The 119263-nt window shown below is 27.9% G+C and overlaps 26 protein-coding genes across 27 annotated transcripts; 11 read left to right on the top strand and 15 right to left on the bottom strand.

The window, feature by feature from the left end:
* Positions 1 to 3362: 3362 nt before the first annotated feature.
* OCT59_008970 (uncharacterized protein) lies at positions 3363 to 3866 on the bottom strand (the record flags this gene model as incomplete). Its single annotated transcript, XM_066133229.1, has 2 exons — positions 3363 to 3652; positions 3845 to 3866. 2 exons carry the CDS (start codon positions 3864 to 3866, stop codon positions 3363 to 3365), a joined length of 312 nt encoding a protein of 103 aa, XP_065999691.1.
* Positions 3867 to 10146: 6280 nt separating this feature from the next.
* On the top strand, positions 10147 to 10662 carry OCT59_008969 (uncharacterized protein; the record flags this gene model as incomplete). Its single annotated transcript, XM_066133228.1, has 3 exons — positions 10147 to 10177; positions 10272 to 10308; positions 10380 to 10662. 3 exons carry the CDS (start codon positions 10147 to 10149, stop codon positions 10660 to 10662), a joined length of 351 nt encoding a protein of 116 aa, XP_065999690.1.
* A 1226-nt stretch (positions 10663 to 11888) lies between these two features.
* OCT59_008968 (uncharacterized protein) lies at positions 11889 to 12543 on the top strand (the record flags this gene model as incomplete). The annotated part of the gene is made up of 3 exons (XM_066133227.1): positions 11889 to 11990; positions 12080 to 12182; positions 12401 to 12543. The coding sequence occupies 3 exons, from the start codon at positions 11889 to 11891 to the stop codon at positions 12541 to 12543; spliced, it is 348 nt and encodes a 115-aa protein (XP_065999689.1).
* A 1474-nt stretch (positions 12544 to 14017) lies between these two features.
* OCT59_008967 (uncharacterized protein) lies at positions 14018 to 15601 on the top strand (the record flags this gene model as incomplete). Its single annotated transcript, XM_066133226.1, has 9 exons — positions 14018 to 14049; positions 14127 to 14133; positions 14220 to 14243; positions 14396 to 14423; positions 14562 to 14611; positions 15066 to 15143; positions 15223 to 15260; positions 15409 to 15489; positions 15589 to 15601. The coding sequence occupies 9 exons, from the start codon at positions 14018 to 14020 to the stop codon at positions 15599 to 15601; spliced, it is 351 nt and encodes a 116-aa protein (XP_065999688.1).
* Positions 15602 to 17453: 1852 nt separating this feature from the next.
* Positions 17454 to 18999, top strand: OCT59_008966 (uncharacterized protein; the record flags this gene model as incomplete). The annotated part of the gene is made up of 3 exons (XM_066133225.1): positions 17454 to 17912; positions 18070 to 18925; positions 18992 to 18999. The coding sequence occupies 3 exons, from the start codon at positions 17454 to 17456 to the stop codon at positions 18997 to 18999; spliced, it is 1323 nt and encodes a 440-aa protein (XP_065999687.1).
* Positions 19000 to 23814: 4815 nt separating this feature from the next.
* OCT59_008965 (uncharacterized protein) lies at positions 23815 to 24420 on the top strand (the record flags this gene model as incomplete). Its single annotated transcript, XM_025325829.1, has 2 exons — positions 23815 to 23959; positions 24191 to 24420. 2 exons carry the CDS (start codon positions 23815 to 23817, stop codon positions 24418 to 24420), a joined length of 375 nt encoding a protein of 124 aa, XP_025179361.1.
* A 1030-nt stretch (positions 24421 to 25450) lies between these two features.
* OCT59_008964 (uncharacterized protein) lies at positions 25451 to 26116 on the bottom strand (the record flags this gene model as incomplete). The annotated part of the gene is made up of 1 exon (XM_025329827.2): positions 25451 to 26116. The coding sequence occupies one exon, from the start codon at positions 26114 to 26116 to the stop codon at positions 25451 to 25453; it is 666 nt and encodes a 221-aa protein (XP_025179362.1).
* A 3132-nt stretch (positions 26117 to 29248) lies between these two features.
* Positions 29249 to 30074, top strand: OCT59_008963 (uncharacterized protein; the record flags this gene model as incomplete). The annotated part of the gene is made up of 4 exons (XM_066133224.1): positions 29249 to 29347; positions 29416 to 29605; positions 29689 to 29807; positions 29889 to 30074. 4 exons carry the CDS (start codon positions 29249 to 29251, stop codon positions 30072 to 30074), a joined length of 594 nt encoding a protein of 197 aa, XP_065999686.1.
* Positions 30075 to 34597: 4523 nt separating this feature from the next.
* Positions 34598 to 35254, bottom strand: OCT59_008962 (uncharacterized protein; the record flags this gene model as incomplete). The annotated part of the gene is made up of 1 exon (XM_025331975.2): positions 34598 to 35254. One exon carries the CDS (start codon positions 35252 to 35254, stop codon positions 34598 to 34600), a length of 657 nt encoding a protein of 218 aa, XP_025179364.1.
* Positions 35255 to 38035: 2781 nt separating this feature from the next.
* Positions 38036 to 38257, top strand: OCT59_008961 (uncharacterized protein; the record flags this gene model as incomplete). The annotated part of the gene is made up of 1 exon (XM_066133223.1): positions 38036 to 38257. One exon carries the CDS (start codon positions 38036 to 38038, stop codon positions 38255 to 38257), a length of 222 nt encoding a protein of 73 aa, XP_065999685.1.
* A 4922-nt stretch (positions 38258 to 43179) lies between these two features.
* Positions 43180 to 44498, top strand: OCT59_008960 (uncharacterized protein; the record flags this gene model as incomplete). Its single annotated transcript, XM_025331976.2, has 2 exons — positions 43180 to 43605; positions 43671 to 44498. The coding sequence occupies 2 exons, from the start codon at positions 43180 to 43182 to the stop codon at positions 44496 to 44498; spliced, it is 1254 nt and encodes a 417-aa protein (XP_025179365.1).
* A 1413-nt stretch (positions 44499 to 45911) lies between these two features.
* On the bottom strand, positions 45912 to 48981 carry OCT59_008959 (uncharacterized protein; the record flags this gene model as incomplete). The annotated part of the gene is made up of 6 exons (XM_025316975.2): positions 45912 to 47959; positions 48038 to 48073; positions 48145 to 48378; positions 48454 to 48498; positions 48587 to 48601; positions 48723 to 48981. 6 exons carry the CDS (start codon positions 48979 to 48981, stop codon positions 45912 to 45914), a joined length of 2637 nt encoding a protein of 878 aa, XP_025179366.2.
* A 7186-nt stretch (positions 48982 to 56167) lies between these two features.
* On the top strand, positions 56168 to 56428 carry OCT59_008958 (uncharacterized protein; the record flags this gene model as incomplete). Its single annotated transcript, XM_066133221.1, has 1 exon — positions 56168 to 56428. The coding sequence occupies one exon, from the start codon at positions 56168 to 56170 to the stop codon at positions 56426 to 56428; it is 261 nt and encodes an 86-aa protein (XP_065999684.1).
* Positions 56429 to 56917: 489 nt separating this feature from the next.
* OCT59_008957 (uncharacterized protein) lies at positions 56918 to 57235 on the bottom strand (the record flags this gene model as incomplete). The annotated part of the gene is made up of 1 exon (XM_025325830.2): positions 56918 to 57235. The coding sequence occupies one exon, from the start codon at positions 57233 to 57235 to the stop codon at positions 56918 to 56920; it is 318 nt and encodes a 105-aa protein (XP_025179367.2).
* A 4687-nt stretch (positions 57236 to 61922) lies between these two features.
* On the top strand, positions 61923 to 62795 carry OCT59_008956 (uncharacterized protein; the record flags this gene model as incomplete). The annotated part of the gene is made up of 3 exons (XM_066133220.1): positions 61923 to 62279; positions 62356 to 62682; positions 62757 to 62795. 3 exons carry the CDS (start codon positions 61923 to 61925, stop codon positions 62793 to 62795), a joined length of 723 nt encoding a protein of 240 aa, XP_065999683.1.
* An 18-nt stretch (positions 62796 to 62813) lies between these two features.
* Positions 62814 to 63050, bottom strand: OCT59_008955 (uncharacterized protein; the record flags this gene model as incomplete). The annotated part of the gene is made up of 1 exon (XM_066133219.1): positions 62814 to 63050. The coding sequence occupies one exon, from the start codon at positions 63048 to 63050 to the stop codon at positions 62814 to 62816; it is 237 nt and encodes a 78-aa protein (XP_065999682.1).
* Positions 63051 to 63877: 827 nt separating this feature from the next.
* OCT59_008954 (uncharacterized protein) lies at positions 63878 to 65285 on the bottom strand (the record flags this gene model as incomplete). Its single annotated transcript, XM_025316978.2, has 2 exons — positions 63878 to 64735; positions 64827 to 65285. The coding sequence occupies 2 exons, from the start codon at positions 65283 to 65285 to the stop codon at positions 63878 to 63880; spliced, it is 1317 nt and encodes a 438-aa protein (XP_025179371.2).
* Positions 65286 to 77041: 11756 nt separating this feature from the next.
* OCT59_008953 (uncharacterized protein) lies at positions 77042 to 78365 on the top strand (the record flags this gene model as incomplete). The annotated part of the gene is made up of 2 exons (XM_025316979.2): positions 77042 to 77461; positions 77556 to 78365. 2 exons carry the CDS (start codon positions 77042 to 77044, stop codon positions 78363 to 78365), a joined length of 1230 nt encoding a protein of 409 aa, XP_025179372.2.
* A 2196-nt stretch (positions 78366 to 80561) lies between these two features.
* Positions 80562 to 80960, bottom strand: OCT59_008952 (uncharacterized protein; the record flags this gene model as incomplete). Its single annotated transcript, XM_025331977.2, has 1 exon — positions 80562 to 80960. One exon carries the CDS (start codon positions 80958 to 80960, stop codon positions 80562 to 80564), a length of 399 nt encoding a protein of 132 aa, XP_025179373.1.
* Positions 80961 to 82276: 1316 nt separating this feature from the next.
* Positions 82277 to 83667, bottom strand: OCT59_008951 (uncharacterized protein; the record flags this gene model as incomplete). The annotated part of the gene is made up of 2 exons (XM_025308634.2): positions 82277 to 83062; positions 83239 to 83667. The coding sequence occupies 2 exons, from the start codon at positions 83665 to 83667 to the stop codon at positions 82277 to 82279; spliced, it is 1215 nt and encodes a 404-aa protein (XP_025179374.2).
* Positions 83668 to 87079: 3412 nt separating this feature from the next.
* Positions 87080 to 88391, bottom strand: OCT59_008950 (uncharacterized protein; the record flags this gene model as incomplete). Its single annotated transcript, XM_025331978.2, has 2 exons — positions 87080 to 87889; positions 87978 to 88391. The coding sequence occupies 2 exons, from the start codon at positions 88389 to 88391 to the stop codon at positions 87080 to 87082; spliced, it is 1224 nt and encodes a 407-aa protein (XP_025179375.2).
* Positions 88392 to 91536: 3145 nt separating this feature from the next.
* Positions 91537 to 93207, bottom strand: OCT59_008949 (uncharacterized protein; the record flags this gene model as incomplete). The annotated part of the gene is made up of 4 exons (XM_066133217.1): positions 91537 to 91676; positions 91858 to 92247; positions 92346 to 92562; positions 92767 to 93207. 4 exons carry the CDS (start codon positions 93205 to 93207, stop codon positions 91537 to 91539), a joined length of 1188 nt encoding a protein of 395 aa, XP_065999681.1.
* An 8782-nt stretch (positions 93208 to 101989) lies between these two features.
* OCT59_008948 (uncharacterized protein) lies at positions 101990 to 102385 on the bottom strand (the record flags this gene model as incomplete). 2 transcript variants are annotated; one of them, XM_025325831.2, is made up of 2 exons in its annotated part: positions 101990 to 102288; positions 102355 to 102385. In XM_025325831.2, 2 exons carry the CDS (start codon positions 102383 to 102385, stop codon positions 101990 to 101992), a joined length of 330 nt encoding a protein of 109 aa, XP_025179376.2. The 2 variants fall into 2 exon arrangements, with proteins under 2 accessions (XP_025179376.2, XP_065999680.1); XM_066133216.1 differs by lacking the exon at positions 102355 to 102385 and having other exon boundaries at positions 101990 to 102259.
* Positions 102386 to 104720: 2335 nt separating this feature from the next.
* Positions 104721 to 105206, bottom strand: OCT59_008947 (uncharacterized protein; the record flags this gene model as incomplete). Its single annotated transcript, XM_066133215.1, has 1 exon — positions 104721 to 105206. The coding sequence occupies one exon, from the start codon at positions 105204 to 105206 to the stop codon at positions 104721 to 104723; it is 486 nt and encodes a 161-aa protein (XP_065999679.1).
* Positions 105207 to 111180: 5974 nt separating this feature from the next.
* On the bottom strand, positions 111181 to 112495 carry OCT59_008946 (uncharacterized protein; the record flags this gene model as incomplete). The annotated part of the gene is made up of 2 exons (XM_025310734.1): positions 111181 to 111990; positions 112094 to 112495. The coding sequence occupies 2 exons, from the start codon at positions 112493 to 112495 to the stop codon at positions 111181 to 111183; spliced, it is 1212 nt and encodes a 403-aa protein (XP_025179378.1).
* A 2346-nt stretch (positions 112496 to 114841) lies between these two features.
* On the bottom strand, positions 114842 to 116066 carry OCT59_008945 (uncharacterized protein; the record flags this gene model as incomplete). Its single annotated transcript, XM_025329829.2, has 2 exons — positions 114842 to 115603; positions 115692 to 116066. 2 exons carry the CDS (start codon positions 116064 to 116066, stop codon positions 114842 to 114844), a joined length of 1137 nt encoding a protein of 378 aa, XP_025179379.1.
* Between the last annotated feature and the right edge of the window lie 3197 nt (positions 116067 to 119263).

The raw sequence follows: 119263 nt of genomic DNA, 5'->3' as shown, positions 1-119263 counted from the left end.
TTAATTTGATAAAGATATTATCAAGAAATATCTAATATTTTTAATAAAACACTTGGATATTTGAAAAAGAAATTCCAGTCTAAAAATTCGTGTAAAAAATTTTGAAGTGTAGTACAAAATTAGGGTAAAAATGAGTAAATTATATATTTCATTAATTCGCTGTTTATTGAAGTATTTGTTATTATTATTATCATTATTTTATTAACTTGGATATCTCCAATTTTTAAAATATATTACATAAGAATATGGTTTAGATAGTGATTTAAATAGTACTCAAAGGTGATTATTATAATAATTAAAAATTACGAATAATTTAGTAGAAAACAAAAAAAAATACTTTATATTTATTTCTATAGATTATTTTCGTTACTATAAATCTCAGCATCAACAATTATATTAGTAGAATTGATCTTGAATACAACCGTAAAATTCTGCAACCATTAAATTCAAGAAAACGTAATTACAGATTTTAATTTGATAACTTTAATTTATTCTTTTTTTAACTAAAATAGGGAAGCATATAAAATTCAGATTAAAGAACTTTTGAGAAAAATCTAATATACGAATCAACTTAGTTTTTTAATTAGATAAGTAAACTCAATTGTGTTTATTTTCGTAATATTTTTCGATTATATGTGTAAAAGCAAATAAAATACGATAAGAAATTCTACTTTCTTTGTACCATTTGAAAGTAACCATAACCAATAAATATTTAAATCACATGAATTTTAAATCACATGAATGTACCAACGTAAAATTTTACATGCTGCGTTGCTAAACACGAAATTAAAAGAAAAACGTCTTTTCAAGCATTAACGCTTAACTACTATAGTAAGAAATAAACTAAAATATGGTTCAAAAAAAAGGAATTCATATAAAGTTGAAGTATATCTTGACGTCGGACGCGTTTTTATTAACGATATTCTATTAGGACGCAGTAAAAAAAGGAAACCCAAATGATCATTTAATTTCTAATATAATAATTGTACATGTCAAGATACATGTTTGCTTTATAAATTCGTTTTTTAAAAATGAGTCATTGCTCGAATCAAAATGAACTAACTTGATATATAAATAAATACACAATACAATTTTTTTTTTTAATATATAAAGGTTTTGACTCAAATTTTTATTGGTTTAAAATTTTTATTATCGACTATTAAATTTTTGAATTTAAATTTTAAAATAGAAAACTAAAGAAGGTTCTCATATCCAAAATCTTATTTTAACCCTATATTCTGGATCTTAGATTCATATTTTAATCCGTTTCAATAATTCTATCAAATAAATATTTAACAAAATTTCAATTTTTACCACTCATTTCTTATTATTTGTATATACTAAAGTTAGTTAATTAGCGAGAAATGTAAATAGAATAACATTTATTTTGTGAAATCCCAAATGATTTTTACCCTAAATTTGTTAAAGAGCCCCTTAATATTTTTAAAAAAAAAATTAAATATGATTGTCAAGATCTTAGGCTAGAATCGAACTAGTCAAAGCATAGACATGCTCTCCACCAGGATAAGATTTAAAAAAAATTCTGTTTGCTTATTCTTTTAAACACATAGGAGAAAGAAAAGAAACAGAATATGGAAGAACTCTAGAGCTATGACCTCAAACACCAATCGGCAAACTCAGAGGGATGCTATGGCTAACCAGCCGGAAGACAGGGGCATATGCTATGGGTTTATCACGTTTCCAATAAACCAAGGTCGTCTACAGTCACATTATGTATATTATACTATACAATGGTCTAGAAAGTTCAACCATCTTCATTATACTGGTGACCAGATGTAAAACCTAGACATCACCAGAAATAACGGGCGTTTTTACTAATAAAACTGCAAAACAAACTCTTTTTGTACGAGAGAGATACCTCGTTACGCGTGACGACCAGATGTAAAACCTAGACATCGTCAGGAAATGGGCGTTTTTACTAATAAAACTGCAAAACAAACTCTTTTTATACGAGAGAGTACCTCGTTACGCGTGACGACCAGATGTAAAACCTAGACATCGTCAGGAAATGGGCGTTTTTACTAATAAAACTGCAAAACAAACTCTTTTTATACGAGAGAGATACCTTGTTACGCGTGACGACCAGATGTAAAACCTAGACATCGTCAGGAAATGGGCGTTTTTACTAATAAAACTGCAAAACAAACTCTTTTTATACGAGAGAGTACCTCGTTACGCGTGACGACCAGATGTAAAACCTAGACATCGTCAGGAAATGGGCGTTTTTACTAATAAAACTGCAAAACAAACTCTTTTTGTACGAGAGAGATACCTCGGTATAAAAAAAGAGACCTCGTAAAAAAAAGAGACCTCGTTGTAAAAAAAGAGAGACTTTGTTATAAAAGAAAATGTCATTATAAAAGTAAAAGAAAGATATTTAAAATATAAAAAACGTCGTTATAAAAGTAAAAAAATATAAGGTCGCTATAAAAGTAAAAAAAATATAAGGACGTTAAAAAAAAAAATATAAGGTCGTTAAAAAAAATCGGTGTAAAAGTAAAAAAAAATATAAGGTCGTTAAAAAAAAAATAAGGTCGTTGTAAAAGTAAAAAAAAAATATAAGGACGTTAAAAAAAAAAGTGCAAAAGTGGTTTATTTATAAAAAAAATATCAGTGGGTTATACACAAAATGAATACGCGGCTGATTTTATATTTGGACAGATTGATTGATTGATTGGATTGATTTGATTAAAGGAGTATGGCTGATCCGCAGGACTGGCCTTCAATTGTATGTTGCGTAACAATTTTTACGTAATTATTATAGAAAGTTATTCAAAATATGAGTAACTCAGAGACGTATCGGTCGTATCGCGCAATTTATCAAAATCAATATCAGCAGTTGCATCATGCACCATGATTAATAATATATTGATCAAGACCTAAGATTACAATAAGCGTAATAAAGGTCTAATACTTCAATTTTAAATATGTGCTTAGTAAGTTATTTAACAAATTAACGCGCGGGTTACGCCTATGTTTAAATTGCAATGACTTTACTACACGATCTCTAAATAAATCAATAATTGTCATTGCGTAACAAATTATGTGGTTTAGGCGGGAGTATGTTCTTATGTATTTGTTACGGTATTGCTTTTTAGGTATGAAATTTTAACCGGTATCAGGTATGCTTTCGATCTTACTAAACTTCTTTTTTTAATTTAATTACCGTTAAAAAGTTAGTTATAAAATTAGTATTAATTTTGTCTATAATATAACTAATCATACCCATACCTGTACACAATTAATAATACCTTACTTATTATATTATATCGTACCATACTACTTTACTATATACTCATGTGGTTTACGTATTCTTCATAATAAAATGGCACAAATTATTATTATGGGTTTGAAATGAGGCCGCTGCGGTAAATTTTCTTATCAGATTCATTAATACAATGCCTGAGCGATCTTTCGATTTCATCAAGAAATTCAGGTCCACCGGCTAAGACGGGGATTGAATGAAAGTATTTGTCATCCACATTGCGATGTTCAAATCGCCTCTTAATCCCAAATATCGTTGTGCTACCATTCCAGAGGGTATCGATGGTGTCTTCTCGTTGATGAAGTTCAAAGTCTTTACCAAAGGTTTTAACGAGCTGAAAGGTCAATTCAATTTTAGCCAGAGGAACTAATAATTGAAAAGATAACAAAGCTAAAAGACATACTCAGTTTTTACCACGTCCTGAATTGTTGTATCCACTCGTAGATAGAAGTAACATCGTTTCAGTTAGGACCTACTAGAACCAATAATAAGTAAGAGACTTGTTAGAGTTTTTTTCACCATAATCCCGCCACTGGTAAGTGTCTTCCAATGTTTTACCTCTCGAACTAGATATTTGCATCGAATTTAGTCTGATTTCTTTTTTTTCGCGTTAAAGCAGGTCCTCCCAGTAAGGCGTTCCACAAGGTATCTGTAGTTAAATAACTTCGAGCATCTATTGGTTTGAAACGGTGTCTAATGTGGATGTTAGATACTACAAAATTTTTAGTATCTAATTCATCTTTAAAATAGCCTTTTAAACTGTTTATTTCTTCTCTATGAAGTTTTTGTACAATGTACAGCATTATTCGGTAGAACCACTTTTTATATCTTTTTTCTTGACATTAACTCTCCAAAGTATCATATCGCTAGTATTTTTAGCATCTTTCTTATCACTGAGAAATTCCCTGAGAAGTCCATTATCATTATTATAAATGGGAATTGGAATTAAACTATCAGTGTTTAGAAATAAATAATTAAATAATGCTTCCATTACAGTGAGAAGTAGTTGCAAATCTGTAGCAACTACACGGATTTCACATATTTATTACAATATATTTTTCAGATTCTTTTGAACTATTTATTGTTAATTATTCACTTTGATACAAATTTTGTATAATAGTTAAATTTCTTATAAATAATCGGATAATTTATCAATAATTAAATTTATTTAAGTAAGATGATACATTTATTTAAAATAAAAAAAATTTGTCAACGTGAGACGACTGAGACGTCAGAATGATCGTACTATATATGATGATGTAAATCTCCCAAACATAATATCCATTTTATCCATTTTCACTAAATTGTTTTGCATTTATTCCTTTACATGTGTTCTAAAAAAAAACCTTTCATTTCAATCTTTCATAATTTTGTAATCCCATTCTAAAACTACATCTCCATATTCTGTACCAGATTTTTTATCACAAAATTTGCTTTCTACTAAACAAAAAAAAACACTCATTGTTGTCACCTTTGAGAAGAAAAAAATATTTCAAATTAAATAATAAGAAATCAAATTCACTTTTATATTCATATCATTATAAAAAAAATTTCGTCTTTTTTAAAAACTAGCGATCCCAACAGATGATTTCTCAACAAGACACTTAGTGGCTTACAAAAGTTTGGCCAGAGGTATGCAGAGTTATGCACGAACATGGCCAGCGTTATGCTGTCTTCGTAAGCGATTTACACAGTGTATATAGTTATGACACGATTTCATTTATTATAATTATAAACTAATAATAATTATAAACTAAAAAAAAAACAATTATATAAAAAGGAAAGAATCAAATTTCCTTTCATAAATTTTACATTATGTTTTATCATAAACAAGTTCAAAATAAATTATATTTCATATATTTTACATTTTATAGTCCTAACTCCCCTTTAAACATGAATTCTTGAAATATGTTGGTGTTGAATGGGTTTACGTAAAGAGCATTAATTAAGAAATGAAAATCGGGTATCAGAAAAAAATTACTAATGATCGACACAAATTTGTGCCAAAATCATATATGAATTTTTTTGCAGTTGACTGACTTGACTCACGGATCACGAATTAAAACTTTTGATCAATACCAAAAAGTAACGAGCAGGTCCTTCCTTTTTTGGATAATTACAGGCGCCATTACGTAATATATATTGCCCGTCAGAAAAACGTGGCAAAAATTTTCATTTTAACATCATTTCGAAATACTGAAAAACGTGACAAAAATTCTTCTATACACGCACATAATTCGCTTTGCTTTTCAACACTAAATTTAACGTGGCGCAATACAGAAAACGTGGCAAAAATACTTTTATACATATCCTTTACTTCACCGGTTCGCCCCATTTTCACTTATTAAATTGGCTTTGCTCTTCAACACTAAATTTTAACATGGCGCAATACAGAAAAACGTGGCAAAAATACTCTTGTACACCTCATCATTTATAATAATATTAAAAATATAATTTTAAAGTACTTTGAAATACGTACTATTATAGAAAAATTTTCTTATATAACCACTGAGAAAGAGAAGAAAAAATTTCTTAAATTTCTTCCAAATAATTAACAAACAACTGAGAAATTAAAAATTATAAATAACACACTAATAAATCATGCAATTATCACATTTACTGTTGATTTTCGCCTTTACTATTGCTTTAGCGAGTAAATAATCACATATTTAAAAAAAATTTTCTCTTTATATTAATATTAATTATTAACTAATGAATTTTTAATAATAATTTATAATTTGATTCGTTACTGACATAGATGCAGCACCTGGTAATTATAAACGTGATGCAGACGCAGAAGCATTAAATTATAAACGTGATGCGGACGCACAATGGTGGGACTTACCCATGATGTAACAATTGTAACATTGTAACAAGTACTTTGCAATAATAAATAAGTTTTGACCGATGTAAAAACTAATTTGTGTGTTTAAAATATGTAAATTTAAGTAATATTGTAGTATCATACTTAATTAAAAAAAAAAAATTATCATTTCAAAGTCGCCACTAGTATTAGCAAACACTACTGATCCACTACATTTTGGTAAAGCATTTTAATAAAAAAGCTTGCCGGGATAAAATTAATTTGTAAAAACCAATAAATTACCTTTTACCGATCGTGTCTTTTGGCTGTAAAATATATAATGAAATTAAATGAGCCAGAAATATCAAGTCACTAGATGAAAAAGTGTTACTGGATTAGTTGCCGTGTACGCAAAATATCCCATTGTCCATGATATATATGTCCACCTATTCGATTAGTCCTGTAATTGCAGTTTTCTTCACGTATCAATAGACCCATCCTTTAACTATTATAGTATTCTTTTTATCGGTAACTGTTTATATTTCGAACCTGATGCAATGATAATGATAAAATAATTTTTTTATTTTTATTTTTAAATTCCACGTGAACAAAGCCACGATCGAGATTACAAGGAAGAACTACACGTAAGCCAAATGCAACTACGTGCAATCAGTCACCAATCGGTCACCAATCAGGTACAAAAAAAACGTTTCGGCGTTTTTTTATATAAAATTGAGCTAAACCGTCATAAGACAGCGCCACCCTCCTAGGAGCGCCCCCGCCCATAACACACGAGAAAAAAAGGCTAGGGAATAAAAATAAAACGCAATCTATAAAATACCTGTATTTTGCTTTCATCTCGAAAGTTACCACCTGTCAATACTATTAGAGACGGAGTGATTTACACTATTCTAAATTGTTTGAATGTCAATGTGGTAGTAAAGAAGACTACAAATATGTTATAAATGACTCATTAAAAGTGATAAAAAAAAGAAGAACTAATTCTAATACGGTTTCGACGGTCCGGCAGGTGAGTCATGTGGGAACCTGGTGACGGACGCGTCTTCTTGGTAGTATTCGTGATGTGGAAGGGAGTAAGGTTAGTGTTAGCATCGGAAATCCGTTTGTTGGGTCTTGATTCGTGTCATCAGACGTATCGGAACGATCCTTATAATAAATCCATGCCGTCTAAGGTGCTACGTCAAAATAATCTAATTTAAATGTAGCAATTTCTTTTTCTAATTGTTCAAGTCTTGGAACCTTGTTTCGAAATTTTTTACGTCTAGTTTCAAAGGTTTTCATTCAATCATGGTAACGTGTTTGATATAGACTGAGATCATCTGTAAAGAGGCTCCGGCGTTTGAGTTTTTAACACTCGTACCGTGAAATGAGGCTCTTTCTTTGAGTATTGTTCATTTTTCAATTGTTGATTCCTGTTGTCAATTGCCCGCACTTTGTCCTTTTTCAGATTTGATATGATTTGAATGCTGTTTCTTTAAATGAGAGAACCATTGAGGCGAACCTGGAGGGTAATATGTGTGGCCTGAATTTGAATAATAGGTCTTTTAGGAATAAAAGGTATTAATTCAGTAGGAACATGTACACTGGAAGGTTCTGGGATTAAAATTTTCAACCGTATGATATAACGGTAAAATTGGCGACTCAGCGGAATTGAAAGAAAAATTGAACAGTGTTCATAGGAACTGTTGCCGATAAGGCAACAGTATCAATGGCCCTGTCGATTTCTATGTTTGTAGGTGTCATTTCTGACGCTGGCGAGTGTTCATCATGAGGAGCCATCGAAGGTGTTTGTGTATGTTTGCGTCTTATGTAAGAATGAAAAGAGAGGGGCTAAAAAAGGATAATCTTGCGCGTCAGGAAGTTGAGTCCATGTGGAATATTTCAGGTGCTGGATAGGTTTGTCAATATACTGTGATTCTAAGAATAAGAAACGAGATCGTTTTGCAGCTATTAATCTATCTTCAAAGATGTGATGGCATCTTTTTTCCTAGTTTGAAGATTCGTGCACAATGACGCTGAAACCTAGCTTTCTGTTTGCGCTTTGTACGAGTGTTTTTGCTTGGAAAGTGTTGGAAGTCTATAAATTTTTCCTATACATGAATCGAGAACCGTAATTTAATACATAAATACATTCATTATCTTATCCCAGTGTATATTTATTAATACTGTAAATGATTATTTATAAATATTATGTAATTTGTTACAGATTATTTCCAATGAATAAATAAATATTATCATCATGTATACCCGAATCAAAATATCTAATCTTTTTAACGATATTTCATAATAAATTTAAATAATTGTCGTTTTAATTGTCATTTTTGTTCATTATGTTCGTCTCCTATGATTCAATATATAATATTTCATTCATAAACAAAGATCTCAATTTAAAGAATATGAATGGATTCTAAAACATTCAATTGATCATAAATCTCTTGCATTTTGAGATGAAATAGCATAAATTTAATTTTCTACTATTCGTAAAATCAAGTAAATCAAGTCCATATTATCATTAAACTATTTATGATCATTACCATAAGCATTACAACCTCAAAAAAATATATTTTCAATGAACACTTCAAATAATGAAATTTCCTAGCTCATCATTGTATTTATCCACTAATAAATTATCATTAATTCCAATTAAATTTGCTTTCAAGGTCATCTGTTAATTCGGCAAACATTTAGCTATTTAATTGTAAATCTGTCATGTGAGTCGGCTGAATCACTGATTACTTTTTTCGGCACATACAGTATAAACTGCATGATTCGGCATCACAATCGAAAAAAAAAAATGAATCTCACACCTGAACCTCTGAACGATACAAGTATTAAGATATAATTTTTGATAATTTAAAAGGGATGAATATTATATAACTCTTTAAAAAAAAAAAGAAATTTATAAAAAAATTTAGTTCGTTGTAACAGAATATTAAGTTTATGGTAAGAATATTTTATTATTATTATTCTTCTTTTTTAGTTTGATTATTTACAAATACTTGCATTTACTTATCATTTAGGTCTTAGGTTAATTATTAGAATTTATAGTAGAGATATTAATAACGCTTAGCAATAATGAGGTTTCGTAGTTGACAAATTCAAAGAAAAAATTTTTTTCAACCAAGGTTGAGTAATTGGTCGTCGTGCTGAATTATTTTTATACATTAGAGAAAAATTTTTAATTTTAATTTTTATTTTTTTACGCGCCATTAGGAAAAGGACAATCAACAAAAAATGCCGTTGGGATAGTGAGTGAGATAACAAATTAAAGAAAATAATCTTTTTTTTGATAATTATTCGACTAATATTGTTATATATTGTTACCAGTAGTGAATAAAAACTATCAATGAAACTTGGGAACGCAACTCACATTCATCAAACAAATAAGATTTAACATATATTGCAGTTAGCAAGAGGCAAAGTCGCATAAAAAAAAAAAAAATTTTTTTTTAACTTAGTATATTTAAATTAAGAAGGATTACATTTTATAGATATTGTTCTGGGAAAGAGAGTAATGTCGAAAATTTGTTGGAAATCGGAAGAGAAGATTTATTAGAGAAGATTGTGTTAAAGAAGAAACGAAAAGAATACGAAAATGAGAGGAAAAATGAAATCAAAAAGTAACATAATCATTTTATAGAACCATTAACATTTCTTATAAATTTCAGGAGTTCCTTTCTGAATCCATTATATATTTCTAACAATTAAGATAATATCATGTTTTATTTTATGAAAAGGTGGTTTTCCAGATAATAATTCAAGAAAATAATGTATATGGTTCTCTATTCAATTTTTTTTTGACATATAATCGATCACCTCGCGTATATTTAAATGAAAACAAGCTATTATCAGATGATACATATTATTTTCTGAAGATTACGCTGGAGGAAGACTGGAGGAAGTAGGAATCTCAAATATACTCCCGAAACGAGAATGATCATGAGAATACAATCTAGTTTATTATACAGTATATTCACGAGAAACATGCAAACTTATATTACGATTGGAAGTAGAGGTCTATTATATGCAAAAATATATGGAAACGTTATGTAATTTACGTAAAAAAGGTAGTTGATTTTTTATTAAAAAAGAAGATACATAAAGATATATTTTCATTTACTTATTAATGATCATTTGTTATTTCAATAACGCAATTATTAGAAGATTTATTTAATACTCCTTTTGCTCACGCTTCATTGTCTTGAGAGGTGAAAATAATTTTGATATTTCTTCTGATAGGTTATTATTCTGATACATAGAATTATCAAGTGGATCAAAAGGTGCGGTATGTGCGGTAGTAAGTGCAGTTGTTGCAGGTGCAGTTGTAATGATTGTAGCAATAGCAGTTGCAGCTATAGTAGCAGTTGCAGTAGTAGTTGCAGTAGTTGCAGTAATGGTGGCAATATTAGTTGTAGTAGCAGTAGCAGTGGTAGTGGTGGTAACATTTGCGGTGATAGTCGCTCGAGCTCTTTGTGATCCTGTTTCATTATCGTTGTTATTTAAAATCGACGAATTTCTGTTATTATTCCTTATTAATCAAGATTCTCCTTAAAAGAAACAATAGGACCTAGCGCTCCATTTTTTCTTTCACTTTCAGATCGTTTACGTTTAATCAAACTAGAATTTATGGTTAGAAAATTATTTTATATGTATATAATTTTTGAAAAAAAAAAATAAATAAAATAAAAATTATTATAAAATCGAACTTTTTTTTTACCGATCATAAACTTGGTTTAAATCCTAGTAAATCTCATATATTTTTTTAACTCCCTTTCCAATTTATCCAAAGAAAATGACTTTCCAAGATCTGTTTGATTGATAATTTCGTAGGATATTTTGCCGATTTTCAACAATCAAAAATAAAAATAAAAATAAAAATAAAAATAAAAATATAAATAAAATAAAAACTAATTATGGACCAATAAATTTAATTTTAAACATTTATTTTTATCGATTTCATTGAACTTACATTATCAGGAATCGACAATTAGAAAATATACGTTAACGAAAAAAAAATAAAAGTATTTTAAGGAAAAGTGAATGAATGAACAATCTCTTTTTTGGAAATACTTGAATGTTTCTTTGATAAAAATAATTGCAATACGAATATAATAAAAAATAAAGTGTTTTAAAGATTTCACTATCTAACACATTGTAATGTTTGCATTTCTATGTTTCATTCTTGCAAAACTATTTTAGTAATTATGACCTTTGAATATATTAAGTCTTATAAGAAAGTTCTTTATTATATGCATATATGATTTATATGATTTTAAAGTTTCTTTTGAAGGTTATAAAGTTCGAAGATTCACAATGGTAATGTATGACGAAAATAAGCGCCTTCAAATCGAGGTATTTTTCGTTGACAAACAAATTTAGAAATTTTTGAAAGAGAATATTTGATGATCCATCTGAATATTTATGTTGTGTTTACTTTTTTGATAACTTTATTTAAAAAAAGGGAATACAAGCATTTCTCACAAATTTGGTGAAACATAAAAGCTAATGATGCTTATGATTATGTATAATTATTAATTAACCAATTATTTTATTAACTGTGGGTCGTTAACCTTTAATTGCCGATCCGCATGTGATCGATGATGGTAATAATTATAATAATATCGATAATATCGTAAGTTTAGATTCCAGTATCAGTACTCTTATCAATTATTGGTTATTTGAACCTAGAAATTATAATATAAGCGCAATAGTAATACTCCAAATATAGGACTCGCGTTAACCTTTTAAGTAGGGATTTTGCTTTTGAATATTATGCAAATGCAACAAACTATCGTTAGAATTGAAACAAAATCAAACATTTATACCTTGGAAATAAGAAATCAGAATTTACAAATCAGTTGGTATAGGATTTCATCTTTGGTATGCCTATTCTCGAATTATTGGAAAATGGGGATATTTGTTGGTGGGATTAAAAGTATATTTAATTCAAATTATGAAAAAGTATACAGAAATCCGTATCAGATACGGTTTCATATCATGTTAGTCAAAAAATTACCGTGCCACCTATACCACCTATACTTGCCGTTCAAATAAATGGGATGGGAATAGCAGGTGCTCTATTTACCCCACTACTACTCATAGTTCTCCCCTTCCATCCCGTCCCAAATCCCCCAAATCCTTTGAATCCACCGACTACATCGATATTGATCGGCAAAAAAATTCTTTTGAAAACCGTTTATAATCAAAATTTCCTTTTTGGAATTTCGTATGACTCACGAGACATCACGGCGTGTACCCTAAAAGTTAATATCATAGACGGTATTTTATAGCAAAAATTCGAATCAATGGAAAAGCAGACAGAATAGCTGATGTTGAGATTAATGCACTTGGATGTTATCTTCGAAAGGAAAATTATGAATCTAAAAGTATACTAGTTGAGTGGTACTTTAGAAGTAGAAGGTTATGGATTTGATACAAGAATTGAAACATAACCTATCCCTAGGAGCCAGCCTTCGAAACTCTTCTACTTTCTCATACTTTTTGTCGCGTTGTGCCCTTTATGAAAACAAATTTATATAAATTGAACATATATATATATATATGTATGAATCAGAAGGATGCCACAGTGTAATTGTAGTAAATTCCTAAAAATTTATGTATTTTTAACTCATTTATAAAAAAAATATATATATATATTAGATAGAATTTCTAGTTTTTTTTCCAATAAAGAATATCTTGCTATCTGTGCAAAATTCTCAATTTATTCAATTATTTATTTACTCTGCTACAAATTTTATGAATGATAAATGATGAACGGATTAGCTGCCAGAACCATTAACTATTATGTTATTGTACTATACGGAATAATTTTTTCCGTTCTTTTACGCCATTCCATCGTTAAAAGATTAAGATCAATATACATGTTATATTGTATAGCAAATCAAATAATTTCATCTAACACAAACTAAACTAATAAATATATTCATTTGCCATTTAAAATATCAGCCTACTATGGGTAATTGATAATTTTCCCATTTTCATTTAGTCATTTTGCCATTACTGGATTAAGGAAATTATAAATGCAAAAGTTAAACCCGAATTAAAGATTCGTTTCAAATAAGTACTTTCTTTTTGATCTATATCGAATTAAAATCTTTTTAATATGACTCACAGTTCATACTGTATGCAGTGTAACGTCTTTGAAAGATGTAACAATGTAACATATTTGATATGCAATCACTTTGACATTTTTGATTTTTTGCATGTGACAAACTAATGGCTTTGTAAAGTTTTCCATTAAATAATAAGGTTATCTAAATAATCAGATAAAAAATTGGCATTGTTCTGTCAAAACTTTCAGACATCGGATTTTGTTATGGGTAATTTAACTTCATAATTTTCAAAGATTTTAAACTCCAATTTGTGTTTACGAGGCTCCTCTTAGTTTTAGTACATACTTACAATGTAAAGTAGTCATATTATTGTTTGAACAATATTTGTTTTATATAAAAGTAAGAATTTCTTTCTTAATTTAAATAAAAGATATTTTGCCTTGTTACCCAGATTTGCTAATTGAAATAAAAAATTAGGTGATCTGCGGTATACAATTATACAATGAAACTTACTAATTTAGTACTGATGCTTGTACTATCATATTGTTAGTTTTTTTCCCACGTATGTTATATTTTTTAAATTGACGTATAATAGATTGTTCTTGAATTAATAAATTTAGTTGTATCTAAAAAAAAATCAATTTTTTTCATATCTGTATTTGTAATTCTAAATTGAGTTGAAAAAATAAAATTAAAAGTTATTCTTTAGGTTCCTCAACTCGATCAGATTTTTCAGGTTTTAATAAAAGTCAAACTTCAATATAACGATATGTTGGGATCCATATGAAAATCTTTGAAAAATAATATTATATCAGAATTATACCGATATTTATTATGTTCTCTCGTATATATGTAGTAGTAAGAAAGTAAAATTTTCGTTATATCGAGTTTTAACGTACGGTTCACCGAATTTTTATATAGTGAATAACTTGCTATAATGAAGTAAAGAAGTAAAGTTCAGGCACAGATTTATTATGTATAATAAAATGAACCTCAGTATAGCGAATTTCTTACTATAATGAATTTTAATCTCCAGCCCATGGGATTCACTATAGTGAAGGTGAATTGTGTATCGGTATATCGAATATTGGTATATCGAGGTCTAACTGTAGGTATAAAAAGAGATCAATATTATTAACGAATTTCCTTTTCTTTTAAGATTCAAATAATCAATACTTTTTTTTTATAAAAAATAATAAAATTGTCACCTAGAAAATTTTTCGTAACGAAATTAATCAAGGTATATAAAAAATTATTGGAAAGAATAGTTTCATGGGATTTATCTCCTAATAAATAACATTTGTCGCAATGAGATTTGGTTTTCATTAAAATTTCAAAGTTAATTAATAATTCTCATTCTTATCGCCAATAAAAATAGGGTCAATGCTTGTTTCCCGACATAGTACTTCATTCTCCAACCTTTTTAAGGTAATAATTTATTGACCGTAATGATACATACTACAGTTACTACACTCCCTTATCTCACAAATCTGAATCATTTATTTTGAAAGCCTTATACAATGGGTTGTATGAGAGAATGCTATCGCTTAGAAAATGAATTCCTTTATTTTTTTGCCGATTATAGACTAATTAATTAGTCTTATTATTCAGAAATTTCCATATTAGTAACACTAGTAATTTGCTGTACAAGGGCGAAACTATCATTTAAAATAACTGCAAAATTTTTATATCTTTCATTGAACTTCGTTTTTTCATTGGCCTTCGTTTTTTCATTTAGAAAATAAAAATCTCTATCGATTTATCGATTTGAATATGTTATTGTTAGGCTATTTTTAGAATTCGATATGAAGTTTGTGAGTCATATGAGATTGTACCGCCGATCACAAATTTTTAACAAAAAGTTTTACCTCGTCATTTCCAGCATCGTTTCCTTCTTCCGACAAAGGATATTTTTTCGTGTTCTTTAAGGAAAAATTATAATGACGATAATAATTCTAAGGTATATAAGAAATCTTTTAAATAAGAATATTTTGTATTTTTATGAATGAATCACCAAAAAGAAGAAATTCAATGATTAGAACTGTCGTCACGTCTATTTCTTGTTCGCATTTTTAAGGTAACTGGCTTTTATTGTGATTTTGTGATTTTTTTTTTAAAAAAAAAATGTTCATTTACATTGAATTATTTCTAAAATAAATTTATTTTTTTTTTAAAAAAATCTATTTACGGATTTTTTTTCGGTATAATTCTTCGATCTATAAAAGATGGATTAATATCAAATGTACTCCTGAAGATATCCCATTGATCTATTGTTACGTATATATGCAGATAAAAAAAGATTTATTGTAAGTTGTCATTTATCAATTAATTGAAGTATTTATTTGATTATTATTTTATTTACTTATTTACGTATAATTATTTATTTGATTTTGCTTCATTTAAAGTCTGAAGAATTGAATTACTACTTAATTTTTAATTGGATCGGTCTTCAAATAGCAATTCCAAATGATAATATGGATGCATGAAAGTTTTCATATCTAGAAATAATTCAAAAAGATGGATATAATCTTTCTTTCTATATACGAAATTTTGATGATGGATTTGCTCATTTTCTCTTTCATTCTTTGCAATGACAAAATTTTGTTGTTTTTGTATGTATCGGTAAAAATTCTCCACTTTGATAAGAAAAATTCGGTAATTACCGGAGTACCGAAAGTAACGGCGAAAACCGAATCAACTGTTGCTCTAAAATAGTTAATAATTACAGAATTTATTACGTGGAGTTATTCATTCGTTTTTTGGCTTATAAATGGTAAACATTTTATAGAGGAGCATTTTGAAAATGAAAAAAAAAAAAAATTGTGTATGACATCAACAAATAGAATGTGATTTTTATTTATAAATCTCATAAGTAACTGTTTGCTTTAAAGATGTTTGCTTATTAAATATAAATCAGTTTTTTGAATCAAATTTTTGGTCGGTTTAAAAAAGTTACGTCATCCCAAGAAATCTTGGTATATTCGTATAGGTCGTACAGCACATAAATGAAGAATTGGCCAAATTTATATAACAAGAATTTTTGGACTAAATTTAGATATTAGCTTAGCTAATATTATTTCGAAAATAAAAATTTCTTTTGTAAAATATAAAATATAAATAATCATAATTTATTTGTAATTTTTTTTTTTTCTTATTTCCAAACTTCCAAGTTCAAATCTAACATACATTCGACTGATTCGAGATGATCAGTTCTAAATTTGGAAATAAGAAGATTCATAAAGAAGTTGGAATTGAGAATGGAAGAATAACTGGAAGTCAAGTTACTGTACAATCTTCCTAATATATTTCAGCGCCTTCTATTAATTGAATATTCTACTGTTCTTTTATTTTATCATGAACGAACATAAAGAAATTTTACTACCATAAATCTTACTACTAAAAATTCTAAAAATATCTGAATTTCCATATATCATTCATCTTTGAATGAAAAACGAAAATCAAAAAAAAAACAATAAAAACTGATTCAAATTAACCATATTACCATTCAATAATTTTCCTAATATGGCAATCATGTGTAAAAACCAATCCCAAATCAAGGAATTATAGAATGTGGAGAGGGATTTGTTGCACGGGCTATTATTCAAGTTGAAACTTTTCAGTTCTCCTTGATAAACCTTATCCATTATCAATATTATCAAAAAGAATTTTATTTATTTATTTATTTTTTTTAAAAAAAAAATGAAAAAATGAATGAAATATATTATATAAATAAATATATACGAAAATCATTCTGCAAAGTGATAAAACAATGATTATTTATCCACCTGATCATCTATTTTAATATTACCGGGAGATTGTCCGACTCCTTAAAAATAGCCATTTCTGGTTAGTACTTTATAATATGTATAAATAATGCCCCTTTTGAAAGCTTCCATTTATAAGATCTTTCTTTCAGTTTAAAGTATAAAAAGTCTTAAAATTTCCTTGATAAATTTTTTAAGGAATATTCTTAAAATTACAAATAAGTTATAATTCCTTTTTCGGGTTAAAGAAAATATTTATTTGTAAGTTAAGGTTTAAAAATTATTGCTAATTTGATTAATTTATAAAAAGTAGATTTCTTTAATAATTTTTTTTTTTTTTTTTTTTTTTTTTTTAAAGTCAAATAAGTGACGATCCAATTAATAAAAAATTTTAAGAAGAAAATAAATACTACGGTTTGTGAAGGTCTTTATTTTCAGCGGTATTAGTTTGTAATATACAGAACCATGAATTCATGGTTAGAAATAATTCGAACCATATTTTTATAATGCAGGTCATATTTAATAATGCAGGGTCATATCTCAAGATGGAAGAGGACAGTTACCAAGGACATAAGTTTATTCCAAAAGAGTTAAAGGACTGTCCCGAATGCGGAAAGCCTAGAATCTCTTTCGGATGGTGCAAGTATTGTGAAACTAATTCCATGAAGGAAAATTTTCTTTATTGGACATCTGAGAATAAAGAGATTGATGAATTAATTCGCCATACTCAACTTAATGCCTCTCAAACTTGCGATTATTTGGAGTGGATCCCGTTCGAGAAATTTGAAATGGTAAAATACATTGGTAGTGGTGGATTTGGTAGTGTCTATTCAGCACTTTGGATGGAAGGACCAAGATGGAATTGGGATGATGGTGCGCAAGAGTGGGCTCGAGCTGGCCCTATGACTGTTGCTTTGAAACGTCTTGATAATTCACAGAAAATTTCGAGCTCTTTCATCAATCAGGTAATGATAATAATAATATTATTAAGCACTGTTTCGGTAAAATTATTTTCCGATCTTTAGTAACGTTGTATATCCATCTATTACATCTATGAAGATTTAAAGTTGTACTAGTTGTACTAATAATTTTTTCATAATGATGATAATCATTTATTTATAGATTAAAACGTATCACAAATGCTTGCAATCGGCATCGTTGGCTGAGACATTTGGAATTACAAAGGATCCAACATCTAATTATATGATAGTTATGAAGTATTACGAAAATGGTAACTTATATCAATATCTAGACCGTTCTAATGGAATTCTTTCCTGGAGAGATATGATTGATATGTTGTGGGGAATAGCTGGAGGTCTTGAAAGAATCCATGCTGAAGGTAAAGTTCATAAGAATCTTCACGGAGGAAATTTACTTATTGAGGACGAAAAAATTTCAACTGACGCACGTATTGGAGATGTGGGCCTTTATGGACCAAGCTATAATATTGAAAATATTAAAAATGAAAATCCCAATCAAATTTATGGGGTTTTGCCATACGTTGCACCGGAAGTTTTACGTGGTAAGAATTACAGTACAGCTTCCGACATATTTTCATTTGGTATTATCATGAATACTCTTGCAACTGGGCAAAGACCTTGGTATAATAGAGCACACGACTATAATTTGGCAAATGATATATGTACCGGTTTAAGACCTGCAATCCCAGATGATACACCAAAATTTTATGCAGATTTAATGGAACAATGTTGGGATGATGAACCAGAAAACCGTCCGACAGCATCATATTTAAATGAAAAATTAGGCGAATGGATTACTTTAATTTGCGACGATCCGAGTCCTTCTCAAATTTCAGATGAAAGTTCTGTTGCTGAAGAGAAAAGGTGGAAGATGATTTCACAATTGTCTAAAAAATATAGTCATCCAGAGAAGCATCCCGATGCATACTATACAAGTAGGCCTCTGTGGTTTCATGGATTGTCAAGTAATATGACGAGATGCCATTCCAATTACAGTGGTAAGGTTTCTCTTTTTGACAAGTTTCGCATGATCAGAAGTTAATTACGTTGCTTTGGCTATACAGTACATTAGACTGTGTAAGTTGCGCTATTTTTTTTTTCCCCATCTTTCGACCGTATATCACTATCAAAGCTAAAACTCGGAATTTATACCGAAAAAATCGGATAGAAATTTATGAATATTTTAAGCACTTTAACTAAGTTTATAAAATTATGCTAATTTTATTATGTACCAAATTACAATTATATGATTATCTTATTCAATTGATTATTTTTATTTTATCTTATTTTGATGATTATGACATTAGTTATCAAATTATAGTTTTTACAAATTGTTTATGTGATATGTGATTAGATATCAGATATATTATTATTATTATTATTTAAAATTATGATACTTTTGATTTTTATTAAGTTTAACTTACTAATTTTGTCTGTATTTTTTATTTATTTTTTTTTTAAAAAAAAAATAGTTGATGTTAATTACTATATACTGTAATTTACTGTATTATAGCTTTGATGTATCAGAAGCAGTTCGGAAATTCCAAAGGTGTCAAAAAGTTGGAACGGACATTTTTTCTGAATGTGTCCAACATTTTCCGGACCTCTTTTTTTTTTATAAAACCTTGATTCTGGCTGCATTTTAAGTTTGGCCAAAATTAAGGAAAATGTACAAAAGTTAATCGGAAAATCGATGGTCCGAAAAATAAAACCCCCCTTAAAACCCCTTCAAATTGTAAAACAATTAAAAAATTACCCCATAAAATTGTATATCTATTATTATAGTAATTGTATACAAAAATGTTAAACAGAGAAGTTTCTTTCTTTGTCGAACTGTCTTTTTTAGTTAATATAAGCAAACTCCCATATTATTTATTTAGGTAAGTTTTATTATATTGAAACACTAAAAATAGAGATTATTTAAAAATTTATTAATATTATTCAAAATATCCTATTGATGTACGAATTAGTATAAATTAATTAAGTTTACAAAGGTATCTTGTAACAAAGATATCTTATCTCTTTATTATCTTTATTATTTGCATTTCCTTAAATTTTGTATAATAATAATCAGTATGATATAATAATAATCTTTTTTATGCAGATCGGAGTAGTGGACTTTAAATTCCGATTAATTACATATTTATACGAAAATATCCTATCAATTTATAATACAAAGCAAAGCACAAAATCATTCATTGTCAATGAACATAATGAATTTTTTAATTATATTTGTAACTCAAACTTTTATAGTGATCCTTGTATGCATCCCGAAATTTGAACCGAAATAAACATAGTCGATCGGCCGTAATCTCGATCCTAAGCCAAATGTAACCATTTTAGGTTAATTTGATATTGGCTGGATAGTTACTTTCAAAAAATTACTAATTCATCAGGAATAAGTAATAATTATTATTAATTCTTTCATTTTTGACAGCATTTACGCCTCCCAAAAAAAAAAATTAATCCCGAGAAAAAAAATTCGGCTCGTCGATTAAAAAAAAAATAATTATCGGTGAATCATAAATCCGGTTTCGTAATCTTAATTTATCATATTTTAACATCCTTTGAAAAAAATGGTAAGAATGTAATATTTTTTTTTTTCCAAATATTTAGAAAAAGCTGCAAAAAAAATTATTTACTATTTTCATAAATAATTTTTTAATTCATTATGTTATATTGACATTCTAAGAAAAGAATTTTCAAGTTGAGTGTCATCCGTTTTTTTGCTTAGTTTTGGGCATCGACCGAAGAAACAATTTCTTATACAGTACAAATAATTAAGTTATTCGAAATCAAAAATGAAATAAAAAAAAACGCGAACGAGTGTTCGATTCGGTATAAATTCGGATTCAAAAAAAAAGGAACAAAGCGGATTCAAATTGAATTTACGAAAATACAAAGCGTTATAGCGTTGTCAAAAATATCATATATGGACTGTTCAGCATTTTTATTTAAATAATATATTTTTATCTGGATCATGTGCTTTGATCAAAAGACTCCGACGGAGTTTCTGACACAACACAATTTTATTACCAGTTCCGACAATAACAAGTCTCATAATTATTGGAAGGTCTATAAGAAATATATCTCTTAATGGACGTAATATGAAAGTTTAACTGATATATGCATGAAATTAAGAAAATGCTATATTGCGTGCAAAATTATTTATAGAATGTAAAAGAGCATCAAAATTGCCAAAATTGAAATACAGTTAACTTGATTTTCAGTTACTATCTGATACAAACATAACGTGCCGCCTAAATAGGAAAAAGTGCTCTCGTGTGATAACAAATGCCATATACATCATGAGATAACAATGAGGTCGGTTTGTATTTCCAAATACTAACCGTAAATATTTTAATTAAATGTTATAGTGGCTATCTTTTATTATTAATAGCCTCAAAAAGACAAAATTAAAGTTCAAAATGATAATCTAATTTGAAATGTTTTTGAAAGTGTAAATACGGATCAGCATGTCAAATGACTCATTGTGATGTATGTGTTAAACAATAACGTAGTTTCTAAAAAAGACTTTATTCATGTTTTTAGAAAGTTATTATCACATGTAAATTAGAGAGCCAAATAAAATGACTAAATCATGATTAAGCTCCTTAATCTCAAGCCAAAATTCATTCATTTATTCATTTAACGGTAAAAAGTGTAATAAGTAAATAAGTTCCAAAAATAATTAATTATTTTTAGTTTTTTTTTTTTGAACTCCTTAATTTGGCTCGACACCTGTTAAAAATGGAATAAAGGGAGTTTCAGTTGAAAAGTGATGGGTGAGTATAAGAGTATCAGGTTCAAAGTTGTATATTATGTAAATCACCCGATATTATAATGATTAATGAGGAATGGTTGATCATTTCTGCTAGTATTAAAAAAAAAATTAACAATGACATGCTTTTTTTTTGATTCATGTATATCAACGATTAGGCTACAAACACTAATTTTAATATTACTTGTTTTTAAAGAATAACAAAAAAAAACACAATTTCCTTTTTATACTTTTTTGAAAGGGATTTTCATGTTGATTAACCAAAATTAATTATCGGAGTTTGTTTATTTTAAGGAGTAAATGAGTAATGGAACATTATAGATCACGTGATCGTTTTGCCAAGAAAAATCTTAATTAGCAGATACGTATAATCAAAAACAGCATAACAATTTTCTCTAGCTTATTCTTATATAGTTCTGGTCATTAATTAACTTTTTTTTTTAATGATCCGCATAATATCATCCATTCACGCTCCATTATACATTTAATCTCACCTATTTCGAAAAATTAAAAGCGCAATGGTGTTACCAAATTTATTTCGTAACTAAATGGTCGACTTTGTTAACTTCAAAGTTGCATACAAATTAGCTCAAATAAGAGCTTTTATTTTCTTTCATTTTACAAATCCAGATCAATGATTTTGTCCACATCATGAAATTTTTAGGTACTTCGGTCCATGTAATTTCACATGAATTAGTTCAGAAATATGTGGATTTCCATACATTCTCATATATCCTACGCGGATTCACATCGAATTTTCGTGTTTTGTCACAGGGTATTTGGAAAATATTAGAAATATTCAGATTTTCACATATTTCCACAATATTCGATATGTGGATTTTAAGTGAAAAAATTTATCCTGATACATTTATAGTATACAATACTACTAAATTCTTTTGGAAGAGTTTAAAAGTTCAAGAAAATGAATCAAAATACTAATGATTAGATCCATATACTCATTATACTGTATAATCCTCGTATTATCGTAGTAAGGCATGCTAAATGATTATTGTTCTTTTTACATATAAATTTTTAGTTTCGGTCATCTATTCATACATCCATTTAACTTATCTAACTTTCAATAATCAATTAAATGAATTTGAAGACTATAAATATTCAATTTTTTTCCTCTTCTCTCTTTTTTATCGCAAATAATTTACAAATGGATATAATGGTTCATCTTTAAAAAAAAATAATTGGGCAAATTTTTTGAAATGTGTAGATCTAGATAATTCCAGCTGTTATAAACTTACTGACATTATCGTAATTTCGGCCCTGAAAAACGTCCAAACTACCGTAATGCCCTGAATCTTGTACTCACTAACAATAATAAGTTTGTCCCGAAAGAATTAAAAGATTGCTGAAATGTGGTAAACCTAGGATCTCTTTTGGGCGGTGTAAGGATTGCGAAACTAATTTTATGAAAGAAAATTTTCCTTATTAGTCATAAAATAAAGAGATTGATGAATTGATCCAATATACTCAATTAAATGCCTCCCAAACTTGTGATTACTTGGAATGGATTCCATTCGATAAATTTGAAATGGTAAAATATATTGGCAATGGTATTCAGCTCTTAGTACCTCAATGAATTTGGGATGATGCCCCGGCTGGCAAATGGCCAGGTCATTTGGCCATTTTGAAATGACCCCCGAATGACTGGTCATTTGTAATTTGAGCAATTTAGAATTAATTCAGGCCAAATTTATGATGCCGGCCAGAATTACAAATTTATATTATCACGTGATATAATTTTATCCTCGAAACAAGATAATTTTAAATGACTAGTCATCTAGTCATTTGAGTCATTTGGATCACTGGAGTAGTCAGATGATGGTGCTCAAGAATGAAGCTGGTCCAATGAACGTTGCTTTGAAACTTCTTGATAATTCACAAAACATTTCAAGTTCTTACATTGACCAGGTTTGTGCTAATTATGGTTATAAATTGCTCACAATTTGGTTTGAAGTTTCATATATAATTTTTTTTAATATATTAAAGCATACCACAAATGTTTACAATCAGCTTCATTAGCTGAAATATTTGGGATCACGAGTCTAATTATATGATCGTTATGAAATATTATGAAAACGGCAATTTATACCAATGCCTAGTGGGATTCTTTTTTGGAGAGATATGATTGATATGTTATGGGGCATTGCTGGAAGTCTCGAAAGAATCCACTCTGAAGGAAAAGTACATAAAAATCTTCATGGAGGAAATTTACTTATTGAGGATAAGAAAATTTCTAGTATGTTATTATCATCATGAAAATAAGAAATCAGGTCAGATATGGAGTATTATCATACGTTGCACCGGAAGGTTTACATGGCGAAAATTATAGACTGCTTCTGGCATATATTCATTTAGTATTATTATATATTTACAACTGGAAAAAGATTTGAACTCATGATATTAGTTTAGCAAAGACATTGGTAATGGTAAAAGACTTGAAATCCCAGATGGTATACCAAAATTTTAGACCAGATAGAGAATAGACCTATTACGAAAATTGGATGGGATGATCCAAATCCTTCAGAAATTTCGAATGACATTTCTATTGCAGATAAAAAAGGATATAAAATGATTCCTCAATTATCTAAAAATTATATTCATCCAGGAATACATCCAGAAGTATATTATACAAGCAGACTTTTGTATTTTCCTGAATTATTAAAAAAAGTGATTAATTTGATTATTTATAATTTCTAATTAAAAATTTCAACTGCATAACTTATCATATATTTGATTTTTCTAACTGCATTGTTATTATTTTCTGCATGATTTTTTTTTCGTTTTATACTGTGATCATCATTTTATTCTTTTTACCAAATAAATTATTTTATTGCGCGAGATTAAGTGAGTTAATGCTTTTCTTGAATTTCAATAATCACGTACATAAACCTGCCAAACTGTCTTATTATTCCAAGATGTTAAATAAGTTTTAAAACGTATTACGCCAACATCTGATGCTATAGACATAAACTACCACTTTCGACGCCGAACCCGACTATATTAATTGTGAGATCAACAGTTACATAGTACGTTACTATATTTTTTTTGCACTTATGCCGGTCAAAGTCCTCATAATTCTGGTCAGAATCGCCATACATAATGCGGACAAGGGGTTAATAACAGCAAAATATGATAGTTTTTATGGAACCCGAGCTATGCATAAACAGGTTGTCAAACCTTTTTTGAATTTACAAAAATTCAACTCGGATTCAAGAACTGTCATCAGCGCCTAGCTAAAATAAAAAAATTTTTTATGAGACTTTTATCATAAATTTTCAATAAAATGTAGTATTATATAAACAAATCGTTAAGGCCCTTTGCTAATACAAAAAAAAAATTATGTAAATATTTGATGTAAAAAAAAAGTTATCAAAAATTAAACTCAAATACTTCTATATAATTTATTTAAAACATAAAATTTGATTACATTCGTAAATTATAAGTAATTTCAGTTATTATATCATAGTACATAGTATATAATCTTTATTGATTGAGATACTAGGACATACAGCTTAAAATTCTTATTTCATTTAAATATTTTTTTTTTTTAGAAAAAAGTGTCTTTGATAAAGTATGTTGCATAAATTAATTTTATATCATAAATATATTAAAACTTAAATAGTTAGTACTGTATCTTTAGAACGATAGAATAAATAAAATAAAGATTCAAGATATAGTTTATCTTAATTAATTCTCACTTAAAATCTTAATTGATGAATTTAAATTATTAATAATCATTTTGAGTCTGGGCTCCATCTTGCATATTTTCGGCGCTCATATTTTCATTATCTGAGTATACTTGAATACTCACAGTGTCGAAAGTTGGTTGTTGAATGTTATTGTTGTAATTCTCAACAGATAACTGAACTTGTTGCTGAAGTTGTTGTTGGATTAATGTATTATAATGATTTAAAAACTGAATAATACAGTTATTATTTAAGAGTTGCGCGATTTCAAATGAATGTAATTCTGTGTACGTGACATGATAGATAAACATATCATATGGCGAAGGCAAATAAAATTCAAACGTATTTTGAGGTGCAGGAGACGCAATATTGATGTGCGTACCATCGTTAATTAAAATGTTGGGTTCATTATTATTGTTGTTTAAAGGGTTAGTACTATCTGATGAATATACTTGAGAGTTAGGTTGAAACCCGAAAGATTGTTGTTGGACATTTGGTTGATAAATTTGAGATTCAACGAATTGTCGAATTAAAAATTGTATATAATAATGATGTGGAAAATGATGACCAGGGATATGAGATAAATTAATGCCATTATTCAAGAGTTGAGCGATTTCAAATTTATTCAATGCGGTATTTGTAACGCGGTATATACGCGTATTATAAGACAAATAAAATTCAAATGTTTTATGAGTAGTGAAATCCATTTTTATTTAAAAGATAAGAATTATTTCAAATTTGAATTTTTGAGAAAAACAAAAGATGAGTCTTTATATAGTTATCTGACAGGATAACTGAAATTATTAAGAATGTTTGGTATGGTTTTTTATGCGTAGTACTTATTTATTGCATATTTGTTTTGAAAAAAAAAATTTGCATATTTGTTGTGGCGTATGTCTAAATTTGGGTGTGATTTGAAAAAAATTTTACCGATCTAGTTGAAAAAAATATGCGCACAAGATTCTTTAATTAGTTAGACAAATCAAATCAAATCATCACATATATCACATGGGCTAAGGTAACATTTACTTACTATGGCACATTGACTTCTTTCCGAAGTATTAGTTTAAATATAATAAATTGTCGGAATCATGCGATATTTTCCACAAAGTTGATTTTTTTTACATCAAATAATAAGATTATCGTAATAAGAGTAATCATTTTATCGTAATTCAAAATCAGAAAGATTTAAGATATCTCACATATTTTATTTAATTATTAAACAAACAATACAAATTAAACAATACAAATTTTAAACGTACAAATGGATGCGTTCTACGTTCTAGAAAGTAAAGAAATTATTTCTATACATATATATATGTGTATATATACTAATACGTATATGTGTGTATATACACTATATATATATATAAAAATTCAAAAAAAAAAATGGATATAAAAATTTTACAAGAGAGAGAATTAAAAATTTTTACAGCAGCACGTTTCCTTTTATCTATTTTTTTTTTTAAAAAAACTGTATTCAAAGTAAAGTAATTTTTTGCTAATCTTTCATTCTTAATATCATATAATATCATGTTTCTTTTTTTTCATTTTTTTTTCATTTTTTTTCATGTTTTTTCTGGTTCTAAGATATGAAAGAATTTGTGCAACATGCTACCACATTATCCTTAATCGGAAACCATCACCTCCGATACGGGGCTTATCTTTCAAAATTTTCAATGATAAAAATGCATTACTAAAAAAGGCAACAAGATAGAAGAGTTGAAAGAAAGGAAACCGTAAATATTTTGATGCTTACGAAATTTGACATTCTTATCTAATCCGATTATCTTCGTAAGCGTTATTTAAATTAACCAATCCCAATCAAATATTTTTTTTTTAGAAAAATTGTAACTGAAAATTCCGTCGGAAAATATTGGGTTCATTGAAAAAAAAAATCGATAGGTTCCTTTATTGATAAATGTGTATCTTGCCCGTATGATGGTTAAATCCAACAAAAATTTGTAAAAAAGAAATTCTTAATATACAAACTTTTTCAAAAGATATACAGTATGTGTATTTTTGCCTGCTCTGCAAGCTTACTTAAAGCATCAAAGATCGTTATGTCATTGTTGTTTATTTATTTGACAACTTTTTTTTTCGATTTTTCGTTAAATCACGTGATGTATTTAAGTCTAGCCAGAATTAACTGATCGGCATAAAAAATTGCCTTTTTTGGAATAAAAGCGAGATCTAAAGCATCACACATGGGGGGCTGGATATAAATTTACCCCTATTATTGGTTAATAAGAACCTAAAACCACGGAATTTTTTTTCTAATTGGTATTAAAAAAAAATTAAACCATCCCTTCAGATAAAAGAATAGTAATTTGCCACACGATGTTTAAATTTAATGTTTAGACTTTTAAAGTGTAATTACATACCAAAGATTGAATCCTACAAATGCAAATTATTATCATTCTAATCCTCTTAATGAATAAATCTAAAATCATGAAAATCCAATCACTGGATGATTTTTAAATTTAAATTATATGAACTTACAAAGCTTCAAAGATTGCATAATAATTACATTTGCATAGAACCTATAATTATAAAAAATATTATTCTATAAAAACTTATGCAATATTATACCTACTATAACATTAAATTTTATGATAAGAGTACTTGGGAAGAACATTGAAATCATATGGAAAAATATTTTTCTAGGATATTATAAAAAATCAATTACTAGCATATCTCAGAATTGATGCAGCCATTATTGCAAATAGAGATTATATTTAGCTTAAATTTTTATCTTTAATATATAATATATATGTAAATTTTTTGCATTGAAACTTGGCCAGATCATTAGACCACCATCTGTACTTATATTACACACAATACACAACAATAAACACTACTTTTTTTTATTTTTATATAGATGTTTTTTTTTTTCGAGAATCATATCTAAAATTTTAGATAGGAATTATGTATAAAAAAAAATTTTTTATATGGGGTGTTTTTTTAAACTTTTACTCAAAAAATTGCATCAAAACAGATTAAGATAAGATAAGAGAGGATCTAGATAATTAATTGCGCGAATTAATTTAGGAATTTAATTGATTAATCGTCGATCCGTCTAAAATCGGCACTGCATTACTAATAAAATTCGGGGTTAAATTTGCCGATTTTGTGCCACTAACTTCAAAAAAGGATATTTCATAGACGACATAAATAAAAGTCACATGATATACTGATTTGCAAATTATAAAAATAAAGAGTTTACGTCAGATTTACACCCTAAAATATAGGAAATTTCAAAATTTTACTTTGCTATATTATTATTTATATTAAAACCATACAATTTTTAGCTTTCAAAGTTGTTTTTAAAGACTTTTTGAAATATTATTTATTATTAAAACTGGGTGAAAGTTGAAGAAAACCAGTAACAGAAATATAATTATGACCAGTCATATTTGCTTGTTTGTGGTACTTCTTTTTGTGAAATGGGTAGAAATTTATTCCTAGACGAAATCGGCAATTAAATTATTATTATTATTATTATTGTACAACTGAAAGGACTAAACTAAAATGCATGTAAACTGGAATCTTAAAAACTTTAAAAGATAACGTATCATAATGGTTAAATTATTTGTAAGACCATCAATCCTGTCGCCCGAAAATTATTAGAGCCAATTTTGTACGATATCAATTTTGGACCACACAAATGTTTAGCGGTTCTGTGCTAACGCTTTAGTAGGAGGATAGGAAAATATGGGAGCAGGAGTAACTTATGTTTTAATGCCTTTATTATTTAATGCAATTCGAAGTTTTGGACTAAGTGGCCATGCATCTTGGAGGGTTGCTATGGTTGTTCAGCAGCAGGAATTTGTTTCGTTATGGAATTGACATGTTTATTATTTTCCGATGATTGTCCTCAAGGAGATTGGTCTAAACGTAATCAACAAATTGAAGAAATACATGGTACAGATAATGAAGTACATGATGCAAACAAAGCTAACAAAACCATTAAAGATGATGATCATAATAGCATAATTTCCGAAAGAGTCCAAAGGTTCATAGTAATCCATCAAGACCAACCATTGGAATGTTTTTCAAAGCACTTAAAAATCCGAATGTCGGTTATAATTTTAATGTTTATGTACGCTTCAATTGTTCTTTTGGAATTGAACTTGCTGTAGATAATGTTATTGGATATTTCTTTCATGACTTTTCACTTTCGCAAACGAAAGCTGGTATGATAGGAGCTTTATTTGGTTTAATGAATATCTTCTCGCGGTTTCTTGTCAGATTACGCTTACCAAAAACGTGGTATTAGAGGCCGTTCATTTTATATTAATCTTCTTAAATGGAGTATTTTTGGTTGCTTTCCGATTTTCCTTAACTAATTTAAAAGATGGCATTATTATTTTAACAATCTTCATTTATTTCACTCAGGTAAATTAAAATTCGATAAAAAGATTTTTTTTTTCGATGATTCAAATTTTAATCTAATTATTAAATTTTCATGGATTTTAGCTTGCTGCGGTTCAGTTTTTAGTATTGTTTCCGGAAATTGTTGGTGCAATATCAGGATTAGTCGGCGCCGGTGGAAATATCGGTGGATTAATATTTATTGGTGTATTTAAAATTTATGCCAATAATACTCCAATCGCATTCATGGTTTGTGGATTTGTAGTCATGACAGTTGCATTTACTGTATGACATTTTTAATGAGATTCAAATAAATAACGACAAAAAAGAGTGAATAAGCAATATGAGAAAAAAAATGAGACAAAATAGATTTTATTTCAATAAAGAATTATTACATACTTGTATGCGAAGATAATTACATTTGTGATACGTTAATTGCCAATCCTTCTAAAATCGGCACTTTTTTCGGGGAAATTTAAGCAAAAATCGCACAATTGTCAGAAAACTACATAATACTAGATATGGGAACAACTCGTTATATATAATAAAAATCATATGATATAGGTAAAAAAACCCAAGGAAAAATAATATGCTAAAATAATTATACCTATATTAAACTTTACATTTCACGCGCGTCAGATTCCACTTTTACATACGAATTTTGATAACTTTTTATTGTATTATTATATTTAAATATCAACAAATGGCTCAACTAACGCCAAATTACTAAAAAAAAATATTTATTAATTATTTAATTGTCAATTCGTTTAAGATTGGCACAATTTTTACTTTTTTAGCATTATATGTTCAGGGCGAAATTTAACGAAAATTGCATAGTTGGCAATAAATTCACAAATACTAAAACTGCGATAACTAATAAAAAATCATATGCTATATGTAAAAAACCCAAGGAAAAATAATATATCAAAATAATTGTAACTTTACTATGAAAAAATGACTTTACATTGTACGCGCGTCAGATTTCATTCGCTATATGTATTTTATATATACGATGCCAGACGGATCGGCAATTAAAAAATCAAAAGTAAAACAGGCACATGATTTAATATCCCGATCAAATAATTAAACATAATTATTATTCTTTTATTTTATCATTATAAGATATTAACAATTTAAATAGGAAATATATATATATATATATATTTTAATTTAATATGAAAATATGAAACAAGTATTAAAGATAAGATAATCAAAGGATCTTTTTACTTTTGTTAAACAATATTTATGGATCGGACATATTTGTTTCTCCTTTCGACATAAATTACAGATAAAGATAGTGATAAGATAAAAAAAAATTTTTTTTAAGCAATTTTCTTTATTTATTCTTTCGTATCTTTCCTTTTTAAGAATATTTATTCGGGCATTCATTGAGTTTGTTTGGTTGCACAATATTCTTTACACATGCTAATAAGGGGATATTGCATAATGTGATATAAAATTTCTCTTCCTAAGCCTGGGTTTACGTACGTTGACGTAGCTCCACAAAATTTTAATATTGTGGTGGCTGACAACAATAGTCCGAAATTTGAAATTTTATTTATTTATATTGTGTAACTTATTTTTTAAAGTACTTTGTTAAAATATAATAATTGCCGCGTTTGCGGCAAAAATTTTTTAAAAGTCCGAAATTTTTATTGCTACTTATTAATATTTATCGGTTTAGTTTTTTCTTTTTATTATTCAATTTACAATTTATAAAAATTTGAAGTCACATAATATTAGTGTGGTTTATAGGTAACAGCCACATATGACCTCCGAAAAATTCCGCGAATCGAATTTCAAGTTGTAACTATATATTATCAAAGCGTGTAAAAGATAACGATAAACTCGTGATTCTGCATGTTCTCTATAATCATTCTTTTATAAGATAAACCAAAATTGGATATTTAAAAGATTATTGAATCTTTCGCTTTTAGAATTTTTTTTTTTGATTTTCGATTTCATTGTTTGTTTACTTTGATGGATCGATTGATTTACAATGTGATAAACCTAAAAAGGTTTCATTTCTTTGGCGGAAAATCCGGTATCTTATTATCATTTAATCGATCTCTTAAATCGAAACTTAATCTCCTTAACGTTGCAAAAACGCTCCCTATAAAAACACATTGTCCATAAATTATACATAATATAGCATAATTTGACCATAATTATAATATCTGGTATGTTCATCATTTGTTCATAAATTAAAAGGAATTATAAAATTGTCTTTCTAAGATCCATAAAATATTCGTAAATTGAAAGGAATTATAAAATTATATTTTCTAAGATTTATAAAATGTACATTATTATTATAAACAAGAACTGGATATTTATTTATGTGATAGGTGAGGGGTCAATAAAATGTAAATAAAAAATATTATAATGAACCTATATAGAGAATTAATAAATGCAAGATTTATTATCAGAAATTTTTGATGGATTTTATACTATAAAAAATATATTACCTGAGTTTAATAGAAAAGTCTTTTAATGAAATACTTTTTTAGTTACTTAATGACGCTATTTGACATAAGAATAATGAGATGAAAAATTAAATTGTTAAATTAATATAGATAGATAGTAGTACTCATAAATTATTCGTAGAAATTACTAAATCAAAATTTATAGGCATGTTTAGAGGTATGACGATGACCGAAAAATAGCTCGTAGCTCCTGTTACAGATTAAAAATTTATTATTTTTAAAAACAAATAAATAAAAAATTTATGAGAAATCTGATAGGTTGGATCAGTGATGAATTGTTTCTAGGAAAATATATTTAAATCACTGAAACTTTCTTTGATGAATGTAATTTTTAAAAAACCGATTAACCTTATGCACTAAGAGAAAAAATAAAAAAAAATAGAAAATAAAAAAATCAATACTTCAATAAGTTGCAACTCGTTATTTGCAAAATATGTCAAACAAAATAACGCCTTCATATGCTCAGAAGTTTTTTTTAATAGTAACAGCAGGAGAGTTAGGAAAAAATCTCCTAAACCTTGTCCTGACTGTAAAGAAACAAGTGATAACGTTAATATTTCTTCTAGTAAAGTAGAAATAATCCATCTTCTATATATTCTAAATCTTCTATCCCTTCTGCCCCTTCTACATCTTCTAGCGACTGGAATCTCTCGGAATTCTATTATTTTTTCTTCACATCGAAAACTTTCATATTTATTATGATTGTATTTTACTCTTTTGGCGCAGCCGCAGCGACTGTCCTCATTAGAATGACGCAACGCTCATGAAAAATTATAAATAAGATGAAGTTTGAAGACGATACCTTTGGAATTTTAAATCTCTTGATTAAAATACGATCAATATGGAATCTGAACATATATATCTATCGAAAAAAAAACACGTTATAAATCTAAACCTATAAGAGACTCGTTTTTTCCAGAATCACAAGCTTATCAATTTTCTTTACATGTTAGAAACCAAAACCTTATAAATCAACGTTAAAGGCGCATTAGGTAGAGTAGGACATTTAATATTTTAGGAAAATATTTTTTAGCTTTTTCACAAACATAAGATTTTATTATAAGATATAGTTTTTTTTAAGATTTATATGCTTTATAAAATGAAATAAACCTCCTTTCAAATTATCTTCCAAGCTAATTACAGATTTGTTACAAATACCCACATGAGTTTACCCTAATGAGTAAATGAGTAATGACATTTGCAGATCACATGATCGTTTTGCCAAGAAAAATCTTAATTAGCAGATCTCGAGCTATACGTATGAACCATACTAATTTTCTCTAGCCTATTCTTACATAATTCTGGATTTCTGGTCATTAATTCACTTTTTTTTTAATGATCCGCATAATATTACCCATTCATGCTCCATTATACATTTATTCTCTCCTATTTCGAAAAATCAAAAGCGCAATGTTGTTACCAAATTTATTTCGTAACTAAATGGTTTTCTTTGTTTTAAACCATCGACTTTGTTAACTTCAAAGTTGCACATCATTTTATTCTTTTTATCAAATAAATTATTTTATTGCGCGAGATTAAGTGAGTTAATAAACTTGCCAAAAGTATATATTATTCCAAGATGTTAAATAAGTTTTAAAACGTATTACGCCAACATCTGATGTTATAGACATAAACTACCACTTTCGACGCCGAACCCGACTATATTAATTGTGAGGATCAATTACATAGTACGTTACTATATTTTTTTTTGCACTTATGCCGGTCAAAGTCCGCATAATTCAGGCCAGAATCGCCATAATGTGGGAGTTTCTTAATAACAGCAAAATACGATAGTTTTTATAAAACCCGAGCTATACATAAACAGGTTGTCAAACCTTTTTTGAATTTAGGATTCAAGAACTGTCATCAGCGCCTAGCTAAAATGAAAAAAAATTTCTATGCGACTTTATCAATAAAATGTAGTATTATATAATCAAACCGTTAAGGCCCTATGCTAATACAAAAAAAAAAATTATGTAAATATTTGATGTAAAAAAAAAGTTATCAAAAATTAAATTCAAATACTTCTATATAATTTATTTAAAACATAAAATTTGATTACATTCGTAAATTATAAGTAATTTCAGTTATTATATCATAGTACATACAGTATATAATCTTTATTGATTGAGATACTAGGACATACAGCTTAAAATTCTTATTTCATTAAATAATTTTTCTTTTTTTTTAGAAAAAAGTATCTTTGATAAAGTCTTATGTGGCATAAATTAATTTTATATCATAAATATATTAAAACTTAAATAGTTAGCACATTATCTTTAGAACGATAGAATATAATAAAATAAAGATTCAAGATATAGTTTAGCTTAATTAATTTTGAGTCTGGGCTCCATCTTGTAAATTTTCGGCGCTCATATTTTCATTATCTACTTGAATACTCACAGTGTCGAAAGTTGGTTGTTGAATGTTATTGTTATAATTCTCAACAGATAACTGAACTTGTTGCTGAAGTTGTTGTTGAATTAATGAATTATAATGATTTAAAAACTGAATAATACAATCATTATTTAAGAGTTGCGCGATTTCAAATGAATGTAATTCTGTGTATGTGACATGATAGATAAGCATACCATATGGCGAAGGTAAATAAAATTCAAATGTATTTTGAGGTGCAGGAGACGCAATATTGATGTGTGTACCATCGTTAATTAAAATATTGGGATCATTATTATTGTTTAAAGGGTTAATATCTGATGAGTATACTTGAGAGTTAGATTGAAACCTGAAAAATTGTTGTTGGATGCCATTTGGTTGATAAATTTGAGATTCAACAAATTGTCGAATTAAAAATTGTATATTGTAATGATGTGGAAAATGATGACCAGGGATATGAGATAAATTAATGCCATTATTCAAGAGTTGAGCGATTTCAAATAAATTCAATGCGGTATATGTAACGCAGTATATACGTGTATCATTTGGTAAAGGCAAATAAAATTTGAATGTTTTATGAGTAGTGGAATCCATTTTTATTTAAAAGATGTGAATTATTTCAAATTTGAATTTTTGAGAAAGGCAAATGACGAGTCTTATATAGTTATCTGATAGGCATAAATTATTAGAACTGGCGACTGCATATGCGTATTTTTTATTTATACGTACTTTTATTGCATATTTGTTTAAAGAGTTTATTTTGTTTATTTGATTTCGATAATAAACACATATAAGGAATGATCTTCAGCACATTCCGTTAAATTACGTAATTTCAAATCTTTGGGCGTATATTTTTCTTTTATAATAAATTTTTCCTTTGTAAAAAAGAAAAAAAAATGATATATATATCTTGAAAAAAAATAAATCTAAATTTGGATATGATTTTCTTGAAAAAAAGTAAATTCTCTTAGATTGAAAAAAAACTTTCTTTTACAAAAATAACTTGGAGTGTTTATTTGTTGTGTATTGTGTGTATAATATAAGTAGAATATTAAAGACCCTGTGATCAACATATTATTAGACAACTTAGAAATTGACAAATTAGAATCGGTCCATTTCAATATAAAATTGTGTACAACATCAACAAAATAGAATGTGGGGATAACGTAACTTTTAAACGTGATTCAATTATTTAATAAGTATGCAACATGAGGATTTCATTCTATTTGTTGATGTAGTACAGTACACAAATTTTTTCATTTTCATATACGTCTCTAAAAAATGTTTACCATTTATAAGCCAAAAAACGAATGATTAACTCCACGTAATAAATTCTGTAATTATTAACTATTTTAGAGCAACAGTAGATTTCGGGTTTCGCCGTTATTTACTTCATCTTCCATCTTCAGTAATTACCGAATTTTGCCTTTGTAATGGCAAAATTTTGTTTTTGCATCGGTTAACATTCTCCATTTTAATGGGAATGAAAGAGAAAATGAGCAAATCCATCATCAAAATTTCGGAAGGACCCAGAAATATATATATAGGGGGTCAGGTGATGAAAAAAATTTTTTACTATGAGCAGCTGTACGCATTTTTTCAGGGCCGGAATTATGATAATGTCAGTCGGTTACTATAATAGGAAATAAAATTCTGACTGGAATTATTAAAAATTATCTAAAAAAGGAAAGATTTTCATGATTTTTTTAGTTCAAAATACGCAAACTCAAACCTGACCCCTTTATATATATTTCTGGGTCCTATTTCGGACATAGAAAGATTACATCCATTTTTTGAATTAATTCTAGACATGTTTCATGCATCCATACTATCATTTGGAATTGCTATTTAAAGACCGATCCAATTAAAAATTAAGAAGCAATTCACTTATAACTTATTTAAATGAAGCAAATCAAATAAATAATGATAAGTAAGTATGTAAATAAAATAATAATCGAATATATAAATAGTTAATTAATTAATAAATGGCAACTTATAATAAATCTTTTTTTATCTGCATGTATACGTAACAATAGATCTTCAGGAGTACATTTGATTCATCTAACATATTAATCCATCTTTTATAGATCGAAGAATTATACCGAAAAATCCGAAAAAATATTTTTTTTAAAAAAAAATAAATTTATTTTAGAAATAATTCAATGCAAATGAACATTTTTCTTTTAAAAAAAAAAAATCACAAAATCACAATAAAAGCCAGTTACCTTAAAAGTGCTAACAAGAAATAGGTGTGACAACGGTTCTAACTATTGATTTTCTTCTTTTTGGTAACTCATTCATAAAATACAAATATTCTTATTTAAAAGATTTCTTATAAATTTTTTCATTAAAGAACACGAAAAAATTTCCTTTTGTCGGAAGAAGAAAACGATGCTGGAAATGATGAGGTAAAACTTTTTGTTAAAAATTTCTGATCGATGGTATCACAATATGACTCACCAAACTAAAATCATAAATATTAGAACAATTTACATTTGGCAGTTCTCACGTAACATAAAAACTTTTCATGCATAAATATTTCATAGTTCTTATCTAAAACAATTTTTGCACAAAAAATATTGTTTGATCCTAAAAATATAATTAATATAGCGTTGTTATTGATTAAAAGTTACTGGATCGCTAGCGAATGGAATCATCGACACAATTTGTTTAATACTAATTGTTGTAACAGAAATAATCTAATAAAAATAACAAATAAAAAAAGATATACTTTATATTAATGACGTAAATATCTATTTTGATTCAATAAAATTAAAATATCAATCTGTTCTTTATTAATAATTAATGACTATCTCAACTTTTGTTATCACGTCATCATCTTTAATAGGCTTTGAAAAATCCCTTATGACGTGCAAATCTGTTGTACGACTTATTAAGAACAAAAAGCGTGAAATCGATTTCGATCACGTAAGGACGTATACAAAGAAATGTAATGTAACACAGGATCAGGACACACTAACGACCAAATCAAGTGATATTTCAAGCTATGCAGGCGTTGTATCTTGTAATACTGATTTTTTTATTACTATTATATTAGGCGATAGTTATTCGTATTTCGTACCCCCTGGCCAACATTATGCACTGACACGTGATATCGCTTGGCCAAATTTTCCTTAATTCTGGCCGTGAGGGTATGAATAGCAAAATTGGGGGTATAAAAAAATCTCTGAAGTAATACCAATATAAACATAATTTACTATTTTCATCCATTTTACTTTTAACATCTTTCAAAACATATGATCGAAATCAATTTAAAAATATCTTTTGTATTACATCAGAATACATGAAAAATTCCTACATTGAAAAATATTTATCGTTCCCATCGATATTCAATAATTTATCAAGAAAAAACCTATGAATATTCATAATTTTTCACTAAATAATTTTGGCAATAATGTCTACGAACCTAATTTGCAGACAACTGCGTACGATGCATATATGCCTGTTACGGACGTTAATAACGTAATTTCTGACATGTCAAACAATAATATCACTATCTCTCAGCAACCCAATCTTTCTTTACCTAAACATAATCAGCAATATCAGCAATCTAATGTCTCTTCACCTAATGCTTAACTATCGACAATATATTCAGCAACCCACACAATGTTACCACCATTATTCCTAGCCATGGTTGCTATCATAATTATCAACAACCCTAATTATCAACAACCCGTGTCTAACATCGTTTCAAACAAAAAACGTTGTTATTTTTCCTGATAATAATCATCACGATTAATAATATTAATCACTATAACAATCAATCAGCAATCCACGTCTAATAGTGTATCACCTCCGCAATTCTTTTCACCTCTGTTGTTTAACATTACCATTAATTTCCCTCAGACAAATTTTGTCGTTATGCCTACTAGTGCAGATATTCAGCAAGTTCTTGCTTGTTTAATCGTTCTTCTTCGGTTACTAACTAGAAAGCTCAATTTCCACAATAAATTTTTTGACGGCCACCCTTTAAGAGACATTAAAAGGCACATTTTTGAGTAGTAATTTTACATAATTTTTTTTGTCTCCATATTAATAATATTATTTCTTATTTTATTTCCTTATTTCTTTATATTCTAACCAATGAATATGATCATGTACTGATAAATGATAATTGTGAACTAATCGAATAAAAAAAAGATACTTTCTTAATTGCAGATCCGCCTAAAATCGGCACTGCGTTACTAATAAAATTCGGGGTTAAATTTGCCGATTTTGTGCTAGAACACAAACTTCAAAAAAGGATATCTCATAGATGACATATTGACTATAAAAAAAAATCATAAGATATACTGAAAAAATACTTGAAAAAAACGAATTTGCAAAAAAAAGTTATACATTCGTATGCAAAATAATGAGTTTACTATGCGCGCGCGTCAGATTTACACCTTAAAATATACGAAATTTCAATATTTCATTTTACTATATTGCATTATTTACATTAAAAACCTATAATTTTTAGCTTCTAAAGTTGTTTTTAAAAGCTTTTTTGAAACATTTTTATTATTAAAAACAAGTGAAAGTTGAAGAAAACCAGTTACAGAAATATAATTATAAAATTTTTTGGCAAATATGACTTGTCATAAAATGAAAGAAAATATTGTATTTATGATATTTCTGTTTGTAAAATGGTTGAAACTTATTTCGCGCGCGAGATGCAAAAAATGCTTTTTTTTATTATCGCTATTATCCCCGAATTTTATTAGTAACGCAGTGCCGATTTTAGGCGGATCGGCAATTAATAATATACGTTTAACATGTGGTTTACATGAAAGATACATTAAAAAAATACAAAAAAAAATTTTATTAGGGCTAGTAAGATGTTTAAAAAATGAATTCAATAATCATTATTTTTAATATAATGAAGTAATGTATATTTTGCGTATATATGATAAAAAAATTTTCAAGATGAATTCGTACAGCTCTAGCGGCAAGATGGGATGGTCCAGGACTTGGATAAAGATATTGTTGATGTCCAGGACAAATTTTCATTATAAGAGGATATCTTACTGCCTCGGACAATAAATTGGAACAATATCTTGGACGGGACTGGACTTGTAATAAAGGTTTACGGTACATTTCGCCCAAAGCCATTTCGCCGAAAGGACGTTTCGCCGAAAAATAGGGCCAACATTATGCAGAATTATAAATAATTCAGGCCAGAGATTATTTTTCGGTGAAATGGCTTTCGGCGAAATGTCCCGATACCTGTGGTGTGATACAACTATTATCCCCTGATCGACATGGTACGTACGTAAGTAGAACACACATTAGAATAAAGTGTTACCAATAACACTGTAAATAAAGGTTAGAGTAATTATATATGATTAATCATTGACCCTTCTTTTCTGATTCATTTAATGAGATTATATTTTAAATTTTTAATGACATTCCGATAGAATTCAGTTTCATTTTATTCCAATTAAATTTTCTGTAACGTGACATATTTTTAATTGTGTAATATTTTCACAAGTTCTCCTTATTTTGTCTTGAAATGAACGCGTGCTGTATATTCTATTTTATTAAATGAAATACTTTCACGAAAACTTGGAACAAGAACATGTGTAAAGGTGAAATATTTGGTTTTTAGAATGCTACGTTTTTAATTTTGTTGTTTTCATTAGGATTATTCAGAAAATGTTTATTTTATTAAATAATATCTGATATTATAAATTTATTTAACAATAAATCTTGTAAAAATAAAAAAATACGTTTCATCGCATTAAAGCGCTGTAAGATAAATGCCTTTTCTCTTTATTTTTTTTTTTGAAAAACATCGCGGAAAATTTTCCAAGGTAAATGAGTGGTAAATGTCGTACAAAATAAATTTAGCCAATAAATTTCTCTCTTCCGTTTGTTATATTAATGACGATATAAATATTGCTTTTATTAATTAGTCTTAAGTTAGGAATAAATTTCAATGTTTAAAAAATTAACAGAGTGACCAATGTTGAAATACATAACACACAATTTAGTAAATCGAAACGAAATACAAAGCGTTATAAATTAAAAAGTAAGCTCAACTGTTGTTTTGTAATTTATGGTACAACTTCCAGGTAGGTTCCTAATTTATTTTTATATCGTTTGATTGCGATATTGACAATCGGAAAACACATAGTAAATTTGTAAGAAATACTAATTTACCCACTACTTTTTACTATAGCAACAAGATTTTCGAAATTATAAATAAAAAAAGTGGTTTATCATTTACATACTCACGTTTTGCAGGATGACGATTTAGGATGTTTGCAATTTGTCGCAATGTCACATCCTAATATGCATATCGTTTATTTTGAACAGAATTTTTTTTTTTGCGGAAAAAAAAATGCTATTTGCCACTACTGCATTTTGCTGTGGGGTGCATAGAAAAATAAAAATATAAAAATAAAAATAATAATCAATTTTTCAATTATTACGAAAATAAGAAAATTACTAAATTTATTATTGGTTGAAAATAAGAAAATAGGAGTTATAAATAAAAAAACTTTTATTAGCCGTGGTCTTTAAAATTAGACGCAAACTAAACCCGATACCCAACCAACTTATTCAACTGATCCTATTTCATTTTTTAAATAAGATCGATTCAGTTAAGAAATGCTTTTAACTTCATGTAACTTACGATAAAAATAGATTTTTTTTTATATTTCAATGAAATCCCCACTCATGATCATCATAAAGGTTTATTGGAACAGAAAGAGAAAATTTTCCTCTTAACCGTTTAAGCATAAAGTATAAAAGTAAATGTAAAATTTCTATGCTTTGAAAGACTAGATTACAAATGACCATTTCTAATAAAATAAACTATAGTTAAACATAGATAAGATATCGAATGACTCATGATGTATGGCATGTAACACAAACACGTGTTATACAATCTTATATTTCCAAAAAAAAATGTGATTTTTTTTTTAATTTTGAACCTTAATGAAAGATAACAATTTATTTTTTACCATTTTTGTGAGAAGCGATTTATAAAACGGTTTTTAATTAAATGCAAGATAATAAATAAATAAATAAATAGAACAAAAAGCATTATTATTACCGTTGTGTGACCACAGCATAGCAGATAGTCATGCTATATTTACTATCATATGATAGTAAGAATAAATCTGGAGTGTTTGTTTTATCTTTAATCAGTTTCCCTATTAGGCTTTTTTTTCGATCGTTAGCTTTCCAGACTTCCGGACAAGACGTTGATAACACAAAAGGATGAAAATGGGTTGTAAAATTTTATCAAATAACTGATAATCAAGTTATTTTGATTATTGAATTTTTTCTAACTTCATGTTTGTCAACATTAAGTTCAGGTGGCGAGTAATCATAATAATTTATTACCAATTTCATTTTGGATCATGGTCCTTACAATACAAAAACTTTAATGTATAATTTGAAAGGATCGCTCTTTCATTGATGATCTTGATGATCTACGCCTACTTTGTCCTAAAATGGACTATTTTAAAGCACATGGGGCAATGATAATGACGTGTTACAAAAGTTGAATGAATTTAGGTTAAAATTACTTTAGTAAATTCCATAAAAAGAATAATTGTTAAAACTAGACAATAATTATTAATGACAAAGAACGGATAAATATCTTACCTGCTGATATGTTTCAAAATTAGATATTTACGTTATTAAATATATAAATAAGGGGAAAAGAACAAAAAAAGAAATGCTTCTAAAATTAGAAGTATTGTTTTCTTTATTTATTGTTATTTTTATTACAATAAATCAATATTAAGCAAATTAAGCAATGACAATGTTTATTTTTGATTATATTTTCAGGATCAAAAAATACTGTGTAAAAAATTGATTTTAGATAATATTTTCATTATTTCTATTATTTGATTAAAAGAACTAAAAATAAAATCCAGTATGCTTTGAAAGTTTATTTGTATGTTACGACGATCTAACCAAGATTAATTGTAGTTTTTACCAAAATCGTATCACTAGTGAACTGCGGATCCTAATTTACGTCTCTTTTATGATTGAGACCTAGGATTAAATTTCTTTATCTAATTTCATTATGGGATGGTCAGCTCTGTACTAATTAAATGGCTTTTTCCACCGACTTTGTTAACTTCAACAAACTGAATTAGCTCATTTTCTTTTCATTTGCAAAAAAAAAAAATTGATTTTGCTAAATTGATCATCAAAGTACAATATACAATGTTAGTTTAATGGCTTCTTTTAAAGATAAATAAATATATTTTGAAAGTAATAATTAATTAAATGATACGAAAAAGTTATAAATACGATTCTTTTCTTTTCACCTTTTTACCGTCACCAATTCTGATCTTTTCGGTTTTTGAGGTGTCGTATAATAATAAAGTAATTCATTTTTTTTTTTTCGCGCAAAATATACTTATGCATTTATATTAAGGTAATAACGATTCTTATAATCTTAATGTTTTTAAATTACGATATCAAGAACTGTAATTATATTGATTAAATAAATCATCATGTAGTAGTATTATATATTACTTTCCATTTTTAAAATGGAGGAAGATTTATTTTATCAACAAGAAAATAAGTTTGTCCCAAGAGAACTTAAAGATTGTCCAGAATGCGGAAAGCCCAGAATTTCATTTGGATGGTGTAAGGATTGTGAAACTAATTCTATGAAAGAAAATTTTCCTTATTGGACTTCGGAAAATAAAGAGATTGATGAGTTGATTCATCATACTCAATTAAATGCCTCCCAAACTTGTGATTACTTGGAATGGATCCCATTTGATAAATTTGAAATGGTAAAATATATTGGCAGTGGTGGATTTGGTAGTACCTATTCAGCTCTTTGGATGGAAGGGCCTCGATGGATTTGGGATGATGGTGCTCAAGAATGGACTAGAGCCGGTCCAATGAACGTTGCCTTGAAACTTCTTGATAATTCACAAAACATTTCAAGTTCTTATATTGGCCAGGTTTGTGTTAATTATGGTACAATTGTTTGCGTTCTAATTTAAATTTCATATATCTTTTTTAATAGATTAAAGCGTATCACAAATGTTTGCAATCGGCTTCATTAGCCGAAACATTCGGGATTACAAAAGCACCTACATCTAATTATATGATTGTCATGAAATATTACGAAAACGGTAATTTATACCAATGCCTTGATCGTTCTAGTGGAATTCTTTTCTGGCGTGATATGATTGATATGTTATGGGGCATTGCTGGAGGTCTTGAAAGAATCCATACTGAAGGAAAAGTACATAAAAATCTTCATGGAGGAAATTTACTTATTGAAGATAAGAAAATTTCTACAGACGCTCGTATTGGTGACGTGGGTCTTTATGGACCATGTTATTATCATGAAAATAAAAAATCAGGTCAGATATATGGAGTTCTACCATATATTGCGCCTGAAGTTTTACGTGGTGAAGATTATAGTACTGCTTCTGATATATATTCATTTGGTATTATTATGAATATACTTACAACTGGAAAAAGACCTTGGCATAATAGAGCTCATGATATCAATTTAGCAAAAGATATTTGTGATGGTAAAAGACTTGAAATTCCGGATGATACACCAAAATTTTATGCAGATTTAATGCAACAATGTTGGGATAATGAACCAGAGAACAGACCGACTGCATTTTATTTAAACGAAAAATTGGGAGAATGGATTATCTTAATTTGTGACGACCCAAATCCTTCAGAAATTTCGAACGATATTTCTATTGCAGATGAAAAAAGACATAAAATAATTTCTCAATTATCTAAGAATTATATTCAGCCAGAAATACATCCAGAAGCATATTATATAAGCAGACTTTTGTATTTTCCTGAATTATTAAACCGACATGACTAATTATAATTGTTAATTAAAATAATTTTTAGCTAATGATTATATATAACTTGCCATATATTTAATTTTTAACTGTATAAAGCAAGAATATTTATTATTTTGTTATTATTTTTCCGCATATTTTTTTCATCCTATACTGTAATCATCATTTTATTCTTTTATCAAATAAACCATTTTATTGCGCAAAAAAATGGGTTTTGCTTTTCTTGAATTTCAAAAGTCATTTACATGCATGATCTGTCTTATTCCAAGAATGAATGTCAGACCACATTATTTCGCTATTTTAAACGCAAGACGCTAATATCTGATGATATAGATAGTATAGACTACCACTTTTCGACGCGTCTCGATAGGATTAATCCAATGAACTAAGTTTTACCTTTATAAAAATTACTGATAGTGAAATTTGTTGTTCTTGTATATAATTATGTAGTATCCACTGTGCGAGACGGCTGATTTACCCCTTTTTTGAACGTCCTATAGAACCCGTAATAAAATAAATAAGAATTAAAATTACGATAATAAAAAATTTTTTTTAAAATTTTTTAATGATATTAACAAAATATATAGGAAATATATTATTTTCTTTTTTTTTCTAACTTAAACAAGAGTTATTTTTGTCATTTCACCGAATAACCTTTCTAATATTTAGATTACCATTTCCAAAAAAGAATATCCTTCCCCAAAAAACCAATTCCCAAACCAATTCCCGACAGGTTTTAACTTTGCGAAATCAAGTTTTGAAAGCATGTGAAGACTTTGGCAATTGGCTTAAATGCGAAATAAAAATAAACGTCATCATGCATTACTCCAAAATTATCACTATTATCACTATTTTGTTAATTGGTATGTCGATCAAAATTCATATTTATCACCTAACTTATTAGTGATGTGAGACAATTCGGCCCTAAGTAACGATCGGTCATGTAATTTTTTTTGGCATTTTTATCACTAAGGCAGGAATTGCTTTGCAATAACACATTTTTTTATACTGTACTAGCCGTTGAACCCGTTGCTCCGCAACGTCAGATAAACATACACGTGATCGGTATGACGGTTAAATGTTATACACGATTTTATACAGTCTTTCGGGTGCACAGGTATAAATTCGTAGTCTAAACGTTACGGATACACAGGTATAAATAGTAGTCTAAACGTTACGGGAACACAGATATAAATATGTAATCTAAACGTGACTGTCACACAGGAAAACAATTATCATATAGTAGATATGGTGGTATGATGTTAACTTGTATCGTATATCAATATATAATCACTTTGTAAACATTGGGAAAATGTAAAAATATAAGCCCAATTAGGCGAACGAACCAATGCTTTATTATAACTTTATTCTAATTATTGAAAATATTATATTAATACTTAACGGCTTCATTTCTTATTATAAATTTATAAATATTATATTAACTGCCATTTATCAACCAAAGACTGTTTCTGTTCGAAGACAAGAGGTAAAAAAGTTTTGATAACATCCTCCCTTTTTAAATCTGTCTTTTCATCAAACTCACTCCATTGGGTATCAAGTGGCCAAGGACGAGTGAAAAGTATTTTAGACAGTCTTTCACTAATTTCCTTACCACAACATTTGAAAGATCCGACGCCTTGAATATAAATAATTTGATCATAATCGTTCTTTACATCTTTCTTATCTTCATTATTTTTATTTTTTGATCGCGTTTGTGGAGCATTTCTACTCTTTAATTCTGCTTTTGATTCAACCGCGTTCTCTCTATCTAAGCCAAGATCGATGTAAATGCCTAGAATCTTATAACCCTTCTTCCATTTACCAAAGGAATTTAATGGATGTATTAAAGAAGAAATATCCTTAGCACCAAAGGTTGTTTTTTTTTGAATTCTTGTTTTAATTGAAATAATACCATAGCCAGCATTATACTTGAAGGGAATGATATGATCAATAACAGGAAAACCTAATGGCATTTTGAAAGCAGTGTGGCGGTGATAAGCTTCTATGACAAGATTCGCTGTTAGAAACTTCATCCCCCCAGATTCCACATATTTTTGATTGGTAGCTAACAAAGATGTCCAATGGTTAAAACCAATTTCTGCCTCATCAATACCCATTCTATTAAGTAACTCATCAAGACCATCTATTTCTTCGCGTAATAAGGACTTTAAAAATAATTTCAGAGGAACTTTTTGCAAATATGTTACTGGTGAGTCAGGGAAACATTCCCTCACAGCATCTGCATAAGCTTTTGAAAATAAGATGCGATTAACAAGTTCTCCTCTTTCTCCCGCTTCTACAACTCCACGACTAAACAGTTCCAACAGTGTGTCCAAGCAATTTTCCCAACCAACATCAATAATACCTTTAAGTGCCCCGGATGCAAGGATAGGATCAGAAGGATATGTACAAAGAATACTTGTACGATCAAGTGAAACTCCTAATGCAGTTGCCATATGGGATGCTATCAAGCTGTCTACTTCTGCAATTCGAGGGGAAACCTCAAGAGATAAGGAGCAAGCCATACATGCAAGATTCGCAAGATGATCATTATTCTTTTTACTAAAATTGCGGATCTTTTGTGAAGCTAGGTGAACAAGGTTTATAAGACTAACTCCGGCTTGAGCAAGGGAACCCCAAAGTGGAATTCCTAGATAAACAACCCTTGTATAATCATATTCTTTACCAACATTTTCGGCAAGCGGTGCTAATACATCCATGGTGTTGACATCTAAATACGCAGGAAATATAACGAAATCATGTGATCTGGCAGATCTAGTGTCTTGTGTCACTGGAGGGAGGAAATTGCCAATCTTTCCACTTGTACTGAGAAGGATATTAAAGAATCCAACCCACGAAATATCTCGAATTTGTCGTCTCCATTTAACAAAATAGGTTTCATCATCTTTTGCCTTTGTAGCCTTTGCAAGTAATTCATGCGCCTCATCAATACAACAAACTATAGAGGCTTTGTGAAATAATTTCTTCACAAAATTTTCATCACGAGAGTCTGATGAAGGTTTTTTTTGTTGTAATAATGATTTAAAGACACTTCGCCAGAAATCATTACACTCAGCTTTGTGATCATCTTTAATTTGAATATTCCAAAACTCCTCTGCGCTCCAGTTTTTATTCTTAATTTCTTTGATTGCTATTGATAAGAGGGCCCCAAATTTATAGTCCCGAATCGTTTCCAGAATTTTTTGAACATAAGGTGTTGATGCAGGGTAACCAGAACTACACTCATGTCTTTCACAAATGTACAGGATATAGATCCCCTTGGTTCTCAGCTCCCCCACAAGCCGTGTTTTACCAGAACCAGAGCTTTGTATGATTGTTAAGTAAGGGGCGTATGGTTTTATCTGCTGGTACCATTCATCATGAAATAGTTTTAGTCGCGAACAGAAAGTTTCCAAGGTTGTGCCTTGGTATTTAACTTGAAATGCTTCTTCAATACGATTTGGTTCAATCTGCTTCGCATCTGCAAAAAAATTATAAGATGGGCGCTGATTAACTAGTTGCTTAATAATGCATCAAAGTTTCTAGTATACATTCTTACCTTCTTCTTTCTCATCACTTGAAGAGCTTTCATCATCTAATGATGACAAGTGAGGAAAATGTTAGAAATCAGTGTGTAGATTTTGAAATAACCCATGTTACGCATACCATTTTCTGTGACTATAATATCATATGCATTATCTTCCGTATTGTGTAATTCCGTGACAAGTTTACTGTCCTCCAAAGTTTCACTTCCACGGTGAATAGTGACATTTCCTGATATATTAAGCTGGGCTTTGATCGTCCTTTTCAGATCATTCACATCGGATACTCTCATTATTTTCAAGACACTTTCCGGTAAAGAGACGTATTCATAATTATAGCGTACCCATATTTTTTTATCTTTTTTTTTGCAGTTAGATGGGATGAGTCAGACATTTCATAATAAAATTCGTGTATGCCAAAACTATCAATTACCTTGAAGTTGGAGTCCTGCTATACCAGATATTAAACTTCCTATACCTAATATAAAAAAAGATCATAATGAATGAAATGCGAAAAAATAAAGCCAGGTCACGCATGTTAATTAAATTTATTACGACTCACGTACCAGCAGTGGATTGTTCTACGATAACGCAATTATGTTTTTGGGCGGGTTTTGCGATAAGAAGCAGGAAAGAAAAGCACAAGAATAAGTAAGTATTCGGTATTGTTGACGAATATGACAGAAAAGAAATATTGTTCACCTTCTTTAATTTCATTAATCAGCTTCAAGATTTTTTTGGCTGGGCCAAGGGGTATTTCTAGATTTTTTGTAAGATATTCTTGGGTTATTTCAAGGAAAGCGACGCCATCGACCTCTTGAGCTGTTAAGGTATTTATATGAGTATCAATGTTTTCTAGTCTTCCTTTCAAAAAACGATTAAGTTTTTCTGGAGTATTCAATTCCTTGACTGTCGATAAAGAAAGATCAGATGTGGAGGAACCTGCAACGTTAAATGACATAACTTTTGCGATTAAAGAAGTAATGAAAGAGTAGAAAAATTTTTGAGGAGTATGGAGTATATATATATGAGAAATCGGATTGTCGCACAGATTGTTCTGATGATCAGTCCAGATTATAATTAAAAATTTTAAAAATTTCTTTTAAAAAAGACTTACATCATTTCCTCAATTGTTAATATTTCCTAATATAGGGATCAAAGATTTTTTTTTAATATCTACTGACGCAATTGCAATATGAATTAATAAAGTTAGTTCAATTATATAACAATTACAGTATTAATCCACTTATACATTAAATTTATTGGTCGAAAAAGGAATATTTGGCCTTAATAAAATTCGGCCCATATTCAATCAATTAGTAATGATCTATGATTAGGCTAATATTTGACTTTGTCAAATAATGATTAATTATATTAATTAAAAAAAAAAGAAAATATAGTATTATAAAATAACATCAAAAAAGACTCACTTATAAAAAACCTTTCAACCAACAAAATTGTCAAAAGAAACGCCTCTATTAAAGAAAAATTTCTAATAGAAATCCTCCATCAATTTCTAACGAAATAATCTATCAAATATTTTCACCTAGTATTAAAAAAAATCTCAAAAGAAATTCTTTATCAAAAAAAAAGCCCCTCCTATTAAAAAATAATTCTTTAATGAAATACTTTATCAACAAAAAAATCTCCCCCCTTAAAAAATTTTCTAACAAAATTATCTATCAAAAAAAAACCTTCCCTATTAAAAAATTCTCTTATAAAGAAAAAATTCTCAATGATTTTTTTGCATATTACAAAAGGTGATATTATCAAAGTCATGATATGTTTTAAACTCCAGATAATTGGTAAGACGCTATAAATGGAATCCAAAAGGATTTGATTTCCATAAATGGAAAGTCACTTGTTGTGTTGATCGACATGAAAAACATGTTGTTTTATAACAAGTAGCATTGTACTATGGCCCGCCGTAAGCACGGAAAGGTTGATGAAAAATCATCATGCACCATGATGATTTTTCATCAACCTTTCCGTGCTTACGGCGGGCCATATTGTACGGTACGCCATATTTAATCTATCTTATGATGTATATGAATTTGCAGATCATTATTTACAGCGTTCTTAAAAAAGTGATTAATCTTAATAAGGAAATCATCATCTTATTTTAAAAAGTTTTTTGAATTGATGAGATTGTGATAAAATCTAAAAAAAGAAGACAAATATCAAAAATCAATATAATCAATAATCTTTTGATTTATAAAAATTTTCTGTCATCTTTTTCATAAAAATAGAATAAATTATAAAAATGGCTGCTACTATGAGCGTATTCTGTCTAATAGAAACCAAGTTTAATGATTCAAAATCTGGAGCAGAGTTTGAGGATGCAGTTTTCAAAATAGGACAACAGTCTTATGAAAAATTCAAATGGAAAGTTTTTTATAATACATGCAAAGGGTCTTATCAATCCTTTAAAAAAAATGACATTGTGAAAATTTACATTTATCAAAGTAGATGGTATCATTATTTTGATATGTATTTTATCACCTTTTTTTAAACATAAAATATTTTATTTTGTTTAACACATATTAACTATTAATAAAAATTATATTTTTTTGTTTTTAAGAATTTGAACTCCTTTTTCCAAATTCGAATAAACAAGATATTAGTCTTATACCTCTAATTTTGAATAATGATATTTAATAATCTCTTTATATTTCACTAACCTTAACCATTAATAGAATTTTCAAATAAAAATATTGATTAGTAATATTGTACTATATATTAATTAAACAGGAAAAATATTTATATTGCAACAATATATTACACCAAACGTATTATATATATGATTATGGAACGATAACAAAAATTTATTTTTGAAGTTGAATGAAATAATTAAAAAATATAAGAATTCTAAATATATTTCGAACGAATTGAGATATTTTTATTTTTATCCATGTGATTAAGAATTTTAATAGTAAGTAAGAATTTTAAAGTAAAGATTCTTGTATTTTATGTTTGTTCTACATGATCTGATGATCAAATAAAATCTAGCGCAAAGAATCGTAGAATATTCAATTAATAGAGACGCTGTTATTTTTGAAATATATTAGGAAGATTGTACGGTTAACAATTGGACTTCCAGTTCTACTTCCAATTCTTCTCAATTTCATTCCAACTTCTTAAGAAGAAAAAAAGAATCTTCTTATTTCCGAATTTAGAACTGATCACCGAATCTCCGAACGTAATTGTTCTTGGGTTCTTGGGAAGAAAAAAATTACAAATATGATTTAAATTATAATTATTTATATTTTACAAAAGAAATTTTTATTTTCGAAATAATATTAGCTAAGCTAATATCTAAATTTAGTCCAAAAATTCTTGTTATATAAATTTGGTCAATTCTTCATTTATGTGCTGTATGACCTATACCAATATTTCTTGGGGATGACGTAACATTAATAAATCACATTCTATTTGTTGTTGTTATAAGATAATTTACACTTGTGAAATAAGGGAGTGTAGTAACCGTAGTATGCATGTAATACTATCATTACGTTCAATAAATTATTACCTTAAAAAGGTTAGAGAATTCTTGATTAATTTCGTTACAAAAAATTTTCTAGGTGTCAATTTTATTATTTTTTAAAAAAAACGTATTGATTATTTAAATCTTAACGATACAACAAAATTTTTACTTTCCTACTACATATATATAAAGATATCGTTATAATTTTGATATGTTATTTTTTCAAAGATTTTCATATGGAACCCAACATATCGTTATATCGGAGTTTGACTTTTTATTAAAATCTGATCAAGTTGAGAAACGACTAAAGAATAACTTTTAATTTCATTTTTTTAACCCAATTTAAAATTACAGATACAGATATGAAAAAATTTGATTTTTTTTAGATACAACAACTAAATTTATTAATTCAAGAACAATCTATTATACGTCAATTTAAAAATATAACATATGTGGGGAAAAAATTATTGTATAATTGTATACCGCAGATCACCAAATTTTTTTATTTCAATTTGCAAATTTGGGTAACAAGAATCATATGAACAAATCAAAAAAAATGTCAAAGTGTTGCATTTCAGATATGTTACATTGTTACATCTTTCAAAAGACGTTACACTGCATACAGTATGAACTATAAGTCATATTAAAAAGATTTTAATTCGATATAGATCAAAAAGAAAGTACTTATTTGAAACGAATCTTTAATTCGGGTTTAACTTTTGCATTTATAATTACTTAATTCAGTAATGGCAAATGATTCTTCAAATGACTGCTGAAACCTCTGATAATCTGATTTAAAAACCTCAATGTTGCTAGCATGTGACTATCATGTGACTATACAGTAGATTTTTTTCATTTTGACCGTCTATTTTCTACATTGCTAGTACTCTATATTAGCTATATTGAAACATTAATTGAAAAGTTTTTCTTTTTTAAATCATAAAAAGTGTGGATTGTTTTTTAAGAACATTTATTTGTAAATTGTAGATTCTGTCTTTTCACTTCATTTTGGCTATATAGACAATAATATGACAACTTTTAATTTAAAGTATGGTTATTTTATTTGTCAATGTTCAATTTAACTTCTTAAAATTTTTACATGTATTTCTTGATTTGGTGAAAATAGTAATCTATATAATTAAAAAATTTTGTGACGTTTAGATTAACTTGGCCAGTTTATTACGTGACGACCGTAACGTTAAACAAATTATCTTATATTCAAACTTTTCTTATTCAATTAGAAATACTATTTATTTTTTCTATTATATTAAGCTTTACTACTGAAGACTCATGTATATAAATACCTTAATATAATAAACTATAAATTATAAAAAAAATATCACCCCTATTTAAATATCACGTACATCACGTGGTATAATATTATTAATCGCCTTCTACTTCTAAAGTACCACTAGGGCCCCGGATAATTATAGTTGAGGTCACATCTGACTATGTTTTAAACTTTATACATTATTTATCTTATAATTTTATTAAGTTAATATTATAAGATAATATAGAAAAAAATGGTTCTTTTAAAGAAAAGAATCTTTTGATACCAAAATTATGCAAATTTACTGATTAAAATTAGAGATAAAGTTGTGTAACAAGGCAAAATTTGGCAAAAAAATATACACTTTTTCACAATCGGTATACATAGAAATATTCAAAAAAATAAAAAACTACATTATTAAATATTACTTTTAAAATTACAAAGTTATAAATAGTAGGAAGGCAACTATTTTATTAAAATTTTACATTTATATCTTTTAAAATAAATTCAAAATGGCAATAATAAATTTTTAAAAATTCTTAACATAGGGGATATGACCTTGATTATAATTGTCCGGGGTCCTGTACCACTAGTATCAATAAACTTATCAATAATAAGAGAATTTCCTTCAACTAGTATACTTTTAGATTCATTAGATTCATAATTTTCTTTTCAAAGATAACATCTAAGTGTATTCCGTCATTCTGTCTGCTTTTCCATTGATTCGAATTTTTGCCATAAAATATTAACTTTTAGGGTAGCACTATACCTCCCGTGATCTTGCGTGATGTCACGTGAGTCATACGACCGATGTCGTCGGTTATAAGAAAAATTTGGCCAAGGATTCGGAGGATTCGGGGGATTTGGGATGTTGGTTCCCATCCCCATTTATTTGGGCGGTAAGTATAGGTGGTATAGGTGGCACGGTAATTTTTTGACTGAAACCGTTTCTGATCCAGATTCACTGTATACTTTGAATGAAATAGTATACTTTTAGTTCCACCAACAAATATCTCCAATAATTCGAGAATAGGCATACCAAAGATGAAATTCCATACCAACATGATTTGTAAATTCAAATAATTCTGATTTTCTTATTTCCAAGGTATAAATGTTTGATTTTGTTTCAATTCTACCGATAGTTTGTTCTATTGTTACATTTGTATAATATTTAAAAGCAAAATCCCCCACTTAAAAGGTTAACGCTAGTCTTATATTTGGAGTATTACTATTGCACTTATATTACAATTTCTAGGTTCAAATAACCAATATTGATAATAAGAGTATGATATATATGCTTTTTAACCGTTACTGTTTAAACTCATTCCAACGATATTATTATAATTATTACCATCAACTTACCTTTATGACCAATATTGATATATATGGATTAGATGCAGAACTGGTATAGATCCCGTCATCATTGTTATCCAAGCTTGAAGCTGACTTTGAATGAACTATTTTATATGATTCATTTTATCAAGTTAAAATCTTTTGTAGAATCGATAACCCTTCATTAAGTGTTTGCAGGTTGTACTTGTAAGTTTGGGGCTTTAATATGGTTAGCATATTAAAAAGCCGTTTGGAACAGTCTATTGGTCTTCTGTGACATGAAATTACAACAAAAAACAAACAATTATCTTTAATTTTTCTTTAGCAACAGCAGGATCAGGAACAGGAAGTGGTTCAAATATTTGAAGAAAAAGAAGGAGGTTCTCAATCAAGCCTCGCAAGCCTCGCAATTTGGGAAATCGACGATCAATGAAGAATGTAAATTATTCGAACAAGATCACGAAGTAATGAAAATACTTTTAGAAAAATATAAAAATTATGTTTGTATTAGATCAATCAAACTGCTGTTTTAATTTAACAGTGTGTCACTAATTTATTCGGGAATGAAGAATTTCAGTTTATCATCGTACCCAAACTTTAAAAATTGACACAAAGTCTGATCGTTAAGAGGTTATTAAAATATTTATAATATTTTGTTGTCAAGCTCAAGATTAAATGAGCAGGGGCAATCAATCCAAAAAAAGTGCGATCATTTAATAAAAATAATGAGAAATTTAAATAATTATGAGGTCTGATTTTCAAGTCAATATAAAGAATAGTATAAATTGACCGTGAAACCATTAATTTGCCAGGAAAGTCGGTATTTTTGAAGACAACCTATAAAAAATTTTATCCGTTATTTCTGTAAAAACTCCGTAAAAATAAGCCTTTCACAGAAAATGTAAATAATTCGATAAATTCCATGATATAAGGTTATTAATTCCGGAAATATGAGCCTTTTACGGAAAAAAGATGGAATATAAAAAACGGATCGACTTTTTTTACAGGGCAACTAATGATATTCATCAGGTTCATTCAAATTATTGAGACATTTTAACCTACTTGGTAAAGAGAAATAATAAAAATACAAATAATTGGTCAATTAATCATAAGCACTATTAAAATTAGCTTTTATGTTTCACCAAATTCGTGAGAAATGCTTGTATTCCTTTTTTTAAATAAAGTTATCAAAAAAGTAAACATAACATCCAATTAATTAAAAATTTCTAAATTCGTTTGTCAATGAAAATGCCTCGATTTGAAGGCGTTTATTTTCGTTACACTATTCCTCAAATTTCAGCCTTCAAAGAAACTTACATTTATATCGCTTAAAATCATATATGCATATAATAAAGAATTTTCTTATGAGATATAATACTGTATGTTCAAGGTCATGATTACTAAAATAGTTTGCAAGAAAGAAACATAAAAATGCAAATATTACAATATGTTAGATAGTGAATCTTTAAAACACTTTATTTTTATATCCGTATTGCAATTATTTTTATCAAAGAAACATTCAAGTATTTTCAAAAAGAAATTGTTCATTCATCCACTTTTCCTTAACGTATATTTCCAATCGTCGATTCCTGATAATGTAAGTTCAATAAAATCGATAAAAAAAAATGTATAAAATTAAATTTATTAGTCCATACTTAGTTTTTATTTTATTTTTATTTTTATTTTTTGGCTGTTGAAATCGGCAAAATATTCTACGAAATTATCAAATAAATCTTGGAAAGTCATTTTCTTTGGATAAATTGGAAGGGGAGTTGAAAAATATGGGATTTATTTGGTTATATCTTCATTTTTCCATGGTTCATTGTGAATATGCTGCAAATGGTAAACTCTTGTTTTTGTATATAACAATACTCTTTTGGAACCTTTTAACTTAAACCAAGTTTTTGATCGGTAAAAAAAAGTTTATTTTATAATAATTTTATTCAACAATTATATACATATGATATAAAATAATTTCTAACATAAATTCTAGTTTGATTGAACGTAAAACGATCTGAAAGTGAAAGAAAAGATGGTGGCTAAGTCCTATGGTTTCTTTTAATGAGATCTAGATTAATAAGGAATAATAACAGAATTTCGTCGATTTTAAACAACAATAATGAAACAGGATCACAAAGAGCCCGAGCGAGTACCACTGCTACTGCCACTACAACTAATACTGCCACCGCGGCTGCAACTACTACTACTACTGCAACTACTATTGCAACTACTATTACAACTGTTACTATAACTGCAACTGCTATTGCTACCATCATTGCAACTGCACTAACTACACCTGCTACTACACATACCTCCACTTGATAATTCTATGTATCAGAATAATAACCTATCAGAAGAAATATCAAAATTATTTTTGTTTCTCAAGACAATGAAGCGTGAGCAAAAGGAGTATTAAATAAATCTTCTAATAATTGCGTTATTGAAATACCCAATCAAAAATAAATAGCAAATTTTGATTATTAATAAATAATAGAAAATACATCTTTATGTATCTTCTTTTTTAATAAAAACTCATCTATCCTTTTTACGTACTAAATTACATAATGTTTCCATATATTTTTGCATAAAATAGACCTCTACTTCTAATCGCAATATAAGTTTGCATGTTTCTCGTGAATATACTGTATAATAAACTAGACTGTATTCTCAAGATCATTTTCGTTTCGGGGGTGTATTTGAGATTCCTACTTCCTCAGTCTTTCTCCAGCATAATCTTCAGAATATAATATGTAGTATCATCTGATAATAGCTTGTTTTCATTGAAATATACGCGAGGTGATCGATTATATGTCAAAAAAATTTTGGATAGAGAACCATATACATTACTTTCTGAATTATTATTTGGAAAACCACTTTCCATAAAAGAAAACATGATGAAGTAGGTCCAACTCGAGTCCATTCTTGCGCACCATCATCCCAATTCCACCTTTGTCCCTCAGAACAGACGCTACCAAATCCACCACTGCCGATGTATCTGACCATTTCAAAAGTCTCGAACGGGAACCATTCCAAATAATCATAAGTTTGAGAGGCATAAAGTTGAGTATAACGAATTAATTTATCGATCACTTTATTTTCAGATGTCCAATAAGGAAAGTTTTCCTTCATGGAATTAGTTTCATAATCTTTACATCATCCGAAAGAGATTCTAAGTTTCCCGCATTCGGGACAGTCCTTTAACTCTTTTGAGATAAATTTATTTTCTTTATATTTTCCTCTTCCATCTCAATATATGAATCTGTATTATAAAATATTTGTTTGTAGGTTTAAATTCTAAACATAACTCAATGTTTCCGTCTGTTATTATCTAAGAGATCAATACCGCTTACATCACTCCGTAGTACCTATTTGCTTCTTAAAATCCTCTATTAAATGGATCGTGTCACTTATATTCTTCAAAAAAAAAAAATTTCTTTAAATAATTAGTAATATTATTTATTCCCTTTAATCCAAAAAAAGAAATTATAACTTGTTTTTAATTTTAAAGAATTTTTTAAAAAAATTTGAATACTTTTGGTCGTGTTTATATTTCTGAAAATGTTTCACAGGCAATCAATTTGCACAGAACTGGGCATTGCTTGTTGTAAAGTGCATAACAATCCGGATTATTTTTAATTATTTAGGGGTCGGAAATCTCATGGTAATAACGTTCGTCATTTTGCAAATGATTTTGTATACTTCCATATTTTTTTAAAAAAATTAAATGAATAAAATTTAAATATTTCATATATTTCATAAACTGAAAGTTTATCAAGAGTTTGTCAAACTAAAATAAAAACTTCAACTTAATAGTCTGTGCAACACATTTCATAATTCTTTATTTGGTATTTTTCTTACAATATGGGAAAGTTTTCATCTTAATTCGAATCCGTTTTTAATTATTTTTTTTTTATTTTCATTTTTCGCTTTGTTTATATGAAAATATTCAAACCTTCTAGTTTTATGAACGAGTAATACAATATAATAATATTGTGAATGGATTGAATTTATTGAAACGTTAATACAATAAAAAATTTATTATATCAAGATTCTAATTGTGGAACAAGTATAATTTCGGATATTTTAATTTTTTATTCATGTGACATATCGATTTCCAATTCTGTTTCTATTTGTTTCATAAAAATCATTTGAAGCTTCAAAATTTTAACTTTTGAAATAATATAAACACAAGCCAATATCTACCAACTAATCATGGCATATAGAAAGGCCAAAAAATGAGAGACTAACGAATTCTGGTTAATAAAGGATGGGCGCACGTTCATTGTTGTCATAAGTAAAGTCTTGTGTTCATAAAATTTAGATTACTAATATGTGGTATCTTTTATTTTCGTTAAACTAAATATAGTTATTTAATCCAAGTTTATTTACTTAATTAATTGTCCGCTTTTTTTGGTCTAATTAAACGATATGTCAGAGCGACTAATTTGAAAAAGACTCCTTCAATTTCCTTTTGATATTTATTCATTGACTTTGTTTGATCTACAACAATACTTTGATAATTCTCCTTTAAAAAAAGTTTTAATTGTAACGATTAACGAAAACATTTAATTTCCAGTTACAAAAAAAAGATAAATATTCCGTTAAATCGGAATATCACATGATGTATAAAACAATGAAGTTAAAACTTAAAATTACCAAATAATGTAATTAAAGAATCTTTCATTAATTGTCTCAAATTGGACGAAACAAAATAATGACGATAAAATATAATTCTTTAAAAAACCTTGTTCCACATTTGCGTATATAAAAAAAAAAATGTTTCACAATTTTAAAGTTTTCACGATTTTTTTTAATGTGCGTGTTTGTTTCTCGAATGATTATTGACGGTACACGTATATATAAATGAATTGTTTTAATAAGTCAATTTTGGAATTTTTATCAAGATTATCGAGAAGATAAAACGAATAACTAATTTTCCATTGAGTTTGAAGAAGATAGAAATTATAAGAAATACGTAGGTGACGTAGCAGAAAATTACAAATAATCTAGTTTTTTTACACTTGCGGTTTTTCGCTAATTGTCCGGAGCGTAGCGAAGGACTATATAATTTTACAATTAGTGTCACGTGGCGATTTCCGGTTGTCCGCACGCGTCATTTCTGATTGGTCCGCACAGAATGTGTATTGAAATTTCGTGCTACATTAAAAATAAACAAGTAAAAAAGTTTATTACCTTTTTTTTTTAGATTTCGGCTAGTAAGTATATTTTTCTTTTAAACGACTTTCTTATTTTTTTCCTAGGGTTTCTGGATTTCTTGTACATACCGGACTGGTGAGTTGTTTTTTTATTTGTTTTGCTTTAAAGAAACGTTTTTAGCGTTTCATTTTTATTTTCTTTTATCTAGGAACACAGGTTTTTTGTACATGCTGGACTTTTAAAGGTAAATTGTGAGGGCTTTTCTTACTTGTTTAACCTTAAAGAAACGTTTCTAACGTTTCATTTTTTATTATTATTTTTTTAGGGATGCCAGATTTTTTGTACAAATTGAATTTTTAAAGATATTTGGATTTTTGTACAAATCTTACGATCCGGACTTACAACGGTTTCCGTTTCCTAGTATTGTAATACTGAACACGACAGCAGTTTAATCTTTTCTTTACATAAAAAATTTTCATTTTTTAATAACTATCGATATACAAAAACTTTAAACTTATTCATAATAGTCACTCAAAAAGAAACCAGCTTATGGCCCTTATGGCCGAATTCTATTTAGAGAAGAATAATCCATTTTTAATTTTTCAAACGAACGTTAGTCAAAATTATAAATAAACCGTTGAATAAAACAAGAAAAAAAATCAGTTCTCGTTCATTTCGAAAATGCCGTGTAATAATTGTTTGAAAGATACTCTTTTAATAGGACAAATTAAAATGTCTATCTTCATTAATTATTTACCGATAAGGAATAAATAAATAAAGCTGGGTATCTTATAATTGTCTAACATTACATGCGCACAGTATCAGCCGTTTCAAAATGATGTCGATCAGATAAGTGGCCACACAGTTTTTGTGCTAAAATCAAATGGTTAGCTTTCGCATTATCACATTTTCTGTGTTTGTCACCTGATCGACATCAATTTCACTTCTCTTATATATTACAAACCGACCTCATTGTTATCTCATGATGTAAATCAGCAAAAAAAAAAATTGTGGTTAATGACAGATAATAGTTTGCAATAGTGGAACTTACAATATATAGCTAATTTAAGGTAGTAGGAAAAAGTACTACAACGTTACTGTATGAAGTAACGGTTTTGGTATGGAGGGAGGTAATTTCGTTGCCAAACTTTAGATATATTTTATATATTTGTATGTTCTTTATCATATAATTAATTAGGAAAACGGAACCGTTTAAGTCCTTCGCGTTGCATAACTCGCAAATGTTACGTTGACCTACGTGTCATTTATTTATTTGGCATAATTCCAGGGGTCAAATAGGTAGTGCTACATAAATCGTGATACATATTTAAAAAAGGAAATAAAATTGTCGATTGTGACAGGGACAAAAACGGGGTTAAAGTAAATTAACGCTTCGGACAATGAAGTATCTCATTTTACCAAAAAAAAAAAAATTGTGTAAATCATCACGAGAGCACTTCTATCTGTTTCCTATTTAGGCTCAAATCCCATTTCCAAATTAATGGACACGTTATGTTTGTATAACTGAAAATTAATTTTGACACTTTTACGCAATCATGTTAAACTTTCATATTACGTCCATTAAGATCAGGTGTGGGACAAAATATTTGAAGTTTACAATATTTTTTTTTACTTCAATTTTAAAATCTTCATTTTTGTATTTTTAATTACTTTAATAATACTATTTTCTTTAATTTTTTTTGCTAAATCATGTAATTAATTATAATAAATAGTTTTGAAATTTTTATGTTTGGATTGACACATTAACACAATAACTTTATTCGGTAACTAGAAGAATGTAAAGTTGTGCTTGTCCGCTATACACTTTTGTATGTATTTTTCTAAATATTTGGAAAAAAAATATTAAATATTACTTACATTCTTACCATTTTTTCAAAGGATGTTAAAAGATGAGAAATTACGATACGAAACCAATTTATGATGCACCGATGATTATTTTTTAATCGATGAGCCGAATTTTTCTCGGGATTATTTGTTTTTTGGCGTAAATGATCTGTCAAAATTATAATTATTATTTTTAAAAGACGATTAGTAATTTTTTGAAAGCAACTATTCAGCCAATATCAAATTAACCTAAAATGGTTAAATTTGGCTTAATCTGATAGATTACGGGCCGATCGACTATGTTTACTTCGGTTCAAATTTCGGGATGCATGCAAGGATCACTATATAAAAGTTTGAGTTACAAATATAATTAAAAAATTCATTATAGAATATTAACATGATTTTTGTGCTTTTATTTGTGTTAAAATTTGTTAGGATATTTTCGTATAATTATGTAATTGACTGGAAGGTTTAAAATTATTTAATACTAACTTAATTGAATTTACAAAAATGAATTTCTTTAATAATATATAAATAATATATATATATATATATATATTTGGACAAATAAGTAACCGGTCCGATTAATAGAAAATTTTAAGAAGAAAATAGGTACTACAGAGCGCCGTAAGTTTGTGAGGGTATTTATCGTCAGCGGTATGAGTTTGTAATAGACAGAACTATGTATTTATGGTTAGAAATAATTCAAACCTGCAAATAAATATTTTTATAATGCAGGATCATATCTCGAGATGGAAGAGGACAGTTATCAAGGACGTAAGTTTATCCCAAAAGAGTTAAAGGATTGTCCCGAATGCGAGAACCCAGAACCTATTTCGGATGGTGCAAGGATTGTGAAACTAATTCCATGAAGGAAAACTTTTTTTATTGGACATCTGAAAATAAAGAGATTGATGAATTAATCCGTCATACACAACTTAATGCCTTTCAAACTTGCGATTATTTGGAGTGGATCCCGTTCGAGAAATTTGAAATGGTCAAATACATTGGTAATGGTGGATTTTGTAGTATCTATTCAGCACTTTGGATGGAAGGACCAAGATGGAATTGGGATGATGGTGCGCAAGAGTGGGCTCAAGCTGGTCCTATGACTGTTGCTTTGAAACGTCTTGATAATTCACAGAAAATTTCGAGTTCTTACATTAATCAGGTAATAATAATAATATTTTCCGATACTTGGAATCCATGCATCGATTTGCATATTGACATTAATCATTTATTTATAGATTAAAACGTATCACAAATGCTTACAATCGGCTTTATTGGCTGAAACATTTGGAATTACAAAGGATCCAACATCTAATTATATGATCGTTATGAAGTACCAATACCTTGATCGTCATAATGGGATTCTTTCTTGGAAGGATATAATAGATATATTACAGGGAATCGCTAGAGGTCTTGAAAGAATCCATATTGAAGGAAAAATTCATAGAAATCTTCACGGAGGAAATTTATTCATTGAAGATGATGAAATCTTAACAGACGCTCGTATTAGCGATGTGGGTCTTTATGGACCATGTTATTATCATGAAAATAAGAATTCAGGCCAGGTATATGGAGTTTTGCCATATATTGCGCTGGTCCACAAATTTTGTTTTTTGCAAAAAAAAAATTTCCTTTTTAGAACTTGTGTAACAATAAATTCCTAAAATGGGCCCGTTAAAGCGGATCTTCCCCAGTATCACCGTGGATTCGGATTATCTCGAATTAAATTAATCCAATTTAATTTTTTGCATAGATAAGCTGCAGTTGGACGGTTTCCTGATTCATTGTCCCAGCATTGTTGCATTAATTCTGCATAAAATTTTGGTGTATCATCTGGAATTTCAAGTCTTTCACCATCGCAAATGCTTTTTGCTAAATAATTATCATGCGCTCTATCATACCAAGGTCTCTTTCCAGTTGCGAGAATATTCATAATAATTCCAAACGAATAAATGTCAGAAGCAGAAGTATAATTTTCACCACGTAAGACTTACGCCTATCGCCAAAAAAGGATATGATCGACATAGCGTTTATAATTCTGGCCAAAATTATAATTTGGCCGGAATTACTGCCGATCAATAATAATCTTTGCGTATGACCTGGAATTCACAACGACGATCTACGCCTGAGCCGGATCACGTTGCGGCTAATTATTTTTCGGATAACCACACCATTACGGGGTTTTATTTTTTCAGGAAATTCGGACCATCGATTTTTCCAAACTTGTTTTATAAAAAAAAAAGAGGTTCGGAAAATGTTGGACACATTTAGAAAAATGTCCGTTCCAACTTTTTGGCACCATTGGAATTTCTGTTTAAGGATACGTCAAAATTATAATACAGTAAATTACAGTATATAGTAGTTAACATCAACTATTTTTTTTAAAAAAAATAAAAAATAAAAAATGCAGACAAAATTAGTAATAAGTCAAAATCAAAAGTGTCATAATTTAAATAATATTGATATCTATTGTCATAATCAAATAAGATAAAATAAAAATAATAAATTGAAAAAGATAATCATATAATCGTAATTTGGTACATAATAAAAATTAGCATAATTTATAAACCGTTAAAATGCTTAAAAATATTCATAAATTTCTATCCGAATTTTCAGTATAAATTCTGAGTTTTTGCTTTTGATAGTGATATACGATCGAAAGACTGGGAAAAAAATAGCGCAACTTACATAGTCTAATGTACTGTATAGCCAAAGCAACGTAAGAAACCAAAATTCTTCATTAAGGGCAATTCCCAATTTTTAACTTCTGATCATGCGAAACTCGTCATAAAGAGAAACCCTACCATTGTAATTGGAATGGCATTTCGGCCTACTTGTATAGTATGCATCGGGATGCTTCTCTGGATGACTATATTTTTTAGACAATTGTGAAATCATCTTCCACCTTTTCTCTTCAGCAACAGAACTTTCATCTGAAATTTGAGAAGGACTCGGATCGTCGCAAATTAAAGTAATCCATTCACCTAATTTTTCATTTAAATATGATGCTGTCGGACGGTTTTCTGGTTCATCATCCCAACATTGTTCCATTAAATCTGCATAAAATTTTGGTGTATCATCTGGGATTGCAGGTCTTAAACCGTTACATATATCATTTGCCAAATTATAGTCGTGTGCTCTATTATACCAAGGTCTTTTTCCGGTTGCAAGAATATTCATGATAATACCAAATGAAAATATGTCGGAAGTGGTACTGTAATTTTTACCACGTAAAACTTCTGGTGCAACGTATGGCAAAATCCCATAAATTTTATTTGGATTTTCATTTTTAATAATATAGCTTGGTCCATAAAGGCCCACATCTCCAATACGTGCGTCAGTTGAAATTACTTCATCCTCAATAAGTAAATTTCCTCCATGAAGATTTCTATGAATTTTTCCTTCAATATGAATTCTTTCAAGACCTCTAGCAACTCCCTGTAATATATCTATCATATCACGCCAAGAAAGAATTCCATTAGAACGGTCTAGATATTGATATAAATTACCATTTTCGTAATACTTCATAACTATCATATAATTAGATGTTGGATCCTTTGTAATTCCAAATGTCTCAGCCAACGATGCCGATTGCAAGCATTTGTGATACGTTTTAATCTATAAATAAATGATCATTTCATTATGCAAATCGTTCCAAATATCGGAAAATAATTTTACCGAAACTAATATTATTATTAATTATTATTACCTGGTTGATGAAAGAACTCAAAATTTCCTGTGAATTATCAAGACGTTTCAAAGCAACAGTCATAGGACCAGCTCGAGCCCACTCTTGTGCACCATCATCCCAATTCCATCTTGGTCCTTCCATCCAAAGTGCTGAATAGACACTACCAAATCCACCACTACCAATGTATTTTACCATTTCAAATTTCTCGAACGGGATCCACTCCAAATAATCGCAAGTTTGAGAGGCATTAAGTTGAGTATGACGAATTAATTCATCAATCTCTTTATTCTCAGATGTCCAATAAAGAAAGTTTTCCTTCATGGAATTAGTTTCACAATCCTTGCACCATCCGAAAGAGATTCTAGGTTTCCCGCATTCGGGACAGTCCTTTAACTCTTTTGGAATAAACTTATGTCCTTGATAATTGTCCTCTTCCATCTTGAGATATGACCCTGCATTATTTAATATGACCTGCATTATAAAAATATGGTTCGAATTATTTCTAACCATGAATTCATGGTTCTGTCTATTACAAACTCATACCGCTGACAATAAAGACCTTCACAAACCGTAGTATTTATTTTCTTTTTAAAATTCTTTATTAATTGGATCGTCACTTATTTGACTTTCAAAAAAAAAAAAAAAAAATTTATTAAAGAAATCTACTTTTTATAAATTAATTAAATTAGTAATAATTTTTAAACCTTAACTTACAAATAAATATTTTCTTTAACCCGAAAAAGGAATTATAACTTATCTATAATTTTAAGAATATTCCTTAAAAAATTTATCAAGGAAATTTAAAGACTTTTTATACTTTAAAACTGAAAGAAAGATCTTGTAATTAGGATCTTTTCAAAAGGGGTTTATTTATACATATTATAAAGTACTAACCAGAAATGGCTATTTTTAAGGAGTCGGGTAATCTCCCGGTAATTTTAAAATAGATGATCAGGGGAATAAATAATCATTGTTTACCAATGATTTTCGTAATATACTTTTCATTCAATTTTTTTTTAAAAAAAAATAAATAAATTAAATTTAAAAATTCTTTTTGATAATATTGATAATGGATAAGGTTTATCAAGGAGAACTTAAAAGGTTTCAACTTGATAATAGTCCGTGCAACAAATCCCTCCCCACATTTCATAACTCTTTATTTGGTATATTTACCGCATTTGCGCATTGGGAAATTATTAAATGTTAATTTCAAATCAGTTTTTATTGTTTTTTTTTTATTTCTTTTTTTCAATTTGTTTAATATGAACAATACAAATATAACAATATTGCATTGAGTCAAAAAATAATTATTGAAACGTTAATGTAATTAGATAGATATGATTATGATATGATTATGGAACGATAAAAAAAAAAAATATTTTTGAAATTGAATGGAAATATCAAGATTAAAACTTCTATATTTTTTTATGTGTGTTCTACATGATCAAATAAAATCTAGCGTAACCGTGGTTTATTCAATTAATAGGAAGTTTTTGAAATACTGTATATTAGGAAGATTGTATCATCTTATTTATGAATTTAGAATTGGTCACCAAGTATAAATCATGAACGTTGATAATTGTTATGCTTAGTGATGCCGATTTAACTGATAGGAATATAATTAAAACAAGATCTACAATAAGTAAACTCTTTTTCGTAATAACAAGAGACTTGTCATTTATTCTATAATGGAAGCAATTTTGGAATTTGTACACAAAAGTTAATTTTAACTTTAAACATAGGGTTTAACAATTTAACTACTAGCTAAAACTAAAATACCAATTTTACATTTGGGAGTTCACTAAAACGAGCGCGTGATCTAATGTCTTACTACAATACTATCATTACGTTCAATAAATTATTACCTTAAAAAGGTTGGAGAATTCTTGATTAATTTCGTTACGAAAAATTTTCTAGGTGACAATTTTATTATTTTTTATAAAAAAAAGCATTGATTATTTGAATCTTAAGAAAAGGAAATTCGTTAATATAAATATTGATCTCTTTTTATACCTACAGTTAGACCTCGATATACCGAGATTCGATATACCGATATACAATTCACCCTCACTATATTTAAATGAATCCCATGGGCTGGAGATTAAAATTCATTATAGTAAGAAATTCACTATACTGAGGCCCGCCTGAGGGTCATTTTATTATACATAAAAAATCTGTGCATGAACTTTTCTTCATTATAGCAAGTTATTCACTATATAAAAATTCGGTGAACCATACGTTAAAAACTCGATATAACGAAAATTTTACTTTCTTACTACTACATAAATACGAGAGAACATATAAATATCGGTATAATTCTGATATAACGTTATTTTTCAAAGATTTTCATATGGATCTCAACATAACGTTATATTGGAGTTTGACTTTTTATTAAATTTGAAAAATCTGATCAAGTTGAGAAACCTAACTGCTAAAGAATAACTTTTAATTTATTTTTTCAACCCAATTTAGAATTACAGATACAGATATTCAAGAACAAAAAATATAACATTCGTGGGAAAAAAATTATAACAATATGATAGTACATCAGTACTAAATTAGTAAGTTTCATTGTATAATTGTATGCCCGCAGATCACCTAATTTTTTATTTCAAATTAGCAAATATGGGTAACAAGGCAAAATATCTTTTATTTAAATTAATTCTTACTTTTTATAAAACAAATATTGTTTAATAACAATAATATGACTACTTTACATTGTAAGCATGCACTGAAACTAAGAGGAGCCTCGTAAACACAAATTGGAGTCTAAAATCTCTGAAAATTATGGACTTCAAATTACCCATAACAAAATCCGATGTTTGAAAGTTTTGACAGAACAATGCCTCTTTTTTTAGATAACCTTATTATTTAATGGAAAACTTATTATATCAGATATGTTATCACAATGAGTCATTTGATATGCTGATCCATATCTACACTTTCAAAACATTCCAAAGTAGATTATCATTTGAACTTTAATTTGTCTTTTTAAGGCTATTAATAATGAAAGATAGCTACTATAACATTTAATTAAAAGACTTACGGTTAGTATTTGGGAATAAAAACCGACCTCATTGTTATCTCATGGTTGTAAATGGCATTTGACATTACACGAGAGCACTTTTTCCTATTTAGACTTCTAAATTAATGGGCACGTTATGCTTGTATCAGATAATAACTGAAAATCAAGTTACATTGTTACATCTTTCAAAGACGTTACACTGCATCTGATTTACTGCGAGTCATATTAAAAAGATTTAATTCGGATATAGTTCAAAAGGATTCGGGTTTAATTTTTGCATTTATAATTACTTAATTCAGTAATGGATGAGCGACCTTAATGTTGCATGTACTATCATGTGACTATAAGTAGATTGACATTTTTTTCGTTTGACCGTCTATTTTCTACATTGCTACTATATTAGCTATATAGAAACATTAATTTGAAAGTTTTTTTTTTTAATCATAAAAAGTATGGATTGTTTTTAAGAACATTTATTTGTAAATTGTAGATTCTGTCTTTTAAATTCACTTTGGCTATATAGACAATAATATGACAACTTTTTAATTTAAAGTATGGTTATTTTATTTGTCAATGTTCAATTTAACTTATTAAAATTTTTACATGTATTTCTTAATTTGGTCAAAATTAGGGATTGGAATCGATTAATCGAAAATCGACAAAACATAGTAAAATCGATTCTCGAGAATCGATTCTCAGCAATTTTTTACATATAAGTTAACCTGACTCCAAAGTAATTTTTCATGCCGGCCAAGTGCTGATTATTTTCGTTGAAGTTAGAAACTGATTCAAAGTTAGGTTGGTCGTCTATAAGAAAAATCTTGAAAAGATTCGATTTTCGATTCCAATCTCTAGTCAAAATAGTAATTGATTAGAAATACTATTTATTTTTTCTATTATATTAAGCCTTACTACTGAAGACTCATGTATATAAATACCTTAATATAATAAACTATAGATTATAAAGAAGATATCGGGAAAAAGCCCCTATTTAAGGGTAGGGTTCACCCCTTTATATGAACATATGGGTTTTATATGGCGAAATCTATGTCGATCATTTATTAATATCACGTGATGCCGAAATCGAACGAAAGAACTCAGTTAATTGCAAAAAAAATTAATATTTCATTAACTACTTAATAAATTTTATTAAATTTATATTCAAAAAGAAGATAGATAACCACTCCAATAATTTAAAAAAAATTTTTTAATCACTTATTAATATTTCTAAATAATATATGTAAATAAATTTAAAGAAAATAAATAATTTTATTCAAATATTGAAAACTTAATATCTTCATAAATTTCTAACATACATAACTTTTACTTGCAGAATCTCTTACTTTTGTCCTTTAATTTCATTATGAAATCACAAGATTCTAATCATTACTTCACAAAATATTTGATATTTTATATCTAAATAGTAATATAAGTTTTATTTAATTATTGAATTCTCAATAAAATTTTTGATAAATTTACTACTATAAATGCACTATCTATTTGCGAAGTATCAGAAAGTTTTAATTAATTTAAAGATAGGGTATTTAGCGGATTCGCAACTTACCTTAGAGGATTCGCAGTTTCTCACAACTTTTGACTTGCTTTTTGGTTTAATTTTATGAATAAACTGTGACAAAAACTATACTATTTGATAGACCTTAACTCTAAAAACCAAAGAGCAAAGTTTTGTTCAAGTTTCGTTGGTCAAAAAATTTTTTTACTTGTAACGAGACGATTTTTGCCATGATCTTCATATGATCACGTGACTTGACATATCATACCCATCTTCCCCAGTATCACCGACACTTTTTCCACCCCCACGTGATTTTGTAATATTCATCACCGGCATCACACCCCACCGCGTTTTCACTGTTTATATTTATCTGAGGGACTTGTTTTTTTTTTTGCCTCACAAAATTATTTTTTTCACATCCCTTTAAATGTCACCGGTCACGTGGGGGTGGAATTTTAATTATAAAAGTGTCGGGTAAATTATCATACCCTTAAATATCACGTACTGTACATCACGTGGTATAATATTATTAATCGCGCTGCCAACCTTTTAACTTTTTTTTTCAAACTAAACTTTAATAAAAAACCTTTAAACTTTAAAGAAAAAGTTTAACTTTAAAAAAAAGGGATAAACTTTAAAAAAAGTTTAGTTAAAAAAAATAACCTTTTTTTTAACGAAACTTTCCTTTCTTACCCTTTCTCACTCTTTAGATCTTCCCTCCCATAATTTTCCATTCCTTTTTTTTTTGTTTTTTCCCTTTTACTACCTAGAGAGCTTCTTTTTGGGCCGCCAGTTCCAATTTCGAAGTACCAGAATTTGGTTTTGTTTTATTTTGTAAAATTCCGCCCCTGACTTGGATACCAGATTCTCAGGTAAATTTCAGAAAAAAAAATTTGAATCTTTTAAAAAAAAACATTTTTAACGTTTTTTCTTGTTTGTAGGGAAAACAGTTCAGGTAAACTTCAAAAGAATTTCGAAATTTTAAAAAAAGTTTTGCTGACCTTTTTTTTTGTAGGGAAATTGGCCTACAATTATTGGATTCAGGATCCCTTATATAAGTTTTATAAACTTTTTTAAAAGTTTAATTAGAAATCTGATTGACCCTTGATCTTTATGAATATCTTTACAATTTTAAACACTGTTGTTTTCGATAGGATGAGAATACTTTCAAAAGTATGACTTTCGCAAATTTTTTTATTTTTTTATTTTTTTAATTAGCAACGCATTTCTTTATTAATTTACGTAATAATATTTTAATATAGGTTACAGTATTAATTTCAGAAATACATAGATCCAAAGATAAGATACACGTCCCTATAGTTAATCGTTCTATGTCTATATGGTTCTCACAATCGACCATGCAAAAGCATGCAGCATCATTAAGTATCATTTCATCACTGCTCCGCGATATATAAATTTTGTGGTCCTTTTGTTATTACGTAAAGTTAATGTAATCTAAAAATAAACTCCGATATTTCCAAAAAATTGAACCCCAAAACAGTCCCCAGACTCTATAAGCACACTGGCTCGGTTCTAAGTCTCAAAAGAGTATTTTTATATCCGCTCCATATACCCTATGTTAATCATAAAATAGCGATACGCCTACTACTTTTTTATAATATATATATAGCGGCTACATAGCTGCTACACAGCCTAAGTTTCTGTAAAGTAAATGAAAATAGGAAAATTACGATATCAGAATTACCCATAGTGGGCTGATATTTTAAATGACAAATGAATATATTTAATAGTTTAGTTTATGTTAATTGCCTCATGAATTTATTAGATTTACTATATAATATAACATATATATTAATCTCTTAACGATGGATGAACGGAAAAAATTGTTCCATACAATAACATAATAGTTCACGGTTCTGGCCCCGTTCATCATTTATTATTCATCAGAGTAAATAAATAATTGGATAAATTAAGAGAATTTTGCGCAGTTGATCTATATGCATTTTCGCCAAACTCTTATCTAATATTTTAATATTTGCAATAAACAGATAATGATTTAATATTTGGATATAAACTTAATTTTATACAATAAAAAAAAGAAAAAATATACTACTGAGATAAAATTTATTGTATAAGAATAATTTGAAGGAATCAAAAACGTCTTTTATTGGCACGACATTGAATAGATTTTTACAGCAGATTGCAACTTTTCGAATTCAGGTACAATGGTTTCGAGTTAGACAATTGAACCCCGCCACATCCACCAGAGACGAGATGGCTACTGTTGCACGTATGTCAAAAATTTACATATAAAACTTATTCTGTCGTTCTAAGTAAACTCGCAGAGCGGACGAAAATACATTCCTAAACGTAATTTTGTAAGTTAAAAGGAGTTTATTTTTGAATTATGTTTACAGTACTTACAAAAATTACTAGTAAAAAAATAATTTACATCACAAAGCAAAGTTGATTTACAGGTCTGAAAGCTATAATCTTACATCATATTTGCTGCTTGCAAAAATATATAGATGACATCATTTCGAATAAAGGTTAAATGTTATTATAAAGCGTATACCATATTTTGCGGTTAGTAAGCACCCCTGAAAATAAGCATCCCTGGCCAGAATTATGAGGATCTTGGCCGGCATTAAGTGCAAAAAAGGGACGCTTATATCGGGTTCCTTAATGTACGGTGATATTAATGTACGGTGATATTAATGTACGGTGATATTAATGTACGAACTGGCCGGAGTTAACGTTATAGCTATCACGTGCAAGCCTTCCCTTTCGTCCTTCCCTTCCCCCTTTTCTCACGCCTCTTTTTCTTGGAAGTAATGTAAGTTTCATTTCGAAACTTACATATTTTTTTTTAATTTATTTTTTTTTAATTTTCTTTTTTTTTTAATTTAAGAAACAACTTAACTCCTAAAATCTGGCCGGACACACACATAGGAAAATGTGGGATACTTGTTTTTGTGCTAAAATAAAATCGTTAGCTTTCGCATTATCACATTTTCTGTGTTTGTCACCTGATCGACATCAATTTCACTTCATTATTGTTATGAAAAAAATCATCAAAAAAAAAAAAATTGTGGTTAATGACATAAATAATAGTTTGTAAAAAGTGGAACTTACAATATTTAGCTAATTTAAGGTAGTAGGAAAAAGTACTGTATGGAGTAACGGTTTTGGTATAGAGGGAGATAATTTCGTTGCAAAACTTTAGATATATTTTATATATTTGTATGTTCTTTATCATATAATTAATAAAGTATCTCATTTTACCAAAAAAAAAAAATTGTGTAAATCTATGGAAAGCCGTCCTTGACAAAAGGTTGATATCCAGACATCATGTTGGATAATGTCTAGACATCATGTTTGATATATGTAGAATAATGTTTGTACATCATTCAACATGATGCTCAAGCATCAACCGACATGATGTCTTAGACATCATGTTACCAAATATAGTAGATTTTATTTTGTGTAACTCATAAATATACTATATTTGGTAATTCGATCAGCATGATGTCTAGACATCATGTCGGTTGATGTCTTTCACATCATGTTAAATAATGTACAAACATCATCCTACATATATCAAACATGATGTCTAGACATACCATCATGATGTCTAAACATTATATTTCATGATGTTTGGACATCAACCTTTTGTCAAGGACGGCTTTCCATAGATATCCAGACATCATGTTGGATAATGTCTAGAGCATCATGTCAAATATATGTAGAATAATGTTCAGTTTGTACATCATTCAACGTGATGCTCAAGCATCAACCGACATGATGTCTTAGACATCATATTACCAAATATAGTAAATTTTATTTTGTGTACCTTATAAATATACTATATTTGGTAATTTAATCAGCATGATGTCTAGACATCATGTCGGTTGATGTCTTTCACATCATGTTAAATAATGTACAAACATCATCCTACATATATCAAATATGATGTCTAGACATACCATCATGATGTCTAAACATTATATTTCATGATGTTTGAACATCAACCTTTTGTCAAGGACGGCTTTCCATATGTATCAGAATAACTGAAAATCAATTTTGGCAATTTTGATGCTCTTTTACAATTTTGCACGCAATATAGCATTTTCTTAGTTTCATGTTAAACTTTCATATTACGTCAGGTGTGGGACAAAATATTTGAGGTTTACAATATTTTTTTTTACTTCAATTTTAAATCTTCATTTTTGTATTTTTAATTACTTTAATAATATTTTTTTTTTGCTAAATCATGTAATTAATTATAATAAATAGTTCCATAACGAATTTGAAATTTTTATGTTTGGATTGACACATTAACACAATCTTTCAATTAAAACTTTATTCGGTAACTAATAACGACAGAAGAATGTAAAGTTGTGCTTGTCCGCTATACACTTTTGTATGTATTTTTCTAAATATTTGGAAAAAAAATATTAAATATTACTTACATTCTTACCATTTTTTCAAAGGATGTTAAAAGATGAGAAATTACGATACGAAACAATTTATGATGCACCGATAATTATTTTTTAATCGACGAGCCGAATTTTTCTCAGGATTAATTTTTTTTTTTTGGCGTAAATGAGCTGTCAAAATGAAAGAATTAATTATAATAATTATTTATTAAAAGACGCCTTGTTGAATTAGTAATTTTTTGAAAGTAACTATTCAGCCAATATCAAATTAACCTAAAATGGTTAATTTGGCTTAATCTGATAAGAGGAATTTTATCTCATCGAGATTACGGGCCGATAGATTACTACGTTTACTTCAGTTCAAATTTCGGCACTATATTAGAGTTTGAGTTACAAACATAATTAAAAATTCATTATGGAATATTGACAATGAATGATTTTGTGCTTTTATTTGTGTTAAAATTTGTTAGGATATTTTCGTATAAATATGTACCGGAATTTAAAGTCCGATGCTCCAGAATTTATGTAAATTATTATATTTAAAAAAAAATAATAAAGAGATAAGATATCTATCTTTGTAAACTTAATTAATTATACTAATTCGTACATCAATAGGAGAAGATTTAATCTCTATTTTTAGCGTTTCAATATAATAAAACTTAATTGTACCTTATACCATATACTAAATAAATAATGGAAGCTTAATATTAACTAAAAAAGAAAGTTCAACAAGTCAGAAATAATTTAATAAATTTTAGAAAGAATCTTCTCCGTATCCTATTTGCAAACCATTTTTACTATAATAAAATTGTTAATAGATATGCAATTTCAACCTTATTTATTCTGTCAAAACTTTCAAACATCGGATTTTGTTATGGGTAATTGAAGTCCATAATTTTCAGAGATTTTAAACTCCAATTTGTGTTTGCGAGGCTCTTAGTTTTAGTGGTATCATCGCATGTAAAGTAGTCATATTATTGTTATTGCATGAATTTATTTCTTATTTTAAATAAAAGATATTTTTACCTTGTTACCCAAATTTGCAAATTGAAATAAAAAAATTAGGTGATCTAGAACTTACTTATTTAGTACTGATCACCGTAATTAATAATATTATATTTTTTAAATTAAATACAATAGTTCGTCCGTTCTTGAATTAATAAATTAGATATCAAAATTATACCTCGTATAGATGTAGTAGGAAAGTAAAATTTTCGGTATATCGAGTTTTTAAAAAACATTTCCAAGAGATCAACATTATTAACGAATTTAATAATTAATAGTTTATGCCTTTTCTTAAGATTTAAATAATCGTACTTTATTTTTTATAAAAAATAATAAAATTGTCTCCTAGAAAATTTTTCGTAACGAAATTAATCAAGAATCATAAATCAGTATTTCAATGTTATAAAAAAATTTTTTGAAAGAATAATTTCATGGGATTTATCTACTGGCCTAATAAACATATAAGGTAAAAAGATACTATATTTTTAATTCTACAATCTTTTTATATAACAGCTATTAAGCAATATATATATAGCCAATAAATATGGGGTCAGAAATCTTCAGTGCTTGCTTTCCGATAGGTTTGAACTAGTATACTTCGTTTTACACCCTTTTTAGGGTAATAATTTATTGGATATAATGATAGTATTAAGTTGAATTTCACATGCATACTACAGTTACTATCTCACAATGGATTGTATGGCGAATGCTATACTTAAAAAAAATGGTTCCTTTATTTTTTTGCCGATTATAGACTCAAATCTTATTATTCAAAATTTTCCATATTAGTAATAATGTAGTAACACGACGATCTTAACGACAAGCAATATTGTGCAAAAATTGCTTTAGATAATAAAATGAAATATTTAACTAGTATTGTACGTTACACGACGATCTATCCAAAATTAATTGTAAGACAGCGTGTTATTTAGTTTTTAGCTAATACTAGTTAAAATTGTTAAAACCTATGTTTAAAGTTAAAATTAACTTTTGTGTACAAATTCCAAAATTGCTTCCATTATAGAATAAATGAAAAGTCTCTCGTCATTACGAAAAAGAGTTTACTGTACTTATTGTAGATCTTGTTTTAATTATATTCATATCAGTTAAATCGGCATCACTAAGCATAACAATTCATCAACGTTCATGATTTATACTTGGTGACCAATTCTAAATTCATAAATAAGATGATACAATCTTCCTAATATATTTAAAAAACTTCCTATTAATTGAATAAACTACGGTTACGCTAGATTTTATTTGATCATGTAGAACACACATAAAAAAATACAGAAGTTTTAATCTTGATATTTCCATTCAATTTCAAAAATATTTTTTTTTTATCGTTCCATAATCATATCATAATCATATCTATCTAATTACATTAACGTTTCAATAATTATTTTTTGACTCAATACAATATTGTTATATTTGTATTGTTCATCATATTAAACAAATCGGAAAAAAAGAAATAAATAAAAACTGATTGAAATTAACATTAATAATTTCCAAATGCGGCAATCATGACCAAAACCAATAAATACCAATCAAAAGACATTTCATGTGGGGAGGGATTTGTTGCATGGGCTATTATTCAAGTTGAAACCTTTTAAGTTCTCCTTGATAAACCTTATCCATTATCAATATTATCAAAAAAGAATTTTTAAATTTTATTTATTTATTTTTTTTAAAAAAAAAATGAAAAAATGAATGAAATATATTATATAAATAAATATATACGAAAATCATTCTGCAAAGTGATAAAACAATGATTATTTATCCACCTGATCATCTATTTTAATATTACCGGGAGATTGTCCGACTCCTTAAAAATAGCCATTTCTGGTTAGTACTTTTATAATATGTATAAATAATGCCCCTTTTGAAAGCTTCCATTTATAAGATCTTTCTTTCAGTTTAAAGTATAAAAAGCCTTCAAATTTCCTTGATAAATTTTTAAGGAATACTCTTAAAATTACAATTAAGTTATAATTTCTTTTTCGGGTTAAAGAAATATTTATTTGTAAGTTAAGGTTTAAAAATTATTGCTAATTTAATTGATTTATAAAAAATAGATTTCTTTAATAATTTTTTTTTTTAAAGTCAAATAAGTGACGATCCAATTAATAAAGAATTTTAAGAAGAAAATAAATACTACGGTTTGTGAAGGTCTTTATTGTTAGCGGTATGAGTTTGTAATAGACAGAACCATGAATTCATGGTTATAAATAATTCGAACCATATTTTTATAATGCAGGTCATATTTAATAATTCAGGGTCATATCTCAAGATGGAAGAGGACAGTTATCAAGGACATAAGTTTATTCCAAAAGAGTTAAAGGACTGTCCCGAATGCGGGAAACCTAGAATCTCTTTCGGATGGTGCAAGGATTGTGAAACTAATTCCATGAAGGAAAACTTTCTTTATTGGACATCTGAGAATAAAGAAATTGATGAATTAATTCGTCATACTCAACTTAATGCCTCACAAACTTGCGATTATTTGGAGTGGATCCCGTTCGAGAAATTTGAAATGGTAAAATACATTGGTAGTGGTGGATTTGGTAGTGTCTATTCAGCACTTTGGATGGAAGGACCAAGATGGAATTGGGATGATGGTGCGCAAGAGTGGGCTCGAGCTGGCCCTATGACTGTTGCTTTGAAACGTCTTGAAAATTCACAGAAAATTTCGAGTTCTTTCATTAATCAGGTAATAATATTAATATTAATATTAATCATTGTTTCGGTAAAATTATTTTCCGATATTTGGAACGATTTGCATAATGAAATGATCATTTATTTAGATTAAAACGTATCACAAATGCTTGCAATCGGCATCGTTGGCTGAGACATTTGGAATTACAAAGGATCCAACATCTAATTATATGATAGTTATGAAGTATTACGAAAATGGTAATTTATATCAATATCTAGACCGTTCTAATGGAATTCTTTCTTGGCGTGATATGATAGATATATTACAGGGAGTTGCTAGAGGTCTTGAAAGAATTCATATAGAAGGAAAAATTCATAGAAATCTTCACGGAGGAAATTTACTTATTGAGGATGAAGAAATTTCAACTGACGCACGTATTGGAGATGTGGGCCTTTATGGACCAAGCTATATTATTAAAAATGAAAATCCAAATAAAATTTATGGGGTTTTGCCATACGTTGCACCGGAAGTTTTACGTGGTAAGAATTACAGTACAGCTTCCGACATATTTTCATTTGGTATTATCATGAATACTCTTGCAACTGGGCAAAGACCTTGGTATAATAGAGCACACGACTATAATTTGGCAAATGATATATGTAACGGTTTAAGACCTGCAATCCCAGATGATACACCAAAATTTTATGCAGATTTAATGGAACAATGTTGGGATGATGAACCAGAAAACCGTCCGACTGCATCTTATTTATATAAAAAACTAAATTGGATCAATTTAATTCGAGATAATCCAAATCCATTCGATGATAATTATTATATTTCTGAAGAAAAAAGATTTAAAATAGCTTCTCAATTGCCTACAATATACACTCATCCGGAAATACATCCCGAAGCATATTATACAAGTAGGCTTTTGTATTTTCCTGAATTATCAAAATGATCATTAAAAAAATTCAACCGATTATTTATAGATAATTATTATTTATATTTTTGTTTAGTTAATAGAATTTAAATTATTCATCATTCCTTTGACACATTTTTTTTCGTTAATAATAAATATTTTATTATTTGATTTAACTTATAGAAAAGGGAAATAAATAATTATTAAAATTATTGAAAAATAAATGGTTCATTTAATTACGAAAAAAAAATGATAAAAACTAAAAAAAAATGAATGTTGCCGTGCGAGAAAAGCTGCCACCTTTTCCACGACAAGTGACGTTAAATTAATGTTAAATAAAATTAAGAACTTTATTAAATAAAATGCATTGCTTGGTTTATTATTACATAAAATTATTCAAACACGAATTTTGGGTTATAAAATATAATTTTTATTGGGTTAAAATTATTACATTGTGAAAATTAATTATAATATTAAGATTAATTAATGTAAGAATAACTTTGTAAGAACCATCTCCAAAAGTTACTCCTTATATAACTAATTTAAGGGTACTTTGTTTTAGGGTTATTAATTTATAATGTTTCACTATAATGTTACATCATAATTATTATTATTAATGTTTATCACCATGCGGTTTCATAACGAAATGATCTACATCACATGATCATTAATTATTCCCAATATTGCGTCACATATTACGAGGTGGGTTAATATTGTTATTACCTAAATTATTGACATATCTAAAATTATGACACTACAACGCAATCTAAAACTTTAAAATTATGACTTCATTTTATTTTTTAATAAAAAAGTTTATTTTGTCTTTAATAAAAAAAAGTTTCATTATTCTTAATAAAAAAAAAGATTTCTTGTTGATTTGTAACGTTCAATTTTTTATTTTGATTTGTACTCGGTGTGCTCCTTTATCTGTTATTGGCAGAATCATTTTGTTATTTTTAGGGCGTTTTCCAAGTAATACAAATACCAAAAAAAGGATTTTATTAAAACTTAGAGATCATTTAATAAAATTTCTTTTTCGGGTTTTAATATGCGCAACAATATTTATTTGATAGTAACTAATTAATTACAATTGCTTAATTTAAAAAGTTGAAAAAATTTTATTTTGGTTAAATATCATAATTGGCTTAATTCACTTTTGAGCACTGATGATGAGTAAAAACGCCCATTATTTCTGGTGATGTCTAGGCTTTACATTTGGTCACCAGTATAATGAAGATGGTTGAACTTTCTAGACCATTTGTATAATATAATATACATAATGTGACTGTAGATGACCTTGGTTTATTGGAAACATGATAAACCCATAGCATAGTATGCCCCTGTCTTCCAGCTGGTCAGCCATAGCATCCCTCTGAGTTTGCCGATTGGTGTTTGAGGTCATAGCTCTAGTTAGGTTCTTCCATATTTTAAGGTGTTTCTCTTCTTTTTCTGTTCTTTTCTTTCTCCTATGTGTTTAAAAGATAATTTTTTTTAAATCTTATCCTGGTGGAGAGCATGTCTATGCTTTGACTAGTTCGATTCTAGTTTAAGATTTTTTGATTTTCTTTGAAAAACATTTACATCAGGAAATTTTTTATGTGTAGAAAATATGCAAAATTTCGTGCATGAATGCACGAAAAAACTGATTTGCACACCCTGAAAATGCACATTATTTGCATATTTAATATATATAATATGTATATTGAGTAATTTTCTATGTGATATATTGTACAAAAAATTACATATATAATATTGTTAACTATATTGCATAAATTTTGAGAAATTTAAGTATTTGTGCAATATTGAATACCCTAAAAATTTAGTGATGTAGGATTCAATTTAAATCCACAAAAAAATATTTATATCATTCCCAGAATAATTGTACAGTTATTTTTAATTACAATATATTTGATTATTGAACCTTGAACACATTCAGTTACGATCCTTAGACGTCTCCATTTACTTTTGTTATAGATAAAGTAAAGATCAGGTTTAATCAAATTGATTGAAACAATCTCTGCAACAATTCCATATACCATGCCATAGAACTCATTATTATTCCTCTGGTTAAGATTTATTATAAGCGAATTAATTTGAACATTCATTACTGCAATACTACTATAATTTATCGTGGATGCTTTCCTAGCAATTGCATTATGAGTTTTAAAAGTCCTATTTTGTATCTTTAAAAAAAATAGGTCGGTAATAAATTTCCTTTTTGTCTAAATTTTTGATCTATAATATTATTTTATTTAAATCAATTCCTTCTCTTTTTATTTTCTTTATATCTGGGTTTTCTAATAACTTCTTCAACATTTCTGCACAAGTTTCTAAGTTGATCAATGGATTCGGGCTCAAAGATTTCTTCAATTCTTCCTCCTTTATACTTTCGAGACTCCCTAAAAAATGACAAATATTTCTTTCTAATCCTTCAATTCTTTTTTCTCTTTCTTTATTCCTTTTAATTTCTCTATCAACTTTCTTTGGTAATTCTTCTACTGCTTCTCGAGCTTTTTCTAAATTTTTTCTATCTCTCTCAATTTCTTTTTGTAAATTCTCATGATTCTTTTTTTCTGCTTTAATATTCTGTAAATATGCATGTATTTCTCGAACAATTTCTCTTGCAGTACTCATTTCAATTTTTCTTAAAAAATTAAATTAATAATTTTCAATATCTATCTTTTTTATATCCCTTTTTTCGCAAATATTATTCTGGTCTATTCCTTATAATTTTCCAATTCTAACATTTCTATTTCCTATCTATTTTATATTTATTATTTTCTGACTCAAAATGAGTCATATATTTTATTTTCACAAAAATGAGTTAATTCAATCTGATAATCAGTATTCGTTATTTGTTCTTCTCTTATCACAAATTGATAATCTATTTTTCTAGTAAAATTATTTCCTATCCATGTTTCACAATCCTTAATAAATGCTTATCAATCTTAGATTTTACAATATAAAATCGCTAATGGGGTTCTTTGTACTATTGACGTAATTGTACAACTATTAAACACTAAAATTAACCGTTTATCTTCAAAATATTTACGTCATTCTTAAATTTGTAAATGTATCAATATGATAGTCAAAAATTAAAGTCTTAACTGCTAAATAGACATACAATATGCTTGGACGAGACGAACTGATAAACATTAATTAATTTATATACTGATAATAAGAAATGATTGGAAATTTTATTTTGATAAAATTATTAGAGCGTATTAAAAGATGAATCTAGGATCTAGGATTAAATAAGATTTTGATTATTATGAGAAACTTATTTGTTTATTTAGTTTCTATTTAAATTCAAAAAAGTTTTAATAGTCCCCTAATCCTAATTTCACCTGGTCACTGACTCATGGATGATACAAAGAAAATTATTCTTATCTGTTATACATAAATGAGAAACAGTGACTGGGAAAATTCCACTGCTTTCTGAAAAAATGATTGACATACACTATATCTTTATATGACTAGGTCATTTGTCATTTGACCCAAATGACATGTGACCAGTTTGAGTCATTTGGGCGTAACCTGAAAAAATGTCACGAAAAATCACGTGACATTTCATTGCCGTCATGGTCTTTGAATTCTATGGGAGAGGGGATGCTGTGCATCATGTGTACGATATTAACGTACGCACTAACCGGAGTTAAGTTTAACGCTATCACGTGCATAACTCCTAAACTCTCGTAAAATTGAGAAGCAAATGATATTTAGTTATATATATACACACACTATATATATATTTGCTAAAATCAAGCTAGTTTGGTTAACAAAATTCTTTATTAATTAATATTCTGTCATATTTAATTCAACATGGAAAAATAGACTTTAAGACATAGTAAATGATAATCTTCCTACAATAATTTAGCGTTTTCCGGAAAAATCCTTTATAAATAAAATCAATTTGTTAGAAATAATAATAACAGCATATATTAACCTTTTTAATTAATGGTCATGTTTGATAATTCAGGAAAATACAAAAGCCTACTTGTATAATATGCTTGTGGATGTATTTTCAAATGATGAGAATGTACTATTTTACATCTTTTCTTTTCATCATAATAATCATAATCACAAAGCAAATTGTTTCGACTTAATGTTTTACATATATGAGATGCAGTTGGTCGTTTATCTGGTTCATCATCCCAACATTGTTCCATTAAATCTGCATAAAATTTTGGTGTATCATCTGAGATTGCAGGTCTTAAACCGTTACATACATCTTTTGCCAAATTATAGTCGTGTGCTCTATTATACCAAGGCCTTTGCCCAGTTGCAAGAGTATTCATGTTAATACCAAATGAAAATATGTCGGAAGCGGTACTGTAATTTTTACCACGTAAAACTTCCGGTGCAACGTATGGCAAAACCCCATAAATTTTATTGGGATTTTCATTTTTAATAATATAGCTTGGTCCATAAAGGCCCACATCTCCAATACGTGCGTCAGTTGAGATTTTATCATCCTCAATAAGTAAATTTCCTCCGTGAAGATTTTTATGAATTTCTCCTTCAATATGAATTCTTTCAAGACCTCTAGCGAATCCCTGTAATATACCTATTATATCTTTCCAAGAAAGAATCCCATTATGGCGATCAAGGTATTGGTATAAGTTGCCGCTTTCGTAGTACTTCATAACGATCATATAATTAGACGTTGGATCTTTCGTAATTCCAAATGTTTCAGCTAACAAGTCTGATTGTAAGCACTTGTGATGTGTTTTAACCTGAAGTGAAGAAAATAAAATTAAATTGTATACTTTTTATAGAAAAAAAAATTACAGTTCTTTTTACCAACAAGGCAATGATCATCGTATAGTTATATATATTTTTTATTATTAGCATTCATTGTTATGGTCGGTATGATTCTTTTTGAATTGTTAAACAAGAAAATAAATAATACCTGATCAATATAAGAGCTTGAGATGTTTAATGAATTGTTCAGACGTTTTAAACCAACATAAGTGGGTCCAGCTCGAGTCCATTCTTGCGCATCATCATCCCAATTCCATCTAGGCCCTTCCAACCAAAGTGCAGAATAGACACTACTAAATCCACCATTGTCAATATATTTGACCATTTCAAATTTCTCGAACGGGATCCATTCCAAATAATCACAAGTTTGAGAAGCATTTAGTTGAGTATGATGAATTAATTCATCAATCTTTTTATTTTCAGATGTCCAATAAAGAAAGTTTTCCTTCATGGAATTAGTTTCACAATCCTTACACCATCCAAATGAAATTCTGGGCTTTCCGCATTCCGGACAATCTTTTAATTCCCTTGGGATACCTTGATAATTGTACTCTTCCATTATATCTATAAATTCCATTATATCTGTAATCTTATTATAATATTATAAAATATTGTTAATTATTTTATATGATTTTATCTTGCAAAAAAAAAAAATTCTCTTATCACAAAAAGAATTATGTGTAGATACAATTTTTTTTTTTGTAATTTTAGAAATACATAAAAAAAACCAAGTCTTTTATACTTTTCAAAGTCTACTTTTCAAAGTCTAATAAGTATAAAAGCCCTATAATGATACTTTTAAGGAAAATTAAATTCGGTACTCACTCATAATAAAAAATGGTTAAATCATGCAATTGCACATGTAATATCATGCCTTCAAAGTAGCCAATTCCTTTGTCATTTTTACTGAACTGGATAGTAGGCTAGAGATTAATATGTATATTATAAGCTAGTTTGATTAATTTTAGATTCTGAAAAATTAATTATTAACCAATAAATTTCTATTAATAGTTAAAATTTTTTGAAAATATGACATAATATCGCCCTATTAATTTTACGGTTAATGTTTTTTTTCTCCGAGTTATTGTAATAATAATTATATTGAGATTTTTCATGTATGACAATCATGTGATCAGACGAGTTCTTTCAACGATTTCCAAAAAAATGAATAATACTAATACGTATGTATACATTAATCGGAAAACATCTTTGATTGGAATTCATGGTAAAATGGTCTCCTATCTCTTTTTTGTCAGTTTTTGGTATATACAGTACATTGAGACAAAAATAAAAAAAAAATTTAATATTATTATTCGTCAGTATCGTCGATCGATAAAGGTCCAATCTAGGCTTGACCAAAATCAAATAAATAAATACCAATTCGTTTAAAATATAGAAACAAAGTATGTAAATTTAACTAAGATTATCATAGACTAAATACAGTAAATAGTACATGATACAATTGTTGCTTGTTTTATGATTTAAGAAAATGATTACTATATTTAAAATATTTACACCCTTTAATGTATTTTTTCGGACGTTTTTCCGATTCATTGTCCCAATATTGTCGTATTACCATTCCGTCTGCATAAAATTTTGTGTATCCTTCGGAATTTCAAGTCTATTACCATCACAAATATTTTTTTTGCTAAATTACTAATATCGTGTGCAAACGAGATAAAAGATTTTTTATAGAGAGATATATTACCTTTGGTAGATATTTATGAAAGGTATGAACAAATTTAAATTTATAAAAGACATATTAAATATTTAATAAATAGCTCATTTCAAAGTTGAAAATAGTAAATCCAATAGGAAAAATCGTTTTTTTTTTTGTAATACTTTTTTATTTTAAAAAAATAAGAAAAATTGGATGATTTTGGCTTTTGTTCATTATTTCGACATTATAGCATTAAACATCTGGGATTTTAAGTCTTTCATAATCACAAAATATCTTTCAAAATTAATATTATTATGTGCTCCATTATATATTTATATAGCATCTTACATTTTTAAATCATGAAAGTTTTTTTGTCCAATTGACAGAATGTATTTGCGTGACAATTAGTTCGGAATGAATATTTTTTAACCCCTATGGAGGCGTAAAAAGAACGGAAAAGTTTTTCCGTACAATAAATAATAATATACTTTGGTGGCCAATCCGGCCATTGTTTATTATTCACAAATTTTGTGTACAGTAGAATAATAAATAATTGGTAAATCAAAATAATAGTATTAAAAATTCTTCATTTTAAGAGACGATTGATTACTTAGTCTTACATCTGCATTTTTCGCCGAACTCTTAAATTAGAAACATATCGTTAAGCATATACTGTATAAATAATTAATCTGCTACTTTAATATTTATTATTTAGAAAGGTGATTATTTAATATATGGATATAAACTTAATTTTGCAAATATTATGATTAAACTAAAATTTATCGTATACAAATATCATACATTATTTAACTAAAATGAAAAAAAAAATTTATATATGTACAGTATTATAAAAATTTTAAAATTTTTTGAAATCTCATGATCCAAAAAAGGATTAGGCCTCCCACATTTTTTTTTTAGGATAACATTTATTCCTTGATGATTCTTTCCATTTAGAGACAAACCCAGCATTCAATGAATATTTTGTTGCACAAACTATATCTTATTCTACAAATAAGTATTTCATTAACCAGAAAAAGAAATTTTACGTACGGTATCACTTTACTAAATTGATTGTTTTAAATGATCTGTTTTTCTCAAGTACTACATAGAAAACACTTTAAAAATGATTCTGCCAATAAAGGAGCAGATCAAAAATAATGAAACTTTTTTATTTAAGACAAAATAAACCTTTTTTATTAAAAAATAAAATGAAACTTTTTTATAAAAATATCAGGCTTCGTTATTAATGAGTCAATATCGCAGATAAAAGTTGGAATTTTAAAGTTTTAGAATTACGTTCATAAAAAAATTTTGAAACAATGTTTCAGAAAATTTTATTATTTGATTTAATTTATAAAAAAAAGTGAAATAAATAATTATTAAATTTATTAAAAATAAATAACAAATGAAGAAAAAATGAGAAGAGAAAACGAAGAGAAAACATTTGTAATTTAAATTCTATTAACCAAATAAAAATTAAATAATAAATTATCTATAAATAATCGGTTGAATCTTTTTGATTAATAATTATATTTGATAATTTAATATAAAAGTCTACTTGTATAATATGCTTCAGGATGAATTTTCGGCAATTGTGATATCATTTCCATCTTTTCTCTTCAACAACAGAACTTTCATCTGAAATTTGAGAAGCTTGGATCGTCGCAAATTAAAGTGATCCATTCACCCAATTTTTCATTTAAATAAGATGCAGTCGGACGTTTTTCTCCCAACATTGTTTTGTGATACGTTTTAATCTATAAATAAATGATTATCACCATTATGCAAAAATTATTAGTACAACTTTATCATAGATACAACAGATGGATGCACAGATAAGGTACAACGTTACTAAAGATCGGAAAATAATTTTACCGAAACAGTGATTATTAATATTAATATTATTACCTGATTAAAAAAAAGAACTCGAAATTTTCTGTGAATTATCAAGACGTTTCAAAGCAACAATCATAGGACCAGTTCGAGCCCACTCTTGCGCACCATCATCCCAATTCCACCTTGGCCCCTCCATCCAAAGTGCAGAATGAACACTACTAAATCCACCATTACAATGTATTTGACAATTTCAAATTACTCGAATTCCATTATAAAAGAAAACAGCCCAATTTTTCATTTTAAAACAATTTTGTATTCTTGGTAATATAGATGCAAAAAAGAAAAAATAATTAATTTTATTAAAAGAATAATTCAACATTTAAATACAGTAAAAAAGAGAAGAATAATGATATTAATAATTTGGAAATCCAAAAATAATTCTACAATTAACGATTAGTTAATAAAGAAATAATGTTCATCTATGAATAATGTGTTATGTTTGAAACTCGGGAAAATACAAAGGTCTACTTGTAAAATGTGCTTCGGGATGTATTTCCGGGTGAGTGTATATTTTAAGCAATTGAGAAGCCATTTTAAATCTTTTTTCTTCAGAAATGTAATAATTATCATCAAATGGATTCGGATTATCTCGAATTAAATTAATCCAATTTAATTTTTTGTATAGGTAAGATGCAGTTGGACGGTTTCCTGGTTCATTATCCCAGCATTGTTGCATTAATTCTGCATAAATTTTTGGTGTATCGTCTGGAATTTCAAGTCTTTCACCATCGCAAATGCTTTTTGCTAAATAATGATCATGCGCTCTATCATACCAAGGTCTCTTTCCATTTGCAAGAATATTCATAATAATACCAAATGAATATATGTCAGAAGCAGGAGAATAATTTTCACCACGTAAGACCTCCGGCGCAATATATGGCAAAACTCCATATACCTGACCTGAATTCTTATTTTCATGATAATAACATGGTCCATAAAGACCCACATCGCTAATACAAGCGTCTGTTGAGATTTCTTCATCCTCAATGAGTACATTTCCTCCGTGAAGATTTCTATGAATTTTTCCTTCAATATGGATTCTTTCAAGACCTCTAGCAACTCCCTGTAATATATCTATCATATCCCGCCAAGAAAGGATTCCATTAGAACGGTCTAGATATTGATATAAGTTACCATTTTCGTAATACTTCATAACTATCATGTAGTTAGATGTTGGATCCTTTGTAATTCCAAATGTTTCAGCCAATGGAGCCGATTGTAAGCATTTGTGATACGTTTTAATCTATAAATAAATGAATATTGTCATTATTCCAAGTATCGGAAAATAATTTTACCGAAACAGTGATTAATATTAATATTATTATTATTACCTGATTAATGAAAGAACTCGAAATTTTCTGTGAATTATCAAGACGTTTCAAAGCAACAGTCATAGGACCAGCTCGAGCCCACTCTTGCGCACCATCATCCCAATTCCATCTTGGTCCTTCCATCCAAAGTGCTGAATAGACACTACCAAATCCACCACTACCAATGTATTTTACCATTTCAAATTTCTCAAACGGGATCCACTCCAAATAATCGCAAGTTTGAGAGGCATTAAGTTGAGTATGGCGGATTAATTCATCAATTTCTTTATTCTCAGATGTCCAATAAAGAAAGTTTTGCTTCATGGAATTAGTTTCACAATCCTTGCACCAACCAAAAGAGATTCTAGGTTTCCCGCACTCTGGACAGTCCTTCAACTCTTTCGGAATAAACTTACTATGTCCTTGCTCTTCCATCTTGAGATATGGCCCTGTATTATAAAAATATTTGTTTGCAAGTTTTAAAATGTTTTCTTACTATATTTATATATAATTATTTAGATAAATCAAAAAAAAATTAAAAAAATTATCTTTAAAAAAAAATATTCTAATAAATATATTAAAATTAATAATAAATTTTGAATTTTTTCTTACAAGAAGTTCTTTTAGGCCGAAAAGAAATTGAAATAGATATAAATTGTTTGTAATTTAAGATATTCTTTAAAAAAATTTATCAAGAATTTATACTTATTAGTAAATATTCTTTTAGGCCGAAAAGAAATTATAAATTGTTTGTAATTTTAAGGTACTCTTTAAAAAATTTATCAAGAATTTTGTATCTTTTTATACTTATCAAAATGCTTCAGTACTATTTTATAATAAATGAAACTTTGTTTATAAAAGTATTAAATTTATTAAGCACTAACTAAAAAGGGATAAAGCAAGATTTTCCGAAACGCAAAGCTTATTTGTTACCATACCGGCCATATCGGAGAAAAAAACTCTTTTTTTTTTAACAAAGTTATTATATTTATTTAGAAATAAGAAAAAGGGAAGATTTACATTATATAACATTCAGTAAAGAACACGATCGATAATAGAAAAAACTCTAAGCTTTAATTTAGTTGTTGATTATAATTAAGATATACAAGATATACAATAATATAATTAGAATAGTAATGATCTAGCATGTGCATATATGTAATGTGATGTAATGTGTAACCCTATAAAATAGACCATCAGGAGTTTAAATAGTGTAAATTTGCGACATATAAAACAACACGTTGAATCACACCTATGACGGATTGATTGACGGGTATATACGAAGCTGCAAATTTGCGAATATTATTTAATAATGAAAATTCTCGCATTTTTTTAATCCATATTTTTTAATAAAATTAATTTCAATTTATTTTACATACCTTGAGAACCGAACCGAATACCTTATCACTAATATACCATAGCTCACGACCTAACCACTATAAATTTTACATATTATATTTTATAAAAATTAGGTTTAAATTACATAAAATCGTGTATTTACACAATTTTTTAAGGTGTAAATTGCCGAAATTTTCTATTTATATAAGATATATATAATTTTTTAAAATACAAAATACTAAGAGTATTTTGACCAATATATTTAAATGTAAATTACTCAAAATTGTGTATTTACACAATTTTTTGAAGTGTAAATTACTTAAAATACCCATTTATGTAAACTCTTGACAATTAAAATTACTGAAACTATGATTTCATGTGTAAACTACATGAAATTGTGTATTCACGCTTTTTTTTTAAAATTGCAAAATACTGAGAATACCTATTTATGTGATTTTATGTAAACTTTTAAAATGAAGATTACTGAAACTATGTTTTAAGGTGTAAATTACACATAATTGAGTATTTACACTCTTTTTTAAGGTGTAGATTTTCGATATTACACATATTTGATAAATCTACGCATATAATCGCACAATTTAATCTCCTGATGACATTTACTGCACGTGAGCACAAATATAAAAATTCTCCGTTGTCATTAAAAAAACACATTTTCATAATTGCACTCACTACTATGTATACCCTCTCTAAATGCACCTTCCTGATTCGGTCCCAAGCTTATATGATCTCTAATTATTTTACCTCTATAAATGCACAGCCTCTCTAAATGCACTATTTTGAAATTATGCATATGCATATGGTCCCAAGAGGTGTGGAATTATGGAGGTCTGACTGTACTGTTTGATGTATGTGATGCATGATGTTTTTAAAAAAATCACGTATGTCAAAAATTTACATATAAAACAGATTTTGTCGTTCTAAGTAAACTTGCAGGGCGGGCGAAAATATATCCCTAAACGTAATTTTGTGAGTTAAAAGTAAGTTTATTAAAGTTTTTTTTTACAAGAAGCACGTTATTACTATATAGTATATAATATAACTTTTTTGTCTAATTGCATGCATCGGTTAACATGATAAATATATAATCTTCTTATTTCTTAATACTAGATCAAGTAATCAACTTAAAATGATATTCTCCCTAGTCACAATAGACATCAGGTTATTGGCAATGCATTTTATTTTTCTCAATGACAACAAACTAAATATATTATTTTAATTAACTGAACATATTTGGTACATTAATAGACACGAACAAAAATAAATAAAAATGAAAACTACCGGTTTATCATGTAATCAACTCTTATTGTTCTAAAACCTGTTATCTAAGTTAGGCATTCGAAATAATTAACTTATTCATGTATGAAGTTAGTTTCGGATATGAACTTGTTTCAATGCTATTTTCAAATTGACTTATAGGTTTATAAGTAACTAAAAATTGATCATCCAATATAACTTAATCTTGTGAACCTTGGTACATTCTGGATATTCTTTTAACTGTTCTAATAAACTCAATTTCTTAATGATTATACTATTGATAAGCGCGTTATAACTGAAAATATTTACGCTTAGGTTAATTAAATGAAATTCCTCATTTGTATTACGTTAAAAACGCCTAAAAATGACGGGAAAACTAACGAGTTTTGGCAAACAAAGGATGGACGGATTTCCATTGTTGATTCCATAGATTTATACGAAAAGTCTAGCTTATGTGTCGCAAAAAGTCTCGTAAAATTAATAATTTTTAAGAGCATATAATATTTAGTTATATATATATACAGTATATACACATCATACATATATATGCTAAAATCAAACTAGTTTGATTAACCATGACTAAACAAATTCTTTATTAATTAATAATATTCTGTCATATTTAATTTAACTTGGGTAGATTTAAATTTATTGAAGAGTAAAATTTCTCATTCAATTAAGTAAAAAAATAAAAAAAGAGGATGAAAAGAAGAAAATAAGAGAAATGTACGGGAAAAAAGGAAAAATCCTTTATGACTTATAACTAAATAGAAAGTTGTGTTAGTTACAAATAAATAATAATAATTACAGTATTAATGATAAACCTATTTGATTAATGATCATGTTTGATAATTCGGAAAAATACAAAAGACTACTTGTATAATATGCTTCTGGATGTATTTTCGGATAAGTATGTATTTTATATCTTTTTTTTTTTATCATGATAATCATAATCACAAAATAAATTGTTCTAACTTAGTCTTTTGTATATAAGAGATACAGTTGGGCGGTTTTCTGGTTCATTTCTCCAACATTGTTGCATTAAAACTGCATAAAATTTTGGTGTATCCTCCGGAATTTCAAGTCTCTTGCCATCACAAATGTTTTTTGCTAAATTAATATCATGTGCTTCATTATACCAAGATCTTTGCCCAGTTGCAAGCAAGAGTATTCATGATAATACCAAATGAAAATATGTCGGAAGCGGTACAAATAAATAATTACAGTATTTATGATAAACCTATTTGATTAATGATCATATTTGATAATTCGGGAAAATACAAAAGCCTACTTGTATAATATGCTTCTGGATGTATTTTCGGATGAGGATGTATTCTATATCTTTTTTTTTCATCATAATAATCATAATCACAAAATAAATTGTTCCAACTTAATCTTTTATATATAAGAGACGCAGTTGGACGATTCTCTGGTTCATTGCTCCAACATTGTTGCATTAAATCTGCATAAAATTCTGGAATATCATCTGGAATTGCAGGTCTTAACCCATTACATATATCTTTTGCCAAACTATAATCGTGTTCTCTATTATACCAAGGTCTCTTTTCAGTTGCAAGAGTATTCATAATAATGCCCAAAGAATAAATGTCAGAAGCAGGTGTATAATTTTCACCACGTAAGACTTCCGGCGCAATATATGGTAAAACTCCATATATCTGACCTGAATTATTATTATTTTCATGATAATACGAGCGTCTGTTGAGATTTTTTCATCCTCAATAAGTAAATTTCCTCCGTGTAGATTCTTATGAACTTTACCTTCAGCATGAATTCTTTCAAGACCTCTAACTATTCCCCACAACATATCAATCATATCTCTCCAAGAAAGGATTCCATTTGAACGATCAAGATATTGATATAAGTTGCCATTTTCATAATATTTCATAACGATCATATAAATGGAAGTTGGGTCTTTTGTAATTCCAAATATTTCGGCTAACGATGCAGATTGTAAACAATTGTGATATGTTTTAATCTAAAGTGGAGAAAATAAAATTAAATTGTATATTTTTTATAGAAACAGATAAAATTATTATAAATGTTAATTTTTTTGTGAAAATTTTCTTTTTTACCAAATGACGAGACGCTAAACAAGGGTATATTATTATTGTTGTTTTTTATTAGCATTCATCGTTACGGCTGGTATGATTCTTTTTGAATTGTTAAACATAAATAATACCTGATCAATGTAAGAGCTTGAGATATTTAACGAGTTGTCCAGACGTCTTAAAGCAACATAAGTGGGTCCAGCTCGAGTCCATTCTTGCGCATCATCATCCCAATTCCATCTAGGTCCTTCCAACCAAAGTGCAGAATAGACACTACTAAATCCACCACTGCCAATATATTTGAGCATTTCAAATTTCTCGAACGGGATCCATTCCAAATAATCACAAGTTTGAGAGGCATTAAGTTGAGTATGGCGAATTAATTCATCAATCTCTTTATTCTCAGATGTCCAATAAAGAAAGTTTTCCTTCATGGAATTAGTTTCACAATCCTTGCACCATCCGAAAGAGATTCTAGGTTTTCCGCATTCGGGACAGTCCTTTAACTCTTTCGGAATAAATTTATGTCCTTGATAGCCGTCCTCTTCCATCATTATATCTGTAAATTCCATTATATCTGTAAACTTACTATAATATGATTATAAAATATTGTTAAATTATTTTATATGATTTAATCTTGCAAAAAAAAAAATCTCTTATAATAAAAAGAATTATGTGTAGATACTATTTTTTTTTTGTAGTTTTAGAAAAATACATCGAAAAAAAAAAGCTGTCTTTTATATGTCTCAGCTAATAAGTATAAAAACTCTAAATGATACTTTTAAGGAAATTTAAATTCGGTACTCACATCATAATGAAGAATGGTTAAATCAGCAGTTTGGACATGTAATATGCCTTAATATTTTCCGAAGTAGTTGCCCCTATCTCATCTTTACTGAATATAGATAAACTAGAGAGATGAATGTATATAAATATTTTTAATTAGTTTATAAATTCTTGTATATGCTAACTATTACTGTTTAATAAAAATAAAAATAAATATTTATAATTAAAGTTTTAAATAAATGCTAGTATGGTTAATTTTGAATTCTGAAAAATTCATTATTAACCGAATTTAATAAACATTCTAATAATTAAATTTTATTTTTAGATATGGAAATATGACATAGTATCGTTTTATTAATTTACGGAATATTAAAAAATATCAATTTTTACGCAGTTATTACATACTAATTGGTCAATTAATAATTGATTTAATGTTTATCAATTAATTGGTTTTAATGACTTTCTTACGTTACCAATTTCATAATATTTCATGACTTTCATGTGATAAGATTTGATCCAAAAAGGAATAATAACTAGATTCTATACCGATCATACGTATACATATATAACCAAAAGATCGGAAGATTGGAATTCTTTGATAGATTAAAATAGTAAGATGGTCTATCTCTTTTTTGTTGATGTTAGCGTTTTGCGACAAGATTATATATTGAGACAAAAAAAAAAAAAATCTTTATCATTATAAAATGGTTTACACTATTCTTGTCATCTGCACGATCGACAGTGGCGATCAAGGGGACAGCCGGGACAGGTGACCAAAATCAAACAATAAATACAAATTCCGGTAATTTAATAAATAAATACAGTAAGTAGTACATGTTACAATTGTTACATTGCAAGTTTATCACAGGTTGCTTGTTTTACGATTTAGGAAATAGTAACTGTTTACGCTTCTTAAATTTACTTCACACAAAAATGAATCTTTGTTGGTGTTAGTTTGTTGTCGAGCTTATACACTCTATTACAGATACTATATATATTATCTGCTATTGTTGAATATTTTTAAAACTTTATGTTCATCTAAAATAAAAATGAAAATAAATTAAAATTTTTATCGGAATATGACGTGTTTCGCCTATTTCTTCATTTTTATTGGTTGGTTATATAATGTAATAACAGTTAATATTTTCCGTCGAAATATTCTATGGCTCAACTACTAAAAAAAGAAGCATTTTGGTCATTTTTTTCTAATATATAGAAGTTTACTTGTATATATGTATATAATAAGCATCAGGATGTTTTTCTGGATGGATGTATTTTTTAGGTAATTGTGAAATCATTTTCCATCTTTTCTCTTCAGCAACAGAACTTTCATCTGAAATCTCTAAAGGATTTGTATCATCACATATTAAAGTAATCCATTCCCCCAATTTTTCATTCAAGTAAGAAGGTTTTTCTGATTCATTGTCCCAACATCATTGTCATTAATTCTGCATAAAATTTTGTGTATCCATCAGAATTTCAAGTCTCTTACCGTCACAAATATGTACAAACTAAAATAAAATTCCAACAATCTAACCTAATTAGTATTCCAAAAACGTTAGAATATTTCAGGTATATATCATTCCAAGAAAGGTATGAACAAATTTAATTTTATGGAAGAATATCTTTTCCTATTTATATTATTATAAAATTGTTTATTTATTTATTTATTTATTTATTTATTTGTAATACATTTACCTTAAAAATAAGAAAGGGTGGATGATTTCTGGCTTTTCGACATTATCGGTATATCATCTGGATTTGAAGTCTTTTACCATCACAAAATATTAATATTATGTGCTTAATAGATAGAATGTATTTTGTATGAAAATTCGGAATGGAGGTATTATATTCCGACGGATGTTTTTATATTTACACCATTTTAACCCCTTAACGATAAATGACATAAAAGAACGGAAAAGTTGTTCCGTACAATAATATAATAATTACCAGTTCTGATGGCCAATCTGGTATTGTTTATTTTATTTATTCATAAATTTGTGTATGACAGAATAAATTCATTAAGTAGTTGATTACTTAGTCTTACATCTGCATTTTCGCCAAATTCTCTAAATTTCGTTAAGCATATATATAGTGAATATCTAGGTCCGTCCGGCACGTGAAGATATTAGTTTACAATAGATAAACAATGATTAATATTTGAATATAAACTTAATTTTATACAATAAAAAAAAGGAAAACATAAATGAAAACATAAATATTTACGATTATAATTATTCAACTGTATAACATTTTTAAATTATTAATTAGCGGTTTATAAAGACGTTTCAAAAACGACGCTCTTTGAAGCTGACTTCCTGCGTTCCATCACCTGATTATCATTATACTTAATTGTTTCAAATTTCATAAACGGGAGTCCATTCCAAATAATTACTAGTTTTGAAACCAAAAATTTTCTTCATGGAAGTAGTTCAACAATTTCTTTGTACAAATGATCCAAAAAAGGATTAGACTTCCCACATTTTTTTTTAAGGATAAATTTTATTCCATTTAGAGATCATACAATGAATATATTTTTAACCTGAAAAAGAAGTTCTTACATACAGTATATTAATTTATTAAATTGATTGTTTTAAATTATTTCTAGGTTTTAATAAATCCTTTTTTTGGTATTTTATATTACTTGGAAGTTGGAAAACGCCCTAAAAATGACAAAATGATTCTACCAATAACAGATAAAGGAGCACAACGAGTACAAATCAAAATAAAGAATTGAACGTTAAAAATCAACAAAGATTAGTTAATAATAAATATTTTATTATTTGATTTAATTTATGGAAAAGGTGAAATAAATAATTATTAAATTTATTGAAAAGAATGACGAACGAAAGAGAAAATGAGAAGAGAAAACATTTGTAATTTAAATTCTATTAACTAAATAAAAATTTAAATAATAAATTAATATTTACAAATGAATCTTTTTGATTAATAATTATATTTTAATAATTCAGGAAAATACAAAAGTCTACTTGTATAATATCGTGATGAATTTTCGGATGAGTATATGTTTTAGCCAATGAGAAATCTTTTTTCTTCAGAAATGTAATAATCATCAAATTATTTCGAATTAAATTTAAATTAATCCAATTTAATTTTTTATATAGATAAGATGCAGTTTGTCAGTTTCCTGATTGTCCCAGCATTGTTGCATTAATTCTGCATAAAATTTTGCCATAATTTTATCATAATATAAAAGTAGTAAATTAAGTGACAATATTAACCCACCTCGTAATATGTGGCGCAGTATTGAAGTGATTAATGATCACATGATGTAGAACATAACATTAAAGGATTATAAGTTAATAACCCTAAAATAAGTACCCTTAAATTAGTTATATAAGGAGTAACTTTTAAAGGAGTTCTTACGTTAATCACAATGTAATTATTTTAACCCAAAATTCGTATATTTTTATGTAATAATAAACCAAGCAACGTATTTTATTTAATAACGTTCTTATTTTTATTTAATTTAACTTAATGTCACTTGTGGAAAAGGTGGCAGCTTTTCTCGCACGGCACATCACAAATGCTTTTTGCTGAATAATGATCATGCGCTCTATCATACCAAGGTCTTTTTCGAATAAATGTCAGAAACAGGAATTTTTGCCACGTATGACTTCCAGCGCAATATATGGTAAAACTCCATATATCTGACCTGAATTATTATTATCTTGAATGATTTCATCTTAATTCGAATCCGTTCTAATATTTTTTCTTATTTATTTATTTTCATTTTTCGCTTTGTTTAATTCAAAAGCTTTTCTATCATGAATGATATAAACGAACGATATACTAACAATATTGTACTGAATTAAAAAATAAATTGTTGAAACGTTATTTCAATTCACTTTTCTTTTCGCTTTTAGAATTTTTTTTTTTCCTTACAATAGGGAGTTACACTGATATTCGTTTCATTGTTTGTTTTCTTTGATAGCCTATCAAATACAAATAAAGGAGGATTGATCAATTTACAATATGATAAAACCTAAAAAGGATTCATTTCTTTGGCAGGAAAAATGTGTCTTTTTTTTTTGTTTCCTATCATCATTTAAATGATCTCTATTAAATTCACAAATTAAGTCGCTTTTTGAAACTGGTTCTTTCAACGTTTCAAAAAAAAAAAAAAGCTGGAATTAATATACTATAAAAATCAAGTATTCATGTTGATAAAGTGTAAGTTTTTGATGATGATGATATTAAGAGTAATGTAGCTGTGGCTAAGATTTATTGTATACAAATACTATAACAAATTAAGTTGCTAGTTTTCAGTATAAACAAAAATTTGCGAATAAAAAGTTGATAAGATGTATAATTTTTTATATTATCAATGAAGAACCAGATGTTTCAAAAACGATGCTCTCTTTCTGCATATGCAATACATCATCCAAATTCGCTGTGGTCCTCTTCCACTTAATTATTTCAAATTTCTTAAACGGGAACCATCCGACTGAAATAATTGCTAGTTCGAAATGTTCAAGTTGTACAAACATCAAACAAACGGAAGTGATTTACATGATTTTAAGCAAATAACCAGGACTTTATAAACTATAAAGCGCCATACTGATCAAAAGTCTGGGGTTTAAACTAGTGCTCCGAAAAAAATCCGATCTGATCTGGGATCTGCAGATTTGATCCGAGCTAGATCGGTTCGGTTTTCAAAATTTTGATCCGTAGATCAGATCGGATTTAAAAAAAAATCTGATCCGATCAGATTCAGATCAGATCAGATCAAACACGAGAAAATCTGATCCGATCTGAACAGATTTCGGATCAGATTTTTTTTTTAAATTTTTTAAAAAATTCATTTTTTTTTTAAAAACCCTTTCCTGGACGAACGGACGCCGGACGACCAAGATTTAAAAGAATGAACTAGGTAAGTTCATTTCTTTTTTTTTGTTATTTTTACTTGAGGGAACTTAATTAACGGTTCCCTTCTTTTTTATTAGGAAGCCTGGACGAACGAAGCCTAACGACCAGGATTTAAAAAAAAAGAACGAACCTATGGTGAGTTCGTTCTTTTTTTAAGTTTTTTTTTTATTTTTACTTAAGGGAACGTAATTAACGTTCCCTTTCTTTTTTTTTTAGGAAACCTGGACGTGGACGAAGCCATTAATGACCAGGATTTAAAAAAAGAACGAACTATGGTAAGTTCGTTTCTTTTTTTAAATTTTTTTTTTATTTTTACTTAAGGGAACGTAATTAACGTTCCCTTTCTTTTTTTTAGGAAACCTGGACGTGGACGAAGCCATTAACGACCAGGATTTAAAAAAAGAACGAACTATGGTAAGTTCGTTTCTTTTTTTAAGTTTTTTTTTTTATTTTTACTTAAGGGAACGTAATTAACGTTCCCTTTCTTTTTTTTTAGGAAACCTGGACGTGGACAAAGTCGTTAACGACCAGGATTTAAAGAAAAAATGAACTATGGTAAGTTCGTTTCTTTTTTTAAGTTTTTTTTTTTAATTTACTTAAGGGAACGTAATTAACGTTCCCTTTCTTTTTTTTTAGGAAACCTGGACGTGGATGAAGCCATTAACGACCAGGATTTAAAAAAAGAACGAACTATGGTAAGTTCATTTCTTTTTTTAAGTTTTTTTTTTAATTTACTTAAGGGAACGTAATTAACGTTCCCTTTCTTTTTTTAGGAAACCTGGACGTGGACGAAGCCATTAACGACCAGGATTTAAAAAAGAACGAACTATGGTAAGTTCATTTCTTTTTTTAAGTTTTTTTTTTATTTTTACTTAAGGGAACGTAATTAATGTTCCCTTTCTTTTTTTTTAGGAAACCTGAACGAACGAAGTCGTTAAGACGTTAACGACCAGGATTTAAAAAAGAACGAACTACTATGGTAAGTTCGTTTTTTTTTTTTAGGTTTTTTTTTATTTTTACTTAAGGGAACGTAATTAACGTTCCCTTTCTTTTATTTTTAGGAAACCTGGACGCGAGACGAAGCTGAACGACCAGGATTTAAAAGAACGAACTATGGTAAGTTCGTTTTTTTATTTTTATTTTTATTTTTTACTTTAAGGAACGTAATTAACGTTCCCTTTCCTTTTTTTAGTACAAGGACCAGATCCGAACCAGATTCGGATCAGATTCAAATCAGATTCAAATGGATCCGAACCAGATTCAGATCAAATTGAACCAGATCTGATCAGATTCAGATCAGATCAGATCTATTAAAATAAAAATCAGATCGGATCAGATTTAAGCTAAATCCGGTCTGAACCGATCTGTTAGGAGCACTAGTTTAAACCCCAGATCAAATCCCAGATTTATCCGGGGTGAAAATGGATTAATCCATATTTCATCCCAGATTTTCCTATATTTCACCCCAGATTTGATCCATATTTTATCCCAGATCTGATCCACATTTTACCCCAGATTAATTCCTTAAATTTCACCAAAAATTACATCACACCCAATTGTCAAACCCCGGATTAATCCATATTTCATCCCAGATTTAATCCATATTTTACCCCGGATTAATCCATATTTTATTCCAGATCTGATTTATATTTTATCCCGGATTTGATTTTATCTATATTTGATTTTATCCTGGTGATATAAATCCAACATTACGAAGTCAATTATTGATTTTAGCCAGTTAGAATTCTTGCCGATCAACCAATAAAATTAAATTCTCCTTACGCTGCTCTTTTTACTTAATCAATTTATTTTATTAAAAACTATTTAATGATAAAATTTTATAAAATTCTAATTATTAGATCATCATATAAGATACAAGAGATACCTATTATAGAGGTATTGCACTGAATAAATAATAAAAATAATTTATTTTAATCAGCCTGTTAATAGGTTAATAATAAATTTTTAAAAAAATCTCAAAATATTTTTCAACATATTTATTTATAAAAAATGTATGAAAATAAGTTTTTTACTTCAAATTACCAGGTAATTATTTTCATTTAGCCAGAATTATCAATTTTTACTGGCATTATATTTTTTAATGCTGGTTGATTATCATAATTTCAGTCACCTGGTGATCATCATCTCCAGTAATAGTTAGAAAAATTCTGAAAATAAAATTTAAAAAAATTTTTTATAATAAAGTTTCTATTTATATATAGGATGTTTAAACTTTAAATATGAATTATATATATGATTATTATAATACTAAATATTTTTTCAATAATACCAACAAATTTTCTCCCCTATGTAATCTAAAAATATTTATTGTTTATATTTATCTAAAGGACTTGGTTTTTTTTTGCCTTCTAATTATAAAATTGTTAGATAAGAGAAATAAAATAAATAATACCAAATGATTGATATGAAAATTTTCCTTTTAAAAAGTCATATAACCTTATGTATAATTTTCCAATTTTATTAGAACCAAAATTTCAATAAGTGTAATGTCAGTTCCTATAAAAATGAAAAAAAAATAATTTTATTTTTGAAAAATATTTTTTGAAAACTTACCTAAAATTTTGGTCATATGATATAACGTGAGAATGGAACCAGCATTACAAACTTGGCAACTTGGCTGAAATTAAGCGTAAAGGGTATGACATCTGGTAATAATTTAAAATCATGTAATCTCTATATTTAAGGATAGCCCTGAAATTTGAAATTAATTTAACAAAAATCTGAAATCTGAAATTCTGCCAAAATTAATTCATAATTAAAATTAATGAACCCGTAATTCCAGCCAAAATCGAAATTCAATAGTTCCTGCTGGAATTAAGTGCATAATTCCGGCTGAATTTACATATTTAATTTCAATTTTGGCTGGAATTTCAGATTTCAGAAGTTTGGAATTACGGATTATGGGTTCAGAATTTTGGAAAATCTAATTTCAGGGTCATCTTTATCTCTATTCAAAACATCTCATGTAAACTTTAATAGAAATTTTACTTTATTTTAAAGTTATAAGAGAGGTTTCTAAAATGATCTCATAAACAAAAAAATCTGATCACATGACTTAAAACCTGTGATATAGTCTAAGGATAAAATATAATCCGGATAAAATATAGATCAGATCTGGGATAAAATTGAATCTGGGATAAATCAAATCCGGGATAAAATATAGAATCAAATCCGGGATAAAATATAGATCAAATCCGGGATAAAATATGGATCAAATCTGGGATGAAATATGGATTAATCCGGGGTTTGACAATTGGGTGTGATATAATTTTTGGTGAATTTTAAGGAATTAATCTGGGGTAAAATGTGGATCAGATCCGGGATAAAATATGGATCAAATCCGGGGTGAAATATAGGAAAATCTGGGATGAAATATGGATTAATCCATTTTCACCCCGGATAAATCTGGGATTTGATCTGGGGTTTAAACCCCAGACTTTTGAACAGCATGGCGCCTCATAATAAACTACCCCAAGAACACCCCAAAAAATTCTGCGTAAATCATGTGATCATCACGTATCACATGATTGTGATTAAAGAGTTACGTAAATTTAATGAAACTTTAAAGAAAAACTTTATTATTTTATTACTTTTAAAAAAAGAAAATATTTCATAAATTTATTAATTTACTGCCTATTTACAAAATAAATCACTTCTCTAAAAACATTGTATGTTTATCGTGAATGTGTGTGGATTTGTAATCTGTCTTTCATACTTATCAATATCAGTTACTAAACTTTTAATTCCCTTAAACTTGTCTGACTGCTTGTCCCATCTTTTATTACCAATATTATCTTGTTCTTCTACAATTTTCAATGCTTGACATAGTATTAATTTGTAATCTTTAAAAAGTTGCATCTTTTGGTCGTCATCATCATCACTCATTGAATTTACAATTGCGAATTGAGCAGTTTTTTTATTATCCATTAAACTTGTTATATTGCTTAATGTATTATCTAAAAAAAAAATAAAAAAAAGTTTATTTTTGTTATTGTCAATATGGTAATATAAATATTATTTACCTCTATTTGAATTAGAAGGTGGATTTTGCATTGATTTTTCGCCTGGTAAAAATATAAATGGATATACTATCTCTTGACGTTGAACTTTGTAAAAAAAGTACTAGGATTAATTGTAAATTGAGAAGATGCTTACAATTTAAAATCTTTTCACCATGAAGGTTTTTCACGACCACATAAATATTTATTGTTGTTAATGATGTGTAAGAAGAATATAAATTACTAAATCAAGGCGTGGTCGAAAATTTTTTTGAAATATTGCAATTAAAATCTATACTACTAGTTAAACCATTTTCTAAATATCCATTAGTGTTGATTTCTAAAATTCTTTCAAATAATTGTTTTGACATTTCTTCTAGAGTTAAAGTTCTACCTCTGTGTTAGTAGATGATTAGATTGTTCATATTGCAAAGTAGCTTTATGATGACAATATTACAAATTTTAAATTGCTGAGTATTTTCGTTAATGTTTTTCAACATTTTTTACATTTTTGTAAATTATTAGTAGTTACAATATCCATATTGAAAGTGGAAAGGCGAAACTTTAATAAAAGATTAACTGACTAGTAATATTTATGTAAATTACGTAACTCTTTAATCACAATCATGTGATACGTGATGATCACATGATTTACGCAGAATTTTTTGGGTGTTCTTGGGGTAGTTGACTTTATATGTATAGCTCGTGACACAAATTAAACATTTTTATTGGTTAAATTAGTATTATATGTATAATTGAATGTTATTGGTTAAAAAAGATCTTACCTTGGAGGAATATTAGCTAATATATCATGTTCACTGCCCTTACTAGTTTCACAATTCTTGCATGTCCCATAAACCAAAAAAAGATTAGGTTTCCCGCATTTTTAAGATAAATGATAATTATTCTTCCCATTTCGAGATAAACTTATTATCACAATGAATAAATAAATAATTCTTTAATGAACCCAAAAAAGAAATTATACAATTACTTTATTGTTTTACACCTTAAAATAGTAAAAAAGAACCGTATAGAACAAAATGATTCTGCTAATAAATGAGCATGTCTACAGATCGGCAGGTCGTTTCTCTTTTCTTTAATTTTCTTTCTTTCCTTTTTTTGTCGCTAAACAGCTCTTTAACTTAATTTTTCGGGAATTAAAAGTCATATGACTATTGTTCACAAAAAAAAATTTTTCGAACCTTTTTTTTATTCAAAAATTTTTGTATTTGTTGAATAATAACAAATATTTTATTATTTGATTTGACTTATAGAAAAAAGGGGAAATAAATAATTGTTCGTTTAATTACGGCGAAAAAAAAAAAAATTTAAAATGATAAAAAGAAACGACAAAGGAAAATATGCAGAAAAAAAACATTTGTAATTTCATTTGTCGGATAATTCTATTAACTAAACAAAGATCTAAATAATAATTATCTATAAATAATCTTTTTAATGTTCATATTTGATAATTTAGGAAAATACAAAAGTCTACTTATATAATATGCTTCTTGATGTATTTTCGGATGTGTGTATGTTTTAGGCAATTGAGAAATTATTTTACATCTTTTTACTTCAGAAATGTAGTAATCATCATGAAACGGATTTGCACCATTCATTAAATTAATCCAACTCAATTTTTTATATAAATTAGATGCAGTTGGTCGTTTTTTTGGTTCATTATCCCAACATTGTTGCATTAACTCTGCATAAAATTTTGGTGTATCATCCGGAATTTCAAGTCTCTTGCCGTCACAAATATTTTTTGCTAAACTAATATCATGTGCTTCACTATGCCAAGGTCTTTTCCCAGTTGCAAGAATATTCATAATAATACCAAATGAATATATGTCAGAAGCGGTATTGTAATTTCCACCACGTAAAATTTCCGGCGCAATATATGGTAAAACTCCATATATCTGTCCTGAATTATTATATTCACATGGTCCATAAAGACCTACGTCACCAATACGAGCATCAGTAATATTTTTTTCATTCTCAATAAGTAAATTTCCTCCATGAAGATTTCTATGAATTTTTCCTTCAACATGAATCTTTTCAAGACCTTCAGCGATGCCCCGTAACATATCTATTATATCTTTCCAAGAAAGAATTCTATTGTGACGATCAAGGTATTGGTATAAATTGCCGCTTCCATAATATTTCATAACGATCATATAATTGGAAGTTGGGTCTTTTGTAATTCCAAATGTTTCGGCTAACGATGCAGATTGTAAACAATTGTGATATGTTTTAATCTAAAGTGGAGAAAATAAAATTAAATTGTATATTTTTTATAGAAACAGATAAAATTATTATAAATGTTAATTTTTTTGTGAAAATTTTCTTTTTTACCAAATGACGAGACGCTAAACAAGGGTATATTATTATTATTGTTTTTTATTAGCATTCATCGTTACGGCTGGTATGATTCTTTTTGAATTGTTAAACATAAATAATACCTGATAAATGTAAGAGCTTGAGATATTTAACGAGTTGTCCAGACGTCTTAAAGCAACATAAGTGGGTCCAGCTCGAGTCCATTCTTGCGCATCATCATCCCAATTCCATCTAGGTCCTTCCAACCAAAGTGCAGAATAGACACTACTAAATCCACCACTGCCAATATATTTGAGCATTTCAAATTTCTCGAACGGGATCCATTCCAAATAATCACAAGTTTGAGAGGCATTAAGTTGAGTATGGCGAATTAATTCATCAATCTCTTTATTCTCAGATGTCCAATAAAGAAAGCTTTCCTTCATGGAATTAGTTTCACAATCCTTGCACCATCTGAAAGAGATCCTAGGTTTCCCGCATTCGGGACAGTCTTTTAACTCTTTCGGAATAAACTTATGTCCTTGATAGTTATTCATATTGAGATATGAATCTGTATTCATAAAAAAATTTGTATATAAGAAAAAAAACCTCGAAAAAATAAAAAAAAAATAACCAGCAAATGAAAAAAAAAATAACTTCAAAAAAATAAAAATAAAAAAAATAAAAAAAAATTAACTTCAAAAAAATTTTGAATCTTTTTATACTTATTAAAATGCTTCATATTAAAATGCTTCATAATTATAATAAAGCCTTATTTATAAAGCACTTATGTATTAAAATTATTAAGCATAGATAAAGTTATGGAATTCGGTAATACAACATCATAGGGAAAAACCTTAAAGGCTTTCAATTGTTAGATATATTATAATTAAGATATACAGTACAGTATTATAATTTAAAAGGTAGAAGAATCGGTAATAAATTTAAGAACTAAGTATGAATAATATGACAGGTTACGCCGATTATACTGTTTAATGTACTGTATGTGGCGCATGTTTTTAAAAAAAACGCGTACAAGTCAAAATTTACATATAAAATTCATTTTTTGTTCTAAACCTGCAGAGCGTGCGAAATTACATAATTTTGGAAGTTAAAAATAAGTTTATTAAAACTTTTTTTTTTTTCAAGGAAAAAAATTTTTTCGTAGAAACAATCGTGGCGCCGCGAATTGAATCGTATATGACGATAATTTGCGTGCACGAACAAAAATAAACAAAATGAAAATACGTGCGAGTAGTACACAAATTAAAAGGACGTGTATACGTATTAAGAATAATAAAAGTCTTTAACATTAATCTGCAAAGTTCAGGGTAAATTTTACATTCTAGTAACGACTAAGGTAAATATATATATCATTAAGTAGTTGTTCATTTTTATTGCGTCATTATACATAATGATCTGATCGAGTGCTATTTTTATTAGGACTTATATAGGTTTATACAAAGATCACCATATTGTTAGTCTGTGACACTTTGACTTGACAGATACTAAAAATTGTCAATTGAATGTATAGTATATAGTATTACTAAAGCAGCTTAAATTTAATAATAACCTTTTAATATTTATTGAATATGACATAGGCCAAAATTATAAAAAATTCCGCAAGAATTTGGGCCGCGTTGTGCAGATTCATGAGGTGACACATGACATTTAAATAATAGTTACAATTTGGGATTTATAAAATATTATTTTTGAGACAATAACGTTACTAGCAGTAGTCTATTATTACTTTAATTCAATTATAGAGTATTGGTTTACATGATACAGTTACTAATAGTAGTAATTAGTAAAGCATCAATTACGTGAGGTATTGATTTTATAAAATTGATAGAAAAATAAATATACATACATGCTTGAGAAGAATGATGGTATAAAGAAAGAAAGAACACCAAAAAATTTGTGTATTGAGGACGCTCTCACTCTAGGTTACCGGGCTTTCCACAGATTACCTAAAGGGAATGAGCGTGAATTTTAATTGTATTTAATAAAGAATAATAATAAAAGTAATGAGTTATCTTCTGACTTTAAGTTTATTATAGAATTTCGTTAAAACATAGATTAATAAAGAGGCTAGGCCTAATTTGGTAAATATTTAAAATTTTCCAAAAAAAAAAAAAATGAATTCGAGATTAATTCTCTTAAAAAAAATGAGCTGCAAAAAATATTGCTATACAAGACCATTATTTTAAATCTAATAAGGTTACATATTGAATTTGAGTATATTGCTCTATACGAATCTAATAAAAAGAAGTTCCAGAGATTTATTAAATGTATGAAAATTTCTATAAAAAAGAATTCTAGAATTCTAATAATTTTTAGTTACAGCTGATTGAACCTGATTAAATTATTTATAGAAAATTCTTGTTAGCTTAAAACGTACGCTGCATGTGTTTCGCAAGTATTCCTTTCTATATGGAAGATATTAACGTGTTATAAAATCATAAAATGCGTAATAGTAATAATAATGAATGAATGAATGAATGAATTGGTAGTTATAAATATTTCTTTGAAGAAAATTATTCTTTTCTTTATCTTAAATATAGATTTCAATGAAATCGGAAATCCTTGTACGTCAATGAAAACAAGGTAAAGTTAAGAATTCAATTGTCTAATGTATTATATGCGCCAATCATATATCAGATATCCTTCTTTTACAACAATACAACCTGTTCGGTTATTCATATATCCTTTAGATATTACGTACTAGTACAACCTCGATTTTCTTTATTACTAATGATATATAAATGGTCTAAATAATGAAGTCGAGACACTTTCATATGTTTATCTGTCTCAGTTTCTTTAATCGTGTATTACAATATAAAAATATCCTGCTCAGCATAATATTCCCTTCTATGGATAAAATTTTAGATTATCATGCTAATTTTGTCATTATAACTGATACTTTATAATTCCTTTTTTGGCCACTAATTTATAGAGACAAACATGTCAATAAAAACCTATTAGTAATAATTTAAATTAATAAATTTTCATGTGCTTAATGAGTTTTTGTTTCAATTAAAAATGATTATGACGCAGATAAGAATATTTTAAAAGTACTTAATACCGGCAAATTCTGGTAAATTCCGGTAAAGTGCTGTTTGAATAAATACATCCTCAAAAACACTTTATTATAAAAATAAAAAGTGTATCATCTGATCAAGTCATTTGCTATCATTAATATCTTTCTATTATCCCTAGGTACGATCAATACGACTATCATCATATAGGCCACGTTTTTAAATCATGTAATTGATAAATAATTGTACAAATCTAATTATATTTGATTGCGACATTATACATAATGATCTGATTGAGTGCCTATTGTTAAAATAAATATGGTTTTGACACTTTGATATAATCAATAATAACAGATAACCTTTTTAATATTTATTAAATATGACATAAGCGGAACGTACTGAGCATAAATTACTATTATTGGTAAAGGCCGGTCGTAATTTTAAAGTCTTAAATGTTTTTTTTTTGAAAACTTTACTCATTCAGAATATTTTGCATTTGTTAATCCAATTTAATTTAAAAAAGAAAAAGTAAATAATTATTAAATTTATTGAAAAATAAATGATTCATTTAATCGCAATAAAGAAAATTGAAATGATAAAATAAAAATTTTGAGAAATATGTTAAAAATAAATAAACTTTGTCTGAAGTTGAGTTAACGAGAGAAAATTATAAATAGATGACAATAAAGACATACTGTAATGAAGATTGTGTAGCAGTGTTTAACTGCACAACATTTTGTCATCATTGGTATCGCGGTATCGCACATAAATTCGTATGATATGCTACGAAAAAGATGATTTATTACAGAGGGCGGCCAAAATTATTCGGACAGCCAAAATTATGCAGATTATCACATGTTAATTTTGTACTAATAAAACAAAATTTCTATATTTTAATACTTTGTCATTTCAGGATTATATGAACCCAATTATTGCACAAATTTTACAATTTGTATAACGAAATACAAAAGAATTAAATTACTATAACTTGGTCAATATCAATCAGAACATTATAAATTTACCGCCATTATCACCTTAATGAGACGAATTTAATGAGCTAAAAATTATAAGATATTATAGGAAATGTCTAAACTTAATGTCTAAACAATTTAAAGTAAAATTACATGCTAAATATCGATCTCACAAATACATAATTATTATCATTCGAATCCTTTAGCAGCCGAGCAGAAACCTTTCATAAATGTGAAGGGTATGGGTTATTTCTCAAATATCCTTACATCCTGTTTTTTTTTCTCCCTCGCTGACTTCGCCTTAGTGAGGTTTTTAATGGACTAAGGTATATACTGGTTCTGGAGGAAGAATCTTCCTTGGCTAATAAATTTCACTTCACTCACTGACCATATTGAATTAACTCAATGCTAACGTGTTTATTAATAATAGGAAGATTCTAAAAATGCCAATGTGTTATTGAAGAATCCCGAAATTTTAAAGACAATTTACAAAGAGCCTGAAAAAAGAAAAAAAATGACGATTTGGTGAGAAATATTTTTATTTATTCATTAAATGATTTTTACTACATCAGGATGATAACTCTCTCTTAGGGAGAGAGCTTGATTTGAAAGGACGAGACATTTGCCTAAGGGAGAGAGAGGCTAAACTTTGCAATGAATCATAATTGAAACTTCATTTAAATCTCTCATTATGATTCGACCAATTGCATGTGTTGCGAAACTTTGATTATTGGATGATTGCGCACTAATATATTATTAGTGATCAGTGAATGATCATCATAATTTTATATGGTTTTTTTTATTTTATTTTAGTATATTTTTATTATAGAATTTATATTATCGTTTTTTTTTATATTGTTTTATTTTTTTATTGTATTAGTATATTTTATTATTTTTTTATTAGATATATTAGTTTAGAGCTATTTTAGAGCGTTAGCCAGGGACAATCATGATTATGTAAACAAATTGGCGTTGGTCAACTTATCACAAAGTGACCTTTGACAAATTGTTACTTGGACGAAGTGTGTAAGTTGTCTAAAGTCAATTTTGGCCATAGACAAGTTGTTCTTTGAATTTTTCATTATAAATATCTCCCCAAATGGATGTGGGAGGAAGGATAGTTTTTTTAAAGTTTTTTTTTTAGTTTTTAGTTTTTTTTTTAGTTTAGAATCAAGACCTTTAGACCCTAAAACAAGGTTTTCTCTCAAGAAAGGTTGTTTTAGTGGAAGTTCTTCTTGATCGGGAATTTATTTTTGTGTGTTTGATATAATTTTGGTTACTATAGAGCGCCGAGTGAGGCAGTAGTAAGAATTTTATTGAGATATCAACGCACTTTTAATAAATTGCTCATCAATTTGGATTTTGCTCCGGTAAATTGACTTGATCTACATAAATTAACACTAATTTGATTGTGAATCATTATTTTATTATCTGTTATCACCTGACGCCCGACGAAAACTGGTGGTAACACATGTTAAAATTCATTAATATAAATACTTTCTCTTTCCGACCTCATTAATAAATTTAAATAATTTTAAATTGCATGAAAATTTTCGAATAAATAATAAAATTATTGTTTAGTTATAAATTGCCGTCCTTATAATTTTTGTAATCTGTTTCAGCCAATAACCTGAATGTTATGCTTTAGCCTATTGGAAGGAGTATGTTGATCATGTGTTTCTACTTATAAATTTTGTTGGTAAAAAAAAAACAAATGTCGGGAGCATATGACCGCGATCACATGTTTAAATGACTTCCGCATTTTCAAGAAATGCTTGTTAACCTTTTTTGCTTACTAATGTTTATTCCTTTAACCAGAAAAAGAAATTATATACCTAATAAATTAATGATATTCATTCAGTTTTAAATGAACTCATATATAGATTTATGAAAACAATGAACACTGTTTTTGGTATTTACCTTAAAGTGTTATAAAATACGCCCTAAAAACGAACAATGAAAGACTAACGAGTTCTGGCTAATAAAGGACGGGCGTAACGAGTACAGCAGATTACTATCATAGGTAAAAGTCCGTAATTTTAAAGATTTAATTTTTTTTATTCAAGACGTTTTTTGTACTAGTTTCGCTAAATACGTGCTAGTTTTATTCGTACCGCACTTCTTAAAATAGCACCATTTTTTAAGAGTACCCAAGTTCGCCAATAAAGCAAGTATGTAATTGTAGTCCTTTTTAATTTCTTGAAAAATCGACATATTGGGCGTTTTATAATTTTTAAACTAGGTATCATGATATTTTTTCCAACTGAATTATATTAAGTAACATTCTATATACATTATCTTTAATAAATCATATTAATATTCGGCTCAAACATTTATAATTCAATTTATCATATAAAAAAAGAAGGAAAATAAATGTTGAAAAATAAATTGTTCATTTTATTACAGTAAAAAAAAAAATTGAAATGAATAAACAAATAAAACGAGAGAGAAAATGTACGGAAAAAATTCAATAATAAACTACATTAGAATACTAATTGTTTATAAATTTGTTTGATTAATAATTATAATTCTGGAAAATATAGAAGTCTACTTGTATAATATGCTTCTGGGTGTATTTCCGGATGAGTATATGATTTAGGCAATTGGGAAATTATTTTACGCCTTTTTTCTTCAGAAATATAATAATCATCATCAAAAGGATCCAGAATTAAATTAATCCAATTTAATTTTTTATATAAATAAGTTGCAGTAGGACGTTTTTCTGGTTCATTGTCCCAACATTTTCGTATTAATTCTACATAAAATTTCGGTGTATCCTCAGGAATTTCAAGTCTCTTACCGTCACAGATATTTTTCGCTAAATTAATATCGTGTGCTTCATTATACCAAGGTCTTTCTCCAGTCGCAAGTGTATACATTATAATACCGAATGAATAAATGTCAGAAGCGGTACTATAATTTTCACCGCGTAAAACTTCCGGTGCAACGTATGGCAAAACTCCATAAATTTGATCGGAACTTCTAGGATTATATCTTGGTCCATAAAGACCCACATCACTAATATAAGTGTCTATATAAACATCTCCGGTATCTATAGAAATTTCTTCATCTCCAATAAGCAAATTTCCTCCGTGAAGATTTTTAAGAACTTTACCTTCAGTATGAATTCTTTCAAGACCTCCAGCAATACCCCATAACATGTCTATAATATCACGCCAAGAAAGGATTCCATTGGAACGGTCTAGATATTGGTACAGGTTGCCACTTCTGTAATACTTCATGACTAACATATAATTAGAAGTTGGATCCATCGTAATCCCAAACATTTCGGCAAATGAAGCTGACTGAATACATTTATGATGTGCTTTAATCTACAATTTAGATGAGAAAATTTTAAAAAAAGAACATATGGATATTATTATTGTGCTTGTTTTCAGGAAAAAATTAAAACCCGTTTAATTTAATTATAGTTACCTGTTCAACGTAAGAACTTGTAATATTTATTGAATTATCAAGTCGTTTCAAAGCAACTTTTATTGGACCAGTTCGAGTCCATTCTTGCAATCCATCATCCCAATTCAATCTGGGTCCTTCCATCCAAAGGGCTGAATAAATGCTACTAAATCCACCACTCCCAATATATTTAACCATATCAAATACCTCAAATGGAATCCATTCCAAATAATCACAAGTTTGTGAGGAATTTAATTGAGTATGACGGATTAATTCATCAACATCTCTATTTCCTGATGACCAATAAGGAAATCTTCCCTTCATAAAATCAGTTTCACAATCTTTACACCATCCAAAAGAGATCCTACTATGTTTATAACAGTCCGGACAATATTTTGATTTTCTCGGAACAAATTCATCCATTTTTACTTGTAGTGAAATAACGAAAGCAATGAAAAAAAGTGTATAAATGCAATCATGATATGAAAAATTATCAACATTTTGATTTGACTTAAATATTGAAAATTTTTATTGCAATTAGAATGCAACCATAAAAATTAATGTCATTGACAACAATTAAAGATTTCTTGCGATATTGTTCAACCCTTTTTTTGAGAATTTGGATTAAGAATTTGAATTGAGAATTTTCTTGTAATACTATATAATAAATTTCCAGGTTGATCGACGGTCATATGCCACATAAAAGAAAAAATTCTTGTTATGTTCTTGATCTAAATCATAAGACAATTATGTTATATTATGTTCTTTATTTGGTAACCAAAAAAACGCTCATTGATTTTTGTAAAGGGAAATCTAGTTCTTATTTTGTTTAGTTGAATTTGTAAGAATTTCAAAATCACATTTTTTATTTTTATAAACTTCAATACTGATAGTAATGCTAGTGAAATTAAAAAACTAACTTCAATTTTAATAATCTAATTTAATATCTTATTTTTCGATTGCAAGTTTAATTTTATAAATCGACAATTAAATAAATATCGACAATAAATAAATAAGAACAAATCTAGATAAGAAAAGATTTGATGAATATTTGTATATAATTTTTTTATCGTCTATAACTGAATAACGGTACATTTTCGAATTATAAAGACATTACAAAATGATAACTGACTTTCTGTATTCTATCATCCCAAATTCACCATGGTCCTTTTCTGCTATACTTTTTCACTATTTCAAGTTTCTCAAATGGAATCTCTTCCAAGTAATAAGTTTGGAAAACCGACATTCAAAGCTATATAATCACATGAAGTAAAGTTTCCTTCACTGGAATTAGTTCTACAATTTTAGCACCATTCAAAAAAGGTTTCAGGCTTACCAATTCTAAGAATCTCAATTTAATTCTTTGATATTGATCTAAAATGAGACTAACTGATTCTGGCTAATAAGGATGGACATATGGTCATTATTAATATGAAGTCGCAAAAAATCATAATTTAAAAATCCGAGAAATGGTGGTACAAATTTGTACATTACCTTTTGTTTCTTAAATCATACATATGTATGTAATACAGTACATGCAGTCGTATGTAATGAAAAAAAATCGTACATACCAATTTATTTTAAAAAATTCTTGTCGATTTGGCCAAATTTTCGATTTTTTAATTTTAATGGTTGAAATTAAGATTAATAGTATGGCTGAAATTATAATTCTCTGCACAATCAAAGCCAAATATTTATTTCATGATCGCACGATAAAAGTATCGAAAATTTATGAATCTTTGGTATGCTGTCATGAAGATAGTATTAGGCCACACAAATTCAATTTTTCGGTTCACGTAACATTGAAATTTAAAATCAACCCGGGGACCCGGGGTTTATTGTTTATTAGTAAAAAAAGTTTATATATAAAATCGTGACATTTGATTGGTTGACTTTTAAAAGGGAGGAATTTATTTTCGCTCTAGAAGTTCTCAGCCGCGTGATAAACTTACCCGCCAATAAAATTACGTCCTGATCACATGATAAATTTTTTATATATAAACTTTTTTTTATTGAAATTTGAAAAAGTGACCCGGCCGGGTGAAGTGAACCGAAAATTCGAATTTGTGTGGCCTTACATGTTAAAAGTTTAAATCATAACAATACTCACATACGTTAAATATATGGTAATGTACAACTATAGCTTACATATATTTTTACAAAATCGTACCTCTTCAATAGTTAAATAAGTAAAATTTGCAAAATACGTACGGCGGTTGAAATTTTTTGATTAACAATCCTGTTTAATAATTCAGGAAATACCAAAGTTTATTTGTACCTCCGGGTGACGGACATGTTTTTCGGATGAGTATACTTTTAAAAATAGGTTTATATATTTTCAACAGAACTTTATCTGAAACTTCAGAAGAATTTGGCCTTCCCATTTTTTATTTCGAAAAGTTTAGTATATATGATGTCGCAACCAAGCGTTATTTTAATAAAACTAAATTAGACTGTTTATTAAAAGAAGTATTTTCTATATATGAAATAGGTAGTTCAAAGCCAAAATAACACCGGTCTGAAGAAGTGCTTAGAGTTAACAGTAATTTTTTTTTTTTAGAAATCTAAGAAGCAGATCAACTTATTTTCGTACAACAAAAAGGAAATTAATAAATATAATTAAGTTTATTAAGAATAGTACAAAATTGTTCATTTAAATACAGTAAAAAAAAAAGAATAATAATGAAAATAATAAGCAAATGCCTAGTTTCAGAATTCCAATAAAAATTCTAGAATCAATGAATAATGAATAATGTGTTATGTTTTATATTACAATTCGGGAAAATACAAAAGCCTACTTGTATAATATGCTTCTGGATGTATTTTCAGATGAGGATGCATTTTATATCTGTTTTTTTCATCATAATAATTATAATCACAAAATAAATTGTACCAACTTAGTCTTTTATATATAAAAGATGCGGTTGGACGATTTTCTGGTTCATTGCTCCAACATTGTTGCATTAAATCTGCATAAAATTTCGGTGTATCATCTGGAATTGCAGGTCTTAAACCATTACATATATCTTTTGCCAAATTATAATCGTGTGCTCTATTATACCAAGGTCTCTCTCCAGTTGCAAGAGTATTCATAATAATGCCTAACGAATAAATGTCAGAAGCAGAAGTATAATCTTCACCACGTAAGACTTCCGGCGCGGTATATGGTAAAACTCCATATATCTGACCTGAATTTTCATTTTCATGATCATAACATGGTCCATAAAGGCCCACATCGCCAATACGAGCGTCTATAGAGTTTTCTTCATCCTCAATAAGTAAATTTCCTCCGTGAAGATTTCTATGAGTTTTTCCTTCAATATGAACTTTTTCAAGACCTTTAGTGATTTTTTGTGACATTTTTATTTTATCTCCCCAAAGAAGAATTCCTTTGGAACGATTGAGGTATTGATATAAGTTGCCATTTTCGGAATACTTCATAACGATCATATAGTTTGACGTTGGATCTTTTGTAATCCCAAATATTTTAACAAATAGGTCTGATTGTATACATTTATAATGTGCTTTAATCTATTGAAAATATGATAATAAACAGAACCGAATTTGATTATTATAACATGTGATGATACTTTAGAAATAAAGAAGCCATTTAGCATACCTGATCAACATAAGAACCTGAAATATTTAGTGAATTAACAAGATGTTTCAAAGCAACCTTGATTGGGCCGGTTCGAGTCCATATTTGTGTGGTATAATCCCATTTCTGTCTTGGTCCTTCCATCCAAAGAGCTGAATAAACGCTACTCAATCCACCTCTCCCAATATTTGTTACCTTATCAAATGCCTCGAATGGAATCCATTCCAGGTAATCATAAGCATGAGAAGCATTTAGTTGAGTGTGACAGATCAATTCATCAATCTCTTTATTTTCCGACGACCAATAAAGAAATTTTCCCTTCATGTAATTAGTTTCACATTTCATACACCAACCAAAAGTTGTAGGATTATAACAATCTGTGCAATTGTTTTCCATAATTTTTTTTTTTTTATAATAGAAGAGTGACTTTAGTTATTGTTAAAGTTATTTTGTGATAAAATAGTTATAGAGCATACAGGTTTCTTTGGTAAAAATGTAGCCTTTTTATAATTTTATAATAATTATAAGTTAAAAATAGAATTCTTTCTGACTATATGAATGTTATTTTGCGAATAAATTAAATGGAATTTTGAAAGAAAAGAACAAAACAAAAGGAATCCGGTTCTTTTTGTAAATATTCCGGCTAATGCGGGCCAAGATAATTATAATTCGGGCCTAATACCTACTTTTTAGTGTCGGTGTTCATTTTCAGTGTAGTTTAATAAATAGTGTTTATTCAGAGGTGTTTAGTAAATAAGGTTTTTAAATTAGAACAAGATTACCAAATATCCACGACCCATAAAGAAAATTCCATTCTTATATTATCCAAAAAGATTTACTATATATACATCAAATAGCGTATAACATAATGTGCTTTCATTATAACGGTTAACTTTCTCCACTGCGGAAAATAAATAAATAAATATAATGTATTAAAAGAAAGATAGTTTCATTAAATTCCCTTATCTATTTTAAGTATAAAGGAAAATGAAAGACAGTATTTTTTTTTCTATCATTATTACTAGCTATCACTTTAATTAAATTCTAAACCGGGATGTACAATAAACTTTTACAATGAAATTAAGTTGTTCAACTTTTAAAAAAGGGAAGCAAATAAAGTAAAATGGTAGTAGCAATCAATGTTCATATGATCAATGGGTCATTGTAATTTTAATCGTACAGTACTGCAAAATAGGTTTAGTTAAAATAACCATGATCATGTGATTAATTATAATGCAGAATTGCAGATCGTGCTACCGAGACTGGAATGATCTTACTATTGCATGTATCTTTGACATTTTTGACGCATTACGTCATTTAGACTAAATATATTGGCCCTGTTCAATTCGGTCGAGTTTTGTTTATTTTGATTTTTCTGATTTTTTGCATAATACATGAAATATCCGACCTTTTGACCCATAAAATTTTTGGATTTTCTCGATCGAACGATAGAATGGTTTATTTTGCATATACCAAAATTGAACAAGGCTATTAAATTTTAGGTAAAAATTACTAGATGTTATCTGATTTTGGAAAATATATATATTGTTCAATCAAACAAAACAATTTTATTTATTTATTTTACACGAGCTTCGAAATTATAGTCAAAAATTCCATAATTTTTGACAAATATCAAAAACTTCCAAAAAGAAAGCCTGCAGTTTAGATAAAGACACGTCAAACTTGGGCAGAACATGAGAAAATTTTTTGATTTATATCACGCCTTTCATAAAGGGTAGATGGAATATGTATTCACACGGATTAATGAAACATGGGAACTTCAGTTTGATTCATGATCAATGGTATCAATATCGGGTTTATATTATGTATATTTGAATAGATCTTTTAATCTTATAACCTGAATTTACTCAATTTATTAAGTAAAAAATATTTAATTAATGATGTCATGGATTCCACTTTTTTTTTCAAGTTTATACCCTTACAATTAGATAAATCAAAACCAAAGGAAATAATGTGAAATAATGCCAATACAACTAAACAGTTGTGGATAACAAATTTAACACGACCATTTCGACTATATATTGATGCATTGTATTTTAATGAATTAGAACAATTAGGTTTTATTGAAACAAAAACTCATTTTAATTTCGTATGGAAATTCTTAAAAAAAGAGAAAGAAAAAATTTGTTAGTGAAAATGAAAAATAACATCATCACACGTAAAGTGTTAGTAAAAATTACTAAATTAAATATTAACTTTTATCACGGAACATTTTTATTAGTATATTAACTATAATCTTTAATTATTTTGGGAACAATTTTTTTTTCAAGTAAACGTAATATCTTTTATTTCTTCGTTATAAAATATAATATTCAAAATTATTGACATAAGGAATTATAAAATAAAAAATAAAATAAAAATAAGTTACAATAAAATTTCTTCAGGTAAGAATGAGTTATAAAATTTGCTCAATTACATCAGATCATGCTTGCAAGTTCAGAAGATGGATTCTAATATATATGATAACATGGATGATGATGATTTATTACAAATAGATGAAAGTAGCGATAGTAATGACAATATTTCAATTTCATCTCTTATTACTGATAATGATGAAACAAATACAAATCAATATTCAAAAAAATGCCAAATGTATAAAGGACTTTGATCAGAACTAAGGTTGCCTGCCTAAACCTCTCCAAAATTCTACGATTAGTTTCTCCAAAATTTTACTATAGTTTTATTATAGTTTTGCAAGGTTTTGGCAGTTTCGGCATTTATAATAAGTTTCGTCAGGTTTCACTTTTTTCCAGAGTTTCACCAACTTTTTAATAAGACTTTTATATAGTTTCAGAAAAGTTTCACCATTTCAGCATTTCACCAACTTGCCAAAACCCCCCTAATTTCTCCAGCAACCTTAATCAGAACAAATAGTATCCTCATATATTAAACGCACTCCAGCATAATTTGACGGCTCAAGGCATGTTGAAAATATAGCATGTGAATTGTTTTCTAGATTTTTAGGTAAAAGTTTCTCTTGCAAAAAGTTGAATTTTGAAGAAAAAAGAAAATTAAATCGAACTTTGTATGCTGAATTAATATGGCAAATAGATAGATCATGTGAGTTAATTGTAATATAAATTTGTATACATTATTTTCATTTATTAATATTTTAACCAGTGTAAAGAAAGGTGTAATATTTTAACACATCATATACCATCAAACATAGTTTATCATATTTCAGAAATAAAAGTTTTAATTGATAGTAATATGCTAAAATTAGTAGGAGACAAAAAGAAATATTATGATGAATATTTTAGTTAGGATGATATTATTGAAAAAATGAAGAAATATTAAATTATTATCACGAAAAAACAATAAAATGGCAATTGGAAATGATCATCATATGATTTAAAATTTTTTTATAAGTCATATGATTGGATTGCTTATTTTTAGGTAATTCATGAAGTCACATGTTGAATTTGCTTATTTGTATTAATAAAAATCTTGTGTGAGCTATTATAAAAATTTTGACCTTTCTTGTTACCTATATATATATTGTTTGGAGTCCTAAAATGATATTTTATGACATTACTTTACATATTTATGTGAAAATACTCTATCTATATAAT

Source organism: Rhizophagus irregularis, chromosome 17, assembly GCF_026210795.1.
Source record: "Rhizophagus irregularis chromosome 17, complete sequence".
NCBI classification, from domain to species: Eukaryota; Fungi; Glomeromycota; class Glomeromycetes; order Glomerales; family Glomeraceae; genus Rhizophagus; species Rhizophagus irregularis.
Note: the sequence above shows the minus strand (reverse complement) of the source record. Positions and strands in the feature narration are given on the sequence as shown.